This window comes from Tetrao urogallus, assembly GCF_951394365.1.
Source record: "Tetrao urogallus genome assembly, chromosome: 5".
Classification (NCBI taxonomy): domain Eukaryota; kingdom Metazoa; phylum Chordata; class Aves; order Galliformes; family Phasianidae; genus Tetrao; species Tetrao urogallus.
Window position 1 is genome coordinate 48,581,660 of NC_136818.1, and position 136,865 is coordinate 48,718,524.

The 136,865-nt window shown below is 41.7% G+C and overlaps 5 protein-coding genes across 5 annotated transcripts; 1 reads left to right on the forward strand and 4 right to left on the reverse strand.

Moving 5' to 3' along the window:
• Nucleotides 1-24,377: 24,377 nt before the first annotated feature.
• CH25H (cholesterol 25-hydroxylase) lies at nt 24,378-25,202 on the reverse strand (the record flags this gene model as incomplete). Its single annotated transcript, XM_079535970.1, has 1 exon — nt 24,378-25,202. One exon carries the CDS (start codon nt 25,200-25,202, stop codon nt 24,378-24,380), a length of 825 nt encoding a protein of 274 aa, XP_079392096.1.
• A 3,104-nt stretch (nt 25,203-28,306) lies between these two features.
• Nucleotides 28,307-44,372, reverse strand: LIPA (lipase A, lysosomal acid type; the record flags this gene model as incomplete). The annotated part of the gene is made up of 11 exons (XM_079535909.1): nt 28,307-28,433; nt 28,586-28,780; nt 31,963-32,192; nt 33,085-33,156; nt 34,761-34,832; nt 36,257-36,403; nt 37,812-37,948; nt 38,534-38,643; nt 39,010-39,208; nt 43,172-43,292; nt 44,268-44,372. The coding sequence occupies 11 exons, from the start codon at nt 44,370-44,372 to the stop codon at nt 28,307-28,309; spliced, it is 1,515 nt and encodes a 504-aa protein (XP_079392035.1).
• Nucleotides 44,373-44,948: 576 nt separating this feature from the next.
• Nucleotides 44,949-55,438, forward strand: IFIT5 (interferon induced protein with tetratricopeptide repeats 5; the record flags this gene model as incomplete). Its single annotated transcript, XM_079535910.1, has 2 exons — nt 44,949-45,070; nt 54,004-55,438. 2 exons carry the CDS (start codon nt 44,949-44,951, stop codon nt 55,436-55,438), a joined length of 1,557 nt encoding a protein of 518 aa, XP_079392036.1.
• Nucleotides 55,439-60,158: 4,720 nt separating this feature from the next.
• Nucleotides 60,159-84,555, reverse strand: SLC16A12 (solute carrier family 16 member 12; the record flags this gene model as incomplete). Its single annotated transcript, XM_079535419.1, is given in 9 exon segments — nt 60,159-60,421; nt 61,317-61,576; nt 62,626-63,217; nt 65,442-65,585; nt 66,695-66,798; nt 68,327-68,519; nt 84,191-84,212; nt 84,215-84,264; nt 84,267-84,555. Coding segments are annotated over 9 exon segments (1,917 nt in total).
• Nucleotides 84,556-93,229: 8,674 nt separating this feature from the next.
• PANK1 (pantothenate kinase 1) lies at nt 93,230-117,896 on the reverse strand (the record flags this gene model as incomplete). Its single annotated transcript, XM_079536190.1, has 7 exons — nt 93,230-93,289; nt 93,935-94,060; nt 97,714-97,837; nt 98,234-98,410; nt 100,571-100,824; nt 109,789-110,141; nt 117,647-117,896. The coding sequence occupies 7 exons, from the start codon at nt 117,894-117,896 to the stop codon at nt 93,230-93,232; spliced, it is 1,344 nt and encodes a 447-aa protein (XP_079392316.1).
• Nucleotides 117,897-136,865: the final 18,969 nt, after the last annotated feature.

A 136,865-nucleotide genomic window follows, 5' to 3' on the forward strand; every position in this document is an offset into this window, starting at 1 on the left:
ATCATTTTTGAGAATCTTATATTCAAGTGATTTTGTAATACTCTTTATTTACCTGTCTTAGCTGGAATAGCACAAATAAGTTTATAAATTTCTCCTGACATTTTTCAGCATAAAGGTTACAGATGGATTTTACTCTCAGTAAATTTAGCTGGCAGTCAGTTGATTCTCAGAACGTTACTAATTCTTAAATCCAGACCTGAAATGCCCAGTATACATCTCAATTGTGCCTCTGTTTCTTATATTTGGGAATAATAACACATTGGCTTATATATAGATCTAGACCTGAAAATATAGCCTCCAAATAGCATTTCTTTTGCAACACCTGTAGCCTACAACTGATTTAACAAAAAAAGTGAATAGTTTCAGGAAAAAAAAAAAAATAGCAATCAGTAAATATGTTTTTAAGAGGGCAAAAACAAACAAAGTTAGTATTTAGGAGACTCAAATCCATAAAGAAATGTAAGTGGCTTGGGCTCCAAGTTTTCATATCACAGTGGAGTCAGCGTTAGGAGTCAATCTGAAGCAATGCTTATTAAATTTCCTGAAGGAAAAAAAACTTCATGATGTATCAACTCCATATTAAATATTTGCAGTTTTAAACTTTCTATCGGATTGAGAAGTTCATTATGTGAGGTGCAGCGTACAAAATTCAATGCTGCTGAAAAAACGAATTGTAGATGTGTTATTTTCCAACAATGTTGGCTGGTCTTGCTAAAGATAACGCTCCCTTCTACCTTGTCACTCTTACTTACAATAGTTAAATTAGTTTCATAGGCAGCTTGACTTCCTTCCTTTCTTCCTTGCTAAAATTAATTGCTCATGCCTGAATTTATCACCACCATCCTTCCTGAAACCAATAATGAAACCAATTGTTGTTCCAAATCATGAATTTTAATTCTCCATTTTTTGTCTTGATTCTCTTTTTACATTCCATTTGAGATCAAGATCAGGTCAGTCTGTGCCAGACTGCTCAAGAAGCTTCAAATACAACACTGTAACACCATGGAAAGTGTAGCAACAATAGCAAAGCAGCAGGGTCCCAAGCTGCAGCAAGTGAAGATTTGCTCAAATGCAACAGCCAGGGGCACAGAAATAAGGGAAAGAAGCTGCTTACCTTCTGAAGGCCCCAGGTATGCAAGATCTCTAGCAAGACTCTTTTGCAACCAGTGCCAACCCTTAAGTGAGGTCTGGGAAGGGGTGGATCCTGGCTTCGCCGTTTCTTGTCACTCAAGTACACTGCATGCACCTGAGTTCCCCTGGGTTGGCCCTGCCTTCTCACCAGGTGCTCAATCACTGCTTCAGGCCATGACTCAGCATTTCCACTACAAACACAAGCCTCTCTCAGCAATATTTGTGCTTCTAGTCTGAGACACAATCTATACCTTATATCACGCTGTGTAATTTTTTTCCCTGAGTATGGAAGAGGGAATTCAAGAAAGTAATTGCAAAATCTGAGGCTGTGCAGCATCACAAAGTAGACTTCATAGATTCCTCTAGAGAGGTACATCCAGTGCAAGAGTCTTGCAGGCAATATGAAGCATCCCCTGTAGAAACCATGTCCCCTTGGCCACAAAAGGAGCACTGGGAATCAGTTCTGTGTATACAAAAAAGTATTTGCTACTAACCCTTTGAAGCTGGGTTCTCAAGAAAATAACAGGCAAGATTTTTTTTTTTAAACTTTTCTTTTTTTTTTTTTTTTTTTCTCCTAAGTCCAGAAGTGAATTTAAGATATTCATGTCACATTCAAAACAATTCCATACAGGAAGTTTTAATTACTAAATCCAGGTAAAATGACCCACAGAAATATTACTTAAATGTACTTACATTTGCAAAGTTTAATCAACATTGCAGGACACAAAACTTTCTTCTTTGCATGAAAAGGAAAAAATAAAAGGAATAATTTCAAAAAATAAAAATAAAAAATCTGAAGCCATATTTAGGTTTAAAGACTAGAATACTAAACAAGGCAGTTTGGAGAAATACTTTCCTGAAGAAAAAAATCCAGTTTCTTAAGGAATTCTTTATTTACTATATGAACTTCTTTCAAAGTATCAAATGAATTCTGTGTGAAGCAGAAACATGCCACAAAAAGGCAATTGTATAAAAGTCTATAACATGTTTAAAAAAATACAATGCCACTGAAGAAAAAAAAAAGAAAAGATAAAGAAAAAGCCAGTTTTCAATCATCTGACTCTAGGACTAGGAGCAGGAGAGGCATCCTAACTATGAATGTCACACAGATTCTATGTTATTAATCATTTCTGATGCTATTAAAACTAGATGGCCATTCAGTTGGATGTATCTTTTGTTTTTGTTACAGCCACCAAAATTCTGCATTTGATCTCTCCCTCTACCTATTTCCTTTCTGAGCTTGTTCCCTGATCTATTTCAAGCATAATCACATCACTTTACATTTCCCTCTCATTCTTTCCAAATATTTCCTCTAAAGACTCCAACATGCCTTCAATTTCCCAGTATGAAAAAAGTCCAAGCACATCCTGGGTTTCCTTCTGTCTTCATTGAACAATCAACAACAAGAAGAAGTTGGTTGGGTCTCATTCAGTGCTTTCCACCAATGATCTGGATGAAAGGATAGAAAGCACCCTTGCACCTTCAGCAAATTTGCTGATGGTATGAGGCTGTGAGGAGTCTGACACACACCAAGGCTGTGCTGCCTTTCCATGAGACCTGTATAGGCTGGAGAGTTGGGCAGAGAGGAACCTGGAGAGGTTCAACAAGGGCAAGTGTAGAGGCCTACACCTGGGGAGGAATAACCATATGCATCATACGGGTTAGGGGCTGGCCTGCTGGAAAGGAGCTTTCCAGTCAACTAAACAAATAATTCATAAGATACAGTTCTCCTCATTGAGATTGAACTAAGGAACAGTTAATTCCTTTGTGCTAAGGCAAATTGGTTTGTTTTCTTTTTTCCATTTAAATTTCTCATTCTTCCATCACTTGAATTTGGATGCAGTGAAATAGGAAGGCTCAGAATGGATTTGTATAAAAAAAAGGGTTTTTTCCAGGACAGAAAAATTCCTCTAGGAACCACTCTGTCAGAGTACAATAGAATTCTGTTGTGCAGGAATTCAAAATAAGAAATTATTAATTATCAAAAAAAAAAAAAAAAAAAGCTGAAGTGCCAACAGACTTGTATAGAACAAGTATTTTTGACACAAGAATGGAAAATATTCTCCAAAATAAAGGTAGTTTGAGAGCTTAATTTTAGTTGCAGAGTGCAATATTCTTTGTTTTATAGACATCCAAAACCCAATATGAGAGCAAGGGGAATTTCTTCTTAAATGAAAACAGACTTTGGGGAGCAAGACTTGTTTGGTTTACATTTTTTAGCTGTGACCTTACTTGTGAGACACTGTGATTTCAACAACGACATTATTGCTAATCTGTGCTGGAAATTTTAAAGTATTTGGCTGGAAGAGGTTATTTCTGCATTAATTGTATAGTTTTCCAAAGCCCTAAAGATAAAAGGAGGCAATGAAGACTGTAATTTGTACACTAGGGGGAAATTTTCTAAAACAGTAATTTCAAGATAGGAAATGAGTGTATATGACAAACTTGTAAAAATGTTACTATTAAGAAGCAGTTACGGTATGTCTTTAATAATATCATAGTATTGAAGGAAAACCGTAACAGTAGGAACAATAGGAAAGACATACAAACAACACCACTACAATTATTTATAACTGAGCAAATGAAGCTTGCCTTTTCCCCCCCGTAGATTTTGGAAATGAGTGCTTAATTTGGAAAAAGGACAACCAAGCAAGACTTACTCATAGAAGAAAAAGAAGAGTGTTTCCTTTTAAAAATAAATGTGTTTACAAAAGCTGGAGTCATCTGATATGCATCAGGTCAAAATAGTAAAAACAGGGCAGGGGGAGGAGAATAAGCAATTTCTTTTATATTCTTACATGCTATGCTATGCTATAACTAACAAAGAAAGAAAAAGAAAACAAGAGAAGTCTCCAGAAATGTTGAGACTCCTATGAGGCTGAGAACTGGTACAGTTACACTGGTTGCATTTACATCTGCGTGCAGCACTGTGTTCTGTGCTGGTACTGTTTCCCTCAGGGATTCTTTCAGATTCTCTGCCCTCAAGCTTCACTTCCCCATCCAAGGCCACTCCTCTCAGAAATAATCACCCAGAAACATCCCCTCCCAGATGTTCCCCAGCCTTCACCCACAGCTTATGTTATTGCAAAACACTGCACTCCTCTCTCTTCCAGCATGGCCTGAGAGCCTGGATCTCTTTTCTGTTGGCCTGCTTGGGTCTGACTCATTTACTGTAAACGTGTAACCAAAGTGTACAATACTTCTATAAAATACAAATTGAAGCATCTTCCACATTTCCCTATATGCACACATGAGGAGGTGCAAATATTAACAGGAAGATTAATTTAACGAAGGGAAGGTTAGAATAATCTTGTTACCAGGTGATGCTTTGCTCCATCAAAGGAGGGCTGCAGCTGAGCCAGATGTGTGCTCAGGAGTCATTTCAGAGGAGTTCCCTTTTCTGGCCAAGCTGGCACATTTTTGTGGCAGCGAACATTGGTAAAAACTACAGACTGTTGGCCAGCAATTTTTATTAGGTTCTCCACTGACACTGAATTTTTGTATAATAAAAGCACATGAAGCATTCATCTAGCTAAAAGACTATATTACTGAGCTTTCTGACAGCAGTTGTAAATGCCTTTGTTAACTTCAAAGCTCACCCTTGCAGCATTCATTCTCTTTCCCTTGAGGGGAGCAGCATTTGGTACAGAGAGCAGGGGCTGGCATCCCTGCAATCAGAGGGCCCCTCACTCAGAGTCCTTAGCAAAGGAAAATGAAGCTGGGAAAGGCCTGAGTCCTCCCCACTCTCAGCCAGTACACACAGCCTGTGAGAAATCTCTGACAGCCCACAGCCAGCCCTACAAAAGGAAGGTGGGGATGCCTGGAAAAAACAGGCACAAAGTAGGCTGCAGCCAGCAGAGCAGGGGGGGAAACTTTTGACCTGTCTGTAAAATATAAAGCCCTGCACAGCACCATCATGTTTTTATCTCCAGATTAACAGACAAGTTAATCCTAACTACTTGCACACACTGCCTTATTTGACATATCTTGTCCATCCCTCCTTTAAGCAGCCAACTAAGACCAGAGTGGTATTGGGATACACCAAGAAATATTTACTTCTCTGAGATGCACACTGGTCCCTCATAGGCAGAGCCCTTACTTTGAGGCAGGCAGGTGGCAAGTTTGGACAATGAAAGGGATTGTACAATGTCCATGTCAGAACTAATGCATACATTAATCAGGATTAAAGCTAAAGATTAAAATGGTCACAGATCTTACCACAGCACCATTCACATAGCAAAGTTACTTCCGATCTGCCCTCTTATAAACCCAGAACCAATTAGTACTGAAACAAAGGTAGAACACTGAGCTCCATTACAAAGTGTACCTTCCACACTGCAAGACAATGGAGTGGAGAATATCAGTGGTGCCAAGGGAGCTCATGTCCTGCATTGTGCTTGCAAGGTGCTGTGGTGCAGGAGGTCAAACAGAGCTGTGAGCTGAGCAGAGAGGCACCAGCTTGTGAAACGCTGTCTGAGAACTTGACACTTCTTGCTGTTTTGTACTGTGTGTTCTGTCCGCATGGGTAGGCCAGAAGAATTTTTAGACATAAATTTACTACTGGGAAATTTTTGTTAAAAAACCTGCTATAGGTTGTGCACTGAAAACAGTAGCAGGAAACGTAACATGAAAGCAGCACCGTCACTAGGTACTCCACTCAGAGTAAAACCAAAAGAGAAGAAACGGCTGAAATTTATGTGCTGTGTCTGCCAAAATTCCCACTTCAGGTTTCATAGGTTTAGGCTCATATTTTCCTTTAAAAAGTATTTTCTCCTTTCACTGCAAAAGAAGATACACCATCACCAGAGGAAACTCAGCAGACAGAATACTTTCTCTACAGTGAGGTTAACAATCACAATAAACTGAAAAAAATTGCACCAATAGTTTGGTTACAACTTCTCCTTTTAAGCTTATAATAAAAACAGGTAAAGCAATATTTCAACATTTCCTGTAATTGCTGAGTAAATAAAGGCTAGAGCCTATACTTGGGCATCTACAAATCTCTGGCAAATGGCTGTATCTACCATCTCTTTTGTGTTAATTGTTTGGGTATCAGAACTAAACATGTCTAAATGCATACTTTGATTTTCAATACATTAATGCTAGCTTCTGTCATTGCGAGCTGATTCTTACCTGTACTTTTAATTTTGCAGCTTTTTATTTCTGTGCATTCTTCTGCACAGAGGGAATGAACCTTCTCAAAATCAAATCTGTAGTATTCTGCCTTTACTATGCACTTTGCATTAAAAAGGACTACTTCATCATCATTAAGCAGTGGGCAAAAAGTATGCACTCTTGGTCCAACTACGATTAGAAGAAAATTTCCATCTGTGCTGTCATGTTCAGAGCCAGAATGTGAAATGGGACCAGATCTGGCTGCAAAGTGGGGATAGGCACCTGGGCACAGCAAGCAAGAGGAACTGTGGCTAGGATAGCTGATGACATGTTTGTGGCACTGCCCTGAAGAGCCCTGCTTGGTAAAATCACAGCAGTACATTCAGCACAGGAATGGAGGAAATATGCTGCTTTATTTTGTTCTCCTATGCTGTGCTCCTTCCCTGTATTGGATGGGAGCCACTTCTGTGGCTGCTGAGTGCAGGGCCATGAGGAATTAATTGCTTGCTTGCCATCTGTATGCCACATGCAGAAAAAAATTATTTCAGCTCACCTGTGGGTGAGCAGAAGTTCTTGGCTTTAATTCATTACAACTCAGATGTACTGCCAGCATGTGCTTCGGTTGCCAGACTTTCCCAGGGAGCACAGAGGGGATTTTCATACATGGGAGAATTTGCATACAGCAGTGTAAACATCCCAGCAGAGCAGGCATCCAGTGACTTTTCCATCTGCCAGAATTGCGGAAGTTTCTAAAGCATGTGGCAAAAACAGCCCACAAACAAACAAAGGTGCAAATCCATTATAAAAGTGAAGGTTTCCTCTTTTGTTGACAAAAGCAGAAGCCTGTCCAAGGCTACAAGATCTACTTCTATGTTTTTACCAGTCAAATCTTATCAAAATAACACACTTGGGTTGTAACTTTGGAAGAGTATTCTTAAACGCTTAATATAATACTTTAAATATTTAACAGAATCACAATGAGCATCTCTAAATGAAAACAAAGAGTTCGTGTATTCCCCTCTAATGTACGCAATGAATGCTAGAGAATTCCCCAAGTTTCCTGCAGAAACAACAACTTCTTACTGTAACAGCCTTCTGTCTGTGGGAAGCTACCATCTTCTCAGCAATATGCCCGATGCTCTTTCCCTTGCTAAAAAATGAGCCCTGTTAGAAGGACAGTGAGAAGATTGCTGCATCATTAGCACTGATTCATCTTACTCTTGACTGATATCTGATACATTAAAAACAAACTAAGGCACATTTTAACATCCTAATCATTTTGCTCTCTTTGTCCAGGTCAAACAGAGGGAAAGAAAACCTCCTAAAACCAAACCTTGAAAAAACAACTTATTTAGCTTTGCAAGTTGTATCTTGCAAACACCATGCCTCCAGAACTTCTGAATTTTGTGTGGTTTACCAAAGTACATTTAATTTTGCTTTTGTTCAGTACTGGGGACCAGATGATCCAGAATAGTTCAGAACTTTCTGTCTCTGTCTTATGACTTCCAGTACTTTCTTCAACCCTTTGTGTCACACCCCATGATCACTCCTAATCCCTTCCTCTTGCTTTTCACTTTTTCAGTGAAAAAAGAAAGAAAAGGAAGGAAGAAAAGGAAGGAAGAAAAGGAAGGAAGAAAAGGAAGGAAGAAAAGGAAGGAAGAAAAGGAAGGAAGAAAAGGAAGGAAGAAAAGGAAGGAAGAAAAGGAAGGAAGAAAAGGAAGGAAGAAAAGGAAGGAAGAAAAGGAAGGAAGAAAAGGAAGGAAGAAAAGGAAGGAAGAAAAGGAAGGAAGAAAAGGAAGGAAGAAAAGGAAGGAAGAAAAGGAAGGAAGAAAAGGAAGGAAGAAAAGGAAGGAAGAAAAGGACGAAACACTTGCAACAAGATTAGTCCGCTCAATCTGCCTATATACACCAATTCCTAATTATTTTCTATATTCCTATGGCTCAGTATTTAAATCCACCCTGTTGTCAGCACATTTGGCCTTCTGTATACCTTTCTTTTCTCCTTCTGCCTAATGTACAAAGCACACCTTGACAGATAATTCTTATCCTCTACCTCTAAGTGTTCTTATCTGTCCCCATAATTTCTCCAGAGAACTTAGAGAGATAACAGAAGTTTTTTGACAAGCTTCAATCTAATGTACATAAAAATGACAAGGGAGTTAATGTGCAGTGGAAAAGGGAAATTAATTAAGGTGCAAGCTCCTAGTAAAACCCCTAGGAACGTTCCAGTGAACAGTAATTCAGGCCATGGGTAAGACTGTTTAATCAAGAGCTATAAAAGCTCTTGTAAAGTAAGAGTCACAGTCTGTTTACTTTTATCCACGCAGGCTTAACTTTTAATCTAAATCAATTCCCTATTTTTCTCCTACGTGCTTTTTAAAGCTAGCAAGAAACTACTGTCTCAAATGACCCCATGTGAGCACCCTAAGTCATCGATTATACAACATGAGATGCCACAGAGAGTGTTTGCATCCTCAATGCAAACCAGCAGCTTCAGCAAGAGTAAAAAGAACAGTACAGTAACTTTTGCTTGTGATTAAAAGAAAAGAAAAGAAAAGAAAAGAAAAGAAAAGAAAAGAAAAGAAAAGAAAAGAAAAGAAAAGAAAAGAAAAGAAAAGAAAAGAAAAGAAAAGAAAAGAAAAGAAAAGAAAAGAAAAGAAAAGAAAAGAAAAGAAAAGAAAAGAAAAGAAAAGAAAAGAAAAGAAAAGAAAAGAGAAGAAACCCTTACAAAGTAGCTCATTAAATGTCTACTGGCTACTAAATGGCAAAATGAATAATGAAGCTCAGATGTCTGTCACAAAATGCTACCAAGAAGACAACAAGTATTACTATATTTACATCCTCAATAAATCTTGCAGTTCCTCTTGTTTGCCTTTCTCCTTACTTGAAGTTAAGCCATGTGTCTACCAACAAACAAGGGCTGAGACTTGGTAACTGGCTTCACTTTAAGACTTCAGGCTCAAGCCACATCTAAATCTCAACCATTCTTCGTCTAAGACATTTCCTCCTCCAGACAGTCAGCCAAAAATCCTGTCCATGTTCTCATCATGTCAAGTGTTGCACCATCCTTTTCTCAGAAGTTAACAAGCACAATGTTCTCCTGCTCCAGTCTACCTAGAAAGCAACCATGAGGACAGCTTTCTCATTTTTCCTCCATTACTTCCTTCTGCTGTCAGGCCCTCATCAATACCACTCTGCCTATGTGCCCATCAATATCAGATCAGTCAGGTCTACTCAGCCTGCTCATCATCACTGCTCTCAGCAAGAAATCTCTTGCAAAACCCACATGTGCATGGAGCTCCTATTAAACAAATACAAAAGCATTTTGCTGTTCTTCAAGGACAGACAGTCTTTTCTGTCTCAACACACAGACAGGAGTGCTGATCCAAATGAACTCTCTATCTCCTTGCTCTACTTCTCCTTTCCCTTCCGACTGCTTGGGACTTCCCGTTATCTGGCTTTGTACTTTATCTGTAAGTTATGTTGAGAGGGCGGTGAGGAGAGGCAGGAAGGACGCAGATACCACTTTTACACAGGTCACAACAGAGGTCTTCATGCAGAAGCAGGCTTCCCAGACACTGCAATAACAAACACACACAGCATAGCTAGTAGAGGCAGATTTGTTCCTCAGTTCCACCTGTGATGCCAAGCAGCCAGAGCAGGGACCAAGATCCCAAGGCAGCAGAACTCTGTGCCTTGGAGCAGGCCCACACTCCAGCTCCCCTCTTCTTCTTGTCTGAGACGAGATCCAGTGATTTCAGAGAAAAATCAAAAGCCTGTCAGTAGCCCACGCCTCCAGCCCCACTGCGTGATTCACAGCTACCCACTACACATCCTCCTGCCAAGATGACTGCAGTCCCAGCCTCTCACTGCAAATGAGTTCTGGAGGTCAGCGATCTCACAGCAGGGGCCAGGAAAAAGCGAGCAGCCGCGTCACTGAGGGGAGGAGCAGTGCTGCTGGTGCTGCTGCACACTGTTGTGGGAAACAGAGGGTCAGGACTCCGGCATGCTCCAGGACATCACCAACCAATGTGGTAACTGCAGGAAAGTTGTGAAGATAAAAAAAAAAAAATGCTCATCTACCTGCTAAAATGAGATAATGGACAAGTGTTGCAGTGAGAAAGGGGTTCTGCTTGGTATCAACGCTTCTCTTCCAACTGTGAAAGCTGAGTGCCACCTTTGAACAGGAGAAAATTCTGAAGTCACAAATATTTGCTCCTCTACTCATCTGCTTTCTCTGCATCCTCTGCCAGATGCAGAGCACTGTCTGCTGGAAAGCCACACAGCCTCTCATCTGCATGCAAGAAAAAAAAAGCACATAGCATCAAGAAGCCACTTGCACAGTGGTGACATTGTGTCCCAGACATCTTCATTATCTGTGCTGCTCATGAAGGAACTGGGGGTGGGAGACATCAAAACCCTCAGCATGGGAAGCATTTTGGTTGACATTCCAGTACAAACAGCCTTGCCCTATTAGACTGTTTGTCACTAGAAGTGACAACATCAGGATTTGAGTACACCCTGATCTAGATTTTCAGAAGCAGATAAAGAAGATGGGTATCACAGTCCACTTTCACATGTATATACTGATTCATTCAAGATAAATCAACATATAGAGAGAGTAGAATGGGAGCTAGATTTTGGGTAAAGACACAAAGTGTTCTGGTTAGGAAGTGGGAGAGGTAGGATTTTATTTCTCAAAAATGCCTGGGGAATTTTTATCTTGTGAGGCTCAGCAGGAATATTGCAAGCTGATTAAGTGACGGTCAGACCAATTCCCTAGTCCTGTTGCTAATGCTTTTATCCACTGTCATCTGATATTTGGACAGTGATTCATCTCATACTCATTAGTAGTAAAACATTCTTTTTCCCTTGATGATATCTCTAAGCTAAACTGGAAATAAGAGCATATTTGGAACACTATGGGAATCACATCTGATACAACTTCCTTCAGGAAGTCACCTGGCAGATCTGCGCTAGATACCCTCAAAAAGCTGCTGCTGTTTTACAGCAATTTACCTAACAATGCCTTAATGAGGAGCCACAAAAAACCCTATTTTTTCAAAGCATGAAGACTTAAAAGTATCAGAAGTTTTATCAAATAAGTGTTAAATCAAACTTTTATAAAGAACTTAGAATCTTTAGTTGAGAAGATAAGTGATATTATGTTGTTAATTTTATTTATGATTTTCAATAGTCCTTAAGCTTTTAATAGGAGATGGATGTTTCTAAACAAACCAAGTTAACAGAGAACACATTTCTAGCTTCTAAGTGAAGAAATACTTTGATGAGCACTCAAAAATTACTCACTGTTGCAGTCCACTTCCAATTTTCCCCTTGTGGCTGTCCACACCATAATGACAAGGTAAGCAATTTAGCAGTAAGTGGTTGTAATGGATTATTACGAGCTCCTTTCACAACCTCACTGATCATTCAGCATCTTACCTTAAGGCATCCTCCACCTCTTCCATAAATCACATCCCACAGCCCTGCTATTCCAACCACCTTTCCTCCTGCGTGGTGTGCAGCTCCACACCCTGTTCGTCATATCCTTGGCTTCCACATCCCCCATAGCTTAGCTTGTTTTCTAATCAAAGTAATCTATCAGGATTTCATTTTCCTCCTCCCTAAGGAAAACAGTAGCATCCAAAGCTATTAAATCTTCCTTCATGGGAATCAGAATGCTGGTGCTGTTTCATGGATATATTTTATTTTCCTGAAGAAAATAAAAGCAATGATACCAGAACACAGCCTTCCTTTAGTTTTGCAGTCAAAACTTTAAAAGTTGCATAGCAGCACTAAGAATCTCAGCTCTGATTTTCACACTCTTTGCAAAAAGCAGCATCCCAGGCTGTTGAACTCCAAGTTCTTTGAATCATAGAATCACCAAGGTTGGAAAAGACCTCTAAGATCAGCCAGTCCAACCATTCAGTTACACATGTCCCTTAGTACAACATCTAAATGTTTCTTCAACACCTTCAGGGATGGTGACTCAAGCACCTCCCTGTGTAACCTGTTCCAGCACCTGACCACTCTTTCAGAGAATAAATTTTTCCTAATATCCAGCCTGAATGTCCCCTGGTGCAAATGAAACACAGACCACCCCTATTTCACCACATTTCCAATAGCTTTTAGGCTCTACTTCTCTCTGATCCTGCTCTGCTCAGCACGTTACTGAGAGTTTCTTTGCTCAGTCTTGTTTGCTCCCTTCTTTGTGCGATACATGGTTAGAGATCACAGTAGCCTTCAGAAGAGAACATAATTCAACAGAAGAGCTTTGTAGAGTAACCTCATACAAGCTATCATGACCTCTATAATAAAGAATTGAAGATTAGTTTCAACTCTGAATATGTGATATCTTCTTTGCTACGTAGCACCTACAGTTATGACTTCTGTCAAGTTAGAAAATGTGTTCAGAACAGACTAAGTAGGAATCAGATTGCTTTATATGTTGCAAAATAACTCTTGGTAATTTAAAATACACAGTAATCAGGGGAGGAACTCTCTTCTTGTAAAATAAACACAAGGGACACGATTCAGGAGCTCTAAAATGCTAAACAATCAATTTCTTTAAGGAATGGGTGGATGCGAAGAGTTACTCTCACCTTTTTGCTCCATCCAAAGACAAAAAGCAATGCTTACAGACTTGACTTGTAGATGATTTCCAAGCCCAAAATAAGTCTCCAGTAAAATGGGAGCCTACTGGTAGAAATTTCATTATTTTCAACATCTGGTTTACGTGAAATCAATGTACCAATTGTGTACAGCACCCTCAAAACAGACTACATTCCCTGGAAACACAAATCATTGTTTTAAGGAAAGTAAAGGATTGATGTATCTTAATAAACCACAATATACATCTTGGAAAAGCTTTTCATTAATGAGATTACTAGATGAAAAATATATCATATAAAGAAAATAGATGCATACATTCCTGATTGCTATGCAATATCAGTAAGATAATTCTGAGTAAGGAAATGTAAAGGAAGAAAGGAAAACACACTGTTTTAATGTCAGAGTTGAAATGGGAGAACATATCCTCTAGAGATGGTGTCATGCAAATCAAATTCTCACATAGCAGATAGGTAACATTTTTCAGAACAAAACTCTTATTTGCTGAATATTTGACTATTGCTAAATTCAATGCAAAGATTGCATATTTGAATCGCTGAAAGTAATTAAGAAATCTGCATTATTTTTGATGAGTTTAAAAGTCTCAGCTTTAAAAAAGTAAGCAATCATGATTTATTTGCATTTTCAAAATTAAATGCTTCTGTTGTTTATGAATTAAGCTAATAATTTTGTAATAATATAAAATTTAGAAATACTAAGGAACAGAGAGTTACTTGCCTTTTAAAAAGAGGAAAAAAAAAAATCCCCCACAGTGGTTTGATTCCAAAGGACTATTTTGCCAAAGGGAGATTAAGTCACAGAAAGCTATTCTTTTCCTGTGATGTAAATGGCTGTTTCTGGAGCTGTTTCACCTCTGCACATCAGCATACTCCTTCCTATATGGCCCTGTGAGGAGGGAAAGCAAGGGTCCTCCTCAGTGAGGCAAGTGGAGACATAAAAACATGGACTCTATTCCAAACTTGAATCTGTCCCTTGTTAGCTCTTCTGCATTTGCAAGGGCTGCCATCAAGCTGTAAATCCATAGAGCCACAATGAGCTTCTACACAACAGCATGGGCTCTGGAAGGACACAAGAACTTGAAAACAGAGCAGCAAGTGCTAAGTGGAAGGAGTCAGCAGACAGAGAAGTAGGAGTATATGGTACAGGTAGGTAGGAGCAATGGAGATATGGTACGGAATGAGATAAGGTAAAACAAAAAGAGGGATAAACAACTCTCAAAAGACATTTTTAGCAATGAAACAAAGACCCAAAGTTTTGCACTGCAATAGATTCATTGTGTTAAGTTGCTGTTTTCACTTCGGAATGAATTTTAAATATGTGAAATGTATTTCTTGCAGAATTTGTACATATCATGAAGCTACCTTGGGCAGTTTTATCTCCTTTAGAGAAAATGTGTCCACTTGGTTGTTCAGGACATTTTGTGCTTCAGCTGCAGTAGCTTTACTGTCTAAACAGAAAGCATATCTGCCACTTGAAGGTGACCATTTGTGACCTTTCTTCTAAATCTTCCCTGAGGACTGGCAAAACCCTGGAAAAATCACACAACCTACATTCCACTTCTGCAGTTTCTGAGTAGAAGAGGTATGAAATAGCATCATTTCTGTCTTTCAATTTACACTCCCTTAAAAGAAGGTCCAGTATAAGGTTGAACAGGAACCAGACAGCTTTTGGAGGCAAGACTAACATCGCAGAGTGGTTTGACACCACAAAATAGAACCTGGGGGAAAAAAAAACAGTCGAGAAAAAGGATGAATTGGAACAATAAAGAAAAAAAAATGTTAACGTTTAGCACAGAGCAATTCACCTTGCTGCAAAAATAGAGTGAGAAGGGGAAGGCACACATAGTTGCTTTAGCCACCGCTTAGAATAATAATTTCCACCAATTTTGTTCTACCGCCCTAATAATCTCTCTCAGGGTCTAGCAGGAACAGAAAACTCCCCCTGTACCACAAGAAAAACTCCACTCTTTCTGTCCTTAAAGGTCATTATTCCTCTTATTATGAAGTTGAGAAAACCCCAGAAAACGTTTCAGATCCTTGTACTTTTTAGTAAGCATTTTTTTCCCCTTCTAGATTCAAACATTAGTTTCAGCTTGTAGGAACATTGCTTAAGTACTCATTGGCACTTCCGCTTTTTCAAGGGAAAGGATTAACTTTCATCTTGACATGCTGCAATCCAAAGCCAATCTTCTGCCTGTGAGAAAGGATTAGGGCCCACGCAGTTTTCCTTTCATTCTTTCTATTCTGCATTATGAGAATTTGCATCATCTGGGATTACACAACTCAGATCAATGCAATCAATACCTGCAGGCAAGGTGAAATGCTGTCAGAGTATTGCTCAAACAAAGTAGGTTGCAATGAGCTGCATTTACCTTCGAAAGAGGAACTAGCACAGTGTTGTAACTAGTTGTCTTCAGCTCAGGCTGACAGCAAAATGATAAAGAGAAACTGCATTAAGAAAACAAAAGCTGGAGAGGCTTTTTGCCTTTTTGCTGTGTGCAGTAATGCACTGAGCTATTACTGTGCACTGAGAAAGGGAAAAAGAAGAAGGAGCACTGAACCTACAGTGTGTAAGGAGGCGTATGGCGGCTGGGATGTAGACCTGGAGGACAGCTGGGCTGGATGAGAATAGGACTGGTTTTGCTAAGGAGTAGAATTCACAGGTATTTGAAAGATCAGATGTGGAAGGGAGTGGACAACATGGAGGGTTATCATTCAAAAAGACCAGAGAATAGGGTACACAGCTTGGGACAGACCATTTGGATCTGTGAAACAGTCATATATAAGAAGAAAAAGCCAGATGAACTGAATTCACAAGAGTTGACTTCTTGACTTGCCTGCTAAATTTTCAGAGGCCTTAAAATTTTAGAGGCAAGTAAAAGCAATTTGTGATTTTTAACAATTCTTCACAGTTATTTCACCTCCACTTAATCCAGAGTACATTTAGTCCCCAGAAGGCTGGTTCATTTGATGTTTTATCTCTTTGATCCCAGGAGTTATGATAGTTTACATTATTATCATTCAATTTTAGGTCATAAACTAATCCGAATTACATAAACTTAAAGGGAAATGATGCTACAAACATTCTTAATGTTCAGTGATGATTAAAAAAATGCAGAAAATTACATATTCATGCAATTAAATGTCAACATTTCTGTGGTTTCACTTAAAACTGCTGCTATTCTACAGCAAAACTTCATTACTTACTAATTTCAGTCCAGAAATATAGGCTCTAAAGTCCACAGAATACCATCCTTCACTAACTTTCATAGACCTTTGAACCTGATTTTAGGACAAAGATTATTTGGTCCAGGTTGAAACCACCTATCTCAGCAAGTATCAGGCAGACTGCTATTCTCCCAGTGTTTTCAGCCTGTCAAACTACCACTGCCTATCAGGTAAAAAATACAGTGATGTCAGTAAAGATCATTGTGATCTTGTTTCTGCCTTGTTTCACTCTACAACTGATTTCAGAGGTTGAGCATCCCAAGGCTTACCCTTTCTTTCCATTAAAAAAAAAATAAAATCAAGTCAAGCCTATACTTGTTTTGCTCACCTGATGAGCTTCTTTTTAGGCAGCATATCATTACTGTAAATACATGAGACTTCTTGAAGACTGGTAATAAATATGTGAAATTTCCTAAGGCACTTTACTGCACTACCTTAGCTAACCCAGTCAGCTGGTCAAAATGCATGAGAACCAAAACTACAACAAAAATACACAACAGCAGCACAGTTTTACTTGCTGCCAGACCTCTTGTTGCAAGGAAAAATAACAAGATTCTTTTCATAAAAACCTCTGGTATTATAGCATATTTAATGAACTTATGAAAATAAGTGCAAATTTGTGCTTAATATGCACAGAATGTCTGTCATATGAGCTGCCTTCTAAAGTTCATTGGATCCTCCCCATTGCTTGCTTATCCTTGTGGCAAGCCTAGCTCAGTTTGCTTGTTGACAGCACTGGCCACCACTGCTAACCCCAGTTCACCCTGCCACAAGAGTCACTCTCCCTTTTGGAAAATAGGAGTCAAGCACCGGAGGTCAGCTTCCTCTGAAGAGGTGCAATACTGCTGAGCTCACCATTAGGTCTTTTTTATAGAACTGTTTACTCTGGATCATGAGTTGGCTCCATGATTACGTCACATTTGTCTCCACTTCAAAGAAGGAAAAAAAGCAGAACTATAGTTTAAATCAAAGCTGATTACGAGCTGTATATCCTTGTTTCCTGAGAATTATCTTCATGATTAACATGCCTCTACCACAAAAACCACAGAAGCTCTGACACAGCAAGATCTCTAGCTACCTGCATGCTTCTGTACTGTCCCACAAAATTCTTAGTTCTCACTCACATCCCCCAAACCCAGCTATTCCCACTCCCTCTCCACTATACTGTCACTCTTCTGTTTCATTCAGACTTTTATCCAAAGTAGAGATAATACAGGCTACAATTAATCTGGAGCTGCACACTCTCGAAGGGTCTCACAGACTATATTCACGCAGAGGCCTGTTCCTCCCTGCCTTCTCACAAACTGGGGTTGTAAACCTCTCTCTCTTCTGTATAGCTAAAGATTTTCGTAAAATTCATGAGCACTTACTACCTTACAATCTCCTCTGCTCTGTTCTGGAAGACCCTGACAGACACTGCAGTTGCATAAAGACCATTTCCTTCTGAAACTAGGCTAAAAATGGCACTATCGCCAGCACACAAGTTTCAGATGTCTTGTTCTCTTGTCAGCATGTCTCAACAGAGGAAAACCCTGAGGTCACTTCTGAGGTTGAACACATACGCCCCATTCTCCCAACTAGTGCTCCCTCTTGGTTCTTCGAGGTGTGCAGAGGTTTACCTCTGTGAAACCACCAGCCACAACTCTGATTTACTATCATCTCCATACTTCTCATATCATATCTTATATACCATAGTTATATATATATAATGGATATACATACAAACTACCCGAGACTACCTCACATATTGCTGGACAATCACTGGAACTGCAATACATCCATTTTTAATAATCTCATCCTGGAATTCCTGTTCAAGAGGAATTAAAATCCAATTATTCCCAGAAGCTATTGGCAAAGGTCATTAGACTGAACATGACTTAAGTTCAAACCTTTCTTTGGTTCCTATATTAGTATTTTCCTATGAACCTGTGAGCAATTTTTATATTAGAAGGCAGAAGTATTGTAAATCGTGGCGCATATGAATCAACAGCTCTCAGAGAAACCTTGCACAATGAAATTTTATTCCTCAGTAGGCACTGCACCTACATTAAATATCCAAGATGTATAATAACAGCATTGGGAAATAAATAATGCCTCATTATTACTCATCTTGTTTGGATATTAGTGCTTTGTAGGTAACACACATCAGCTTTTCAGGTATCTGAAAGGATCAATGATAGCTAAGCCAAATTTAGATGCTTACATTGAGAAAGTTTTGATCAAATCCTGATAACAAAGACAAGAATACAGTTTTCATAAAATACATAAAAGCTTATGTATCTCTTGGTTTAAAACTTCAGTGCAGCCCCCAGGAACGCACAGGTACCAAGAAACCCACTTCTGTCAGCATGGCTAACTTCTAGAAACAGTCCTGAAGCTGGTATGTGTGTACTAATTTATCCCATTACTCTATGGATTAAGAGCCTTGAGAGATCAGCTATGAAACAATAAACTGGTGCTCTGTAGGCAAAAGAAATGTAGAAAATTAGCCGTTTCCATGGATAAAGAACTTTGCTCTTTTGTTATGACAAAGAAAGTGAACTGTGTACATCAGCTTTCAGAGGAAAGCAGTGATATTCTGCTGTGTCACATGCAGAGGAAAATAAAAGCTCTTCTTCTAAGAAACGGTCCAGCTACTCAAGGAACCAGTCTGAGTCATAAAAAAAGTGCAAGAGAAAAGCAGAAGTTGTATGTAGCATGTGGACTAACCTGCACAATTAATTTCACGATGCAAAGAAACCAGAGCAGCAGGCCCTCGGGAAGTGGCCTTGTCAGGAAGCAAATATAGCAATTAAGTATTGGTGTGGCACTTCCAGAAGAGGGTTGCTACATACTCTGCATACTTTAATTGCCCCCTAGTCACCTGCTAGCAATTGTGCCCAAACTACCCAGCACAGAGAGAGGCCAGGAGGGCAGAAAGGCTGCCAATGGAAGAAGTGATTCCCACAAGCAAGCTGCAAGAAGAACTGAGTGCTGTCAAGACCAGGGCAGACTACAGATATGGGAGCAGAGGAACAGGGTCTGGACCCAGTCAACACCATGGAGCCAGGCATTAAACGCTCCTTGGCTTTCCTCTCCACCACAGCCATTATTCTTCCTCAAGCTTTCCTGAGTACAGACTGAGTACAGTCATGTTGGGACTGACCATACCAGAATGACAGGATGGTGAGGCACTGCAACACGTTGTCCAGAGAGACTGTGGGTTCCCCATCCCTAGAGGGGCTCAAGGCCAGGTTGGATGTGGCACGATCAAGCCTGAGGCATCTGTTCAAAGTCCTCACAAGAGGACCTAACACTCATACTCTGGAGAGACCACAAACAGAAGCATTTGAGCCACTACCATCCACATACTTACATGAGTTAAGGCCATTTCAACTAGCATATACACAAACCATGATCTCACAAGACTAGGGCTAAGGAGGGGAAAACTACCTTAAGATGGTCTCAATGCAGGAGGCCCTTAACACAGAAAATTACCTGAACTGCAGGTCAACCTGCGTGGAGCTGAGCACAAAAGGAAAGAGGCAAGTGCTGGACTATAGAGACGGGTTTCAGAACAGGCTGTGAGGTATAAGCCCCTACACACAAGCAGGCTTGTGTATGCAGTATATTTAGTTTGTTCTCAACTGCTGGCTTTTTCCAGGCACGAGGGAACAGTCATCTGACTGCCTAAGTGAAGAAACACTGCAAAACTGGCAATCCAGCTGGCAGTACTCAATCAGCTTCCTGAAAGGAGGCCATCAACAGCTGAGAAGTGTTTAGGAGCACCAGAGACAGAGAATAGCAGTGCAGAAGGCACTGAATACATCAGGGAGGGAAGGCAGCTGGTAATCATTTGCTCTCTCTGTAAGCAGCTGATAAGGCCACCTCTGAGATTGCAGGTTTTATAAGCTTTGCCATCAGCAGAGCATACACATAGTGTTTAATTGCTCCAATCCTATGCATCTATGTCATTCCCATTTTTTTATTTTTTTTTTTTTTCTGGCTAGCTTGACGAACTGTTGAGTCAGAGTAATTCCAGAAGTTTTTAAAATAATCACTTAAAGGGACACTGTAATTACCCAACTATGTTTTTTCTTAAGATTGTAGTCTACAGCTTCTGTAAATTCTGAAAAAGCATATGAACAGCTTTACGTCAATATGGTTCTTAGCAGTACTTTTTCATATCACTTTGATTTTCATATCATATCAGCTTAAAAACAGATTTTGAATAGCTCATCCTAGAATCTGGGCTATCAAACCTCCCCATACTGCTAGCTATTCAGTTCCGAAGGCAAATGAAAGTATGTACTATTTAAACTCTTCCTAGAAGTTCTGGTTATCTATTTTTCCACAGCTCTCTAAATTGTGTATCTGTTGGAGACTATGCTTTCACTCCTTACATTGAAATAAAGACGGATACCAGTCACCCATCTTGTCTTGGTTTTCCATAAGTAAAACCTGGCATCTTAATGCTCAGTTGTTTGTTTTTTTAACTTAATGTTCTAGCTGACAATACAAAGGTATATTTGAATGTGTGCAGATCAAAGGTGGAATTACCTGTTACAGGTTGCTGGATTTGTCCTTTCTCTCCTTTCCCTGCTCTATACACATCTATAGCCTTGATTATGGCAAGCTGTACAGTTCAGGTGATGAGGTGACTAGTAAGTTTCAAGTCTTTTTTAAAAAGAAAGTCTGAAAAGAAAGATTTAAAAGAATCTTAAAATTAAAAAAAAAAGAAAAAGAAAAAGAAAAAAGCTCAGCATTATTTTTCACAGCTAAAAGCCTCTCTATATGAATTCTGACTCCTTTAAAATTCTGGAATGCTTTTATTAGTTGTGTTTGGTGTGTGTGTGTGTGCGTGTGTCCTGAGCCACTTCAAATTTCCACAAATTAGAAACACATTTGAATTTCTGGAAATCAACAGTCTGGTTGTTTTTTTAATAAGGAAAATGTTACAATAAACACAACTCCAGACTGTGTGACAAATAACTTTCGGGTTGGGTTATACTGAGCAGTGCAGGACCAGTCTAAACATTTGTGCACACTGGCACATAGAAAGCCCAGCACACAAGCCCAGAATCTTAAATGCAGTTCATTTGCATTTTACAGCTTGGAAGATCTGTGCAAACATCCACTATCTGCTAATAAATCACAAGAGACAGCTAAGCTTCCAGCAGATTAGGTAGGAAGTCTGTGGCACATCACACCATGTTATAATGAGGAAGGAAGCTAGGAGAATTTTGGAACAGAAGATGGAAAGTTGGTTGTGGTTGTGTGACATAAACTCTTACAAGGCAATGTTACACTGTTCCATTTGCCTGGTGAAAACTTGCAGTAAGACTGTGGGGAAATGGAAATATAGGAAGTAACATCTGTAAAATCCTGTTTTAAAATCCCAGTCATCAAGACATAAAACTTGTTATGCTCTCACACTCGGTGAAAAAGAATATGCTGAATTTTCAACAAAAACAGAATAAAAAAACAATTTCTATTTGTTTTGTCTTTTTGTCTCCAGTATATGTTTTTGTTCCTATTTTGCTTTTCATTAAATTGCATAAGCCTGAGGTTACATGTTTCCCTGGGTCTTCTGCTCAGAATTTTTTCTCATATATACATCTACAGTTATATTATAGTGCACTGTTGGAGAATGTGCTTCAAAATGCCCACAGACTATTTCAACAAACTTTTCAACCTCTTGAGATTTAAAGCTTGTATTACCTACAAAGCATTGAAGAAATAGGGACAAGGTATGTTAAGAACATCTCATAATGACACAGATTTGTAACGCAGAATGTAAATAAGCCATACTTGGAAAATTTTCATATGACAATTATTTTATTTGTATTCCAAGCTCATGCAATAACAAGCCTTTAAAACAAGATTCCAGATCTGATTGGCAAGAAGTTCAGTATTGATACAGCCTGGGGAAAATTTCCATATTTGAGGAAATGCATTCTTGGCATCTTTGTGAAGTCATGCAAACAGTTGGGATGTAAAGAACAAAGAAGAAGGTGGAACTCTCATGAAGAGGATTGTCTCTTTGCATTGTCATTTTGAGACTCCTTCCTGCTGTCAGTTCTGAATGTGACTCTCTCTCTTGACGTAATAATTGCAATCCCTGTTTTGCCTGCAGGTGATTAAGACTCCTTCTCTAGCATTAAAGTATTTGTTATACCAACTGCTAAGCTTTACAGGCACAAATAAAAAGCATAATAATCCCTATGAGTACAGCTACAACTCTTCTTGTGGCATTTACTCTTAGCTTCTTATAGAGACATAACAAATTCAGCCTTTACTTTGCTTAGAGAGTCAATGGTACATAAAACAGGCTATTAAAGTGCATAGTTACATAAATGCTTATATTACATGGCATAACCCATTAAAACCACAGAGCATCCACACCAGATGTTCAGTATTTGCTGATCTGAGTTAGATGGGATTTCTAGAACTGAGAGGGTAACTTTGGGATACCTCAAAATGGCCTCAAGATGGCTAAGCAGCTCAAAGAAATCAGAGACTGCATTTTGCCTCCTGCATTTGGAAAAGAAAAAAAAAAAAAAAAAGCCAATTTACTTTTCTTTGTAGCACACCCCAAAATACTTAAAATTATAATAATCAGAAAGATTTGGAATTCGTTCCTTCAGCTGAATAAACTCATAACAAAATTCCAGTTCTGTAATCATTTTCAGTCTCCATTTTTGTTCTCAGGATGCTATTTTGTGTCATGCTTTTACCACTGAAAAAAAGTGTTGCACTTCTGTGATATCCAGAGAGTTAAGACAGTTATGAAGTAATGACTGCAGCATTTCATACTATTTAAGAAGTTCATCAACATTATTTCATGTTATCTAAAAGATGCAGTGTCCAAAAGTACTGCTCCCCCTAAATATTCACAGAGTGGGAATTACTAAATGCTCTTCACTCTCCTGGACAAATAGCCTCTACAAGGCCACAAAACCTTCTGGACTGACCAGAACAACAGATACATTTGTGGGTGATGATGCATAGGCATTCAGTACACGTTCTCTATGTTATTTGCACTTTCTCTTTTCCTATCACTTTCCTGAGCAGTTTATTAGCAACACAGGATAGATTATCAGCATTAAAATGGCATACAGCAGACATGGGAAACCCATGTGGGTTCTGCTGAAGGAAGCACTGAAGATTTACTTATATCTTCATGTGGGTCCTTTTTTCAGTGGGAGTCCTGTGAGACTTCATGGCTACTATTTTACATAGAACTGTTCCTCCATCAACATGCAGCCATGTCAGTCTGTGCTTTAGGATCCTCCAAGTTTTGATTGTACTCCCCTGAAATCTAAATGAAATATCCCTTACTCTGCAGAAGCTCTCTTTCTATTCCTTGTAAGGCTTTTACATGCTAGTTCTAATTAATTGGTGTGTTTGTGAAGGATTGACACTGGGAATGTTCCTGTTCATTAAGGGGCTGCTTAATGTTCTGTTCTCACACTGTAAGTTTAGCGAAAATAATTCAAGCTCCCCCAAGATGTAATAAAGAAATTTCACCCTGACTTTTCAAATGCATTATCAATATTCTGTTTCTCCCAAATCAAAATTTACTTAACCATAATAAAATTCTGAAAAAAAAAGTATTTGGTTCACTTTTGAAATAAATTAACAATATTTTAAGGACCTCTAAAACTGAATTAAACTACACCTATGAAAAAGGAGTCACATACGTTCCTAATATGAACAGAAGAATGAATAACCTGAAACGTAACAATTTTAAAGGAAGGACTGTATTTATTTAAAAACAGAAGGAACATCAAGATTTAAAACACAAATGTCAAAATTATTGCACAGTCAGCAAACTAGTACTGATTGCCTGGCAGCCTTTTTTTACAACATCAGTGTGGATTAATATGACCCGGCAGGTTCAACTCCACAAAATCCACGCTGTGTACCTTCTCTGTTCACATCACAGACCATCTTATAGCAGTAAAATCATTTTCTCTGGTGTATGTATAAACATCATACAGTAAAACAATAAATGCTTTATGAAAGCTAGAAAGAAGAGAGAACATCTCTTTACACTTTTACACAAACAAACTCAAGTAACAGATATTTACTATCCCTTTTGCAGTCATTTAACATAGGAAGTTCCAAGTATACAAACAAATATATATATATTAAAAGGATTTGTTATAAATAGCCATAGACTTTATAAGTAGCTTCAAATATACAATCTTCTGTATAGCTTTGAAAAATTAATGTCCCAGTATAGTTTATCAACAAAAAATTCATCCACAGGCAAATAGGCAAATATTCTTAATTAGGATGTGACTCTGTGTATGTCCCAAAGAGTCTGTCCCAGTGGGTGAAGTAAGGAGCATAGTTTGACTTGAATTTCAGATGATGGAGATCATGATGTGGTGCTCCTCCAAACCAACCGAAAGGCACAAGTCGGTGAGTTGACCACGGAAGGTCATATCCTGAATGGTCCTCCACTGACAACCAGATGTTGACAAGGAAGAAAATCATTTCTGTCAAAGGGTGGCATCCAAGGAGAAATGGATTGATGGCAGCAAATAATCCCAGTGACAGCAGTTCCCACACGCTGGAATACTGCGTAGTAAGAGCAAATGTCGATACGTGCTTGTGATGCACCTTGTGGATGGTCTTGTAGAGCCAAGGCACTCTGTGATGAAGCAAATGCCACAAGAAATATTCGAAATCAAACAGAAGCAGGCAAACTCCTACTTGCAGCAGGACCTGAGGCAGCTCTGGAGCTATCACCGGTAGATTCATTGGTTTCCAGTACCAGTGAAGAAATGTCACTGGGAAAATCCACACAACATGGTGATACACACTCTGAATAAAGCAAGGCACCATCATTCCAAGAGTTGGATAGCTCTGTGGCTGGATTTTGTATTTTCTCAAGTCTGGCAATCTAGTGCTTAAAAAATCCAGTGCAATATAAGGAAGACAGAAAGCCATGTACGCTGTAAAAGAAAACAACACTGGAAAAAACGGTGACTTGATTAATGTCTCTTTTGCTCTGACAAAGTCCCAAAGAAACTGGAGGCACAGCCTATCCAGCTGTCTCTCCATGGCGCAGCTGAGCAGCACTCTGTCCGGCACGCTGCAGTTCATGCTGATTGCAGTCTGAGGCTCTGTAAATCCTGGTAAGCTTTTATCTAGGCTGCTCAGAAGACAACTCCGCCCAGAAACTCCTTATTTAGCTTGGCTTTAAGGAGGAAGTTCCCTTCCTGTATAGAAGTGGTGTAATGCATTACAATCAGGACAGAATTAGCTGGTCAGGTAATCACTGGAGCTCCACAAAAGACTTGCATAGTAGGAAAAATAAATTGAAAAGTAGAATTCTCTAACAGTGGAAGGGGGTAAGAATATTTTCCACTCCACTTACTGCATACACTTGAAAGACTGCTGTCTTTTACTCATTATATCAGCCTTTGCTATCCTTTTGCCTTTATAAGTGAGGAAACATAGTCTATTTTTTATTTTTTTCTGTGACTGCTACAAAGATGTATATGTACCTAATCTCCAGGTCTCACCCATGGATGTTTGGTGGTCAGTGGAGCTAAGTTATAGGTACTACATTCAGACTGGAAGCACAGTGTAGATCTTGTAAGGTTTCACAGAATCACAGAATCACAGAATCACAGAATCACAGAATCACAGAATCACAGAATGGCCAGGGTTGGAAGGGACCTCAAGGATCATCAATCTCCAACCCCCCAGCCACATGCAGGGCCACCAACCTCCACGTTTAATGCTAAACCAGGCTGCCCAGGGCCCCATCCAACCTGGCCTTGAACACCTCCAAGGACGGGGCATCCACATCCTCTCTGGGCAGCCTGTTCCAGTACCTCACCACTCTCTGGGTAAAGAATTTCCCCCTGATGTCCGACCTAAATCTCCCCTCCCTCAACTTAAAACCATTTCCCCTCGTCCTGCAGTTGTCAACCCTTTCAAAGAGCTGATTCCTCTTCCCTCTGTAGGCTCCCTGTAGGTATTGAAAGGCTGCAATGAGATCATCCCGCAGCCTTCTTTTTGCAGGCTAAACAAGCCCAGCTCCCTCAGCCTGTCTTCATAGGGGAGGTGCTCCAGTCCCCTGATCATCTTCATGGCCCTCCTCTGGACCCTCTCCAACAGCTCCCTGTCTTTCTTGTATTGGGGGCTCCACACTTGGACGCAGTACTCCAGATGGGGCCTCACAAGAGCAGAGTAGAGGGGGACAATCACCTCCCTGTCCCTGCTGGCCAGGGGATGATTAAGATGTATACCAATATTTTTGAGGAATGTGATATGGAATTCATCATTGTACTAAGTATGGTACAAGGATATGATTCTTCACCTAAGCATCACAACTTAATGTAAATAAAAGATTCACTGGTTAGACCAGTGTCCTCTAAAGAATCTTCTTTTGATCACAGACAAGCACTGAGCAGAAAAAAGCTAGCAAATTTGAATCTCAGCATTTCTAATTTGCTGAAAGTATTTCAGTAATAAAAAACAAGAGTTCTTGATTCAACGCTACAAGATCACTTCTTTTGTGCTTCTTGAAAATGGCAAACAAACCTTTGAATACTTAGGGAAACAATTTGCCATTGGCTTCCTATGAACTCACCTCTTTTGTAGACACAGCATTTATTCTAATATTGGAAATGAGCTCAGCTTCCTGGATGACTTTATTAGCTTGTTCAGATGATTTTAAATCTTTACAGGTGTAAATGAGAGTTTCCTAATTTCTTAATAATTAAGAATAATGAGTTACTTTTCTGATCTATGCATGGATGTTTCTTAATCCTTAAGTTTGTCTTCAGCTTCAGCTATTTCGTCTTCAAGAGATTCTGCTCTAAAGTAAACACAAATTTTGCTCCCTCCTTAGACTTCCAGTTTGCTGAAACAGTAACGTTACTATCACTTGTGCTATTATTCTGTCAATCAGAAGTTTTATGTTGGAGACAGCTCTGGTACAGACTTCAAAAACTTTATCTGTTGCACACACGTTTTAGAAATAGATTCAGATTTTCTGCTGACATGAGTTTGTGCTGTTGAATTCAATTAATTCAGGTTGTTGAATGTAGGGAAACTAAAGCCCTGTGAGACATTCCAATCTGATGGATGAGGACCTATATCCAAGAGATTTGTTTCAGTCCTGAAAGTATGTTTTAAACTGACCTCCATTTCCCAATAAGAACATGAAAAATGCATTTATAACTCAATCAATGTGTAAGACGCAACATTTTCTTCTGAGAGATGCTTTCTGTTTATTTATGTAGTCACAATCAGAATTAAGCCCCCAGACGCAATATATGATTCTCCATTTTATTAGATTTATGCAAGGACTGATTCTTCTCCATAACATATTCCAAATCTGTCAAAAGGGAGATTGAGGGAAACTGATTAACTGCCCTAAAGACAGTGTTTCAACTAATTATTAATGGCTATATGAATTCTCATGAAGCTGTAGGACCAATTACGCCTATCAGCTAAAACTTTGGCATTTTGCCTGCAGGTTATGTCATAGGAAAATATTCTTAAATCCCTTAAGGAACAATAACAGAATTTTGCAGCCTTACTGCTAGTACATCCTGTAACATAAAGCATAAACGAGCTGAGGGCTGCAAGCACAGCTTACCTCAGAGGCAACCTGCAGCTCCGAGGCAGACAAAGCCACCGCCGCTGTGCCCCATCTGCTGGCGCTCAGGAGGATGAACTCTGCTGTCAAGTTGCACCCTGCTGGGAATTAATTCAGGCTCAGGAAAGCGAATCGCCATGCACCAGAGGCAGCAAATTCTTCTTCTCCAGAAACCGATTTCAAGTTCCTTCGCTTTGCCATCAAAAAGCACTTATTTTGCATATTTTCCTTCCTCTGACTTAGGTTTTCTTGTCAACACAAAGCAAAGCAAAGACAAAGCATACACAAATCCATTCTGTACTTAATTCAACAATACAGCCCTGGCTTTTTTCGCTCAGCTTCCCCATGTGTTACAGGACTCTAAACGAGTCTCTTAAAAAGCCAAGACTGCTGCTCTGGAGTTAGGTTGAAGGGCACATAGCTTGGAATGAGGCCCCGCAAAGGGTCTTAAATAGATTCCACATGAGCACAAGACACAGGCACCCACCCCAGGCCCTGCAGTGAGGTAAACAGCAGAACACAAACAAGTGGTTATGAAAGCGAGGAAAAGTTAGGAAGAAGGGAAACTGGTATGTGCATGCTGAAACCAATCTCACAGCAGCAGAGGCAAAACCCTTTCTCCCTCCCGCCAGCCTCCCGCTCTCTGGGCAGACAGATGGTTGCTGTACCAGAGCTGAGGCACAGCCCGGTGCAGCCGAGCCCGCTGGCACAGGCGCGTGCTGCAGAGCGGAGAGGAAAACTTAGGACAGTGACAGGGGAGCAGGCGAGTAGCCGCAGCAAACGATGCTAAAGGCTGCCCCTTCTCTCGCTTTAAAAACAACTAATCAAGCTAGAATCGCAGTGAAGCTGAAGCCTTCGCACATGGACTCACCTTGCTGCAGGAGCCCGGTGCGAGGAGCCCGCCCCGCCCGCTGCCCTCCTGCCCACCGCCCCCGGGCCGGGACGGCCGCCCGGTTCTGCTCGGCCCTGTGAAGGCTGCGGCGGCCGCGCTGCACAACGGCGCCACCCTGCGGAGCCTTCCGTCAGGGGCTGCCGGCTGGAGAGGCTCCCGCCTGTGGAAGCGCTCCTGGAACAGCAAAGCGCTGGGCAGGGGATGGCGACTTCACGAAGTTGGGAGGCGCAGATTTTTGTCACAGATGCGGCTGGAGGTTGAGTGGGAAAAAAAAGGGCTTCGCATATTTACGTATTTTTCAACTTATAGACTCTCATGTTTTGGTATATTGAGAGTCAAATCCTGGAGGTGAATCTAGAGAAGGGACAAGAGCCACTACTTCCTGCAGCCCCCCAACACCGGGCTCCCTGGTGTGCTGCGCACTTGAAGACCTCTCCTGCACACATTTCTCTCCTGTTTGGATGAAAATCTTCAGCTCAGCCTAGTTTTCTGTAAAGAACGAGCAGGTTTTCCGAATCTGAGTATTTCCGTACCAATGTTCCAAACCCTGTGTGCCCATCTGTGCTGCAGATCAGGAGCGGCAGCCCAGGATGGTGCGTGCTGCTCACATACAGACAGGTCAGTGAGTCTGATGATCCATGAGCTGCACAGGGACCGCTGTCTCCAGCTCCCTACTGTAGTTGGCTCACATTGCCAAATGTCAGTGGAAGGTGTCCTATGCTCTCTGTCAGCTTTTGTATTATTTGAAGCTTATCTTTCAGCCAATCTTCAACATCACTGTAAGAGAAAAATGGTCTATAGAACAGGCATCAAGTACGCAGGATCTGCTTCAAAAAATGCAGCATTCAGTATTGCTCCTTACTAGATCAAAAGTCTTACTCTTCTCCAGCACATTCAGATGTATTATCTTGCATGTCTCTTTCTATTGACAATGCCCCTCCAACTTTGTCTTATGAAATGCTTGTAACTAGCAGGCCAGGGACAGCACAGCAGCTCCCAATTTCCACAGACATCCCTGCTCCAGCAAAGGAGAGGAGGTCCAGAATGGCTTTGTTTAAAGCTTCCATTATTCTGGTTTTATTTCCAGGCACACAGGAATTCTAATAGGTAACAAAGCTGGCAAAACACCCTGCTATCCTGACTGCACATCTATTGCATTCAGGATGGACAGAAAGGTACGGCCTGAGCTTATTTATTACTGATGCTGGGCATTCACGTCAAATTCACCAAGAAAAAGATTATTTCCCTGTTGTATAATGTGGTTACATGCTATTTATGAGATTACCAGACACTCAGTTAAGCAATCTAATTACCCAAGGTTTAAGAATGTAACACAAGAAGCTTTTCACCATGTCAGTATTTTGAAAGAAACTCTTAACCTGCAGGCTTAGAGAATGACTAAGTAGTTGAGCAGTTATTTATAGTTTGTACCTTACCTAGAAGTCTCAGAAAAATCTTCTGAAACAATATGAATGGCCCTTTATGTTTAGGCAAAGCCTCTCTGATGACAAAAGTAAAATGGAAGTTGTTCTTTTTTATTGTACTTGCTTTATGGATGAACAGCTGTGAGAATAGACTTGGCTTTCTGCATTCTCTGCCACAAAGGTTCACAAGCATACATGAAACAAGAAGTCAAACAGATCACATCACTCCAAACTCTGAGCAGGTCTCTCACATTTATTGAAATATCTCAAGTTTAATGAACGTAACACACATGGCTTTTGCCATCATACTATCACAGCTGCAGAGTTAGTCAATTGGGATTCCTACAGTCTTCCTTCCAGCACATCAGTGTGAAGCAAATGTAGCTGCTACAAATACAAAGCAAACTTAAAGGTCCTGCTAGGAATCACAACTGAAATACCACAAACCACTTTTTTCCTTAAACAAAGCCTGAGGACTCCCTGAGACTGAATTAGGAGTAAAAAAAAAAAAAAACAACAAAACAAACACTAATTTATGGCTTACACGACTTCTTGTGTGGTTTCCTTTTTCCAATTAAAAAAAAGAAAAAAGAAGAAGAGGCTGCCTCAGTTTAAAGTGTACTGTTTTCTATGCCATATACAAAAGGCAGTTCCTTCTCTTAGGATTACAGAGATCTGGAACAAACTCCAACAATGGCACAGAAATTACCATCTGGACTGAGGTAACTGACTCCGGAGATTGTTCATCTCCATTAGGCATGAAATTCAGAGGAGCCAAAGTTCTCTGCACAGTCAATGGAAAGAGCAAGGCACCTATACCAGAGACAACTGTAGCTCCAAAGTCAGGCCTCTAAAGCAAATGTGAATTCTCTACCCCCACTGAATGGGGGCTTAGCCCCATTATAAAGTGGAAACAGACAAATGGAAATTGATGTAAATACTGCCAGGCTTCACCACTGTGCTTTACAGTTCCTGAACACAATGGTGGCAAGCACCATACAACCAGCTAAAAAGTAAACAGACTTCCAAAGCAGCAGATGGAAGAGTCCATGCAAACTAAGTTGTTCAACATATAGAATTAATACATTGGCTCTTCCCTGACCAGAAGTGTAGCGGCAGGGGGAAAGGAAGGTTTTCTAGTGGTCAGTGCAAATAAAACACAAATGTTTTACATCATTCTCCTAGTAAGTCACAACCTATTCACAAAGATAAAAGTGGTATTTCTTTTATTCCCTCTAATTGCTTCTTCTGTTCCAGGATTTAGCAAGGGCAAGTAACAATCCTTATCCATAGCTATTATGTGGAACATGGAAAGCTTCAGTGATGCTGTTTGATTAGTGCACTTTTTTTGATTTCCAATCGACAGTGGTGATCTTCTATGACTTCGAGACAATTCTTCTTGGCGATATTGAAAAAGAAAGTCACCTGATGTAGCTAGCTTCTGAATAATGGCTAAAATAACACAACAGGAAGTCACTAAGTGCTTTTTGAAGTACCAGCATCAAATGGGGTCACTGCAATACAAGGAGTACTTCTGACAGGTACTCAGAAGTGGCAATGTAGTAAGAACTGGCAGCATTTCACACAGAGCAAAACACTTCTAAATTCTCAAGTTCTCTGGTGCTCAGTGGACTATTTTGTCTTTCAGACATAACTAAATCTATACACATGATATGTGTGCAAAGTTACACTGCTTGTTTTTTGATCTTGTGCCACTGTGTGCAAAATCAGCAGGTTAGAATGAGGATTTTTGCAAGAGGGAAAAATAACACTGAGGAAAAAAAATCAAATGTGAATCCTATTCAGTAGTCATTCCCGGCATTTTAAAAACATAACATAAATAAGCAATGTAGCATTATTGCCAGAAAAGCAAATGCTCCAGAAAAGTGAATTTCTGGTGAACTAATACTCTGAAATACAACGCTGGTTTACGAATACTTCCTCATCATGTTAATCATTTCATTATACATGCGGTGAGGTGCATCAAGGCCCCAGATGAAATCCAAGTGTTCCCATTCTGGAATGTGTTTGTGGTAAACCAAGTTTGTGATCTGAGTGAGCAGCATGGCAACATCCTTTGGGTCTGCCAGCAAATCCTGTCCACCAGTCCATACAGCAGTTGGTACAGTCATCTCTTTTACTTTGTAGAAAGGGGGAGTAGACTGAGGGACAAAAAAATGGAAACGAAATCATTAGAAAGAACAAGTCTCTAGGACAGTACAAAACTGCAGCATAATATACTAGTAACTGTAAAGATATGTCAGATTCTGACTTTCTCTTTTGTTTTTGGACAGGCAGAGGTGTAGATGGAATCCTGACTTTCAAGAAGAAAAGTAATTCCAAAGTGTTCTGCAATATTATATTATATACAGCAGTAAAAACGTGGCTTGGAGAGCCTGCAAGCTAGGAAAGTAACACTGAGATTTCTGAGACTTCTCTGAGACTTCTCAGTACACATTTCATTCAAGAATTTCAAAACCCCAGTCAAACAGAAGTGACAGCTCCTCTGGAAGTACACCACTGCAGTATTTTCCAGTCACTAAAATGACAAGGGGCAAAATATTTTTAGTACTACACATAGCAATTTAGAAACGAACATGATTGAAGATTAAGAAGCTGAGGATGAACAATACGCACGAATTTACAGTATGTCCCTACTTGTGAGAAGTGCACTGGGATTTCATGACATAGGCAGAATTTTAATTAAATTTTGACAAAAGGATGACCTTCAAGAAACACTGTGCCACCACAACTTCATATCTGAGCATGGACTCTGTTATGATTGAGGACTACCTCAGAGCTGTACGGCTCTGTGTTTCTTGATTGTGGGTTTGGTGGGTTTTTTTGTTTGTGATTTTTTTTTTTTTTTTTTTTTTGGGGGGGGGGAAGAATACTTGTGTTTTGTTTCTTTATTTTTGAGAAGGCACATCTCCAGTCTGGTTACAGGGCAACACCATTTAGAACACAACATAAACGCAGCACCTTGAATAAGTGCCCAAAGACTTGTTTTTGCAACACTTTAAAATTTTAAACAGATCCATGAAAAGTAACTACCTGGTTGTAGTGAGCCATATTTGCAGCCTTGCTTCCCCAGTCATAAGCTTTGAGTTCCCCAGATTTCACAGCCTAGAAATGAACAAACATTCACACACACATTGAAAATCCAAAAAACTTCTATCAAAGGGATTAAAAAAAAAAAAAAAAAAGCAAAGCACTATCTGCTGGAGAACTGGCAAAGGCAGCTCACACATGAGACACTGAAATGCCAAGTGCTTACAAGGACAAGGATCACTGCTTTGCCTCACATCTTGGGAGTTGGAAACATTAAGATTGAATACCAACAGACCACCGACTGTTGTAACAACAGTAGGAAAGACTAAGAAAAACAGTTTTCAGTATCCAAAGCCAGGATGTGACAACTTCATGCTTACTTCTGAAACAGTTTCATAGTTGTTTAAATGTACCAGGTCTGCTCCAAAAGTAATGCCCCCTATAATTATTTTGAGCCACAGTGTCAGAGTCAGATGTTGGTACAGAAGCAGAGGTTGAACCTTCTGCCAATATTCTATGACTGTTTGTTGCTGAGAGACAGACAGCAGCAGAGGAGCAGTCTGACACAATGGTACCCAAAGCAAAGATGTATCACTGAATTCCTCCACGCAGAAAAAAAATGGCACCTACTGACATCCCTTGACGCTTGCTGAATGTTTCTGGAGACCAAACAGTAGGATGTGAACACAGTGAGGCAGTGGGTGGTACATTTCAGCAGTGACAGTAACAGTGTGTCACCTCCACTGGTGCAGATGTTTACAAATGTAGTATGCATGCTCTTGTTAATTGCTGGCAAAAATGCATAGCTAATGGTGGTGACTATGTTGGAAAACAGCTGAAAATTGGCTCTATCAGATAGTGTTACTGTACTTCTTGCATCTTTCATCATTTCCATGGAAATAAGTAGAAGGTATTACCTTCATGGCAACCTACACGAATACAGCAGTGAACCTTTATTATAAAGTCTATTCTGATTTAACACCATTTCCCCTCTCTGGAGAAAAAAAAAAAAAAAAAAAAAAAAAAGAAAGAAAGAAAGAAAAAAGAGCGTTCACAAATTTCCTTCTGTTCAACACTCAACCACTGTTTGCAGTGCAACAGATCACTTCTGAATGGATGAACAAGTCCACCTACAAGATTAAACACAGCAATGATCACTGCTTCCATGACAATCTCCTCCTGCTTGCCAGCATATAGCTGGGCCTGCTGAGCAGCACAGCAGCATCATAGGCATGAGGTAACTGTGCTCTGAGGTGAAGTACAAAATATACTAAAAAACAAAAAAACAAAAACCACCATAAAATAAAACCAAACAATATGGTTGAATATAAAGCTACTCTTCCCTGGTTAAAAATATAACTTCTAGTCAAAACAAGGCTTGCTGAAAAGGCAAGCAAATATTTGTTACTGAGTTAAGTCATTCCACTTGTATTGTTTACTGGCCTAAACTGCTTAACATCAGCATGCTTTTACTGAGATAGGGAGGAGGGCTCAGTCACCATAAGGTCAATATCAAAGCAGCTGCAGTGAACAGCTGCTATTCTGATTATTAGCAGTTCCATAATTTCATCAAGGCTATGCTGCATACACACACTGAAATTTTATTCCACTTAAGTATCAGGGGGTGTCGGTATTCCACAGGCAAGCTAGAGTCATGAACTTTAGATTCTGAAAACTACCTGGCTCCAGTGGATCATGTTTTGTACAGATGTCCCTGCAGGGCAATGCGATGAGTACACGTCCACACGGCTCTGCAACAAGATAATTAACACAATTTACACTTCACAGCACATAAGATCTACCCATTATTTCTTCTAGAACAAACACAAAATTGACAGTTCCTCTTAGAACTATTCTTAAAAAAAAAAAAAAAAAAATTAAAGAAAACACTTCACAAGCACCATACAAACAGAGATGAGGTTAAGGTTTCATACGTACTGTAGTTGACTGCATAACTTACAGCTCATTTTTAAACGTAATAATGACATACCTAATTATTCTTACATAGTTAGAGCACCTTTCAAAAAGTGCTGTAATTGTAAGAGTTGGGAACACATTAAGTATTTACATGGATCTTCAGAGAAAAATCAAAATCGCTCTACATCTGAATGAGTAGCTGTCAACTAACAATGACTCAAAGCATCATACACCTTCAGTTTAAAAGAATCCTATACCCAGGGGAAACTTAGGATCCTGGAATTAAAAATATACAGTTTTAATGCTGACAAATACATATGTCTTGGGCAAGAAAATATCAAAAGAGCTGCACCCCTGAGTTGACATACAAAATGCATTTTCACACACGGTGAGCAGTGACAAAAATAACACTAATTCCATCTCACTCCAACCAAAGACATCCTCTGCCTCCTTCTACTGATGGGTAATCTGATACCAGCTTCTGCTGATGTCAAGGACAGAAGCATTTAAAAAAGAAAACAAAAAAAAATACACACCAATTGCTGTTAACTAAATAAGATGGAAATTTTCACTGAGATGGTTATTAGGTTAGCACCTAGCATGGCTGCCCAGAGAGGCTGTGGATGTCCCATCCCTGGGGGTGGGGAAGACCAGGTTGGATGGGTCCCTGGGCAGCCTGATCTAGTGACTAGCCTGATTCAGTGGTTGGCAACCCCACCTGCAGCAGGGGGACTGGAACTGGATGCTCTTTGAGGTCCCTTCCAACCCAAGCCATTCTATGATACTATGAACAAGCTTTTAGATAACAAAAAGTTATATGGACAAACCCTGTGCAACTAGGACCAGAGATGAAGTCATCAATGGGGGTGGACATTGGCTCCAGAGAAAACAACTGCACATGTCCACCAAGAGACCAGAAAATTTTAATAATTTCACTGAAAGTGGTAGAAAGTGATATCTTTATTCCTCTCATCTTTCAAAGATGAATGACATTCCTGCTCCATCACATTCATTTCTTTTACCTACTGCTCCAAAATACCTAAAATAATTTAGTTTCTCAGTATCTTTTTAAAAAGGCGAATTCTATCCATTCCAACTGGACAATTACATCTACACCAAGCAAATATATACATGCATGCTTTGCATAACAAAGGCATTATTTTCTATTTACATGTAAAGAACAATTGGTACAGTGATATAGTCAATGCTGTGTTAAGAGTTTGCAATAACTTCACTGTTAAAAGACATCAAAACATACCATATTCAAGTTTCTCTCATTAAAGCCACACAGAAGAAAGAATACATTGCCACAAAGGTCATCAAGTATTCTGTGGGTGCAAACATGGGTAGCAAGCCACTTCAGCCAAAAATTCTGAGGAAGGAATTGCTTCTTTCCAAACAAGTTCTACAAAATAACAAACGTAGCACAGACATGTAACTGAACTGAATCACCTGGTTTTAGTTTTAATACTAAAAATACTTAGGGTAATTATTTCCATTTGCACTGTTGACGGGCAAGTCATATTCAAAGAAAAAAGAAAAACAAACACCTACCTCCTTATCAACCTTGTTTACAGTCCTTTGGGAAAGTCAGGGTTAGTGATTCTGCTACAAACAGTACAGTGAATTACCGCCCACAAAACGTATATGGGATCTGGGACAATGATGCAATTTCGAATCTCCTCTCAAATTCATTTTTAAATTCAATATTTTAAAGGAGTACTGTAGAGCTTCTTGTCATCAGAATCATTTGAGGCTAAGCTGCACCTGCTAATGTGAAATGGCCTTGCACTTACATGGCTTGAAGAGAGGAACTTGCAAGAAAAACAAGTTGTATGAGCTGTTATGGCTACTTCCTCTTGTTAGTATTTTTAAAACTTCCAAAATTTTAAAGTGGCCCACTCAGCACTTCCTTAGAAAGTGATACAGCGTTTTTAAGAATGTGACTGACTCACAAGTTTGTGGCTCTCAAGTATTTGTGCAATCCAGTTGGTTTATTTTGGTTGGTTGTTTTTTTTGCAAGTCACCCTGAGAGTCAAGCACAACATGAGCATCTGCAGAGGGCACCGCTCAGCTACTCCTTCTCACATAAAGTCCATTTTTTATGTTAGCTGCTTTTGGTGCAGGTATAAGTAATGCATACAAGGACGCACTAAACCAGCACAAGGTTTTATCTCCGAGGACAACCAGGCCTGCATGGGAATCGCCACAGGTGGTATAAAGAAGTGATCATTAAAAATGACACACAGGAGGGTGTTCACAATGTTTGACTCCAGGCGCTGACTGCAGCCTGCCAGTCTGCCTACATTCCCTTTGTTGTTAATGGTGAAAGACAAACTCCAGTCATTAATCTGACTAATAACATCTAAATAAAGCTGCTACACATCATCACCCTCTGATGGATCTTCCTCCTGTACTTAATAGTCATTGTGAAATAAATCTGTTAAAGTTCATGACAATTCAAAAATACTATCTAAAGCTATCACATGACTCTCCTAAAACAGAAGAACTGTTGCATTATTCCTTTAGCCTGAATTCCAGAAATATGTAACCACAACAACCATTATTTTATTCCACCTAAGATGTTGTACTTGTAAGGCACACAACACCACCAATGCAGATTGTATCATTAGACAGTAGTAAAACCAGAGAAGTCACTGCTGACTTGCATAGCATTACTGTGGAAAAACTGGCCCAGTGTTCCTGTGGAACACACTAATCTCTAATCCACAGCTATTAACGTTCTTTGTTATACTGTTTTCAGCCAGAGACACTCTTCCTTTGGGTTAAAATACAAACATGAAAAAACAAACCTTGATAAGCAGATCAGGAAACGCTCCCAGCTTTGTCAGAGGGCTAGTGGCAAACTTGACTGTAGCTACTGGTGCCAAGGCAAAGAACATTTTTATTTTTTTGGCCAGCTTTGGCAAAGTTGAAAAAGCAATGAAAGCTGCAAATGATAAGAGAATAATTAACAAACATCATCACTGAAACGCAACAGACAAGAATTTCTTATGGAGGTGATTTTACAAAATCTAAGATGTGTGCAAAACTCTTAGATCAATAGTGTGACTATTTTCTGTAAGATCAGAAGGATTTCTTCTGAAAATAAAAAGTTGGTGCTGAGCAACTCAATATTCTTCTTTTTGTTTGCAGGTCTAGAAGTACTTGATGCAGACCTTCTATACAGTAAATATTCCAGAAATGGTAGATTTATTCTACATATATCTCATAACTCTACATTATTATTATGTGTAGCTTATCAAAATACATATTTCAGTAGGAACTGTACTGAATCTATAACTTCATTTTCTCATTTCAACAGCCTCCCACTTAAAGTAAGAACAGAACATTAGTCATTTTCTTCTTAATGATGAATATTTTCAGGAAGCAGTCAAAAAACAGAAGCTGTAGATTTTTTTAATTTTTTTTTTTTTTTTTTTTTTTTTTAAACATCATTAAACCATACGCATAGAATTTGTCATCATTTCAAAAACAGCATTTTCTACTGAATGCATCTTCTCTTCTCACATACCCATGGTGGTGCCCTGTGAATGGCCAACATAAAATAGTTGTTCCTGGCCAGTTTTCTTCAAAATGAAGTCCACAGAAGCTGGAATGTCATATTTAGCCATTTCATCAAAGCTACAATGCAAAGACAAAATTATCAGAGTGCAATGGTTGCATAGAGCTTTACTGTTCTGAAGAACAGTAAAATCCAACTGCCTGGACATAAAGAAAAGCTTTCTTTGGATGTAACTGTACACTCTGGTGCTGTCATCACACCAAGTACTGCTGAAAGCAATTACTGTCCTACTGACCATCTATGAAAGCCGTCTTAGGACACAACACTGACCATAAAACTTCCCTTTATTTGCTCTACATGTGTCAGGGCACAAACAGAAAGAAAGCCTCTTGTACATCCACACCGCAACTGAAACGGGGTGACAGGAAAAGACAGAAACTTGTTCACAAATAGCACGCTTAGTTTGTCTGCAAAGATGAGGATACCTAAAAATCCAGAACTCTTCTTGCTTCACTGTGAAGTGTATATGTTTCCTGGACCAGGTGTTCCCTCTGCTGTTTCCCAGCCATACATCATAGCCTGCATCTGCCAGCATAAAGCCAAGGCTGTTGTAATCCAAGTTTGTGATCCAGTTGGTGCCATCAGCAAGCAAACCATGCTGCAAAAACACAGCTGGCCTTGGACCTGAAAAACAAAGCATTTATCATAGACTTTCAAGTCCATGTTAATAGGAAGCTAAAAAAGATTCAGGTGAGTGACTGAAAGTCTGCATCAGATTCATACTTTGAATATTTCAACTTCAATATTTGAAGATTAGCAGTACCAGTATTGGCCCCAACCAATATCTTTTTGTTACCAACGCTCTTAGCAGAACCCAAAGAACAATGTGAGTAGACAATAAGGAAGTTTAAGTTTCAAAGGCCTTTCTTCCCTCAGAATCATAGAATCACAAGATTGGAAATGACCTATAAGATCATCTAGTCCAACTGTCCCCTCATCTCCATTGCCACCACAAGCACTAAACCATATCATGCAGCACACCATCCAGATGCCTCTTGAACACTGCCAGGGATGGCAACTCCACCACCTCCCTGGGCAGCCATTCCAGTGCCTGACCGCTCTCTGAGAGAAATAGTTCTTCCTTATGTCTAATCTAAACCTCCTCTGATACAACTTGCGGCCATTACCCCGTGTCCTGCTCATTGCCTGGGAGAAGAGGCCAAATCCCTCTTCACCACAACCTCCCTTCAGGAGGTTGTAGAGTGCAATGAGGTCTCCCCTGAGACTCCTCTTTTCCAGACTGAACAATTCCAGCTCCCTCAGCTGCTCCTCATAAGACTTGTGCTCCAGACCCCTCACCAGTTTTGTTGCCCTTCTCTGGACACGCTCCAGGACCTCAACATCTTTCCTGTAGTGAGGGGCCCAAAACTGAACACAGTACTCAAGGTGCAGCATCACCAGTGCTGAGTAGAGGGGGATGATCACCTCTCTGCTCCTGCTGGCCACACTATTTATAATGCAAGCAATATAAGTAGCTAAAGCACCACAGAGAATATCCACATGAAATTTTGCAAACTTCTCTCCTGATACTCCTACTCTAAAACAGAAAATGACTCCTTTATTCCTGCTTTAATAACTGAAATGCAAGATGGTAATTTTATCTCAATGCCAGAAATTACTCAGGAATTGAACTTCCTCCAATGATACATCGTTCTACAACAGTCCCAAGTTCACACAGTGATTTCTACATTGATAAAGTGGACTTAGATCTTTCAGTAGAAACAGCCACAACCAGGCTGTGTTCAGAAAGGTTTACTGTGAGTTCCATAAACCCAAATCAGCAACATTTCTCTCCCTCGACAGCCTTTTTGTCTGGGAAAGGGGAGCTTTCTCATGCCTGTTTTTCCCATTTCATTTGAAAAATAAAAACATTGTGACATAGTGCCCATGCCAAAAAAACAAATCTCCAGCAATGCCAAACAAACACTCAGAACAGTACAATTTCACTACTGTTTTCTATAGTGTAGTAATAGCTCATCTCTTTCTGCGTGTAGGATTTTCATGCCTCACACTAAATTTATTTTCAGTAATGACCAATTCTAGCTTTGTATTTTCTTTCCTTTTATTAAACTCAGATAAACATATATATATATATTTTAATTAACATAGAAAGGGGGAAGCTGTTCAAATCCTTCAATGCTTTAATTCTGTCCTCCTGTTAACCACCAGCTTCTGAACTTCTGCCAGTTCCGTTTTCACTTCCTGAAGCACATGATTTGTGCAATCACAAGACAAACTGACTTCGACAATAATCATTTTTAATCACCTTTGGTCCTAAAAATCCAAAAAGGGAAAAAGAAGGGTGGAAACTTAAAAATACCCTTTCCTATACATAACATTTTGTTCTAATCACACACAATCCCAATTCTAACTGGAAGATACACTTAGAAATACAATCCCTCTTACATTCTTTTACTGTCACATCAACAACTCCTTTCAGTAAAACAGTTAAAACTTCAAAAAAATCTATATGTGGCCTAAGTAAAGTTATTGAAAATATAAATCTGTCCAAAAGAAAGAAGAACTTATTTCAATGCTATTCTCACCTGTACAATGCAGTTACCTAAGATATTTACTTACTACTAAAAATGGAAATCATTGACTTTTTGGTTTTTTTTTTATTCTCTCCATTTGTTTTTCCCTTCCCCCCCCCACCCCCCCCCCCCTTTTTTTTTAAGCAGAGGAACTGTAGGTTTGTTCCAAAACATCATGTGATCCATAACTCCAAGGAATCCTATTCACATTAAGAGGTATTGCAAAAGAATTATGGCATACATACGCTAAGTCAGCAGTAACACATCATTGGTATCTTTCTGGGAAAAGATACCAAGTCTGTAAAAACTTAAGATCAACATGAACTTTGAGATCTTCATTCTTCTAAGAGATCATACTTCCCCACATGTGCTCAGTAATCCTTGTTTTTAAAATTAAGGCACTTTGCAAAACATGAACTTGGGATAGAGGGTGTGGCAAGGGGAATGTGGAGAATTCCCACAAGTCAGGAAACTTCTGTTTGCTTATGTCATAGATGAAAGACTTAACAAAAATCAACACGTTCCAGGCAGATTTTTCCTGTGGTTTCTCTGAAACTTCAGGACAAAGACATCTGCCAGGTTTGACTGGCTTCATGCATGCACCAACCTTGTGAAAGACAGTGCATGGTGCAAACACCCCAACACCTACAGAACCAGCAGGCAAGACTGCTGCCCGGCCTTTAGAAGAGGAGAGGCATTTCCCATAGTCTTGTTTGCACCCACAGCAAAAGGGCAATCAATTATTATTTAAACACCACTTTTTTATTCTTAACCTCTCATTGCAAGTTTTTTTGTCCCAAAGGTTCTCAGGTAGTCTTTAGGATAGATGCAGTCTGTATGCAAACTAGCTGCTTTTGTACACATGCAGTTGTCAGTATGACCTTTTCTAAGGGGTGGTGGTATAACCAGTACCAAATTCAGTGACTGCTATTCAGACACACTTATTTCTGCACGCAGAGCAAGAAACAATCCAAAGGCCATCTATTTCTCTTCCTCCACACACATTTCTCTCATTTTTTAGAGCATTCCATCATTCAGTCGCTGCAAAAACCTTTGCTCATACTGCTCCCATGAGTCTCAACTTACACTCCATTTCTATCACCTGAGCACCCCCTGCCTCCTTCCATGGCTTTAAGCAATCTTATAAACTGTAAAGATTACTGTGAAAGAGTCGTCTGGTGGTTTATGCCAACCACCCTCCCTGCTCCCCATCAAATCACATCTATAAAAAAAGCTGGTCTGAGCTCACTGCTGCCAATAATCTGCTACATATGTTAATTTGCACTGTATTTTAAATGTATTCTACTCAAGATGCTCTGAAGTTATATTCTCTCATTAAAATATCTTCCAATTTAAGCAGCAATGTATACAAAATGACACCACAACAGCAGAACTTGTTCTAGCTTGTAACTTGCTGGAAAGGCAGATTCAGTGGTTACAATGAGCAAAATGATTCTTCCCCCTATGCCCCAGAAATCAGGAAGTAATTATTTAGTGAAGCTCCCAATGGTAGCCCTTATAGTTCAGTTGTATTTCACAAGAAAAGGAATACAAGTTGTGCCTACTTCCGAAAATATTCAGGCACTTAGAACAAAATTCTTTTTTTATAAGGTTTTTTTTCAATGTGGTTTGAAACAGTGCTACAATGGTACAGTCAAACTCTTTTCAGGACACTAAATCAATATTTAAAAATGTCTTAGTCCTATTTTCTCCCTGCCAGAAGATCTGGGCCTCTCAGGCCATCAAAAACCAAACAACAAAGGGACTGCGTTAATGTCACAAAATGGAAATGCCAGGAAAAGGCAGCTTTCTAATTCTTTCACCCCTCCCTCACTGAAGTCACTCTAAATACACCTGAGCCATTCTGGCCGTGACATTCACTAGTCACAGATCGTAACTCCATAGGTTACAGTCTGTAATCTTCTTCTGAAAGATTGTAGGAGCAGAAGTTGTCAAACTTTTTTTTTTTTCTTTTTTTTTTTTTTCCCCTTTTTTATAAAGTGTAGAACTTTTCCACGCCTTACTGTTTTTTCCAAGCAGAAATAAATCTTACCTTTGCTCTGTCCCAGATCTTTTCTTCCATAAGGAATTCTGTTAACAGAAAGAATGTACCCATCTTCTGTTATCACTTCATACTCCTCACTGGGGTATCCCCTGAACGTGATAATCTGACTCTGAAAAAAGAGAAGAAAGAAGTCAGGCTCCCAGCCTGCTTCATTCATTAACATGCTCAGAGTACCCCGGGCTACTTCCCAACAGCAAGGTGAAATTACAGGACACGGCAGGAGTGTACCATAGCCATCCCTCCATCCACCACAGACAGGTTTCTTCTGAGACCTACGCGAGGTAAGAGCCTGCTGGAGTACAAGCATTAACCCAGGGACCTGGGAGGACTTACACTGTCCCCACACACTGTCACACCTTTGTTATAGTGCAAAAGATTGCAGCATTGAAAAGGGAATTTTTGTAACAGGGCAAAGCTCTGAGACAGAAATGGCAGGCAAAAAGTGACGTGGTCATACCCTGATTCTATTATTTTCTCTCAAGAAAAATAGTATCTTCCAAAAACAAACAAGCACTGCAACGCCTGGTACCACAGCGGCATACAGAGGATGAGAAGGAAGGAAGAAGCCTGCGTGGCACAGGTGCTGCAGGGCAGCGTCACAGCACAGAGCCTGGAGTTCATGCAATGCTTGGACACCGGCTTTGATTCTGGGAGGTGTTGCGTGGAGCCAGAAGCAGCGCGCTGTTCGCGGGACGCTCTCAACCCGGGGCATTCTACAAAGAGTTCATCTCTCTTCGGAAGGGAAGGACAGAACAGAAAGGCAAGCAGCTGTCGCTGCAACTACGGGAGGACGGCACCAGCATTATGTACATTCTATAAGCACGCTCTTTTCTAGCGAAACCCACATAGCGAGCTCAGAAGTCACAGAAGAGAGATCGACTGCAGGCATCAGGGGCCGAAGGAGGACTCGAAAGAGAGGTGCGGGGCTCGGGGCCGGCAGTAGCCGAAGCCGCCGTCCCGGAACCACACGGCGCAACGCACCTCCGAGCTGGCCTCGCCGCCGTTCAGAGGCTGCAGCGGCTGTCCCCCGCACTACAACCCGCCCGGCTCCAGCGGCGTTCCCCCGCCCCGCACCACAACTCACGATGTTCATGTTCGTCTCGGGGTCCACGTTCCTTCTCCCGACAGCGAACGCGCCCGGAACGACGACGCCGTACAGCAGCACGGCTGCAGGCAGCAGGCCCCGCATCCTGCCGGGCTGAGGGAGGACGGCTCGCCGTATAAGAAAGCGGCCCCGCCGCGGGCTTATGTTCCTCCTCCGCCGAGCCCCGCGGCCGGCACGGGACCGCGTGACAGGGCGGGGGCGGACGCCCACTGACGGGGCGAGGACGAGGCTGCCCAGCCCCGAGCGGCTGAAAGCGCGCGGCCGGGCCGGGCGTGTCCCGCGGCCCTCACGCCTCCCCCCGGCCACGGAACCGTCCGCGCACCGAACCCGCGGCGGGAGGAGGGAGCGGGGCCGGCGGCGGCGCTCAGGCCACGCGGCGCGGCCTATCGCGGCCCGAGGGGCGGGAGCCCGCCCGGGGGCGGCGGCCGCGCTGCTCCGCGGCGCTGCGCTGAGGGGCCGCTCGCCGCAGCTCTGCGCCCTCCCTGCACGCCGCCCCTCGCCGGTTGTGCGACCTTGGGCGGCGTGATTCAGCGCTTCTCAGCAGCTGCATGGCAATTTTTCACCCCTCCCGTCCCCTGAACTCACTTTTAAAAAACTCTGTAGACTGAAATTTCACGAATGCCCCCCCCTCGCCCCGTAATTGCGCAGGTTTCTGCCCCGATGACCCCTCAGCCCGCCCGCAGTCCCGTCCCCACCCACGGGCACTCCGTTCCTGAGGATTTCGAAGCGTTGCATCCAGCACCGTTATCCTCTCACAAAGAACAGATCATCTATCCATCATCGTTGAGCACAATCTAAATATATCAAATCTGATACAAGCAGGCTTGAATTACATGCAGGTGCACAGCTCCAGCAGCTTGCTGCCAATCTGGTCCGTCCCAGTGCTCTGAGGCAATGAGCTGGCAGCACATGTAACATCTGTCGTGTCCCAGAGCCTGTGGTCAGGCGGCGTGTGGCCATGCTTGCAAAACTTGAACCACATACAGTCCTGAAGTACAAACATTCACATCACTTGCACATAGTAATATCCTTGGGATAATACTGAAACCTAAATAAAATACATAGTAGCAGAGCAGTAATGTGTCAAGAAAGCAAGTGTTTTTGTCTATTTAGAGGGCGTGAAGATTTTCGTTCGAGTTTTTGCTTTCAGAAGTACCACAGGGCCCCTCACAGCACACGGTTGTGATGTGGGCCTGGCACAGGACAAACCAAACCCAGAGCTAACTCACTGTCAGCACCTCTCCTTGAGAGCAGAAGTCCTACAACTTTCCATGAGAAGGGATGAAAGTCTTCTACCCAGCAAACTGATAACCATGTCTCATTTTCAGTTAATGAGGCTAAAGCTCAGGCTTGGAGGTATCACTGTGAGCTACAGTACAGTATGGACTGCAGTGAAGTACATACATGGGATTTAAGGCTGAAGTAGTTGTAACCTCCTGTACAACATGGTGTGTTTCCATTTTGTTCCATCTCTCCCAAGAGGGGCACCACTGGAATCGGAAGTTCACAGCGTTATCTGATCTCTTTACCTCCACTGCACCTGTAGGTATCCTCCTTGTGCGTGACTTTCCCACCTGACAGCAGTGTTTTAGGATGCAGTCAATGCTAAACCATCAGATGAAATATGCTGTGAATAGTAAGGGGTAAAATACACATTCAGAAGCAGACTACCACAAAATAGCACTAAGGTGGACTCTCAAGAGCTGCTTTAAAAAGTCTATAACACTTTCTTTCATCTTTCTCAGCAATGAATGTGCTAAGACCACACACGAGCTGCCTTTGGAGAAATATATCAGAAGAAAAGAGCTATCTTGGGCACTTCAGCACCATTGCATCCACTAGTTTTGACACACAGAGATGTCCTGGACACTCAGTGAAAGTGACGCCCTTTCTATTCTTGAATTGAATTTCACAGGATTACATTTTATTTTCAGAAGTTGGGTAACAAAAGTAATGCTGAACTATTTGCGTGGGTTTTCAAGAAGATTAATTACAGGGTACTTTTCTCCTCAGAGGAAAATACAAATTATAAAATGCCTGCAATGCTGTTCTCAAGCATAGTAATTAGATGCTAACTAGGTTTAATGGAAACTAGATATTTAAATAATCTAATTATTACAATGGTATAGTTTCTTTACATTATTTTATTGAAGAAAACTGCATTTCAGACTATTTGACTGAGCTAATGTCACTGGGAGGGAATTCCTTGTCAGCAGATATCAGCTCCAAGAAACTCTACAGGCATGAGTTTTCTCTCTAAAACGCATAGATATTTTTGAAGTCATTCCCTTTTCTTCTATATGTACAGAACACTCAAGTAAGTAAAGCTTTTGTATTAAATACGAAGGCAGTTGTTTCTGTCAATTTCTTCATGTACTTTTCATGAATCTCTTGCATTTGCTACTATGATGGTATTATATTTACATGCCAACACTGACACGTGGACTAGATTTTCCAAAGGTACTTTTAAAATCAAACAAGAAAGCTTCAGCAAGGATAGTTTCCCAAATTAAGATTATATAATTGCTAACTAGATCTCAGTCTTCCTCTCTAACTTGGTTTATCTATGTTTTCTTCTGCTTTATCACCATCTTATTTGCACCTCCTCAAACTCCAGATAAGCCTCCATGCTCAGGCTCTTTCCCATTTCCCTGCTTAATGCCAAAGATACCGTGACCAACAGCTGCTGCAAGAAAATGCAATTCCGGGACAAGCGCACCAAAGCTCCTGCTTATGGAGAGCCACTGCTGTGCAGAGAAGCACTGCTTGTTTTTATTCCAATAAAAAGGTGTCAGCTTTCCACCAGACCTGCAGCACAACCCAGTCCTTGGGCAAAACCTGCACCTGGGGCAGGCTGCTAGTGAATGGACAAACTCCAGTGCAGCTCCACCACCTACTGTGTCTTGTCTGTGGCTTCACCCCGCTGCTGTCCCATCAGATCCAGTCAAGAGCTGCATTCCTGCAGGCTGCTGGGTGCTCCATGCTCCCTCATGCTCCCTGTAGCTAGTCAGGCACAGCCACATCCCAGCCAAGCCATGAGCATGAAATCAGCTGATGTGTACCAGATTCCATGAGATGTCTCATGAGGCATCCTTGGGAGCACATTTATTACCTTATTCTCACAAAACAGGGGCGCTCAAATTCCACAAACACTAATTATGAAGTTGTTTTTTTTTTTTTTTTTAGCCTAATTACAAATGGGTGGTTTATATCCATAGGGCTCTATGCACCAGTACTGAGTCCCATCTCTTGCTGTCCACACAGCCCTATAACAGTACTGCCCTCACAGAAGCAGCTTTGCACTATGTTTGCATGGCCTCAGGACTGGGGTGTGTCACGCTTGCTCTGCTAGAGCTCATCTCCACCTGCTCAAATCTTGTTTGGCTTGGTACAACTGTGACAGCAATTGCTTCAATACGTCAGGTGTCAGTATTTGATTTGCTCAACATTTGTTTATCTTTGTGGTGTAAAACTGCAATTTGTCAGGGAGAGCAGCAAGCAGCTGCTCCAGGTAGCACAAGCCATTGAGGACAAACTAATACAATGGCAGCATGGAGCAACACAGGGCTGGTTGGATAGCAGAGCCCTCAGGAAGTGGAGGCAGAGGACGTAGCACAGAGGAGGGCAAGCAAAGGACCAAGTTACGTGAATGTTATGTGTATAAACAACACTGCTATAATAGAAGCTTAAGGCACGGGGCAAAACCATGCATATATTCATCAGCAAAGGCAGGAGGGGGAATGACCCCGAGATCCCGCTTATGTACGATAACCAGGTCAAGCTATACTGACTTGAAATACTCCCCTTATCGTAGATGGCTTTACATTTGAGCAAAGTCAATGCTTTGAGCTGTTAGCAGCTGTTGCCATGGGCTCCACAACACAATTACATGTACATGGCACAAAGCCAAGATGAAAACAGAGCAGAGTGATTCATGAGTTTCTATTCTCCATCTGGCAGCCTTTGCTGCTCCTTGCAGATTCAGAGAGAAAGCTTGCTTTCACTTCCTCTTTCTCTCACAATCACGTGAGGGCTGGGGAAACAGAAAACAAACACAAACAAAGCACTGAACCAGAAATGGAGGGCAGAGCACAGCTAAAGCTCTGGGAAACTCAAGCGCAAGGTACAGGGGGGAAAAGGGGTGGGTGAACACAGAGCACATAAGAAAGGAAGAAAAGGGCTGAAAGGAGAATAGATGAAGGAAGGGTTTGCCTTTACAGATCCAACTAGAGGTATCACTCATGACATGCCAGCTTAGTTCTACAGCACTGTAGATTGGTATGATAGATGGTGGATCTTAGGAAACATGAACACTGTTAAGGTACACGTTTTGGTCTACAACAAGCATCATAAGGTGTAACAGTGTCAGTCACTCGTACAGCAACAAGATGATTGAACTGCCAGTGCCCAGGTAGCCAGCACACTTGTTCCAAGGGGAGTGCACCTCACACCTCTCAGATCTCACTCAAAGGCTCTTTCATAATACAAGCCAAAGTGATCAGGAACTAACAGTGTGCTCAGTCATGCCTGTGGTTAACCAATGTCTGTTGATCAAATGTAGGTAAATTTGTCCTAGTTTTCTAGCTGCCAGCTTTTCCTCTTACAAAGCTGGCCCTACCTAGGGAAAAGGGAAGGAGGTAGAAGAACAGAAGGATGAGGAACCAGTGCTCATAGAAGCAACAATAAAGTTGAAGCCAGAAACCAGTGATAACCTACAGTGTTGATCTTGGCTGTGGTGGAAAAATGGCACATTAGGTGACCCCACTACCATTCACAATCCTGAGTTTCTTGTATTGGTATTGTTTCCCTCCAGATCCTCCTGAAGGTGGCAGAGAAGTACTCAGGGCCCAGCTCATGAAGGTTCCTGAGGCCCTACTTGCACATCCCTGGTCCCCACCATGCTCTGTCCCCTGAGCCCTTTGCCTCTTTCCTGCCTCTCTTTTCCTGCAGAAACAAGGAGAAACAGTAAGAAAAAGGTGAGCTTGAAATTTTGCTGAGTCAGACTCCATCTTCATCATAGTGAGGCACAGCGATGCAAGAAATCAGTGTCTTGTGTTCTCTATTCTGTGTGCTCTGGAGGATTGCACTGGTCTATTACCACCCAGGGGAATGTTTGTGCAAGCATGGATTTGCAGTGCTCAACCTACGTCTGGTGGATGAGGAGGAATGCTGCTGGATAAGGCACTAATGGAGACAACTTGGTCAATTCTAAAACGTCAGAAGACAAGCAGGCAGGGCAGAAGGTCCAGGGATCTTCTTGTAGAGCTTAGAGAGAAAAAGAAAAATGTATGGCCACTGGACATGAGTTCAGGCAAAAGGGGAAGATTACAGAGATTCTGTTTGCCACAGCAGGGATAAAATGATTGTTGTCAAATTTCAGTCAAAATTAAAGCTGTAGAGGAACAACAAAAGGGCTTCTTCAGATACATTTGCAGCAAACAGGACCAGAGATAATGTTTCATCACTTGATGAAGACAGTTGCCTCAGAAACAGGGTTGCAGGCAAAGCAGTGATGTTTAATGCCTTCTATGCCTCTGTCTTGGACACTGATGGGGCCTGGGACCAACAGAACCCTGAGCTGGAAGACCATGATTGTGTGAATGATAAACTCCCAGCCAAAAACAATTGTGTATTGAACTTGCTGCTTCAGATGCACGCATATACATCTATGGGGCCTGATGGGATTCATCCCATGGAACTCAAAAAGCTGACTGATGTTATCATGAGAACTCTATTATTTTTCAGCAGTCTTGTGAATATGGATTGGTTCCAGTTGAATGGAAACTAGTAAATGTTGTCCCAGTTTTCAGGAAATAAGACCCTTGTAATTACAGGCCACCAGTCTCACTCAATGCTTCATAAAATTAAGGAGTTATTATTGGACTTACTGAAACACACCTGAAAGACAATACTGTTGTGGGTCATGGCAAACACAGGCTCATGGGGGGAAAGTTCTGCTTAACAAACGTAATCTCTTTTTACAACAAGGTTAGCCACATACTTGACGAAGGGAAGCCAGTTATGTAGTATTTCAGAAATCTCAGCAAAGCTTTCAATACAGTTTCTCTCATTCTGGTCAGAACATCCAGCATACAGCTAGAGAAAAACATAAAGTGATGGGTGAAGAATTGGCTGATGGATTGAGTTCAAAATGTCTTAGTAATTGGGGTTACATCAGGCTGGTGGCCAGCCACTTGTGGGGTTCATTTCGCTGGACAGATCGTAGAAAATAAGACATAAAACTTTCAGACAATGCTAGAAGGAGGGCTATAGAAATGGTAAAGGATCTGGAGAGTAAAGTGAATAAGGAGTATCCAAGATCTCTTGGCTTGTTGAGTCCAGAGCAGAAGAGGCAGAAGGGAGCCTTCAGCCTACAGCTCCTCTCAAGAGGAGCAGAGGGGCAGCACTGAGCTCTGCTCTCTGGTGACAGTGACAGGATCTGAGGCAATGGCATGGAGCTGTGTCAGGGGAGGGTCAGGTGTGTGTTGGGAAAAGGCTCTTCTCTAGAAGGCAGTGAGCATGGAACAGGCTCCCCATGGCACTGGACATGGCCCCAAGCTGCTGGAGTTCAAGATGTTTGGACTCCCATACATGCAATTGTCATAATATATGTAGAATGTCTTGATCATATAATAGCAAAGACACTTTTGTTTTTCACAAGATAAAGTATCCAAGCTGGTAGGAATATATCTATTTTTTCTCAGAAAGGGGTTATTTTTTAACAGAAAGTGCTTTACTCTTCCAACACCACTGTCACACCATTATTCAAGGTACAGTTTACTAAATGTCTCCCTTCCTCTCCAAAACTGATTTGATGAAGTATTCTCTCTTAAGTATAACCAATTTCAAAAGAATGATGATTTTCCCATATCAAAGCTCCTGGAACAGAAGCAAATGAAATTTCAGCTTTCCCAATTCACTGTATCTCACTGCTCTTTAGGAAGCCCTGGCAGCATCCAGCTTCTGTCCAGCTGTCTTGTCCCACTCAGTGGGTTTCAAAAGAGTGGGTTTCTTTATCCTCAGTCACACCTCCTCACATCAGCAGGGATCTCTATTGCAACAGTCATCGAAGAGTCAGCAGAATAATACTAATCAATTTATTGAGATCTTTCTACTAACTAACTAAATAACTAATACTCTACTTGGATGTAAAATTGGTTAAATTGCTAATAACGATTAATAAGCACTACAGGTGGGACAATATTAGGCAATGGTTACTACTTAAAGTGAAAGAGTAAAAGATAAATGATAGGGAAAGAAAAAGACAAGCAGGCATACAGATATACAAACACAGCAAAGCAAAGCAGTTCACCACTCCTCAGTCCAGCCATGTCTTGGTGGTGCTGATCTTTGGTAGTGATGGGCTGACCATTTGTTGTGGTAAGTTGTGAACAAATGACAAACGCCCATCCTCTGCCTTTCATCCCCAGTAGCTGAGTCTGTTCTTTTGGAATGACTTTCTGGCTTTGGGGACCTTCACTGGATACAATAGTATCATCTCCCAGTCTCGTGTATCAAGCTGGAAACATTTGTTTCCAGGCCGAGTCCCCAGACAGAAAACACTCTTGGACCCTCCCATTCGAAGGTAAACAGCTCTAAAGAAACACTTTTGAATGTAAAACTGTCCACAAAGTATTTCAATCCTCTCACACTTATTTGAGACAATCCATGCCTTACCGGTCCCAGGCACCAGCAAACGCCCAGCTGCCGCTGACAGAGCAGCCAGTCAGCCACCGGCTGCACTGGCTGGGCAGTTCTCAGTGCTAGCCATTTGGAGTTAAGCTCAAACACAGAGCTGCTAGCAGCTGTTACCATGGGCTCCATGGTAACAAGTCAATGTGTGGCATAAAGCCAAAATAGAAAAAGCAGAGTGACTCGTAAGTTTCTATTTCCCAGCCGGCTGCCTTACAGCTCCTCCCAGACTCATGAAGCTTGCTTTCACTTTCTGATTCCCAGTATCATACACATCAGTCACGTGCACGCTAGAGCACATAAAAGGCAACTCACAACTGCAGGAAGAAGCTGTTGGGCTTCAAAGCTACCGGCAAACAGGCAGAGAAAGGAAAAGAAAGAAGGAAGGCAAATCATGAGGTAAGAGAGCAGCTTGGTCTACAAATGCTGTTTTTTTCTGTACTCTCATCCTATGGGAATGTAAGCTTGTAATTTGCATAACTGGAAGCAGTAAGGTATGCAGGGACTTAAGCATCGGAGAATAATTTACATAATGTTCACTGGAAGAATCGAAGTAAGAGAAGGATGCAATTGGATGCTGTAACATTATTGCTTTTACAGAGTTGATTGTCAGAAACTGTGTGCACGCAATTCCTGGATGAAATGCAGGCTGTAGTTGCAGCTGCTGACCAGCCAAGGGAATGGCTGGCACTGATACAGCTGAGAATTTACTTTCTGCTCTCTACTACTGTGAGGACCAGAAAATCATTCTGGTCTGCAGTCTGGAGCAGAAGAAAAGGGATAGCATTTGCTGAGGACTGTCCTGCAAACACACTCAAATAGGGCAAATCTAGGATGTTTATGACAACTTGGAAAATTGCACTGGCAGATTATGCACAATACTAAACTGAACTGCATTTTATCTGCATCACAAATCTGTTTTGGGGATGTTGTTGCAAGTTCTGTTTCGCTAGTCACCAGTTAGCTGCGAGGCTGTCTATTAACCAGTCAGAAAGAGAGGGAGAATTCAACAAATTACAGTTCTGTATGGTGTAGTCAGTCTGAGCTAAAAAGAAACATGTCACTTTCCACACATGTTCACAAATGTGAAATTACTCATGAAATTACTCTCTCCTGTTGTTTTCATTCATGGAAGTTTTCTGGGTACTCAGCTGAGGCACCAAAACCAACAGGAAATGCAGAATCATTTTGTTCACTTGCACAGAAACACAGAATCCTGCAGGTTGGAAAGGATCTTCAAGGTCTTCAAATATGTCCATCTATCTGAGCTTGAGTCGTGCCGCCAGATGGGATTAGATTGCCCCTTGATGTGACAATTTGGACAAAAAAAATTAATTTTGGTTTGAGGGGGACAATTTAAAATGCTTCAAGCTGGTTTGGCAGCCAGGGTTCATTCTTCCATGGTATTCCCCTGGGGAAAAAGATTTCTGATGAGGTACTGGTCTTATCAGGAACTTGCTCTCACTTCCCCTTCATCCCAGAAAAAATACAAATTCCTACATAGCTTTCTAATTGGGAATACATGGCACCATACAGGCAGGTAGATACTCCTGATTTTACAAGGAAAAAGCAGAGCAGTCTTTCTGACGATGGACTATTTGACCAAGAAGTCAGTGGTTAAGAGGGGGAACTGACGCAACACGCTGCCCCAGCTGCTGCCAGGCCCATCCCCACATGCATGGAGGAATCCAGAGGCAGAAAGGCAGCAAGGTCTCCATGTTTATGGAGGGGTAATACATTTCTGAGGCCTGGAGGAGTGCTGGTGTTAGAGTAGAGCAGCCGTTCCCTAACAGCATCCAGACCACCACCCCTTTCTCTATGTAAGTGGTGCTCTCAGTTCTACTGGCAAGGAGAATTACTAGAAGAATTACTCTAGACTTACAGCTTCCCACAGTTGTGGCTTACATGAGCTATTGTTGACTAGCGGCACCAGCCAAGGTACTGCCTGCTTTTACAGTACATCATGCTTGGGTTAAAAACACAAGCAGCAGGAAGTTAACCAATCTTCTTTAATTTATTCTAGCACTATTTCTAAGAATTCCTTGAAGAACTCCCTTCTGCAGCTAGAATGTTATTTTACATGGACTTTGCTGAAGGAGGATATAGATCTTGCCAGCCTGGAAGAATCAATACATGATCAAATTGAGTTTTTCATAAAACCCAACGTTTCAAATTACAATCTACTATCTTACATATACCACCTACAGCTCTCAGATAAAGCAGCTCTAGAATATCTCCAAAAAGCTGAAGAAGAAGTTAAAAAATATTATCCAGATGAAATTGACAGGAGAAGTCTCATTACCTGGGGAAACTACGCTTGGATCTACTACCACATGGGTAGATATGAGGAAGCTCAAAAATATATAAATAAAGTTGAAAACAGTTGCAAAAAACTTTCAAATACTGCTCAGCTGAAGATTCAGCTTCCAGAGATCTATGCTGAGCAAGGATTTGCACTATTAAAATTTGGAGGAAAGTACTATAACAGAGCGAAAGAGTGCTTTGAAAATGCTCTGAGGGAGGAACCCAACAACCCAGAATTTAATGCCGGCTATGCGATAGCAACGTATCGTTTGGAAGAATTTTCTTATAGAAGATGTGAAGAAGTGAGCTCATCTCTGGAGCCTCTGAAGCGTGCACTGGAACTGAATCCAATGGACACATACCTTTTGGCATTACTTGCTTTGAAACTTCAGGACTCAGATCAAGTTGATGAAGCAGAGAGATGCATTGAAGAAGGAATGCAGAAAACTCCTGATCTTCCCTATTTCCTGAGGTATGCTGCTAAATTTTACAGAAGGAAAAAAGAACTGGACAAGGCACAGGAACTTTTGGAGAGAGCCCTGGAAATATCACCAAAATCCACCTTTTTGCTTCATCAGCTAGGACTCTGCTACAGAGCAAAGCTGTTTGAGTTGAAAAACAGTACAAGATATCCACCTCAAGATCAAATAGAAGAACTCATTCAAATTTGCATTTCTCATTTCAAAGCGGTGACTGAACAAAAGCCAAAATTTTTTAGTGCCTTAATTGATTTGGCAAGGATGTATGCAGAGGCAAAGATGTATCGAGAAGCAGAAGAGACATTTCAGAGAGTACTGAAGATAAATATTCTGACTTGCTCCGATAAACAAGAAATATACTACTATTATGGAAGTTTTCTGCAATATAAAAAGAAATCAGAATCTGAAGCAATTAAATATTACAAAGAAGGGTTAAAAAATGGTAATCATTGTTTTGCAGAAAAGATCAAAAAATACTTGAAGAGACTGTTGGAAAGGAGAATTCAAGGAGGGTTAGGAGGTGAAGAAGATTTCAGTACACTTGGACACATTCATAAACTAGATGGTGAGACGCTTGCAGCAATTGAATGTTATGAGAAAGCCAGTGAATACAATCCTGACAATGAAGAATATCTGAGTGCATTATGTGAGCTACGACTTTCCCTCTCAAGCTGAAGCACTCCCAAATCCCTTTCAACAACAACAAAAGCACATTTAAAGAGAAAATATACATGCATTTGTTCACTTTTTAAGGCTAGGGTTATAACCAGTTGAAAAACCCGGTGGCATCACTCTTCTATGATAATGCAGAATCTGCAGATGATGACCAGACGACGATTGTGCATTTGCTTGCCTGTTCATTGCCAAAAAGCATGCTTGACAAGAATAAATATAAGTTAAGCTACCTTAGGCTGCCATGCTAATACTGGTATGAAAGCTGTCTATGAGTACCTGCAGGACATAAAGCTCCTAAGCTGGAAAACAGTTCTCACCTTCTATTGAGGAAAGAGAACCATAATATTATAACATTTAACCTATCCGCTTGAAAGGCATGCTGATACTAACATGGTCATTTCTGTTGTTTTTTCAAATATCAAGTGTCATTTAGAAAAAAAACTGTGTTGACTTGTTCAGTTTGTTACCTTGTATGTTGTTTAACAATAAAAACAACCACTGTTTGTCTGTTTGGTTCACTGGGAAACATGGGTTTATATTAAGGCACTTTAATACATAAGATGTGGGAAAAGTAAAAGAAAACCAAGAAAAACAAGTGATGCAAAAAGCGCTTGCTTACCACCAGCTGACTGATGTCCAGCTAGGCCCTGAACAACAGCAGCCCTGGCAAAGTCCATCCTCAATTCACCCTTTCCAGTTCTTATTGCTGAGCACAATGTTACACAGTATGGAGGCACCCCTTAGGTCAGATTGCATCAGCTGTCCTAGCTGTGATCCTTCCCAGGCTGTCAGGCATCCTCAGCAAGCCCTCAGATCTTCAGCAGGCTTTTTGCTGGGAGCAAACATCACTGAGACAACTCCAGTTCCTGGAGCCCTTGGCTGTGCTCCCCATCAGGCTGTCTCACTGAGACAGGGCAGGGGAAGGCATCAGCAACATGGGAAAAGCAGCCTCTGTGCTAAACAACGTCACATGTGCAATGACTAAGAGCAATACTTTGTGCTGTAGTCTTTGGCTTTTTTATTTGTTTTTTTGTTTTTGTCTTTAGCTGTAACCCTGCTAAGTGCCATTCAAAGGGTGGCCTCCTGCAGGGTTGTTGAAGCTGCTGGCCCTCATCTTTGGAGGACAACACAGCCCTGAGCAAGCAGTCCCTGCCCTGGCCAGGAGTAGAGGAACTTGCTGCCTCCCCTTCCCAGGCTCCTCAGGGGGCTCCTGCTGTGCTGCAGGGATGGCAGCACAAATGGCATGTCTGGGGCCTCCACAAACAGTGGTGTCCAATGTACTTGGAAGTTCATCAAGATGCAGTCTGAAGGGCTGCTGAAGGTCCCTGTCCAACCATGGGGCTGTCCTCCTACTTCATAACAGTGCAGCATCCTGTCAGGCCAGCAGCCTAGGGGCCTCTTCAGTGCAGAACTGCACAATGATGGCACACACAGGTCATGCGTGGTGCTCTAGGTTGGGCTCCAGCACCTGGGTAAGGGCCTCCTCATCCATTCCATACAGGCTGACAGTGGAGATTATTAGGCTCTGCTACAACTGACTTTCACCACCTGGCCTCATACATAGCTCCCCTACAGCTCCCATTGCAGCTGGGGCAGAATGGGCTCAAAGATGATATGGTGCTTCTGGAAGAGGGCTGCCCATATGTCAGGATGGGGGGCTGCCCAGGGCCTTGGCTGCAAACAGCACTGGTTGTGGAGCAGATGGTGGAGATGCCACAGGGCCATAAAGGCTGTTAGCATCTGAGTGTCTCAAAGTTCTTTATGCACTGCTGGCAGTGCTAAAAATTATCAGCTATAAAACCAATTAGAAATCATGTTCTGCACTTACTTGCACTGAGTTCTGCTATGCTGCACAAAACGCAGCATTACTGCAGGCAGGATTCATTTGCAGTAGGATCCATCTGTTTCTGTCTTGGGCAGATGTTGCCCCAGCCAAGCTCCGGGCAGCCAGAGAGGTTCAGCAATGCAGTGCCCCATCCAAGGTTATATCCTCCACTGGTGCTCAATAGGGCTGGTGGGAATGCAGTGTTATTCTGTTCACAACTTGCCCAATATCTGCCTATTGCCGCATTGCGCCCTGCCATTGTACCCTGTATGAGAACAGCATGAATAACATCATTTCTGAAAAAAAAGAAAAAGGAAAAAAAAAAAAAAGAAAAAGAAAGAAAAAAATGTTGCAGATATATTACTGATTTTCAAAAGTATTATAATCCATTTCACATGTCAGATGGAGAAGTTCATTTCTGTTTCTGCAGAGCAAAGAGTAGAAGCTTGTCGTGAGGATTTGCAAACTTGGGTTGTATTCTTAGTTATTCTACTTCCATTTCTTTGCCTCATCCCTTCTGAGTTTCTTAGATGGAGAATTTCACCACAGGGCTGGTATTTTATACTTAGTTTTATGCACAGAAAGTATCATTCTGGTACCTATGCCTTTAGGTCAAAGCAGAAACAGCGCTAGAAACCCTGAAATTATTCTACCATTTTCTACAAGAAATGTCTGCTTATAAAACAAATGGGATGTTTTCTGCTGAATTGATATTTAAAACAATAAATACTGCCTTGATTATAAATGAATGTTCATGTTTATAAGCAGGAAACCCTATGAAAAAATGTCTTGAAATTGTTTAAGACAATCCCCGTATGCTAATAATTTGTTACCAAATTTGTATTATTTACCCATATCAAAATGTGATAGCATATTCCAACAGGCTTTTATAACATGCAGTTATGGCACCAACAACTGTTGACATATCATGATGTGGTAAAGAAAACCAAACAACTAAATTTTTGTAAAATGAGTGTTTGATCAGTTATAAATTGCTGAAATAATCTCTTATAGACCACACTACTCCCTATTTTTTTAATACAAAACATTTGTAGTGGAATCTAAAACAATATTTTCATCACTACTAACACACATAACATCTTCCTTCCAAGTGTGCATATTGTGTCCAACTCACAAAATACTGAATGGTTTTGGTTTTTTTTTTTGTCTTTTTATCAACGTACGTTAAAATGAAACATAGGACCTCAAACTCATTTGCCACACAGAACTGAAGAAAGGTTGTGCTGATAGTTTTAAACAGCTTTGGCACTCTCACCTCTTAATTTGCGGTCTGTGCAGGAATTCACACTACTTGCTCTGACCATAGTGGGGCATAGCAGGACTGGTAAACGCTTTGAGCACAGACAGCTGAAGTCAAACAGTTTTAATGCATTGTATTTGAAATATGCATGAAAAATAAAAGTAATTGATACACACAGTATTGATAGATATAAAATACATTATGACCCTGTGATGGTTCTCTTATCTAAGTCAAAGTCGTGAACAGCAGCCCGCTTTGCTCTCCCCCTTGAGGCACAGAATGGAATTGGACACCAACAGCAAACACCAAGCGTACTGCAGGCGATCAACAACATTACAGCATTAATGAAACTTATCTGGACTCCAACCAATTTGCTAATGAATAGACTACAGCTTCATACATCATCAAACAGAAAAAATCTTCATCTCAGAATGTGAAGTTTCTCCATCTCTGAATGGATTCACCAAGGAAATGTAGAAGCATCCCATTTTTAATGAACTGACCATCAGTAATTTGCGTTATGAGCCACATTCAGTCTCCAGGTCTCACAAAGTAGCCAGTTGTAGTAAATATCCGTAGCACAAGTAGCAGGAAATCATTGGCAAATCACAGCTGTTGCTTTCTGTCCAGAACAAGTGACCTGATCAGTCAGTACAAGTGAGTAAGTAGAATCACCTAAAGATACAGCTCCTGGATGCAAAAAAGGGACACTCTGGCCATTGCAGTACACAGGAGCAATTTGTCAGCCAACATTCTCTTTACTAATAGCTGGTGTGGTGAGCTATTACTTCTCAAATAATCTGCTTGCGCAGATCTAATTTTTCCTAAAAGCTAGAGATGTTCAGATGGCAGAGCAGCCATGATCCCTCTTACACCCACTCAGAAAACACCAGCTGGAGGATCGTACCTGGAATGTCAACATTCAGAATTTCAGCCTCTAGAGGTTTCCAGGGAAAAAAACAACCAAACAAAAACCACCAGCAACCAAACCACCTGAACATTTTGCTGCAGGGGGACAGGGAAAGCAGCTCTCAAGCCACCCTTGAAATGAACTTGCAACGTATGCACAAGATTCAGGCACACTATAGAAATTAAAGCTGCTTCAGATATACTTTCAGCATAAATCACAGCTTTCTGTCAGATTTTCTAAAAAATGACTTTGGCATTCAAAACAGTCATCGGCAAAGAGATGCAGCCTGAAAAATGGAGAGGCTTTCTGGTGGCACCTGTGATTACTCCATTGAAAACTAACAGACAGGAACACTGAAATGTCTATTTCATTAATACTATTTTTTTAAATAATTTAAACATTATTTTTCATCTTTGGTGACTGATTACTTTATTGTTTTCTTTTGATCATAGCCAATTATATTTTTTCAGGTTACCTGTGGAGTCAACATACTGCTTTAGAACTAAATCTGTTGAAACTTTTATCTACCAACTCTATTCTCAGTATAGTTTTGATCTACTACTGCTTCAACTTCCTATGCTGTTTGCAGATCCTAGCCTATCAAAACATGACAGAAATATCTAACTGGCCTTGTGTCACAGGACTATCATTTTCAGCACTGCAACATGATGCAGTCTCCTCTGTCTCATCGTAGTTGCACAGTACTGAATCTTGACAGTGATTGTCATCTGTTGCTGTAGCTGTTCGTGTCCACAGGCAAAAACTCAGCATCCTTGTGGTCTAATTCTCCTGTGACAGAATAAGCTATTGCTCCATTTGTCCAGATGTGCTGTTTGCTGTGAGTATCGTTGGAGAGTGACTTCAAACGCGTCCTCTTCATTTTCTTTGCCACTCTGGCAAAACATAATAACGCTGAACTAAATATCATAGAAAATCCACACAGGAGGAATGATGCCGTGTAACTGCCAGTTGTATCCACAAGCCAACCTGTAGGAAGACAAATTACATTTTTTTACTTACAAATCCTGTGATCAGCTGCACTTTGGGGATTTTATCACATATGAATACCACAAAACCAGAGAGGCTCACATCACTGTCACTATTCTTTTACCTCTTGGGGTGGGAGAAAATTGGTCCATAGCATCAGCAGGAATATAAGATTTTTATGGGTTTTGTTTAGATGTCAAACCCACAAGAAAAACACAGCAGTCATCCCCACAGTACTACATAAACATCTTCACACCATCAGTCTTTAGACATGCTTAACAACTTAACTACTGTGTCAACTTAACTACTGATCCTCATACCAAAATTGCTAGCGAGCTGCGCCCTGGGCTCATGCATCAGTTAAAGCATTTCCTTTTGCAATATCTTCCGCTATTGAAAATTAAATTAAAAACTTCAGAAACAGAGATTAATTGGAAATTGCTGTGAACAGCAGACAAGATATGCAAGACCTACCTATACATGGCTCTCTGGAAAAGATCTCTAACTTTCCATAATATTCAAAACTATGTCAAGAGCTTTCCAAAGAATATCAGGAGTAAAGTTTCCCATCATTACTCTTTTGCAATTTAACTGTTAGGGAAAATGATGGGTGAGCTTGGGACAAACAGTAGTGAAACTGACTCAACCATCTGTCCAAAGCAGCTCAGAGATGAAAAGATTAAGTCCTCATGATGAAAAAAAAAGAAAAAAAACCCACAAAACTTGGAATGAATCGCTTCAGCTAGCATTTTCAAAACTGCATAACTCCAGAGAAATCTTTCATTTCTGCACGATGTGAAGTGGTAATGTCACAGTCCTTAGAAGCTTAGGTTATTCTGCTTTTGGTCAAGAGGTGAAAGTAATAAGATTACAGAAAAGTCATTTGTGAACTGACCTGCAACGGGTGGGCTCACTAGATATGGTATGGCATGCAGGAAGTACACAACACCCAGTGCTGATGATAAAGAAGAAGTTCCCACTACATCCGCCGTCACAACAGGGATCAGCGTTACATAGGCACCGTCAAAGTATCCAAAGGTAAATGAGAAAGGCACAAGCAAGGGGAAGTTTTGGAGAACTGGTAGGAAAAGGCAGCAGAGGCCATCCATTCCTACAGCAAAGAGGTAGCAGAAGTACCGATATTTTTTCAGACACCTGCAAATTTCAAAACAGGAAAGAACATCACTGGACACAGCACCTCGGTTGCTATGTAGCATTCAGTCTCTCTCGCTTACATTTTGCTCAAATTTAAGTCCATCTTATTACCCAGGCTTCTAGATGAAAATCTCAACCAGCAATGAGGATAGATGCCAACCTACAGCTGCAGAAACCCCTGGAGAACAGCAGCCCAAACTGCTTTTAGGACTGACTGTAGTGAGGGCAGCTCCTCACCTGCCAAGATTATGCAGCCCTCTGAAGTTGCAGTGCTCAAAGCAGTATTTCACGGGCTTTCCAGCTCAGCAAGGCACTCCCAGTACTATGCATAACAAGCTATAGCACACCTCTCTCAGCGGTCATCTTCCACATCAGCCCTCCAAGATGAAATTAGTGAGAGCTAAGCAAAATGGCAATTCCCCTCTCCCTGTCTCACAAAACCAATGATTGACTTTTCCTAGAAACTGAACAAACACAAAAATAATGTGTCTTTTAGAATCAAAAAACCTCTTAGTTTAGTCAGATGTTCATTTCTCAGTATACTAAGAAACTTATAACAATTTTACATCAGTCCTTATGACTGATGTAAAATGACTATACGCCTGACAACGGTAAGCCAGACCTTTGCTTTTTCTCCATTACTTCTGTACCTCCCCAGCAGCAGAGAAGAGATGAAAAGGCACAAATTGTCCTGTTGCGATTACATACAGAGGATCATGCTTGACATATCTTGGGCAAGAGGTTACATTTCCAAGGTCAAATGCAAGAGCTTTGCACAAACACTTTGTTTCTTCAGGGGAGAAAAAACAACCACACACACATACAAAAAAAAAAAAAAAAAAAAAAAAAAAAAAAAAAAAAAAAGCACCCAGCAAAAGCCAATGAAGAGACAAAACATTTCTGAAAGTTAGATTGTGTGTTGGTTTTCTGGAGAAGTTACATGTGCTACAGAAAATGTCCATAATGTTAATTCTTATATGCATTGCACCCTACTTGCATGCAGCCTCCTACTGGCTAAAGTTTGCATTTCCTTAGCTATAAGCCATTACCTTCTGTCTGTTAGCCATCCAAAGGTGATATTACCAATGATATCAATGACGCCAAGTATGGACATGAGGAAGGCAGCCTGGTGATGGCTCACTCCAACGCTCAAAGCATAAGGCACTAAGTAGACAAACAGAGGGCTGCAGCCATATGCCATAAATAAAACAGACACTGCTAGCACCATGAAGCCTGGCATGAGTAAAAAGTCATATTCCTTCCATGAACAGTAACATAAACACTCATGTGACCATGTTTTGATTAAAGGTGAACAGAGAGACATTCTCTTCAAGTCTTGTTTCTGTGCTTCAGGGACATAATCTTTTTCAAGAAGTCCTGGAACAGTTTTACGGTCCTCCTCAAGGGCAATAGGTCGCATCAAGGCACCACAGACACAGAGGTTCAGGACAAAACCTCCTAGGATAAGTAATGCCCCACGCCAGGAAAACTGCTCGATTAAAAGTTGAACCACAGGAGCCAGGATGAAGGTACCGATTCCACTTCCAGACATAGCTATTCCATAAGCCAGGGCCTTCCTTTTGTTGAAGTATTTGCCCACCATTGCAATAGCTGGAGAATAACAGAGAGCAAATCCAAGTCCTAGGAAAGAAAACACAGTGCAGATGGTTTAATTCTGAGCACAACATATAAAAAAACAATTAAATTAGCCACATAGTTTACTTCAATTAGCATTTCAACGAATAGTAAATTCTTCCTGATTCTGCATCATGAAGTCCAGTGTGGGAAGAAACCAGGATGACTCCTTCCTTCCACTATCAGGGCCATTGATTTAACAAACCTAGCACATCGGTATTAACCCACGATAACAAGGCTCAGAAAGGAGCAGTTGTGTACTTAATCACAAGAACAGGGCTATCAAACACCAGAAAAATGGCATGTCATCTCCTGGATACCAGATAAGGTCTTAACCCCGTGCAGAGACTTTGTGGGGCACGTTCATGAGGCAATGCTTTGTGTTTCAATCTAGTGCAAATCCAGCTGTTAATTTTCAGATCACAAATGCAGTACAAGGAGTCTACCTCTGTCACTAATATCCTGCACTAAACCTTTTTCAGTCAGCTCAACTAACTCCACAGAACAGCTGGCTGGAGTCCTGAGCATTTGTAAATCCTTGTGCACAAACAAAGAGAGGAAAAATGCCTCAGAATACAAAGCCATGTCCAAGCCAGTAAACATGTAAGATCCACCTCTTGGAAAAGATCACGACCTTCGCTGCAGAAACCAGAGAGACTGTAACTATCAAATGTTTGTTACAATGCTAAAACATTTATTTCCAAATGAGACAACAAAATGAGCTCCTGAATGGAGTTCTGGAGCATGTCCACATTTGGGTTAAAAGTGCCCTAATGGTCCCCAGCAGAATGTGTCAGCTGGGAAGGTAATCACCTGTGCCATAAACAGCTTGCAAGGTTCTCCTCAAAGGCCTCTCTGTGTTGGGCAGGCACTGAGCTGAGTAGATTAGAGGGGATGAGGAAAGGAGATGGCAGAGGAGCTATGACAAGTATATTCAGTTTTGAATGAGGTGGCAGGGAAAATAGGTTCCCACGAGCCAATGAGTGTCCTGTAAAAAGCGGAAATGCAAATTTTGGGACTGAAAATATTTTTATATCTCTTAGAACAAGCTCTGCTGTTTCTCACCAGTCAGTCCCCCATCTCATCCATTTCACTCTTCACAGTTTCAAGTTCTGCTGCTTTTATGGACTTAAGACTTTTTTTAGTTACTTTCTGACCTCCTTTATGTTGGAGCATCACCTCCAGCCTTTACCAACAGTTATCTCTATATTAATCAGTCTCTACAGACTAGATATTAATTGCTTACAGAATGGACAGCTTACAATCCCATCTACAAAGTGCAATTGGGTTTTCACCCAGTATTCACTGTGGTTCTCACTAAGGAAGCCTCAGTAGCATTAGGGTGGTATGTGGCACAGTCCTTTTGAGCTACAAGGAGCTTTTTTATTTGTTAGGAACACATTTGTCAAAAGATTAACATTGTAATGCAGGAACTACATGCACTATTAACAAAACAAAACAAAAAAAGAAGAAATCCTTATTGAATAAGCTGTTGGCAGCATGTGAACTGCAGTAATTCCACCACCTCATTACTAAACAGCAGGGGACCAAATACAAGGGCTTATATTACCGTGGCTACCAGGTCAGTATTAATGAGGAAGGAATGTCAGTGTGACCATGGGCACCTCTCATATTCCTCTGTGCATGACAGTGCACAAACACAGGAAAATAGGACAGAGCAAAGATATCTGCTGTCACCATACCTGAATGCAAATGGAGGATCTGCTACAGAAATACCATTAGCCAGAGATATGTTTGATTTTTAAGAGAAATATAATGCAGATAAAAATAAGGTGCGCAGCTGAGGTACTAGGTATTCATCTACTTACTCATTTTGTTTCGATTTACATTTTATTTTTAATTTGCAAATATGTGGGAGGCATTCTAGAACTCCCATCATAACAACCTCCTCCCAAATCACAGGCAAAAGTGGAAATCTTTTTGGGTATCACCTACTGCAAAAATCCTTCCCAACATCCCAAAACTTTGGAGCTTTATCCATAGCCCTCAGTGGAGCAATGGTAAAGAGATAGATGCTTTGCAGCATGCCGTATCTGGGCTGCATGAGACCCACTGACTGCAGCCAAACCCTCTTTTCCACAATGAGGTGAACAAGTTGCTGTGTGGTTCTATGACGTGGGGAGATCACCCCTCTTTAAACGGAGGACCATCATTTTTGACATTCCTGTGCTGCTTTCCCAACTGGACCAAGAAGGTGAGTGTCACCTACCTGTAAGGACTCCTAATGACAAATAGAGATGTTCCAGGCTGGTGGCAAAGGAACTCAGAATTAGTCCAGTAGATGAGAGCAGCCCTCCTAGCATGATACCAACTTGGCAGGATACATGATTACTGATTAAACTCCCAAGCGGGGCTTTAAAGAAACAAAGCTGGCAGTTAATAGCAGGTCTTCAGACACAGTTCATTGCAACAATCATCAAGGGAAGTCAGACAAAATGGTGATCAGGATAGCCTTTCAACAGTCTCCCTTACTAGAATGGGGTGAGCATCAAAAACCTAGAATTATTTTCCTGAAAGTCAGGATAAAACTGAAGTTTACAGTAGCTCTTTCAGCAGATCAAAATCACCGTGGAGCACAATTACTCTGCATATTCGGGGGTCAGGGGAGGCCATAGCAACAACTAGAAGTGCCCACGCTGTTCTTTAATCCATGCTTACAACTGCAGAGACCTTCCTCAACTTGCAATCCGTACTTCAGCCCTGAGTAACTCCAAGTGCCATTTCTGAGGGCACTGTGTGAGACATAGAGAAGGTCTCACACCATTTGACCACCCCCAGAGCCACCAGATCTGTCCTGCCCTTCTCCAACAATGACAGTTCCCAGGTCACCCTGCTTCTACCAGGGAATGTCATCACCAGCTCTCTCCCTCCCTATTTCTATGTCTCATTTCAGCTGTGTCCCTGTGCCTTCAAAGCAGTGCCTGTGGATTAACCCCTCTACAGCAGGATCAGGGCCTGGATTTTCACCTAATTGCACAGTTTTGAAGTAAAACCCTAAGAAATTCAGAACAACTGCTGAACCGATGCACATAATTTGTGGTAGCACAAAATTTTCCTTTAAAGGGAAATAGTATTTGTAAACACTAGTGGCTAAAATGAGGAGGATGTGACTTGTTCCAAAGGCAAAAAGTACAGTCTGTGCTAATTCTCAAATATGATTCCAATCAATAGGCAAAAGAAATGTGCTCAGCTAACAGCTCTCAAAAAACTTGTCCCATTAGACCTCATACATTTCTGCAAACTTAGATCATTTAACAAAACAAAATTCTGTTTCTTTTCTTTAGTGTGAAGCCAGTCTCTTCCTGCTCAACTACACTATGGGAAACGGCTCAGATACACCAGATCTCTGAGAGTCCACAGCATCCATCCTCCCCAGCCTACTGCACTGGCTGATGGGTGCTCCCAAAACGGATGGAGATGAACAAAAGGCAATCATGCTACTTGTAAAAACGCAATACACACCACAGAGCATCGTGGCACAGTCAACAATGGAGTGGATCCAAGCTGTTCTGGCATAATCCTGCCCAAAATATGCCTGGAACTCCACAAAGAAAATGGAGATACACCTAAAGAAGAAAATACAAACACCAAATTGTTGAAGATTTCCTCCCAGAAAGCAGCAATCTCATTCTTCAGAGATAAAGAGAACTTGTTAGAAAGTCCTTCCCCAGCCTCCAACAACAATCAAATCTGTGATTTGCCTGGATCCCAGCTGAAAGGAGATATTTTTAGAGAGTTGCAAGGGAGTACTGGAAATGAAGATAATTAATGTATGAAACACAAAACATGAAACGGTGCATGCAAGTTTAGTAACCTCAACAGAACTCTACATGAAGTACTTACGTTAGTGTGATTCAAGCAGGGAAGAATCCTTGCTTTGCATTGGCAACAACTGAATCACAAAATGGCATCCAGCTATGATCCCAACAGGGGGATTAGGCTGATTTAGAACATATTTCAGACAGGTCAGACTAATCCAGAGGGATTATCAATATTAAACACTGCATTTCTTATTGTGGTATTTGCTGCTAGATTTTTGTAACTCATATGATTTTTCAACTGAAATGAAACTGAAGTTGTAACTATCACCAGCAATTTTTAGCCACATCATGATGTTGTTATCCTAGTACACAAAGCTCAGCTCCTGCTCCTGACTGACATGCTTGCTCACTGAAATGGTGCTCACGCCTGTGCAAGCAGAGCAGGTGTGGTATAACACCTGTAGAACCAGCACCACCTATAGCTACATGTTCTTACATGCACAAGTACAAAAATGGTAGCAAGTGCAAAGCAACAACTTCCAGAGGATAAAAATACCACAGGAGCCAACAGCTCTTCCAGCACTTCTTTAAAACATCTCCGGGAATGGTTACTCCACCTCACTGCGCAAGCACTAGTGTTTCACCTGCCTCTGCAGGGAACAGATGAATGGGTGCATGGCTCTTTTCCAGCCACTAGCAGCAGTGGAGATCTCTTTTTCCCTCTTTCTACTCTAAAACATGGACAGTCACTTTCTTCATATTTTTTTCTTGCATATATTTCACTTTCGTATGTTCTCCAGATGTTTAACACTTGTCAGATTATTTATTGGGCTCTTTCACGTTTCATATGTGAAAAAGGAAAGAAATCCACTAGGAAATCTGCATTATGGAACAGATATGTTTGCATGCAGAAACTACCATCATGTCAGCATTCACATGTCCCTTCTGTGACGTTTATCCCAAGCTCCTCATATTCCTACACCTGGCAATTTTATTCTAAACATGATATGAACATGAAGTAGGACATGCTGCGTTTGTGTCACACTGCCTGGCCAAGAAGTTGCTGCCTGAGTCTCTCTCCCTCACCAGAGTGCCCGCCTGTGCTTAACACAGCTCAATGTCCACGTTCACAGAGAGTGGGCTCCTGCCACCAGCCAACAACAAAGCGACCCAGCAGCAGCTGTGGAAGCCATCTCACCCCAAACATACACATCGCATGTGTGCAAAGCCGCAGTCTCTTCCTGTTCTTTCTGCTTTTGAGAAACACTGTTGAGATGAAAGTGGAAAAGAGGTAGCACTACAGCAGGCCAGAGCCGAGCAGCAGCCCCTTTACCTCGTCACAGCCCTGGTGCAGATAGTGACCAGGAAGCAGCCAGCCACAATCATCCAGCCCCAGCCACCATCAGGTGGGCCGGCACGTGGGGCCATGTTGTGACGGGGCGATGCTCCTCTTCCTCCTCTCAGCACTGCTGGTTGGTCCCCACCAACACACACCAGAGAAGGGGGGCCCAGAGGCTGCTTGCCATCTGCAAAGAAACAGGCAGAGAACAGTCAGGATACAGAGCTGTGAAATGTAAAGGTGAGTGTTCCTTCTAAACACGTGGTATTAAAATCTGTTGGAAGCAAGGCTGAGTCATCAGAACTAGTCCTCACGTCTGGTATCTTACACTAGAGTGATCCCCCCGGCAGCTGCACCCTACTACACAGCAGGCCTTTCCCCACAGCTGTAACTCACCCTGCTGCTGCCCAGAGCTGCAGCTCACCTCAGCGGGACTCCAGCACCACACACCAATCTCTGGACTTCATTTCAAACTGCAGCCTCTGATTGAGGCAGCTCTACTTCTGGTACACTGTTTGGTGCAAAATTCACATTTCAGGGAACATGATTTTAACCTTTGTGTAGCTTGCAAAGGCAGGATTTGAGTCCAAAAGCCAATGCCTGTGCTGTAGTATGAGACTCCTGATCCTTTGTCACCTCACCCAGTGTGTGCTTGTCAACACTTTCAAGCAGTGATTTAAAGCAGTCACGTCTGAAACAGTTTCCCTATCAGTGGATGAAAATGCCCATAAAAAGATGCCAAAACTCTATGAAATTGCCATCCAACTACTTAAGCTGAGAAGGCTACCAAGAAATATCCCACTCTGTGTATTCTTCATGTATCATATGTTCATGCCTGTTGCTCCTCAGACAGTGAACTCTCACTTATTTTACTTGAAGCCAAAAATCCCATACTCTGTGAGTGTATTTGGAAAGAAAAAATGATTGTTCTGTTTTCTCTCTTTGTATGATAGGCTTTACTAGTATTTATTGGTAAGTAAATATTTGTATAAAGCTTTCAGTGATTCCAAGCCCAAATCTAAGCCAACTATTAGCATCAGAACATGCACTAGTGCACTCTTTATTACTCTCTCTTCTTCTATTGTGCCAAACATCCATTTCATCATAAGTTAAATAGTGTTTTGAAGTCTCTGCAAAGTCTACGTTATCCTCTGTGCTTATATGGATTCTAGTATGAGTGATCTTCACTGTAGCCTGAAGTACCAGCCCAATATAACATGCATTAATCAATTACAGGAGAGCTCATATAAGGTAAAAAGAAGACCTAGTGACCTGTTTCACTTGTCACTTCCACAAAGCTCTGGAGAGATACACATTGCTCCACTCCGCATCATCATCTAAGTGCTCCACAGTTCAAGAGTAGGCCACATCTCAAATGGGACATCAGACATAGCTGTGTTTTGGATCACACAGCAGTGGTCACAGCAGCTCACAAAGATCAAACAAACACGCAGCTGGGTTATCAGGGCTTTTGAAAGCAGCCCCAAATCCGGTATCTCATGCACGCTTCCAAGTGAGGGTAAAGGGTCCCAGATGGATGCAGTCTTTACAAGTTCATTCCCACAGCTGATAAGAAAAAGCACACAAAGTAAACAAGATCCAAGTGAGTTAAACATTTCAAACTTTGTCTTTGAGGTATTCAGTTGCTAAGACTCAAGCAAGTAAAAGATCAACGAAGTTCCAGAGCGGTGACCAGGGCAGTTTTCCTTTTCTGACACGACTTTCCAGTACGAAGCTAAATTTGCCTAGGCAGCTGACAGAGCTTTCTAAGCAGCCTGTTAGATGCACACACGATCAAAGGACACTACTGGCCTCTTCACAAGCCTTGTGACTTCTTCCTTGAAATGTAAAGTCCAGTTTTTGACCTACTTACTGCAAGACAAACATGCAGCACTACATGGACCAATGTATACCTACACCCTCCTATCTCACTATGTTTGGAAACAAACTCTGACAAAAACAAAACATGCTCTCTTGAGGAACCATATGAACAAACTGAGGAGAAAAGGTACAATAAATTGGCTAATGCAGTAAGAAAAGAAAGCATGTGTACAGGCAGAGTACTATAGCATTGCTCACAAATTCTATGCTAATAGACCATTATGGAAGCTGAAAAAGCAGGCAGTCAGAAGTTACAGGGGCTCTAGGTTCATGACACAGAGGACACATCCATGGATTTGCTACTTGCTACTCACATTCTTTATTTGTCTTCCAGCATGTGCTGCAAATCTGTGAGCTGACCATACTTCTCATGTGCTGAATCGATCCATACAGCACAAAGGCTTACATTACTTTCAGAGTGAGCTGACATGCAATAATGACTCATTCTTGATGGTTTTTTTCTTTTTTTTTAAACTAGTATTGTCAATTATCCACCCCTTTCTGTGTAGCTCCAAGCAACAACTGCTGATTAAATATGTGCAGCTATTAGATTGACAAGCTATCTGATGGTGAAGGCTGTGTCCTTACATGATTCTTCAGCCTGGATCAGTGAATGATAAGAGCAAAATGCACGATTTGATGGCAACAGCCACATCCCTGCCTATGTAGATGAAAACCAAAATGCAACGTTTTTGTGGGTATCCACTTCTAATCTAGACACAAAAAGCTGGTAGCCAACCAAGCATAAAGCCAGGGTGTCACAGATTGGTTACACCCCTGTTTGGCAATGAAGCCTCGCATTACAACATTATCCTACCGAATTCATTTGAACAAGAGAGCAATCACCAAGCAGCAACCACATTTCATAGCCAACACTAGAGATCTCAAAGATGGATTTACTGCAAGTTTAATGTGTTAGTTTCAAAATGCTGGAGTAATTGAATAACCCCTGAAAATCCATGCCAGTCGCCTGAATTAACAGCATACTGATAAAATGCCATTGACGTTTTACTGGCAATCAGGAGTAACACAGTTTGGTGGAGTGTATATAGGCACATGATACATCCCAGAGGGATTCAATGCAGTCCAGACATACCTTTGCAGCACCCTTTAGCATCTTGGTACGGCAGAGCTTCTTATTTTGGATTGAAGCAATGCACTTCACCATCCCTCCTGGAGGGATGGAAACTGCATTTCAAATTCTGGTTATTAAGAGTGGAAGAGGAAGTTCCGGAAATGCCAGAAGAGATAACAATAACTCTGATTTATTATGCATGTTATAGTAAAGTAAAAATATACATACTATCTTTCAGAGGAGTCTACTGTCTCCAAATAGAGAGCCTAAATTCATTTTTACATACACAGCAATAGCTGAGTGCCAGGAGCTCAGCCTGGGTCCCTGGCCCAACCTCCCAGACAAAATTAGGGTGTGAGACCCCAGTTTGTGTTTTAGTTGTTTATAAGCACACTTGTGAAGTGTTTGATGACATATCAGGCTAAGCAAACATAGATTAGGTACTTGGTTACATGATCACTTGTCGATTTTATTTCCACAGAGCCCTTCCTACCAACACACACACCAACAGCAAACATTAAATGAGGCCACAAGCAATTGAAAACAACTACATTAGAGATATCCGGCACACACAACAACAGAAAGCCCATAGCAGAACCTGTGCAAACCATCCCCTTGACTTACAGCCACTGAACTTAGTTAAACAATTACCTTTCTTCTTGCTGCACGAGTCTAACAAATACTCAGTATGACACCCTAGCAAATGCAATACACCCCGATGCTATTTTCTAATTATCCATTCCATGAGCGATACAAATTGCAGCCTCTACAGATGAGGACAGAGACAGAAAGGCCGCTCTTCGTGTAATCACTTATCTCCTCCTGATCCCACCTTGGCTGGCTCTCATGTTCTGTCTTTTCTTAACTTTGTGGCGCAAGAGACCCTTGCTATGTATGTTGTGTAGTTAATCACTCTCCCTCCCCCCCACAGGGGTTGGCCTCAATCTATACAACAGATAAATAAGCACAGGATCCCACACACCCATGGATACCTGTTTGGCAATACAGAAATGTGCACGGGACAAGAACTTTCTCTCTGAATCAGTGCAGAATTTAACTACATACACACACACACACACAGTACATGCTTTACACTGCTTTCACAGCAACGACAGCAGAACTGAGCCTGAGAAACTCATGTCAGCCTATGTCTGAGCACCTGGCCACACTCCCACAGCAGGTTCACTCGCTCAGAGGAATTTGAACTCTGTTTTTCTGGTGAACAGCAACATACACAGCTCTCAAAGGCACTCTGAGAACATTTGTGCAGGCAAATTTTATGAAGTACAAAACAGCCTAAGCTCAGCTGGAGAAAATCCATTAACACTTAGAGTGAAAGATAAGGGTCTATTTGCTACAGTTACCCTGTTCACCTAGCTCCAAGGCCGCTTCTGGTATTTTCCTCCACATGCCTTATTTGCATAGCTCCCTAGGATAGATTTACTGCATTTCTTACTTGTCCTTAAGATCGTATTAAGCATTAATTAGTTGCAGGTCTTTGCTACATTTATTCATGCTAACTTCTTACTCTTGTTTTCTTTTTCCCTTGCCTCAACAGCTGCATCTTTAATAAAAAACACAACTATGACTTAAGAAAAACAAACATGGCACAGAATGAGCAGTAAAGGGTGGGAGAGAACACTACAATGCTAGAGAATAGAAAGAAACACCGTTCACATTCAGTGACAGTGGACAATGAGACACTTAAGGTTTAGTATATCCTGTGCTTTGAAAGAGTTCATTTCTTCAACATGCCTCGCATGGTCATGGATAGCCTCATCTGTAACTGTGTAGATCTGCTGTAGAGAAATGACTTTACCCCAGCAGCAGATGAAAGGAAAGACAAAAAAAGGGAAATAGCCCTCTCTATGCCACCATATAGTCCCAGATGTCTCACCACACAGGGTCAGACCTCCCTTCCCCAACAAACACCACAGGCATGCTAGCACTTTAACCCATCTCCTACATGACACCAAATACAGCAGAGCACATTCAAATAGGACACAGGAGATAGTGATAGACGTACAAGTGCCTGTCAGCTGGGTGGCCTATTAAACAGCACTTTTACAACCTCCTTTTGCCTTTTTAGCCCCTCACAGTTGCACACCATGGTAGGCACCTCAGTCAGCAGTCTGGCAGCTAGCTAAATTCCAAGGTCTTCTTACACACAAGGGAAGTAAATGCTCTCCAATTCTGTGCAGCTTTTGGCATTCATAGGTTGTATTTCTATCGGGCATATTTTTCTATCAGGTATATTTTTCCCAAAGCAAAGCTGTCCCATTCTACTCCCAGGATCAGCTATTTAACTGAAAAAGAACAGTTTGTTTTGACATCTGCTGAGACTATTTATCAAAAATTGCAGGATTATGACTTCCTGTTTCAACATGACCCCAGCAGTTCCTTCCAATTCTCTGCTCCTAAATAAAAATACCTTATTGAGCATCTCAAGGCTGCAGGGTAAAAAGGTGACAAAAGTATTACAGTACAGTATTATAAGATAAAGGTGACAGGGTATTAAAGGTGACAAAACTTTATGCTTTCCTAACACCAGCAGACTGCTCCACTGAAATCCTCCAGAAATCTTGAGGATTATGGGGTACATATGTAAGCAGAGTACACAGTCACCTTCTCAGTACATCTCCACAAACTCAGTGCCTCTCCAGCAGTTCAGTAAATGGTTATCATCCACCTGAAAGTTCACTTAGGGAATTGTACTAGAAAAAAAGTAAACATACAAATAAATAAACAAACCCTATTTCTAATTGCTGTCACAGCATTAAGACAAGAACCTTACCATAGCAGATTGTCCTATGTGTTTCACTCTTTGTCCAGTTTTTGATGTGCAGCGTATCTGAATCAATCTGGATACTTTGCACATGTGTAACCCTTTATGCTTCTTATGGAAGGGTTTCCCTGTGACACCAGATAAGAGCAAGATTAGTAGCCTATTTGTATTCTGATAGTGCTTTGGGACTTCTAATCAGGAAGTGGGGGTCACAGTGCCAGGCATCACACCAACATTTAATAAAGCTTGCTATTCAAGATGTCTCAGGATAGAGAAGACAAAATGTGAGAGTACAGTTTATGGACTGCCATCCATCAGGACACTGAGCAGCAGACATTGTTCATTTACTTGAGTTTGTGCCTGTCGAGAAAGGAGGTAACTGTTGAAGATGACAGACTGACTGGAGCATAGATGTGGGGCCTGGAAAGCAGAAAGGAAAGTAAAGGGATGCTTAAAAAAGCAAGTCGAGGAGGGAGGTACTGAAGAAGTGCATAGCTGAGTGGGGCAATGCAAACAAGGGGCAGGAGCTGAGAAATGTCCTTTTTATACAGGAGTGAAGATACTCAGAGCTGAAACACAAAAGCAAAAATGGCAGAAATAAAGGCTGCAGAAGGACACAAGAGCCCATGAGTCACTGCCTTGCTGAGTGGCACAACGCTGACAATGCTGGGAGAGGAAGAGCCATGCTACCACCCATCACCAGTACTTCACAGCTGAGTTATTCACATGTGCAATTTGCCAGAAATCTCTAAATGAAATGGTGCATCCAGAGCTCTACCAGAAATACTTACTGTCTGCTGGGCCAGGAGTATATGGGGGAGCATAAGATACTGTCAGAACCCTCTGATTGCTAATTATTTTTCTATTATGTTAATGTGTCATTAACAGTGACTAAACATTTTATCAAACATTTCTCATTTGTAATTTAAGTAGGTGATGCTCCATCCACTTTCTGAGTCATTGCTATTAGTTTGAGAAATGAGAAATGCAATAATCTGGATCAGAAACTTAATAATATACCATTATACCCTTAAACAAATATTAACATATGACCATATGTTTGGAAATGTTGAAAAAACTTTTTATTTAGAGGTCTTCAGCTGGCCTTTTTCCTGATGCTGCTATATTAGTTTTTCCACGTTCAGGAAAATTTTACCCCCAGATGATACCACTGCAAAGCTGCCATGAAACATGTGGAATGGGACAGTTTTTGCAGACTGCCAAGCAGTCTGTTTGGGGAAATTATTGCACTTGCCTTCTTTTACTGTCACTGCCCACTGCATTCCACACTTAGGGAAGAGGGATCCAAAATCGCCCAGATGAATTACATTTGCACTGATAGTTCTCAAGATGTCAATCGTACAGAATTACTTTCTAATGAGAAGGATGATGACCGTTTTAGAAAACAAAATCTGCACCTACAGCATAAGTTATCCAGAAGATTGCCTCTATTTACCAGATGTTCCAGGGCTGCTGTTAGCAGCAATTCATTTTATTTTCCTTCAATATGCGGGATTTGTTTGTAGAAACTAATCGGGCATGGAAAGGCAAGGCAGGCTATTTCCCTTCACTCACATAAGCTTACCTTTCAGAAGAAACCTATTAGGATACTTAATGCCATCTGTGCTCTTCTACTGGACAACACACATCGTATGACAGCAAACTGCCACCGGGATCATTTTTTTTCCTGCAAGGCTTACAGCTGAAACCATGAGCCCTGTAAAATTATGATAGCTTTATTTTAATCTCAAAGTCACTATTGTTTTTTGTTTTGTTTTGTTTTCTGTTTGGAGAGCAGTATCATGGACAATACAAACTGTGTGTGAATGAGTCAAATACACACATTGCAAGATAGATAGACAAGCACCACACACCCAGTTTTATTCTAAGTGTTGAACACACTGAACTGATGGCTTTTGGAAGCACAGAAGACAAGCCTATGCCAAGCCTCAGCCTCACAGAAACATCTTTCTGTTCAGCTTCACAAATGGGGCAACCTATAGCGAAAGGCCCTTGTTCATGGTCTTTTGCAACTAATTCTATGATTCTATGATTCAAATTAACAAACCCAAACACCTCCTTAAATGCTAGAATTTAGATTTTGAAAGGAGTTGCCAGGACCAGTGACATTCCCATTTACTTTACATTAGCTGTCACGCCTTGGCCAATCTTACTGCTGCCTAAAAATGTCTCTGCAATACAAGAATTTTCCTCCTTTGGTCATATGTAATATCAGCATCCAATACAATAAAGGCAGACATATTTACTACTGAGGCCTTCTGCATTTTAACAGCAGACAAAATGATTCATATGTGAATTATTTCAGCTGAGAGCAATCATATATTATTTTGATAAGATTATCAGGAAACCCTAGACTTTCTAGCCAGCGCAAGGGTAGCCAGGACCTTACCTGCCACAAGGATAAAATCACAGCACGTGCCTTTCCTGCACTCCACACATTCTAAGAAAGAGTGAGAAGCTTCTGAAAATGACAACGCAGAAGCTGCCAAGCTGAGAAGGAAACATCAAATGCTACAGTGAAAGACAAGGGAACAGATGGAGGTCAAGAAAAAAAATGACACTTTGTTAGCTATAAAAAGTAAATATCTCTCTGACCAGGAAGAACATGACTGACTGCACACACACTGTGAAAAAACGCATCTACTCACCAGTAACAGATTGTCTTAGTGAAATCAAATCCTCTGAAAGTTAACAAACAACTGACACGTCTTGAGCAGATCAGCACATTCTTCATGCTCAGTCTTCCATTCAGCCTCACCAAGCTGCATTTCAACTAGATCCAGAAACTTCTTTTAGCTCTTAGGAAGCCTTTAAAGCTTCAAGAAAAGTGCCTCTGACGAGTGCATATTGGTGCAGCTGCTCGATTACATCATTTGCAGGAAAGACCAGCAAGAACTTTCCATGCTCCTTAAGGGTGTACTTCTAATTACTACAGCCCAGATCTACAGCTTCCAAATTTTATGTTAAAGAATACCTCTTTCTTCACAGAGAAAACTGAGTTTTTTGGTAAGTGAAACACAGGAAACCACAACCTGCCCTGTTAGAAATGTTTTATTTTTGCTTTCTAGATTTCCAGCCATTTAAAAATTCCTTTCTATTACTTCTCTGATATTCCTGTACAGCTCCTCAGCTTGTATCCCCTCAACTCCGTACACACACTGAACTGTCAGCAAGCAGAATATCAGAGCAATTTTTCTCACAAACACTTCCATGTTCACATTAAGGAACTCATGGAGATGTAACTGGATAGAATGCTTGAAAAAATAGCCAACCAGAAGAGGTAAGGGATTGGCTTAACTCTTAAAGAGACCAAAGACAAGAAGGGCCTCTGCAAAAAACCCAGGGGGCCTCTGGCAGAAAATCTGACCTGAAAGCAGGGAGGGCTGAAGTACTACAGAAGTGAACACTGAGCTGCATGAGGAAGAATGAGACAGTAGGAAAACAGGAAACCAGTTTCACCAGATTGTATCATGCTTTTCTTTTTTCTTCAGTGGCTACACTGAAAAGGCACAGATGGCTCTGTAAGAGGAAGAGAGTGCCTATGGAGCAGCAAGACACACATTAGAGAGTTATCTTGCATTTAGACAGCAATGATAAGAGAGACCATAAATGGCAAAACTTTAAAGGACCTAAAAAGGGGGGAAAAGAAAGAGACTGATGCTATCTACAAAACAAAAAACTAGAGATGTCTCTAAGAACCAGTCACTAAAGAATTGATAAAAAGGCTTTATTTCTTCTCATTAAACTCAGTCCTCCCCATTGGAGCAGCAGAGCATTTACAACCACAAGACCAGCTCAGCCTGCCCAATGTCCTGTAAAACACACGAACACTCCTATCAGCAGACTCACAAATGGAAACACTTCAGAAGCAGACTGTGCAGGCTCTGCCACTTAACGTGACCCCACAGACCAACTATGGGCAATTTATCACAACATTCTGAACTGTTACTCAGAAACCACTACATTAGGAAGTGTACAAGACCAAACACCTGGCTAAGAAACGCAAGAAAACCGCAGAAATAAGGGTAGGCCCCCCGAGCTGGTATTGTACTTCTACAGCAGTTGTGAAGAACCAAAAAAAAAACAAAACCAACTAACCAACAGTCCTGGATCTTCTATCTCAGTTTCCTTCCTGACATTACTGGTCAAGGAGCCATCATGAAGAAATGCACATGCTAGCTGCTCAGATGGAATAGTCACACACGCACCATTTGTCACCATGTGTGACAACTTAGGAACCAAGAGACAAGAGATTTCAAAGGACTCTATAATTATCCTCTTATCCTGTTATCCTAACCAACCTCATAATTGACCCTCCACTAGATCCCATTATCAATAATCCTTTCAGAGACATTGGTTTCACTTTAAACAGCTTATCACACGTAATGTCAAAATTAAAATAAGAATGATCAGACAGTAAGAATTACCTTCATCAATTTTTAAATTCTTGATACAGAGAGAGTGACATTCCTTAAAATATTTTCCAAATGAAATTAAGGGAAAAGAAAAAGAACAGAGTATACTGTTGTTTTTTGTTTTTTGGGGTTTTTTTGAGAGCTATTTACAATGGAAATTCACCCCATCTAAGGAATCAACAATTATGAGATCCTTGGATTACTTAAATTGCAGTTTCTGAAATAGCTGAAAGAGTGGCCTGCGGTATTTCAAAGAACCGTTGTTACAGGGAACTGTTGGTTTACCCTTAAGTTCATTGACACCGCAATAATGAAAGATAACCTTGAATTCATGTCAAAAACAGTAAACTAAATTTAAGGGAAAATGATTAATATTTTAAATTTGCTGAGAAATATCTCAGCTGAGCTAAGCTTCCTTTATCAGTAAAGTAACACCAGTACATGGAAATATGTTGCCAGCAACTTCTGCCTACAAACCTGCTTTCTGAAGGAAGCTCTGTTCAGCCTGCATCCTTCAAATCCTGCACTGTTACATCATGCACCCCTTGTGCAGGCAATTCAGTTAGGTCAGGCTATATTCGATAAACTCTAAGCAACTATAAGCTTTCAAGTTCACCTAAAGAAAAAAAACTTTTTTTTTTTTTCTTCAAATCAGTCCACAAGCTAGCTGAATTCACTTACCTCCATAAAACACTCTGCTTGCTTTCACACATCGGTTTTTGCTGTCACCGCTTTCACAGACTCTTCCTTTCATTCTTTCCCCATACATTTGTTAGTTTACTGCCAGGAGGCAGTGATATATTGCCAACATCATTTACTTGCTTATTATATTCCCTAGGAGCAATAAAGCCAACATCACCCGATACTCACAGAGTATGAGCTTTTCATACGTGTCTCCCAAAAACTGCTTCCTCATCTAGTTATACAAGACTGCAAAGTTGCCCAGTAAGAGCTCTGTGCAGAAACACCTGAGATGCCCACACAACAGATCTGATGTGAAGCACTTCACTCTCTCACCCTTCTGGCACACCAGCAGTGCGTGGAAGCTCAGACACATCACACAGGGGCTTCGTCTGCATAGTGTGCCTGACAAGCACCATTGCACCATGCAGGTTTCTATTCCCGTAAGATTACTCTTTCCACAATTAATTAGGATACAAAAATAATTAAGAATAAACAAGCTGAATGAAACTGTTTTATTTATTCCCTTAAGCTTGCTTTTCATCAGGCTAGATGAATGGGCACTAACAGAAAGAACCACAAATGAGATCAAGGTGAAATGCTGATTTCATGAACAGCAGCACATGATGTACCAGGTATGGAAGAACTTACAGCACGCCCTAAGTTACTCATCCTCCCTTGCACTGCCTTGCTGTGCTGTCCTATACACAGCTCCTCCAGGTGCCTCAGCAAACCCAATGGGAGCTGCCCAAAGCTCAGGCCCTGTGCTGTGCTTCCAGAGGACCTCACTGTGTTGCTTATTTACTTCACAGTCGCACATCAGTGTGCAAAAAATGAAAACCAAGTTTGATCAATTCAATCCTGTTCCAACTGCTGAGATTTTCACAGATTTAAGGTAGGCAGCAGGTCCTTCAGTATATAATGAATTGCTTTAGATGAGGAAGAAGAACATACCAATTCCATACTCCATAACAAAACCAGCTCTTATACAAAAAGCCCTGGATGTTACTGGAGCACAGCACTACCACCTCTCAAGCAGAGAAATTACCTGACTGTTGTGTTCCCAGTTCCATCACGAGGGGAAGAGCTGCCATTTTCAGCTTTTTCTGCCCAGCCCATTTCCATGCCAACATTCTGTCTGCCCGCAGGAACACTTTTTCCAGTCCCTCAAGCAAATGAAATGCAATTTTGCTCATCAGATTTGCTGCTTCTGACATCATGCCATAGCCACACCAAGGAACATTCAAGCTAATTAAATGCTGTTTCAGAACTTCAGTTATCAGAGAAAAATAGAATCAGAGGACTGTTAATAAATACATTTCTCAAATGCCTATTGCCTTTATCTAGAAAAAACACTGTCAGTTTGTTAGGTGAAACAGATCAGATAGCATGACTTCAAAGCTTTTATTTGTTTGGTTGGAAGAAAGTGTAATTTAAGGGCAGAGTCGCGTGAAAGCAGAGTGCCCAACAGATACAGCTAATAGGGAGAGAATCCCCCAGTACAGTAACATGCTGCAGCACTGGGCATGGCATGTGATCATGGTGAAAAAGAGATGGGCACAGATGGCTGCAGCCAAACAGAGTTCGGCCCTATCCCAGCAGCTCCTAACTCAGCACCAACAGCCACTGCGCTGCCTGAACAGGCTCGAAGCACCTCTGTCAGTGGGGACTGATGTTGTCAAACACCAGCTCGAGGATGTGAGCCCAAAAAGAGACATGATGAAGAGGTATCTGCCTGCATTAACAGACTAAATCAGTATGTTTCAGTGGTCCTCGAGAAGTTCTCAAAGCCAAAGAAGTTTAAGATGTGCATACAATGAACACTTAAAGACAGAACTTATTAAACATTGTCCCAGAAATACATGGGTTGTTAAATAAGCTCCCAGAATGCTGCGGCCAACAGGAAAACCATCTGGCTCACGCTGGATGAGCTATTTAAGAAGCTCAACAGCAGCACGGACTCCAAGAAACCCCCATAGAGGCAGAGGAAAGATCCCACTTTGCAGATTTGCATTTCGCATCTGGGAAATTTGAGTCATCACATCCACATTGGTACAAATCCAGAAACTGCAGGAAGGAAGGAAACTCTGAATTGGGGGAGGGGGGTAGAAGAGCGGGGGACTGTTTCCACATTCAACAAAGGGAGAGAGAAAGGTCAGCACTGTCCTGCTGAGGGCTGTGCGTGGGGAATTACATTCCCAACTTCAAAGCTACTTCAGGTCCTGTGCAGAAAAGGGGATGCAGGAGCAAAGCAGTGGTGAGCTGAAACATCTCCACACTTCTGTACTCCAAACTCACCCACAGGGTTCTATGCAACAGCTGAGAAACACCTTTTATTTTTTTTAATGGTCCTAGACAATGTTTTATTCTCCTACCTATCTCCTATCTGGAACTTCACTTCCAACTTTTTAATCAAGAACTGAAGTGTATTTTACTGTATTTTCATCTGCATTCTTACCTAATGCTCAGAATGAATTCAAGAGAGGTTTTTAAACATTATGTATGGTGCTACTCCATAAGAAGTGGACTGTAAGCAGGTGTGTGGGCAAGCCCCCAAGCAGAGCAACAAACAGATATCTGAGGAAACCCAGAAGTGCAGTCACATCTCTGGGCAATCCATGGACATTTCTCTGATGGTATCACCAAGCATCAAGACCAGAAGAACCATTTCCTCTGTGCTCCCAAGAAATCCCACAGGTTCTTGTGATAACCACTATGGGTAATGAAAACAATATTTAACAGTTAAAAAGCATTTTCTAGGAGTCCAGTGTATCTCAGAGGCATTACTTCCACATTCATTTTAACTCAATACAGAGACTTCCCCGACGTACCTTTGCACCAGCTCCCAGCCCTGCTTGCTGCTGCGCGCACTGGGCACACAACACGTGTAGAGAGACCACGGTTACACACAGCTGATCACACCTCTGTTATTTACACCATATCCAGAAATTCATACCAGAGTCAATATAATCATCTTACAACAAAAACACCGAAAAAGGAGAGAAAAGGCCCATTAATCCTTTGGAAAAAAACATTGTAACGCTGACTGAAAGCAAATGTTGATGATCACTTCGCGTACTGCCTTCTCAGTTCATTACTTCAACAAATGAAATGAGCAGAAACTAACAAATATGATGAACAAGCATAAAAGTGCTGCTTCTTTTGCGATAAGTGCCAAGGAAAGGCAGCCAGCAGACGGTGCTCTGTGACGGCCTGCAAATCACCAGCACCAAACTACAGCCAAGCAGCGGTTTCCCAATGGCTTCTGCATTGCATGCAAGGTACTTGATCACATTTACTAATGAAGAGGGAACTCATATTAGCTCCCTAATGAAATACATTGCCTGGCTCCCTGGGCAGCACCACAGCCCTCAGGCTCTGGGAAGAAGCCTGTTACAAACTGCTGGCTCATCTTAGTGCAGTAGAGATGAGCAGATGCTGAAGCTGCCCACAGCCATGCTTACCTTCCCAATGCCAGAGCTGCAAACCCACTTGTCAGCACAGCCGAGGCAGCGCTACAGCACCTCAAGGCACAAAGCGGGGCTGACTGCAACCATTCAGCCCACAGAGACTCCCACCGCAGGGAAGGCTGTGCACGGGCTGCAGAACCCACCTGAGGTCCCAACTGGAGCCCTATCTTATTAGAAAGACAAACACAGGAGACTGTAACTCACCCTCATGTACACACCCTGCAGGCTTAAGCAAGAGGAGAACAGAGGCCACATGGGTGTCTTCTCCCAGGGCTGCCTGACTGCTGGCACATGCTGGCAGCGGCTCACCTCCTGCTACAGTGCAGCAAGTGCAGGCAGCTCCCGAGAAGAAAGCACAGCTCTCTCTGTGGTTCACTGAGCCACCACAGCAAACATCTCTGATTCTGATGAATAAAAAGAGTGAGCAGCCTGGGCGTTGCAGGCTTTGGTTTTAAAGGGTCACACCTTTCAGAGTGCTCCGGGTCACAGCTGGGAGCCACTGCGTGCGGAAATGCTGCAGCACAGCAGTCCCATTGCTCCCAGCACCACCTGCAAGGCACCCTCAACCACACAGCGCCTGGGGGATGTGGCCAGCTCTCCTTGGGAAAGAAACAAAACCCTTTTCCTCTTAGAAAGAATGCATAAAATGAAGGATTGTCTTTGTTTGTTTTTAATCTGCTTTTTAAAGCTACCAGACTATGAGACAGTCCAAACTGCAGCCATAAGAAAAATAGTAAAAATCACATTTTTCTTAACTCAGTTTGTTTCAGGTTAGGGACGAGTGATTTCCCCTGTTAAGCACAGGCTACCATAGCACATCATTGCTCCCCCAAGCTCCATGAATGCCAAAGCATGCTGTCACCTCCAAGCACACACATACCACACAGGAGCAGCGGTACCCTCTGAGCTTTCTTACCAGCTGCAGCTGAATCACAGCAGAGAAACATTACAGAAATGAGAACAAGAAGGAGTCCCAGAACTGCCTGCAAAAGCAGCAGTCCTTTCCAGACTGGAGTAAATCATAGAGATTATGGGAAGTTTACAGCCTGCTGGCTGCGGGGTCTCACGGTGCCAGTTACAGCGGTGCTGTTTGCATAACCCCTTTTGCCACACAGAGTGTGGCTACAGGTCTGTCCCACACATTCAGCACCGTGGGAACACGTAGACGAGAATCAGTTACACGCAGGTGGGATGAGAGGCAACCACAGGGCTCCCTTTGCAGAATTTGAGGTCTGTCTGTCCATCTGTCCAGCACAACATAATGGCATTCACAAAACCTCTACGACACCTGAGTCTGCCGTCTAGAAAATAAAGGCTTAGTTTGCAAAAAGGCGCAGCACAGACACGGCGTGCTGAAGTTACGCGCAGCCAGAACCACACACGGCTAAAGCAGACCCACTGGCTGACGGCTCAGCGCAGCAGCAGAGCGCAGAACCAACCGCTCGTGGTGCGGCAGAGCAGACCGCACGCACTGACACCGCACGCAGCTGCTCGAGCCGGGGCTCCAACAGCGGCCCCGCGCCTCCTCACCTGTCCTCGCTCTCCGGCCGCTCCCCGACAGCCGCGCGGGTCTCTCGGACGGCCTCTTACGCAACCGTACGTCCCAAGGACCGACGGCCAAACTTCTCCCCAAGGAAGCAAATGGTGTTTGCTCCCAAACATCTGAAAAATCCGCCCCCTGCCCGCGCCCGAGCCGTGGGGCGCCGGCCCGGAACGCGAGCCCGCACGGCGCAGTGCCCGCAGGTGGACCGGGGGCGGGGGTCCCGCAGCGGCGGCGCTCCCGGGGCACTTCCAGGCGCTGACGTGGGAGCCCCGAGGGGTTCGCTAAGAACCTTTGATGAACGTAGAGCCGCCGAAAAGGTAGGAAAGTGAAACACCTCGTTAACAACGCGCATTCGGCAGAACGCCTATATTAAATAAGGGTCGATTCAGCACAGAAATAGAATTAGGGATAATACTCACCGTGCCCTTTGGCATTCCTTTCTCGCTGAGCGATCCCCTGCCCTCAGTCCGACCGCCAGCACGAACGCCCCCCTTCCCCAAGCCGAGGGCTGCGGTGCGCGGGTGCCTAGCGCTGCCCCGCGGGCACCCGGCAGTGTGCGGGGCGCGCACCGCCGCACCTCCCGCCCGCAGCGCCGCTCGGGACGGGACCGCCCAGCAACGCCCTGCTCCTCCCGCAGCGGTGGGCAGCGCCCCGGGCCCCGTGTATGCGGGCAGTGCGGGGAGCCGAGTGCAGCTTTTCCCAGCAGCTCTCATTTCCTTCTTATTAAATAGGGAAAAACGAACAAACAGAATTAAGTTCTCTCGTGCAAAGAAACCGAAGCACTATTGATGTTTTATCTAGCTGCCCACCTGGCGTTACAATATCCATTGCACTTATGCGTGCAAACCCAGCTTCCCCATTGAACGGTGAGGCTCACAGCTAGTTTGCCAGTAGGTGCATCAGAGCTGGGTGTACACCAACTCCTGCACCCACACAGCCCTGGCACTGCCTTACACCATTAGAAGCTGCACTGCTGCTCACTGCATTTTATATGTCCAAATTCGACACAAAGGCACAGGTCAGGGCAGCTGTGCAGGGACTGCAGCGGGCTTTGGACCCTCAACTGGGAACAAGTTTCAAATTCCAGCAACCCTTTGTTTATCCAAGGAGATAAACCACGCCGGCTGCTGGACATGCCAGGGGCTGTCTGCCGGGGGCTGGAGAACAGCAGGGCTCTGCTCAGAAAGACACCATCACCCTGGGACACCATCCCATGACCAACCAAGACACTGCACAGCCTTTTCCCCTCCCTGTTGCCCCACAGTGCCAGAAGTGGGCAGCTGGGAACTCTAGGAGATCCCAAACCCCTCTGCTACTTGGTGGGGGCCACAGGCCAAGGAAGGGTCCAAGGGATGTCCCTGTGCAGGGCTACAGGGCTGCACTCAGCTCCCTATCTCCCTGGGGTGCAGCTGTGTCCCCTTCTGTGCTCTGCTGTGCATTAATGGCACGGTGTAACTCACTGCACTGCCCTCAGTCCCCCTGAGGGCCAGGACTGTGCTCTGTCAGCCCACCCACTAAAGTGCCACAGGAGCACAGCCCTGCACAGAGATGCCTGGGTGAGGACACCATGTCTGGGAAAGGACTCCTTTGGGTCCTGTGCAAACACAAATAATATCTTTACACTCTTTCATAAGCTTTCCAAAGGGGAAAAAAAGTAAAAATCAGAAACAATAACTCTAGAACTTAGCAGTTGAAATACATGCTTCTGTAGCTTGGAGCATGGCTGTGTGCTGTGGTGCAGCTGATGAATGGCATTTGGACAATGCTCTCAGACACAGGGCTTGCACAGGGCATTTCCGATGGTCCCTTGTGGAGTCAGGGGTTAGACTCAATGACTATTGTGGGTCCCTTCCAACTCAGGATATTCCGTTTCTGTGGTCACTAACATTTGGAACAGCCACCCTTGGCACCACATGGTCAAGAGGACACAGCTTCCCTGACATCCCCAGTATTAAGACAACAACACTCCAGGATGGACATGGGCAAACCATACCCCCACAGCCCCAACCTGGCAGATTCCCAGCCAGGAGGTGAGGCTCTCACCACCACTCACCAGCACAGACTGCTTCCCAGGCACAAGACTGAGCTGTGTTGCTTAGGTGTGCACAGGGCTCCAGCAGAAGGTCAGGAGACTGCGAGATCCTCAAAGAACACAGATGCATAATTCATGTGTGGAATCTAGAGTAAGAAAAGAGGAGGACGTAGTTGTATTCCATAGCCCCCTCACTTTTCACACTGATGGTTCCTGCAACATAAGGCCATTTTACAGTATTAGAGCAAAAGAATAATTTGAAAAGAAGCCCAACTTCTAATGGCACCCAGGACAAGATGCACCTATATCCTACAGCCTATTCTGACTAAACATGTCTCATCTATGAGAATTTTTGCTAGACACAGTCTCTTTTTTTATATACACTAAGTACAGCAGATGAGGAAAGCACACCATTTCCATGGCTGTACAAACATTCATTGGCATTACGTTTCTCCTTTCTCTGATGGACTACAGGTGTGCTTTGTTGTGTTCTTCTGCAGAGGTAGCAGCAGCTCAGCACCCAAGCCCCCAACCTACAGCAACTTCTGGGCCAAAGCAGAAGGGGCTTTGCCCCTGCAAAGATCTCACACAAAGACTGATCCAGGCTGCAGAGCCTGTGGGCAGCTCAGGTCCTTACCTAACCCCACAGCAGCACACAGCACCAGATGACAGGCGATGGTGAGCCATCTCCCACTCCACAATGTACAGAGACGGAACACAGGCTGCACCCTGTGCACTCTCTCCCTCCCCCATGGCACGGTGCAGCCCCAGGGCATTCTCCACTCCGCTTCTGCTGTAAAATGCACAAGTGAACTGCTAGCCCTGATTTCCGCCTGTGTTTTACTGCCAGACTGTTGTGTTTGTTTACAGCCAGGGGAAGAGGTTTTTTGTTTTAAATGTTAATATCCTCCTTTAAATAAAATATGCCCATTGATAATATCTAGAGCAAACATTTGCAGAGCTAACAAAGTGGGAAAACATTGTCATCCTATCCAGAGAGAAAGTTGCAAGCACCAAAGTGCTGTTTGACTTGGAGGTGCACCAGGGGGCTCCGAGGCTGCTTATGCAACACGCAACCTTCAGCTATTTATTTTATTCCGTGCGTGTGCAAGCGAGCTGTTGGGCTTCTTTCCCCCTCTGTTTGCTTTTTCTCTTTAACTTGAGCATGCGTGGACAGAGACTTAAGGCAGAGCCGCACTGTGTGTAGCAAGGGAGCCGGGCTGCGGTGCCACCTAGTGGGAGACGCGGCAAGACGGCTGGGCTCCGGCAGGGCTGCCGGGCCCTCGGGAGGAGGTGGAAGACATCACTTCAAGACCAGGAGCTGTCGGCACAAACCTGTCTTTGCACCTGCTTCTCCTGCAGTAGGGCTTCACAGACGTTGCACATCTTGCAGCAAAGATAAGGGACTTCAAAACATATGGGGCTTCAGTGGTTTCTTGCCTGATGACAGAAAAGGAGGAGAGGGAGAAAAATCCCTCTCCTCCAGGGGATCTGATCCTGGGTGTTTTCTGTCCTACCTGTGAAGAGAAAGAGCAGCTGCAGGGCACTGGGTTGGCGGCTCCGGTTCTCTCACACTGCTCTTCCTTCTTCAAGGAGGCAAAACTGTGCTGCACAGCCACAGGGACTTCAAGCTGCCAGGATCTAAGAAGACAGAGAAAAAATTTATTCCTAGGCTTTAGCCTAGAGAGGACACAAACCCCACGGAATTTAGGACAATGTTTTTGGCTTATCTTGCAAATATCTCCGAATTTTTTTTTTTGCACAGCATTCTGTAGCCAAGTGCAATATGCAGGGCGCTAGCTGCTAACAGTGCGCTCCATGCCTGCATCCTGAGAACAGCATGCAGTTGTTTATTTATTCAAATAACACCAGGGGTGAGGTTGCTCAAAACAAAGCAAATCTACTTAAAAGGAATGAATATTCCTTTTAAATTCATTCAGCATTTAGTGATTCATGTAGCTATCTTCAAAAATGAACTTTTCAGTTCATTACGTCTGCCAGGTGGTAACAATGTAGGATTTATACAAAGATACTTTGATTACAACCTCCCAGCTGGCAAGGCTGTTTTAATAGCTTGCAGGAGAGAGCAATGCTAGCACATCTGTCCTGCTGGCTCTGGATGACTTCCTCATCCTTACACAGATCCTTACAACATGGAAAGAAGCTCTGATCCCTCACAGTCAAGTAAGCAGAACTCCTTCAGGACAGAGGAGGCACATTGCTGCTCTCAGTGTGACACAGCACCACCTCTGGCAGTGGCAATCCTTTGCCCTCAGCCATCTCTGGAACATGGTGCTCCATAGCTGCCTCTTAGTGTTCAGGAACACCAGCATGGTGCTGGCTGCAGGCCGCTCAGTACCTGGGGACTGCCACCCCTCACACAGCACAGCCATCGCTCCAGCCAGCAGAGCCCCATCCTGCCAGCAACATCATTGGATCTGATGCAAAATCCATTTAGAGGCCAGCACACCCTTGTGCTGCATCACTCGAGTACTGACACGAGCAATGAATGTTCAAGACCAGGCCATTGCTTTCTCGAGAGAGTGCATCTGCATCCAAACTTTGGCAACGAGATTCAGTTCTTATTTTGCTTCTTCTCGTTGAGGCTTCTTGGAAGGAGAGTCACAGAAGTTTGAAGAACATTTACTGTATTCAGGGTCACAGTCTTTCCATCTCTCTGCACCACATTAATGATAATCTACGATCAAGTTCCAGTCAGCACCAGAGAATCAGAAATTGGGTTCATTTTTTAGGTTTGAATACTTACTGCCCAGGACATTCATGTCCTCTACCTCCCAGGCAGAGAGACACAAAAGACTGTGGTCTTTTTCACAGCCCATATTTCATTTTACCCTAGATTCAAAGACACCTTGTACTTTGAAAACAGATTCCAGTAGAACTCATTCGACTGGAAACAATCACAAATGTTTGTTTTGTCACCAGTTCAACCCCATATGGCTCTCCCACTCCTAAATTTCTGTTGTGTCCTGCCAAAACTCACTTGAAAGCATCTTGTGACAGTCTAACAAGAACATCAGCATTGCTACCCCTGAAACACCAGGACAGCTTTGCTAAGCTTGGAATGCACCACAGGCACACCACTTGCCCAGGAAGTCAGGCCCTTGGGCTGTCCCCAAGCGTCCCATACTTGTCTTCTCTACCACACCTGTGCAATTAAGTACTGTGTTTTAGTCACCTCCCACTCCTCAGCCAGAATCTGCAACTTTTACACAATATTACACAGTAATTCAGTAAAAAAAAATCACTTTAAAAACGTATAAGTCTTCTCCTGTGGGACACAGTTTGAATTTGTCAGAACTGTTAAAATTCATGGTCTCTGTGTGTTTGAGAAAGAATGACGGGAGCTGCATGTGTTTCAACAGAACAAATGCTTGAGTCTGAAAGCAATGGAACATGGCACATGCCATCACAAGCAAAAGCAGGGAATCCCACTCATTCTGCTCCAACTTACGTTAACAATTATCTAGACATGTATCAGAAATAACAAGCCAGGCCACGTTAACCTAGCTTCTAACAGATCTCATTTTGTACCAAGACAAGTATTTTGAATACATACCTGGAATCATTTGAGTTGGAAGGAACATTTAAAGGCCATCCAGTCCAACTCCCCTGCAATGAACAGACACTGACAGTTCAATCATGTTGCTCAGAGTCCCTTCCAGCCTGACCCTGGACATCTCCAGGGATGGGGCATCCACATCTCTGGGTAACCTGTTTCAGTACCTCATCACCTTGATTGTAACTTCTTTACGTCTAATCTATTTCTCCCCCCTTTTTAGTTTGAAACCATTTTCCTTTGTCCCATCACAACAGACCGTGCTAAGAACCTATCCTCTTCCTTATTACAGACCCCTTTAGATACTCAAAAGGCTCCCAGATCCCCTCTGAGCCTTCTCTTCTACAGGCTGGACAGCCTCAGCTCTCTCAACCTGTCCTTGTAGGAGAAACTTAACCTGCAAACTCACTGATCTTCCCCAGGGAATCTGCTTCTTTACCCGTACCATTCTCAAAACAAAGATTCAAAGCTCTGAGCACTTCTAGGTTCTTGATACAGACCTACTGCGGTGGTGCAGTGGAGCTTCTCTTGCTCCAAACAGGAGGGATGAAGAAAGGCAAAGCTTAATAGATAAACAAGCAAATTACTGGACAGCAGATTCACAGGAGAGTGTTGCAGGGGAAGAAAAATATGCTGACTTCAGATTTCACGACAACAAAGAAATACCTTTGCAGGCATTGCAGAACTCTTCTCCATTAGGAAAGTTGAAATTTAACCTACAACATAGTTTTCTTCTTAAACCAGGCTCTTCCAATTTCTCCTACTTAGTGACTTATCTTAATCCAACATCCTAATCATTATATCTATTCTTTTTACCAACCAAATAGACCCATTTATACTGTCTGTACATTTTTCCAGTCTATCTGCTATGACAGCTGACATATTATGCATTTTAAGTCTCAATTCAGCATTTTGAAGTTGCTTCATTTTATGCTTCTCTTAAAACAGCTGTGATTAACTTACCTGACAGTCCCTGGAATTCTATAGCTAATGCATGCTTTTCTTATGCAACCACACAACCTGAATTTGTGCTTATTGCATAGTCTGTGTGTGTGTTGGCCTGAATGACGTGCTAGTGCTGTTGTTTCTTTTTCTGGATCAGAAAATTCGCATCTTAAAAGAAGTGCTACTTCATACTTAAGTAACATTTCATTCTTTCACTGCTGAACTATAAATGCTAAGAATACAGGGATGTCTAAGTGACAGATACTTCCAAACCTTTTTTTTTTTAAAGTAGGAAAAAAAAACCAACACACAAGAAGTCCCACCCCATAACCATGAAGCTGCCATGAGCACTGTCCTTAAAGCCAAGTAAATCTCTATTATCTATGTTATGCTTCCCTCTACTGTTTCATCTAGGAAGTGCAGTCATCCCCTTTAGAGTGACTACGAAAAGATAATTTGCAAAAAATTATGCATGTTCATTTATTCCTTTATATATAAATCAAACTGAACCAGAAAGGTATTCATGCACTTTGTAAACGCCGATTCGAAGAAACAGTCAATTTGACAAAAAAAACTATTCTTTTAGAGCTGGAGTGTGACCTGCATCATCTTTGTTCTTTGGATGTTAGATGTCTGGAATTACCTTGTCCTGAATCAATGTCAGAAGATTCTATGATAAAGATCATACTTCAAAGATCCTGCACCTAAACTCCGTATACACATTTCCTCTGAATATTCCTTTAAAAAAAAAAAAAAAATTAAGTTACTGGTAAAACTTGTAAATCAGCTTAATAAAAGTTTCATTTTGTTCATGAAAAATGAAAGGCGTGGAGTAAAACTACTCCCACCTATCTCATGTTAATTATTACATGAAAAATCACCTGCAACATGCTAACATTCTGATGTAGTTATTTACAACCTATGACAAAAAAAACCCAAAACTTCAGGCAAAAAAGATTCAAAGGCAAAGAAACGTAACTAAATACTGAAAAAAAAAAGTGAAGCACCAAACAATTATCGTGGAAACAATTTGTCATACGTCACAAAGCAGTTATGCATGTCATGTAACTGATTCCAAGGAATGAATTCCACAGACACATTAAAATCGTCAAAACAGTGGTAGTCTTTATTTCCATCAGACATGTTAACAATTAGGTTAATATGAATTCATTTCACCATCTGTGAGATATGGAAATTAATGATTATTAAAAAAGTGAATAAACCCCCTTCCAAAAATATACTGGATAATACATGTGTCTGAATTTTACACTACCCTCCCGATGAGCCCTTTATGCTATGTGACATGACATACAGCTCTACAAGACAAAATAATTTGTGGACTTCTTCAGCCTCTGATTTGTGAGCCTTCAAGGTTCCCAGGAAAAGCAAGCTTGTCCACCCTATGCAGGTAAGTACATAGATTTCAGAAGGATCTCACCTCAACACAAATATCTGGAGATTTGCCAATCAAACCAAGGTAGAAAATAACATACTGGAACAAACACTTAAACCTTGGTGTCCTGCAGGGAAAGTAAGCCTTAGCTTAAAAACAGAAAATGCATTAGCAATAATCTTTCTAACTTTAGAAACTGGGCTTTGGATAATGCAGTTAACGCTTGGTTTTGATCACCAGCAACTTAGAAATCACAGACTACAGAAAAGTCTTCAAATAAATTGAAGTAATCTCCTCCCTCTCCCACCTATCACCAAGTACGTACCATATAAATAACTACCTTACTACAGAGCTCTTCAGACAAATCACTTTCAACATCAATGGGATTTCATTTTAGTGTCAAGTTAGCAGCTTGTTCCTGATTGTGAAAATCAGGACAACTGAAGAATTAACTTTTCACCACACACTCTCCCTCCTAAAGTTCTCGTGCGTTCTTGACAAGAAACTCACGAAGTCACAGGAAAGCCTGTATTTTTATTTTTTGACAGGATGAGGGAAAGGTGTTAAATAAAAGCGACTCATCTAAAGAGAAAAGGCAACAAATCAACAACTAGTTTTCACAGTAAAAATGCATCAGCTTCGTAGTTTCATTTGAAACCAAGAACAAATCATGAAACGTCATGAAAATAAGAAAAAAATCTCCTAGAGTGATTACTAAATGAAGTTAAAATTACCACACTATGATCAGTAAACCCCAGAAGAAAAGCAGATGCCTTGTATCACAGATCCTACATTAAACAGTATACAGTTAAAATAATTCCATAAACTCTGTATGTTTGGCAACGTTGCACATTTTCCCCCTAAAAAATACAGTGTACAGAAAAAAAAATCTCAGTATTCCCAGTATGAACTCCGAAGTGTAAGCTCAAAAACCAGAAGTTAAAGATCAGCTAAAAGGATTTTAAATTATTTACAAATCCAGCAGTTAGAACTATCATAATGGCTTCATTTCCATCCTTGTAGTGGCTTTCACTCTTATCCAGCAGCATCTGCAGTAGATATCTCTTGAGACATCTTCATCATTGATCATCTGTCATTTTAAGCAATTCTAAAAGCGCCCCAACAGCTCCAAAATAACCCTTTAAATAAGACCAGAAAAACAAAACTAATCAAACTCCCAAATCAGACATATGCATGAACATGTAAAGCCCCCCATCTTAGTAATGCAATTAAAAAGACCTTTCTTACAAGATTGAACCTTGATGTGCCAATCTTTTCTGTATCTGAACTACAGCATAATGTGATCTTTAAGTCCAAGAGAGCGTTATATCAAGAAAAGTCTTATACAGTTCTCTAAAACCATTAAAAATATATATATAAATATATAAATATATAACTACAGAAAAGCTATAAAGATGCTGTATGAAGGCAGCGTAGTTTCCCTTATAAACACAGCCATCTGAAAATCCCCTTAAAAACATCTGCCAAAATTCATTCTAGTTGAGGTTTATATGGAACAGCCCACAGAAGAGCACGTTTGGTACTAGGACCAGGAAGCAGACTAAGATGTGCAACATTTAGTGCAGTATAAATACCACAAGATTAGTGGTCAACCCAGGAAGTTAATGAGGGGTATTTTCCAATGAACTCATAATGAAATTATGCAGAACTTAGCTTGCGCTTTGAAGCAACATCGTGGAAATTCTCCCCTTCAACTCCCTCAAAAAGTCAAAAACAATAAGACCTTTTCCTTACCAACAGAAATTCAACATATATTTCCTTACCTCATGCTCCAAAAACAGAGCTTTCAGCTGTCCCTTGGACCAGTAATCCATAGCATATGCTAGCACCTTCATTGAAATCATATTAATTCTGAGAAAGTTTCCAACAAATACCACTTTGTCGATGTTCTGTAAAATTGAAAAGCAGATCAGCAAAAATTAGATTCAGCTATGCTATTTCTCTCATTCAACACATACTTCTGCCTCTACTATAAAGTTACATGGGTATTTTGAGATATGCATGTTCTCCAGACAGAGAAGTCTCAAAATAATTCTAGTTATTGACCACTACATATTAACATTGCAAGAAAAGAAGTTTTATTCCAAACAGTGAGAGACTGGTAAAACAGATGGGGAATTTTTGCTTAGAAGCCCATGACCTAAGCTTCCACAAGAGTATCGAGGGAACATTAGAAATATATCCTCCAGAGTCCTCTAGTGAAGACTAACAGCAAAATCCTGCCAAGATAGGAATTACTAAGGGCTATATTCATACAACTCTATAAAGCCTAGCACTTTGTACACTTTGCTCTGCAGCAATCATTTTGCTACGAAGTGCAGTTCTGTGGTGTCCAGCAAGTAACATACTACACAAACACCTTCACCTGAATGCCTACTACTGGAGAGCAGGGATACCCAGATGCAAACATTTATTTAATCTCCAATGACTTGGAGTCACAATTGTGATTACAGTTCTCAAATCAGACACAAGATTACACATTTATTTACGTAACTCGGGGTTATAGTAATACATCCACTTAGACCCTGCAGTCCCATCAGCATGCACCTGTATGCTTTCCTAAGGATTTACATTGCTCATACTAGGAAATTCCCAAGCTTCACAAGGCTGCTATTAAAAATGGCCAAAAATACTCTGCATCCTCTGACAAGTCAGTTTTGGCTTTACAACTCACAAAGAAAGATAGAAAGAAAGGATACACATGTAACTATTTTCCTGCAAGTCAACACCACCAGATTGATTAGAACTTGTCTGAATTTCATTCTCATCAAAATTTTTTCTAATGAATATACACAGTAAGCTACTGTTATCAGAAATTCAAGCAAGAAGAACTCAACACAAAGAATTATTAAAAACTTAAAATAATAGTCATATTTGTCTACTAGAATAGCAGCGTGTATTAACGTGCAAGTTTCCTATCCGCTCTATTTTCCAACATTAACAATCTTTAACTGCGTGAAATCAAGGAATTTCCTATATGCTAGAATTGAAAACAGCTTTAGCATTTTTTAGGACTTAGAAAAATGAGCTACTTTATCTCTTAAGAGAGTCTTGCCATCTTACTTTCAAATTGTTCACAGCTGAAGTATCTGAAGTTGAAAGAAAGAAGCCTTAAACTCATAAAGGCTAGTGATGAAATGCTTGCCTACGCTAACCAAATATAACATCCTGGCGAAAATATGCACTCTTCCATTCTGGGGTTTTGGCTCTACTATTCAACAGCCTTGCAGTAGAAAACTATAGCATACCTTTGAGTAAAGTACATATTACATACTGGCCAATTTAATTGAACACTGGAATTTATATCAATGATGCAATAAGAAAATCCATCCTGCACATATTTTTGCAAGAAGGCTTGTAAAGATGTCTACATGCTCTGCTAGTATGAGAAGCGTAAACCAAGAAGATTGGTTTCCTTTACGTTTATCTGTTGTGCCTAGAACAAACTGTTTCAAATGGTGTGCAGCCAAACAGTTTCAGACTATGGAATTTTTCTACTCTCCTGCCAACTTCGTGCAAGTAAACTTTCCTTTGAAGTTCTGCAGGCTGAATATTTTATTTATTCCCCAGCCTCATTTTTTCCTGCACACATGCAAGTCATTTTCAACACAACATTAAGGATGCAATCACTGAAAAAAAAATTATGAAAACCCATGCTTCAGGGCATAAATTGATTTTGTCAAAGTGAGCTTCAACAAAACCCTAATCTAATACATACAGCATTTCACAAAATAATATCAAATTCAACTGTTTTCTAAGCATACAGCTCCCACTTGGCTATTTCATTCACCAGACTTCTGGCAAGTTAGAGCTGTATCTCACAAAAACAATTTAGGTGTCTGGAGTATTTGTTAGAACAATAGCTTTCTTTGAGGAAAAAGTAACGCTATCTAAAGTAGCTGCCTTGTAACAATACACTACATTTGAAGTATTTTCAAAGGATATATAAAGCCACTGAATTAAGTTTTCTTTTGTTAAAGTCACAGAATAAATTTATTTCTCAAACGTTAGGCAAATTTTACTTTGATGTTGTCTAGGATGTGAAGCATACTTAATATATCACTTACTCTCCTCCATAAAACGCTATGGATCACATCTAGTTTTTATATGTCTGTCCACAAAACATAAGTGTTAGCAACTTTTTCACCATGACACAGAAGCATTAGTTTCATTAGTAGCCTATTTCCTCCTCTGAATGCATCGCATGTGGTTCCCTGCTGCAATTCTCCATGCTTTGATAGCCCTGTACAATGCTGCTTGAACTCCATGCCACAAGGCAACACTGTAAAGAAGCTGAAAGCAAAGAGAAGACTTGAAAGAGAATCATCAGGACTGAAAAACTGCCAAAAACATACGGAGCCATTTTTCACAGTGAAGCAAGGTTATCAGTAACAATTGATATGAGCACACACAGACGTTTGCCTGTTCAAAATATTTTATAAGTGGCTCTAGAAAGGATATCAGCAACAAACATTTATCGGCATACAAATTTAATCACCAGAATCAAACCAAGAAGTCAATGGTACAGAAATGCTGAAGAGATTTAGCAGCTTGAATCAAAAACGGTAGATGAAATTTGAGATTAAGGAAATGGAATGAGATGGAGATGGGAGAAAGACTTGGGTACTCAGACAAGTTCTAGATCAGCCACTACCACTCAAGTGAGGCTGTGATTAAGTGAGAAATTATTAATTACCTGCTATTTCTCAAAACAACAATGAAAAAAGCACCCAATGAAGCAATCAGATGGCTTATCATATGGTCTGGGAATTTGTTTGGGGTTTTGGATTACCTCTTCTAAAAATAAAAAAAGCACTTTTTCTTTTTAATGGAGAACACTGCAGAGCTAAAAACAGCAGTGTGTGGAAAAAAAAAATCAGACAAATTTCTGGAGATCAGACAGAAAGAGAACCATTACCATATAATAATGAAGGATGGAACTTACAGATTAAAAGAAATTCCTACATATTTATAAGAAGCTGTAAAGATGTACTCAACAGCCCATCCTTAGTTACCATGTCTAAAGAAAAGAATGCAACAAGCAACTAACAGGGGTCTTAAGTTAGAATAAACTGTATTTTCTCTCGATCCAATATAGTAAATACCATAACTACGACAAAATTTAATACAAAATACAATTCTAATCCATCACACTATGGAAACAAGCCAAGTAAAACAATCTGTCATGGTATAACAAGGTCTGTTATTAATTAAGAGGTGATATAAAAGCATTAATTTAGATTACAAAGGCATGCATATTTATCACAGTTTGAGAACAATTGGGCAGCTCCAAGTATCAATAGATTTAGCAGAGCTTTAAAGCCAACTGTTCTGCCCTCTTCTCTACTTCTGAAAATCAAAGTACCTTACGTTTTGCCTCAAAGCATACATGACAAATCCAAAGAGCTAGGAGAGATCATTAAATATATACCTATTTTCCAAGGTACATATCTACCATAAAGCAATTTGAATTTTTGTATTCTGATAACATTACTCCATTGTTGCTAAATAGCTTAAGTTCATAGTAAATACACCATCTTACCTCATTCAGTGCACACATGCGAGCAATAGAACCAATGTTGTTGGTGATAGTAACCAAAGTAGCTCTGGCCAAGTCCTCTTTACTGATAGATTCTCTCTTTTCTTTACTCATCATATGGCCAAAGCTGTGGGAGAAAAATCATTCCTTTTAACATGAGGTATTTAGGAGTGCTAAAAGCCCTTAGAAACATTATTTAATGTTTCGCTTGGCTTTGATATCCGTTATCCTTAGACATAATGAAACTTGAAAAGTGATCATACTGAAAATAGAAAGAAATAAGATGCCTCTTCATTAAGTAACTGCAATTCAATGAAAACAAACTGCAGAGTACTGCTTGTATCTGTTTAAAAAAAAAAAAAAGGGTAAGAAGTAGGTGAGAGATCCAAGGACAAACTACATGATACATTCAGAGTGACAGTTCCACATGGACACAGTGCATAGTTCAGGGACTATGCACTCAGTTCAACATACACAGTAAGTTTCCTATAAACTCCTTGAAAACAGCTTATTTAAAGTGTACCTTGAGGCTACAGCAGACCCTTGAAGGCCAAACCGCTCATAATCTCCTCCGTAAATATCCTTCACCAGTTTATCCACATTGGTGCTGTCTCCTTTTGCAGCCATTTCTAGTGCTTCTTCAAATGTCTCACAGCCAGTCAGCAAGCAGCAGAGGCCCAGGAACGTTCCTCCTCCCAGGCTAGAAAAGCACATTTCTTTCAGATCAGCAGCTTGAACTAGCTTTCAACACAGTTCTTCAGATTCTTGCTTTCAAAATGCTCTACGCAACTACCAATGGTAATACTGCAGCTCTTGAAGAAATGAAGAAAGAACCCTTTACTGAGCTCCTGCTTGACAGACATTCATAGTTCTAACTGAACCACTCTTTCTAATATCTAAATAGAAATGCTTAGTTGACAATATGGCTCAATCCAACTCTGCAGTTATTTGTCTGCTATTGGTGGCACTCCAGCAAGTTTTCTTTGAATAACAATTAGCAGCCAGCAGATCACCTGAGTCAAGATAAGAGAATAAATGGCAAACAAAGCTAAGCATCTCTGCTGAAGTAAGTAGCTAAGATGGATCTTGTCCCCCTGGTAGTGGAAGGGAACAGTCTAGTTGGATCCTGTTCAAAGCAAAGCATCAGCCCAGAACGTCTGCCTTAGCCTCCAGAGAACTTAGAATAAGGAGAATCATATCATTTGAAAACCTTGCACAGGATGAAGTGCAATATTTACAGACTTTAGGAGGGAGTGTTCTAACAGATTATTAACTCATCATTAAAATCCTACTGTGGACTCTGCTGTCTTTACAGACATGAACTTCAACTTACTAACCTCTAGATACATCCTTACTCTTTCTTAACCTTTGATAAAGTTTACTTATTGGCACAGATCACAGTCATGCTGACTGGAGCCAGTGTAAACAAGAGGACCAGTGAGACACATTTGCACTTCACAAAAATCACAGAAGATTAGACAGGAACACTGTTCAGTCAGTGCTGTTAGATTATTAGGAAGGTCTTTCAGAACACAGCCAGTAGTGCTCTAATACATTCAATATCTGAACAGTGGGAAGCTGACATCAGCCATGAGACAGTATTGATTTCACCATCTGTAACAAGTCAGCAACCCACTGCAGTCATGTTTTCCCTTTTGTAATGGAAAGGACTGAAAGCTCATCCACTCATACTGAAAGGGCCATGGTTGAAAAACAACCAGAAATGCAAGAAAATCAAAGCCTCTTAAGTTTGTGTTACTTTGTATTATACAGAAAATGGCTCACGTCTACATTTATGTTAAAGATATTTTAAATAATGCAACAGAAGTCACATGTACAGTCATTTGCAGTGAATATACATATGAAAAACTTTATTAATATGTACCACGCCCTGAAGAACAGAAAGCAGCTTTGGAAGGGGCTATAACAAATCCAGAGCTCCTCTGGTTGTTGCTTTTGAAGTGGACTTTTTGTTTAAAGTCCTCATATTACTAATATGAAGCATACCAATGAGGGAAAAAGTGCATGGATCCATGTGTGCTTTTAATACTAGTTGAAAACATGCACACCCAGACTAAAATGGTTCCTACATCTAAGCATTTACTGTGGTCACATCTGTGAGCCAACTTCATCATGTCTCAAGCTGTTTTGTGACCTCAAGAGCAAAATTCTGCACCTACGCCACTGAAGGTATCCCAAGCTCTTCAACAGAGAGACCACATCTTAATCTTCTACTGAACACAGGCCAGAGGCCCTTTCAACTCAGCTGCATCTCACAAATGATTCCAGAAAGCACTAGCTGACACCAGCAGAAATCACACCGATGCTCAAGAACACAGATAATCAAATTCTAGTCTTTATACACTGGCATTCGTTAACCTACCAGCATCATCCACAGTCTACTGCTATCAATAAGGAAGCAAGGTCCACTAAGATCCCTCTGCCAAAATCCAGTGGTAGGAGGCAATTCTACAAAGTTTTGCTGTACTCTGGATACACATTCTAACTATTAAGCAAGAGGTTTTTGCTCAGCCCAAATGTTTTTACTTTACTGCTGTGGCTAATATGGAGGATCAAAGCGTAGGGAAAACATTTATATACCAGGACAGCTCTACTTCAGTAACTCACAGCAAGAGACAGGAAGTAGAGAAGAACACCAAGAAGAGATTAAGGCAGCTCTGAAGCTGAGGGGATAAATTATTTCACTGATCCAAACCCTGCTCTGACAAAAACCTGAGCTATTTCCAGTCTTATTACTACTGAGATTTAGAAGGCATGGGAAGATGAACACAATTTGGAGCTGCATATACAGCCACTGTCTGCTTCTATCCGTTGAATTACTGAGCAAATAAATATTTACCTGGATCCTGTAACTCTCTTGTAATTGTCCTTAGAATACACAGCTAGGATGCTGACTCCTGAGCCCATGTTAACCAGCAGCATCGGATATGGATTATCAAGGCAGTAAGGCTTCTTCTGGCACTGTTCAGGATCTGTAGGATTTTCAAAATAATAGCACTCTGGTTGGCCATTGAAACCAACAGAATCAACATAAAGCAGGCCCTGGATCAAACAGTCCAATTCATCCAGTTTGTGGAGTTGCAGATCAGCAATCTGGAGCAGAACAAGAAATTAATAAATATTTCTTAGTATAATCCTACACTGAGAAGGAGAGAAAGCTCTGATGAAGCATTTTGATCACTTTAATAAAAAAGCATCACGCTATTTAAGTAGTGCAAAGGTCTAAGCATGAAATCAAAAGGAAATGGTATCGGCCTGACAACAGGTTCCTCTCAAAACAACGTACAATGCAGCACTGCCCTTCAGTTCCTTTACCTTCAAAATATTCCGTGCTTCTCAAGCAGTCCAGGAAATATTTCCCTCTCATTTACTGTCTGTGGCAGTAATGTCTTCCCCTTTATCACCATCCCAAGAGAGATGCCCTCTGAAGCTTCAGGATAGCATCTGACACTGGTGGGTAAAAATGCAATCCTCAGGACGCAAAGTGCTTTAACTCATCATCCAACTACATTTTCCCAGCAATTTAATGCAGTGTTTGATAGAACGAGTGAGGTCAGGAAATTGCAGTTAGACAAGAAGATAATTCAAGCTTTACAAAGTACACATTCTTATAATAATATGAATTAGGTATGCAGTGGATTATGCACACAAAATGTTATTTTAAAGCATTTCACCAGTGATATGAAAGCTGTTTCTTTGAATTTCAATCAGTATTTTAAAACACCTCAAGAAAAAATACAGTTTTCCACCAAATGTTGGGAATGCTATCTAAAAAGCAAACAAAAACAACCTCAAGCACATGCCCCTCGCATAATGTTTATAGAAATTAAATGCTATCAGAGGGCAGAAAAAAATTCTTAGGGCTTAAAACAGAGATTCTTTCAGATCCCACAGGTCACCCAGGACTGTGCTTCAGCAGACAGTCCTACATGTCACAGCACTCTGTTTACCAGAATTAGAAATTAGACTCATTTCTAGAAATAGGATATGGTGACAATCTGTAGGAAGCTTCCTTTCTAGATGACACTGAGTTCAGAATAGAAAAATTGCTCATCCAAATCCTGAGGTCATCTGTATCTTCACATCTGCACAAAGCATCTCATCTGCTCCACTTCTACCAGAAAAAGCAACAGGGCACTGGCAGCAAGAAGGAGCTGTACAGCTTGGAGCTCTTCTCAAATATTTGCATATTACTACATTTTTTTTTTTTTTTTAAACAGCTAATGGTTTATGAGGCTACTTTCCCCCTATTTCTAATTCTGGAAGCTGTATTAAGTCACTATAAAGAGAAGTTATTTCTGTGGAACAGGCACAGCCAACAGGTTACATTCTTTTGAGCTATTTAAAATCTCTCCCCTCAAGTTTTCTCACTCATGCACAGCTCTAACTTGTCTGGACTGAAAGCTGTTATACTGTTGAGGTCTGTCCTTCTTTTGTGTGTGCCAGTACTCAAAACCATAGAAGAGAAATAATACAAGACAAAAACTAGCAAAAAAACCCCAAGCAGATTAAAAGACCTCAGTGCAAATCCAGTTATTCATAGGACAACAGACACAGATGGGGGTCATTTCTTGTGCATCAGCATTTCCTCTGCAACATTTCAAATATCTCTGTGGTTTTCTTTGTTACCATAGGCTACACAAATTTCAATTGCAGAAGTGCAGTATAAAAGACTTGAACTATTCACCAGGCAAACAAAAGGAATAAGCACAAATGGAGAGGTGGAAATTAAAGGAACATTACAAAAACCTTAGGACTATTTTTGCAAACACCTTGGATTTCAGCTAATTCTTGCAATTAGAGGAAAAACCTTCAACTAAGGGTCCTGTGGTAAAAGGGATTAACACAGTAAATGATTCACACACTTCTTCCCCAATGTTACATACAGTCCATAAAGTCATGACTAGTTAGAGGCTGTATTTGTTTTATTAAAACCCACAAGCGTTGCAAACAGAATCTTGCTCCCAACAGCTACACCGGCTACAGTAGTTCTCTGGTTGAAGTGCTTCAAAAGCCCCACTTCCCTCATTTACTCTATTAAATGTATGAACTAGATGCAGCATGACAAAGCGTGATCTAACAGAGATGCATTACACACAAAGATGCTGTGAAACAGAAGCCCACAACACGAAGAGTCATTAACAGATTTATGGCCCTTTCTGCCTAAAGCTCTGTCTGCCCTGTGGGCCATACAACCACAGCCACAAGTGTTACACTTTCACCACTACGGAAGCATGAGTGCTTGCACAATACCAGCAAGCAATACAAACCTAAAAGAAAAACACTTCTGGCATCAGAGTAGAAACAGACAAAATGCTTGTTTCTACCAACTCTCTGCTCTGCCCACAACAGAGCAAGAAGTTCCTTTCAAGCATAAGTTTTATTAGGTCCAATCTTCCATATACAAGACATTAAAATTTACTTTGGTTTTTATGGTTCTGTGCTACATATAATAGCTGATATACTTTAAGGAGAAAAGCCATATGCTGCTTTTTTTTTAACGTATGATTTGCTAGAAAACAAAGCACCTTTCCTGCACAGTTACAACAATGTTTCTCATTTCTGGAAGGCTGGAGTCTGGCATCAGCATTCCACACGTATGCCTGCCCTCAGAGACCCACAGGCTCTTCGCCCATCCCATCTCCGAGGCTCTGGGCACAACAACAAACCACCAGTTCTTTCCTCCCACAGCACCAATCAGGACACAGTTGCAAGAAACACAGTAACCCAGCCTCATACAAGGAGCCTTGCTGGAGCCAGGGCCACAATCACTTCCCAGTCCCTTTCACTGTGTATAAAACTGCTTTTTCTCCATTCGTTCTTTGCTCACAATGACCGAAGCAGCTCAACTGCATCACAAAACAGATGTGCCTGTAAACATCATAACTAATGGATGAGAAGCCTTACGTTTTTTTTTTTTCCTGCTACATCACCTGACCTCACTCCACTCTCTTCATCCATACCTTTCAGCTATACGAACCATCTCCCTGAAGGGAGCTGAAGTTTATGTGCAGAAATGCAGAAGAAAAATAGAAGCTCTTTAATTAAGCCAATTTTCATTGGATATTTTTCCTACAACTTCTTACAAAAATGTATTTGTAGATATTTTCCAGGCCTTTACATCCGTTGGTATGAAGGCAGACAGCATACTGTTCTACTTCACCTGCTCAGCACTCCTGCAATCGTATTCAGCATGCATCTCCTCTAGAAGAGTTTTATGTCAAAGTGCTGTGAGAGGAAAAACAGCAAAACAGAGCAGTATGCTGGGTCCTGAAGGGAAAAATTAACATAGGAAAACCATATATACATTTTGTAACTGAACTATTTTTCTGCCTTATGGCTCGACCATAGAAATTTCTCTTTCAGACTGCTTTCAAATACTGGGGGAAAGAAGGAAACAGAACACAGTGGACCTCAAAGAATTCCTCAGGACCTCCAGAAGCAGGAGACTCAGGACTTTAATTATTTCAAGATCTGGATGAAACACAGTAAGGGAGTAGTGATTGCTTCCAACTGACAATTTGAGCCTCAGCAACAAACTCCTAAAACAGCTTATTTCAAGGATGTGCAAAAGGTTCCTTGTTACCATGCACAGACCAATCCTAAGGAAAATGAAAGCCTGCCTCTAGTTTTAAACATCTGAGGAGCACTGGAAAACAACACTGCCTGCTCAAGGCTTTTTTATAATACGCTCAGAATCAAGCCAGCTTTAGCTGTATTCACATATCAGACAGTATGATTGCAACTCAAACCTAGTAAGATCAACACTGTGGTGATGACAGCAGGACAGCTGACAAAGCCTTCCTGACAAAAAAAAGCCACCACTGTCAACTTGCTGCTCCTTTCAAGTGTGGAATCACAGGAGTGGAAGACTTGGGTCATGTTTGTTTGTTTTCATGAGCATGTAAATATTTTGACCTCAGGCAAGGAGAACACCAAACATCCCAGCTCATCTTCAGATGAACTGAGGGCAGCCATGACCTACATGCAGACTGGAAAAGCTTCATACATCAACATCAGTACGCATAATCAGTATGCATACATCCCCTCAGCTTGTGAAAGGCTTCATCTCGTTGAAAATTCAAATTCCAAGCTCTGGAATTTCAAAAATTACGTGCAGTTTTGAGTTCATCTGGTCTAGGAGTTCAAATGAGGAATAGGAAAATACTTCTGAAAGAAACTGTTAGAACTGCAAGAACTTGCAAGGTTTTAATTATCAGTTACAACACCCTTGCTCACTGCATCACCTTGGTTTTTATATTTGTTCCAGGCTTTGCTCCCATTTTTTTTTTTGTATTATATATAATAGTTCAGTCTATCTTTGCTTTTCATCTCCCTCCCAATACCACTTGTCCACTTTATAATATGTACTTTGCTTTATGTTTTGATTGCTCTGACCTCAAACAAAACCCCTGCTCCCAAACCTGCTCCATTTTGAGCTCTGATGCAATACTCCTCCCAGCTTCTTCCACACCCCGAGGCTGGAAAACATCCACTCAGAATCAAGAAAGACAAAGACTAATGCAACTAAAAGGTCAGCATAACATCCACTGAGGCAGAAGAGAATGCAGGACACTGCATCAGCTTTGGGCAGTAAAGCACCAGCTTCACTTTACATGCTCCACAGCAGACTCCTTGTCCAGGTGGCTGAAAAGATGCATTCCCTCTTTCAACAGAGAAAAGATGCACACTGTCACTCTCCACTGCCCTTTGAAGTTTCCTAGATTCCTGCAGTGGCAGTAATGGAAGGTATCAGGGCTACTTCACCTGTTCTCTAGATCCAGACTCTTAACTCCAGCCCAGTTTCCACACTACAGTCCAGCACCTATAACCCCCAGCAGAGGTTTCCAACCTCCTGAAACAAGTGAGATGCAGCATGATCCTTGCTAGTCTTATGCCAACCTAGAGTTACATAGCTCACATATTCTACAAAACAGGGCAATGAGTTTACTTATAAAGATGAATACTGGAGGGCAGGTTGCAAAGAAGACTGAGCGAAGCTCTTGTCAGTGGTGCCTGGCATCAGGACAGGAGGCAAAGGGCACAAACTAAAGCACAAGAGATTGCATCTGCACATCAGTAAACACTTCTGTGCTGTGCGGGTTGCCTACAGATGTTGAGTAGTCTCCCTCGTTACAGATCTTCAAGAGCCACCAGGACATGGTCCTGTGTAGTGTGTGCTCTGGGCGTCACTGAGCAAGGCATGGACCAGATGGGCCCTAAGGTCCTACCAACTTCAATCACCCTGTGAAATACAGTCTACTAATCATCCATAGACACTGTTTATGTCACAAATGCTAAGGAAGGAAAAGGTTCTTTTTCTCACAAGTTTTTTTTCTTATAGATTATAAGGAAGTTCAAAATCCAAATTTGTGCTGGTAACAGACTTCCTCTTCCACCTTCCAACTTGCTTTACTAAGTGACTGGCTTTTGGCTCAGGTCCTGCTTCCACTGAAGCCAGCAGTAAAATTTCAGTGGAGCCAAGTCAGGCTCCCCAGTTATCAGGCAACAGGGATTTTGCAACAGGGCAGGCTTAGAGAGAGATCTGAAGAGTCTTTTCTTCCTTCATCCCCCAGCCATCCTTGATCTGGCTTCCTTTACAAATCTATGCGATAGCCTAAGAGTTTATTTCTCACAATGGCATGTGGAAGTGTGAATGGCTGTGAAAGTAACGTGACTGTTATCACAGAAGACGCAAAGAGCATAAGAGCTTTATATTACAGGTACATGGGGGAGTAAGTCCATGTCCTTTCCAGACCTAAAGAGGCAATATGGCTTAAACATTTATCTCCCCTATGAAGAAAGGCTAAGTGAACTGGGTCTGTTTAGCCTTGAGAAAAGAAGACTGGGGGGTGGGACCTGATCCAGGTCCATAAATATCTAAGGTGTGGGGGGCAGAGCTGCAAGGCCAGACTCTTTTCAGGAGTGTGTAGAGACAGGACAAGGGGACACGGCCAGAAATTGGAGCATAGGAAGTTCTGCACAAATGTGCGCAAGAACTTCTTTATGGTGAGGGTGACAGAGCACTGGAACAGGCTGCCCAGGGAGGTCGTGGAGTCTCCTTCTCTGGAGATATTCAAGACCTGCCTGGACACCTACTTGTGTAACCTGGGGTAGGGAACCTGCTTTGGCAGGGGGGTTGGACTCGATGATCTCTGGAGGTCCTTTCCAACCCCTATTGATTCTGTGATTTATAGAAGATGGGAAGTGACAATAAACGGTTGGAGAATGGAGGGAGAATGATCAGAATAAGCTGACAGATTCATCTACGGCTTAATTGTACTGTTATCTAAACACGACATCGAGCCATAAAGACCAGTTACAAAGGGAAGGAAAAAAAGAAACAAAGAACCCCCTCACATATACACAAGAAAAAAATAAGCTGAAAACAGTTTTTTCAGTGAATTACTTGTTGGTGCTCTTCAGTGAGCATTGAAGTATAACCACATTATTGGTAAAATTATTTCATTGGTCTACTTTAATGAATGCATTCACTTTTCCTACTTCTGAGGGAAGCATTCAGGTCTTAGGAGTGAATTAAGTGATCTGAAGGCTACTGATCATTATTGCTAGCAATCATCACACAGTCTTTGACGACTTTTCCAGGTCTGTTTCTTCCAACAGCATGCATCACAAGACAAGGAGGTCAGTCAGATGATCAAACCTACTTGGCTCTGTAGGTTTAGCTGCCTTCCCATGACAAAATGTACAGTCTTCAGGAAAACAAAATTTTACTTTTTACTTTTTAAATACACAAAAGCAATAGAGGCGTCTAGTAAAAGCTATTCAACTTACTCAGAGATCCAAAATAAGACACCAAAATAAAAAAGTATGAAAGTATTTGCTTGTTTATTTTAAGGAGAAAGAGAAACTGCAATTTTAGAAGCAAACTTTTGGGTTTGAGTACATTATTTTATAATACTTGGATTTTTTTCCATCCTAAATCTACACAATCCTAAAAGCATTGCAAACATTTAGAAATACTATGAAAGACAAACAACTTAAAAGCACGTGCATAGGGAAAAGGAGAACTAGAACAGAACTACATTATCTCTCCAGCCTTTTCATGAGTTTCTTTGCACTTCACCAGATTTCTTCATGAAATTAACTTCTAGAACCATGCTTCAGTTTTTCCACATTCTTCTAACAGAAACAGTAAGATTTAAAGCCTCCTCACTATAAGGCGCTATATAATATCGAGTTCTGCAGCAGCAGGATATTAGGCTTGGCACTTGTTCTCTACTTCTATAGGTACATTAAAGTGACCAAATATTTGGATTAAGCATTTTAAGACTTTGAGTGCACTTCTACTGATGAAGTTGACACTGGACAACAGCTTCAGAACACACTGAGATGGCTAGCTATTTTAACAGAAGCTGATCTGGCATGACAATTTAAGTGCTCGTACCCAGGCCACTTCGCCCTTCCAGAGATACTTAACAAGCAAACCCTCATGTAATCGACAATATTTTGCTTCTGTAATACTCCATGGATATCAAAGCTTGAGCCAAGAAATGTTTGTTTTAAAAGACAGTGTGGACTGAGTAACTGCAAGAAAAGGTGTCCAAAACACTCACCTCAGGTGTAAGTGCACTCCACCAATTGCACAATGCTGTAAAATATTCCAGACAGCCTTTATTATAGTGTTTTTCCTTAAACTATCTGCACATAAGCGCTGTAGCACACAACATACGATTTATGTCCATAAGTAATCAGATACGAGACCTCATTTTTGTACAACAGCTAGCCACAACTTCAACTAAAACTTCCAGCACTGCATCCAGCTGAACTTGGTGAGACTGGTGCCTCACTGAAAATTGCCTATTTTCAGCAGATAAGGTCAAAACTACGCAGAGAGATGTCTTGCTGCAACAGTAACCAAGTAACTTCCAGTTCAGTTCCACAGCTAAGGGAACAAGGTACGCACACTTTCTTATTAAGGAAGCTACTCCAGCTTGTATTGCATGACACGAAAAAGAAATTTGGTAATACTTAGCACTCAAAAGGAATAACCAGCCTCTCCAGAAAGCCATAAAATAACCTCTGATTGTTACTAGATAATGTGATCTGAATCATCCCTGAGCATATGCAACTGGAATTAAGGCCACACTAACTAGTGCTAAGATTCACCTCAGCCCATGGTGCCTGACATTACCTACACAATGCAAAAAAGACAAAACCTGTCCCTTTTGAGAACTCAATCATCAGTAGAGCCTAACACATGACCTGCAACCAGCCTAAAGGACAAAAAACCTGGTACTAGCAGCAGACAGCTACAGCAAACTGGCTTCTTTCATGTCAAATACATCACTTACTGAAAATCACTGCACAACAGAGTTGGAGTTCTTGCTCATCTCCTGTAGAACTCTCTTCCCTTGAGGAATTGGAGGCTCTTAGTCACCTGATAGGTGTGGAGTATTAAAGAAAAAACCTGCTTGTATTTCAGAATGCTTGGAATTAAAAGTAAGCACAAAGTCAAAGTCTGTAATTCAAAAACAGATGTTAAATGGGCATGATAGCTTTCTATACAGAAGCAGTTGCAGATAAACAGCTGCTGTAACCTGTCACCCCCAGCAGCTACCCCTCACCATCAACATCAGGTTGGAAGCAAGCAACAGAAGTGCCAGAACTGTCTAAGTAAATAACTCACATTAATCTTTGCAAGAACACTCTGGTACAGGATAACTAGCATGATAGGCAACTGCCCCCCCATAACTTCCTCAATGAAGTCTCAAAGCTATTGTAATACACCCTCAGTTGATTACAAGGCATCTGATCACCACAGCAATACTCTTCTGTTTACTCAAGACACACAACACAGTAATAATTCAGGTAGGATACACATTAGCCTCCACATCCTCTCTTGCCTTCTCCATGTTCTCAGCAATTCCAGCAATTAGCAAATATGCATTGATATTGTTAATCATAAGAATTCTGATGAGTAAAATGTGTTTTCTCTGCAAGTTTTAATTGAGAAAAAGAATCACGATTGGTTTTTTTTTCTTTTCCTTTGCAGTCAGGTGCTTCCCATTGAACCCACACAAACTGTTCACTTACCGTTCTAAAGTCCTCCTCAAATTTGTAAGCTCCACCTCCTGTGGCACAGAGCGTAGTATGCAAACTGGAGAAGTTCTTTTCACTACCCATCTGTATGAACCTGTGCATGGCACAGCTGGGAAAGCGGATGAAGTGCAGGTTTCCTTTGCGCCCACACATGGTCAAATTTTTCAGTTCTAGGTGGACATCACGAATGCCAGTTTTACCATAGGCTGTATTGGAGGTCAGGTATTTCCTAATGCTTTTCAGGTTTTCCACCTCCTCTTGTTCCTCTTCTGCAGTAATGTCCTTAGGTTCAAAGTAGACCAGTTTAACCAACGTTCCACCAATATCCATTCCAAACCATGGAAACGCTAAGGATGGGGGGTGTGGGGAAGAAGAAAGAGAAAGCCACCATAAATACACAGGTTAGCCACAGCACTTAAAATATTTGTTGAATGACAATTCAGTGACAGTTACAGTATCAGCATCTGCACCTGAAAGCCTGTGGTGACTTACGTGTCCAATTCACATGTACTACATCCTAAGATAAGACTCTATTAAGCCTCAGTTAACAAAAAGAATAAAGACAGTCCCAAAAAATCCTTCTCTGAAAAAGCAGGTTTGTAGCAATACAAAATACTTTTCCCAAGAAAACACTTCAGTCAGCACCTTTTGATAGTGCACATCCACAGTATTCATCCAGCCTGACTCTCAGCTCCAATTCTTAAAGTAAACTAGGGGGGACACAAACAAAGAGGAGAGCAACATTCCTTGAGTCACACTCCTACTGCTTCACGCCTACAATTCCCCCTCTGATACCACAGAATCACTGAATACCGATCAGAATTCCCACAACTGCAGTGCTCTGAAGAGCAGCACTCTGTAACTCTCCTGTTCTGGCAGGAGTCTTTCCAACCCACCAGAACTAGAATCTCTGTTACAACTCTTGCACATACTGGCAGAAAGTTTAAAACCCATCGACAGTCAACTTCTCTGCTGGTGTGTGCATTAGATTATCAGACAGTTACACAAGAAATGCCATTATTTGCTTCTCAGCACGCACATGCCACAACCTGAATCAGGTTGGTTTGCCTGCTCTGCTTATAAATACACAAGTTACCTGGCTTACTATTTAAAACTTCATTAAGCAACGAGAAGTGAGAATCTTGCACAGGTACTGCAGAAAGAAACAGCTAGCAGCAGTTAGGCAAATTTAAATCAAGTACTCAAGAACAGCAGGCATGCAATCACCTCCCTGCTTGCACTAAGAAGCAGGCTGACATGATAGAAATGCAATCTTCCAAAGCAGGGCATCCCAAATTAGTGCTGAGGTGAACTGCAAACCATGGACACCACAAGCATTACTGTTTTTTTTTCTGCTGGTGAACCCAGCTATAAACAACTTGGGAAAGGATTTGAGCAAGCATATCAGATACTGATCACACTTCTTTCTCAGGTGATCACAGAGCAGCACTAAGTTACTAAATTTCAGGCTGAAAGAAGCTTAGAGTCTTATTTCCCACCACAAAGAGCTCAGCCAATGCCTCATTCTTGGCTAGCTGGCTGAGCAGCTCATACGTCTCAGGATATTCTATGTTTCTAAATTTCACAATTGTTATTACAAACAGAAGAAAAAAAAGTGAAAAACCTTTCAGTGCCAGATGCTTAAAACAGCTGCTTTGTTCCATTACTGTATACCAAATGATGGAATCATCAATTTCTCCCTGCTTTCCATAAGTACAGGGAGAACATACAGGGAGAACATACAGAAAGAAGCTCCCATGAAGTCACTTGCTTGCTGTTCACTATCCTTACGAGCACCAACTGCTATCTATTGTAAAGCCTGTTTAATTTCATTTTCCACTCCCAGCAAGCTGCAAGATGCGAAGACACTGATAAGAAGCCCAGCTTGAGGTTTGGTACATGGGGTCCCTGAACCATAAACAAGTGTTTTAAAAACAGACTTCATTTTGATTATGCAAAAGACTTCACCATGCAGTAACCTGTAACTCAATCACTTTTAGAATTATAAGAGAAATATTTAAGTAAAAATAATCCAGTCACACCGTACTGCATTATAACGCAGTGGAGCTCAGGACATCAATCCCATTAGAGATTTGCACAAATCTTTGCTTAAGCTGCTGAGAACTTTAATTACTTGTCACACTGAAACAGTAAGTCTCTTCCACATAGTATGCATCTTAATTATACAAGTAAAAAGTTTAGTGTTCAAGTGCAGCATGACTGGACTATGCCATGCAGACCTAAACTAACGCTAACTAGAAGCAACATTCCAGTATATTACCTTGCGGACATAAATTCTGCTACAATCCATCTACATCAACAGCTGCAGATGGATTGTAGCAGAATTTATGTCCACATATTTAAGATTTAACCTTTGAGAGGGAAGAAGCATTCCTTGCTCTTACCAAATACAAATCTGGCAATAAAGGCGTGAGCACTATAACTTAGAGTTACCCATAAATGACTGCTAAGACATTTACATCTTTGCTTCCTGAGAAGCCATAGTTAAATCATTAACAAGTAAGAACTACCATTAAAAAAAAAAAAAAAACAACAAAAAAAACTACTCTCAAGTTATTTCAAGCCAGTACAGTTCTTGGCACAGGTACATGATGCTCATCTAGAAAAGAAACGGAAATACAAAGACTTTTTTTTTCCAGTTTATTCTCTGCGGATCTAAAGTCCTTTCATTTTGATGTGAGCTAAATGGTGAGCTGCAGAGAAAAAGGACATCACTCCTAAAACAGCAGCAGTTTTCTTCAGCACAAGTAAACAAAGAGCACAAGATCAGACAACTGTTACTTCAGTCACATGGGGTAACAGCTTAGAATCCTTCACACAGCTGTTAACACTGCAACCTGGCTCCAACTCCCCTGCAATAAAGGAGACATTTTGACTCATTAACCAATTAGGAAATAAACCAAGTGTCCAAGTTGCTAATAAGCTCTGGTGACATTCACATAATTTCCTCATAACTGGAATCACAGTAAAAACACTTGTGTATCCCAGTGATTATTTTAACTCTTAGTTCATTGTAGCTTTTGTAACCAATATACCTCTAAACAAAACACACCACTCAAGCACCATTAGATCTCCTCAGCACCTTCAGACAATTCTCTGTGTACCTGCACACTCACTGCAGCTAATCTTCATCTTCTCAAAGACAGTCTGCAACATGCACAATGGCCCAATGTAACCTATGACTGTGGAGAAAACAAAACTGCCTTACTGTAATTTTGTATTGCAGCAAGCCATAAAAAGTGGTAACGCTAAAATGTAGACCTATATCTCATAGAACTGATACAGAAAGCATCAAGATGAACCACGTGCTCTTAAAGCCTACCATAAATCAAAGGCTTTGCTTATCTTCTTGTGAAAATGCGTTCTCTTTATGTTAATAAACAGCACCAGCTACTTATTGGTTTGTTACTGACAGATAAAATTCTTATTGGTCTAAAACCTAGCTGCAGAAGCACGTGACAATGCAAACTGAAGGTATCGCCAGCATTGCATAATGAGGTAATCTGATGCACACTAACAGCTGTGCTATCTAGGGGAAAGGTCCACCCATGAGAAATTCCACGACACACTTCACCTAGTTTTTTTAGCAAACTTTGAACAGCGTGAACCCATAAAGCTTTTCTTATAAGGCATATTCCATCCAGAACTGAAGACGTTTTATTTTTCAAAACCCTACAGTTGACATACTGTTTAAGGCAGAGAAGAGGGGAAGGAGCATCAAATCCTAACCTGCTCCTCATTCACAATTCCTCAGGGGAAGAGAACTCCTGTGTCACTCAGCAACAGTGCCCTGTTAAACGGGTTAACAAAGGGCAACCTCCTTCACGCATTTAAACAACCACAACACAAAGTTGGCTCAATCTTTTTACTCTCCAAATCTTACAATGAGATTATGCCCGATTCCTTCTTCCTATCAATATATTTGTGACCGATTTCCAGCAATTCCTTCTTCTGCTAAAGCTGTCTCAGCTCATACATTTCCCCTGGCAAGACTGGCATGACACCTCTGCAGCCCTCACTGGGCACACCTGGCCAGCTTCACTCAGCCTTTCACTAATTAGGAATTTCTTTCCCTTTTCCCACACTTGTTTTTTTTTTTTTTTTTAATCTCTCTCAAGCAAAGGTACAGTATCTCAATATTTTATCAGTATCTTAAATGGCGCTATCAGCACTCTTTGCTATCTCCACCATGAATATCTCAGATAAAAGACCTTAGGTTCAGCTGTCTTTTTTCCTCCCTCCCTGACTCATGTGATGAAATCCTATGATTTCATTTCCATCTCATTTCCATAGCTTGATACACTGGCAAGCTAAGAACTTTCCTGCTTTAAATGGGGCTGGAAGAGTGGAGAGAAAGCCAAAGCTAAAAATAGAGGGGGGGAACAAAAAACAAAACAAGAGTCATGGGTCAGATGGGCTAACATTCTCACTGCTGCTTTCCACTTAAGACATTGCTAATGATTTACACATATTTCAGTTATTCCTTCCCATTATACAATTATTTTGAGTGATTCAAACCCGGCTTAAAATGGAAGTTTTTGTTTTCCTTTGAATGTAAATAGAATATACATCTTTAAAGATTAATTTCAGCTGCTTAGCACAGGAAGTTTTTCCAAACATTGCAGATCTACAGCTAAATAAATTCCCCAAATGTTAAATGACACCTTCCAGACCATTTTCAGCAGTGAAGTCTTGCAGAACACCTGCCTGCTCAGCAGCAAGGGAAAGAAAAACCTTCGTACCAGAAGGCAGAACTGTTTGCCAGGCAGGTGTGACCATCCACACATATGTACTCTCATTACCACAAACTGATTTCTGAAGATAGCAGTGAGAGACTGGGTCACTACCTGATCAGCACAGTTTCATGGAAAACCAGCTTACCAAATGCCAACCTCACAAAGCTATAAGAAACAACTATCTGCTGAAGAGAAATTCCTCACCAGCAACCAGCTTGACAGCGCCCAGCCCAGTGGCACTGACAAGATTTGTATACATTTCCCATTCCTCCTGGCAAAGCACAACCTTGGCAGTACAGCTGGAATGCAGTTGGATCTCACAGTAACGCAGGCCACACCAACCAGCTCAAGTGTTTCCCATCAGCCCCATTCTTCAGGCAACCCTAGCATCCATCTACATGAAAACCAGCTGGGGACCAACATTAAGCAGCACTGCACCAGAAGTCATTCTTAAGATTAAAATCCTGTGGGATACTGCTCTACTCCAGACCAATTTTCAGTTGCCAACACCACATTCACTGTGCTGACCAAAACCATCTCATTTCTGTACTCTCCATTAAAATCTAGACCATAATTGTGGCACTCCATATTTAACATCACCACTAGGTCTTACGCAACAAAAAATCTGGGCTTAAGTAACACTGCACAGTTATGCTGCACCCAAGCATCACAGATGTAACAATGTCAATATTGGCCAAAAACATTATTTGCTCAGAAGCAACAAGTAAGTGTTCATAAATTAACCACAGAAGCTACAACATGCATTAGCTGTGAAGTCATGACACCCCTGAGCACACATTCTGTGACCTCTACCTATTGCCTACTGACTTGGGGCGAGATGCCAGATATTGCTCTGGAGAGCAACCCCAAAGTTTCACTCTCATCTAAGAAAAGCAATCCAATTAAGGCATACAGCTTCTTCTTTCCTATGCCTGTCATAGGTCAGAAGGACAATGAAGCAGACCCCAGGCTCCCCCTGAGCACAGGCTGAGCAGACAAGAACACGGGCTCCAAAAAGAACATTCCCTTCTCTGAGAGGAAAAAGGCCTGAGAATGTAGAAGACTGTCTCACTTTAGCAGAAAGCAAAAGCACTCAGTATTTCATCTGTAAGGATTTAAAGGAATTGTTGCTACAGAAAGATAACTTCATGTGTTGGAATATTGGGAAATACTAATTATCTTCCTCCCCACACAAAGCAAACCCCGCAATCAATACTCAGGGCTTACACATCATGTGGCAACCGCACTGCATTTTGCAATGTGTCCCCGAGCACAGAACAAACATCAGCAGAGGGTGCAATTAAATACAAAAACCAGAAAAACGGGACTATATAGTGTGTTCTAGAGACGGATACACCTACAACTTCACAACACCAGAACTGGAGTCAGATTTAATTAACTTTTTCAATCTAAACAATGCCTTGTCACGCTTTCCTACAAGAAAATGAATGAATGGCAAATTTACTCCTGCACATAAATGAAAAACCACAAAATCAACAAGAACTTATGTCTCTTATTTAGCAAAGAAATACTCCACAGAACAGCTTTTAAGAGTTCTGCTCTCACCTGCTGCTCCCATCCCCACCTTCTCCAGAACGCCCACAGCCGAGGGCTCAGCTGTTGCACATTTCAGGCAATACAGCCACTGTCACCTGGGTCTGCACCCTGATTAGCTTTTTTCTTTTCCCCTCAATATATGAAAGAAACCAAATTCCTTGTTCTATCTGGCTTGAGTAACTACACAAAAACATACAAGTCTTTGCTTTGCAACGCTAAAAACTACTCTAAGTTTGAAATGCAAGTTTATATCCTCTTACTTGCATCAAATAAACATGCAGCTTAATCCAAGAGCTGCAGCTTTTCTTCTTGAATGAAAATTTGAAGCTACACAAGAACTCCATAAGAACAGTTCACACTAGAGAATGATGTGGTCACCAACACGTTACATTTCGTAGGAGCCCACAGCCACGTTAATTTTCCCCAGGTAGTGCAAGAACTATGCAATTCTGCAACAAAAGAACGTGCTGAGGCAAGGGGCATGCAGAACTTAGCAAAAACTAATCTGACAAGCAGAAGGCACTGATGAAGTGGCCTTGGGAAAGCTGCATCCCTCCAAAGCTATTTCTGACTTTTTATTCTTCTCAAAGAGATGCCTGCATACATTTGTTTCAGTATTAAAGAAAAAACAAGCAAGCAAAAACCACAAAAAAAAAAAACGAAAAACCACTCTGAGTAGTGGAACACATAGCGCTTCATAATGAACAGAGATGTCCCCAGGTTTGGCAGCAGGTAGCTGCAAGCATGCCTCTATCCCTCATTACCCTTTCAGAACATGCTGATCTCGGAAAAGGAAGGAAACGTGCATTGGTTCTACTTGAACGAACAGCAAAGTAGTGTGCCCACAGCAGGGTGCTCCCTAGCTGTGCTGCTCTGCTGTTGGTGCCTGCCCGGGCACTGCACAGCAGCTCCATACATGTATACATGTTAACCACGACCAAGCAAATGAAGCACATTGCTTCCTAATCGCCGAGCCTAACACAACGAAGCACATCAGAAACATAGATGTCACAGCCTTAAATCACGAGGCAAATCCACTGACACCTCCCAGACTAACGAAAAGCCAGAGGCAACGCTCATAAGCAGCACATCACCAAATCAGTTTCTGCTTGTGCGTTTCTCCAGCCCGACGAAGTAGTGCAGAGCTCCCAGCACCGCTCTCCCCTCCGCCCACGGCTCAGCGCGGCCGCTACTTACAGCGCTGCTTGTGCGCTATGAGCTTCATGGGCGCGTCCGGGAGGCTGCTCGGCCGGCGGGACCCTGCTGCCTGGCTGCTGCCTGGCTGCGGGGGTGCCGTCAGCCCGCATTCGTGCCGGGCCGCCGCTCCCCGCCCGCCGCCGCCCCATTGGCGCAGGGCGGGGCCGTGCCCTGCCTCCGCCGCCGCATTGGCCGGCACCGAGGGCCTTCGCTCCGCCCGGCCGGCACGGGAGGGGGGGGGCCGCGCTTGGGGCGGGAGAGGGGCTGGGGCAGCGCGGGGAGGGCTGCGGTGCCGGGGGGGTGGGTGGGCGCCGAGCCGCGCCGCCGCGCCCATCACTTACGTGGCCTGTGCCGCCGTCCCGAGTCCACCCTGCGGCGCAACCTGCATTTCTTGGCCGGGGAGCCATGTCCGAGCGGCGGCGGCTCCGGGCGGAGCAGCAGCGGGTGCGGCGTCTCCCCGCAGCCACCGTTGCTGAGCGTCGGGCCCGCAGGGTGGAAGCCGTTGTGCAGCAGCCCGCCGCGCAGCGAGCAGGAGGCGGCGGACGGTGCCCCCGTGGCGGCCGCGGGCTGCGCGCGGAGCTGCTCCCCCATGGCGGCGGTGTCTCTCTCCCCTTTGTCTCCCGGCTCAGCTCCAGCGGGGCGCGGCGGAGCCTCCGCTCACGCCGCCAGCAGCTCCGCGCGCCGGGGATGCGGCGCCCGTCCGCCCTCTCCCCCCTCCCTCGCGGGGACGGCGCAGGCGTGGTGGCGGCCGCGGCGCGCTGCAGAGGGGCGGCCGCCGCCCTTCGGCGGGAACGCGGCGCCCCCAGCTCGCGCGACCCCGGCACCTGCGGGCCCCGGGCGGGCGGCTCCCGGCGCCTGTCCCCGCCCCGCGGGTTCGCCCCCCGCCCGCGGGCACGCCCTGCCTCATGCGGAGCCATCGGGGCAGCGCTCCGCTCTGTGCCCGGCGTCACGTGTCCCGGAGCGGTCGGGAGCGACGCGCACGACCTTGAGCGCGGCCGACCTCGCGTGTTTTCCCTATCTCGGCGTTCCCTGCGCAGCGCTGCTGCTCGTCCTCTAACCGTGATTTATGGCCCGGCGGAAAAACACATTTTCTGAATGGAATGTAAAAACATCAAATATCCAGCGGCTACAGATATACAAATACACAGTGACTACGCTGCGGCATCGCGTATCCAGCCGCACAACGCTCGGTCGGTTCTGCCCCATGCACGAAGGTCACTTCTACACAGCCGCCCGTCGCCGCACAGATGACGGGCCATTATAAGAGCCGGTCGCATAGCGGCTTTTCCTCACACCTACCACTGACACAGGACACGGGCCCTGCACTGCACACCAACTTCACCACAGGAAGGTTAGTTGTACCTGGCCCCACCCAGGGATACAGCAGTGCAGCCCAACAGAACAGCCTTGAGAGGGATAATGTCAAATTATCTCCACTTCTCAGCTGAGACCAGAGCACTGTGCTTCAGGAATCAAGAACAAGTCACAGGCAAACGCATGCACGAAACTGGGGAATGGAGAATGTGTTTGGGAACGAAGAACATATAAAGCAGGCTTCCTAAAGCCAATAACTAATATTTTGAAGATGATTAAAACACTCTGATTTTTTCTCACAATAGATGAGCAGCTGCTGCAAGTGGCACCCCAAAAGCGGCTGCCCTGAGGATGGTGGGAAGGACCACATGAGCTATGGGGCATCCCAAACTGCACAACTCACTGAGAACTCCCCAGCTTACTGAATCACATTTAAGTAAAACCAAGAGCTGTGCTTTTAGGACTAGTACTCGGGGACCATCAGCTGTAGTCCCAGCAGCCAGCTGGGTATGGTTCATATATGGTAACACAGGTCACAAGGAGTCCTTGCTGCTTATGCTCCTCAGCTTGCCCTGGCTCTTGCCTTCTCCATCCCTGACAGTCTGACTGCACACACAGTGAGACTAATGCACAGCAGACGATCATTCCTGCAAACCTGCTTTTCTCTTGCAATTGCAGCATAACTGGGAGTAGACACAGCAGCACTTCATACAACTCAGCCAAAGGGTGGCAACTTTTAACCTTCCTCCATAAAAGCAAACCAACTTTTAATTGTACACTTAGTTTCTGTGTGGTAGGATAAGCAGCCATTCCATTGACTGCAATGGAATGCAGCATCTGTTTCAAGTATTGCAACTAATTTTAAGCATTAAACTTCTGGAATAACTTAAAAAAAAAAAAAAAAGGTAAAATCACAACAGCAAGGTTTTGTCTAGGCAAGACATGATCTAAAAGCATATTCAAATCTAGAATAAAAGGATAACAGTGAAGGAAATACACTGTGGCTGCTGAAACAAGAAAAAAATATGAGTGCAAATTGCAGCATGTGAATTTTGATTATGCCTTCAGGCAGATATTCCCTAGCATGAAGTTAGAGAAGCAGTAGATGCATTCAAAGATTGAAGACTGTCCACTACTTCAAGTCTTTTATGAAAGGTTAAACAACTACAAGGAACAGTTTGGGTAAAGCTGATCCTGCCCTGGCATAAAGAGAAGGCCTGGCCTCACACCTTTCTGAGAGTCATTCCCATCTGATATTTCTAACTAAATATTTCCCTAATGTTTTGCTGGAGATACTGCACAATTACGCCGAGGATAGAAGCGGAATAGATTGTGCTGAACAGAAGGTGAGGACAGGAATCTGCTAAGATGCAATCCAAATCTCCCTCAAGTTCACTGGCAGCCTAGACCAGTAGAATACAAGAAGTGTCACCTGCAAATAACCTTGGAGAAAATGTACCAGCGGAGAAGTGCTAGACGTGGTCTGAATCAATCACCAGGTTTTATGTGCAGGGACAAATCCATTTCTGGGTGCTAAGTTTCCGTGGTCTTTAACCTCTCTGGCAGGTATCAACAAAAACTCTTACCAAATTTTTTGGAATTGGTGTGGAAAGATTACATTTCAAACTAATGTGCTGCTTTAATGAAACAATTTCAGATTCTTGTATTGATAAGTATCATATGAACTGATATATGCAGTTTAAAATATCACTTTTTTAGTTTGGTTTACATAGCTTAGTTTTGGATTGAGCTTTTGAAAAGGTTTTGCATACCCTCTTGAATTTTTATTGCAGAATTCTTCACCTCCTCTGCAATACAAAATAAGATACAGGGAATAAAATTAGAGGATGCTTAATGTATTAAGTGATCACCCGCATGGGTTTAAAATGCAGGAAGTTCATGCTCTCAGGTAGTATTGCTTATTCTGGACACAAGCAAACCACACGGTAACCCCTTTGGCATTCAGTGGAAAGTGATCCAAGACTTTTGCATGAGTGAAGTTGAAACTGGGAGCAGATACACTGTTCATCCTACTATGCATCACCTATGAGCCACACTACCACACTTCAGGATCGCATTGCTTGATGTAGCGATGCAGGCAGTCTGTGCTCCTCTAATAATCTGCCAAAGGGCTGAATTGGTGTCACAAAGGCCTCACGTTATTAACTACAATAGTAGTAATATAAATTTATTTTGAAAATCTGGAATGTCTTAGAAAATACAACTCAGAAGAAATGTGACAGGATTAGTTAATCTCCTCAAAACAGTACAGGAAGCAGAAATAAACTTTCCCACTACACCCACAGCTTTGCAGCTAGTTCAAAGACCTGCTGTACAACAGCAACAGGCTGAAGGCACGCACTGCTTTTGAGAAGTGGCATTGCTTTCTCTTCTCTTCACACCACATGTACACGTTACTGCTCTTGCAAAGCTCTTGCGAATCAAGAACTAGGTGTGGAGTCTGTAAGATGTCAGTAAGATCATGGCATGTTATTACAGGCTCTGTTTTGCTTTTATCCAGACTTTCTAAACAAACCCTAAGAGTCAGTTCAGATTTGAGTTCAACCCAAAAGTCAACAACACAGGTAGGGGTGCAATATTGACAAACGTTATCTGGGATGCTTGCAGTTCTTTCAATACTAATATTTACACTATATTTCTGTCTTCCTTTCTGAAAAGGCAGGTGTGGAAACTACTTGTTTACTTTAACTCATTTCTTACATATGTCACTGCAAACCAGTAATCTGTGGGAACAGAACGACAAACAGAGCATGCTGAAAGACCCAGGACACAAACAGACTCAGAACAGTCAACTTTCTACTATCACTGACCCATGGCATACTACACACTTGCATGGCAAACATTTCATGCCTTATTCTATGCCTGCCTACGCTGCAGGTACCCAGGTTTCTATTACATCTGTTTACTTGCTTATAAACAGACACAGGCTGTAACACTGAGCCAATTCCATCACATTTTAAGATAGTTTGAGATGGGATCGAAAGCACTATTTTAGATCCTATAGTTTCAACCTCAATGGAAATGGGGGCAGGGAGCATGAAAACCACATGTGTTATCATCAGACAATCTTGCCTGAAACCCATGAAGCTCCATGCTCATTTTGAGGGACTCGTATTATTCCTGTTCAGAGGCAAAGCTAAGGGAAGCACCAAGCAGATGCAGTCCACATGTAAACCCGCTACCCAAGAACCCCTCAAAATGCTACAGAGCACTGTTGCTGTTTTTCCTATTCAAAGCCAGCCAGCTACAAAGCTTTGGTCACATTTTGGAAAGTGGTAATTAGGAGTAAAAACCTTGATAAGGAGCAACATCCTTCTCAAATTACATAAACCATATTACACAATGCAAAGAGTGTAACGAAACAAACCTCATTTAGCTGCCTGCAGATTTGTGTTCTAGGGATTGCTGGCACTTTGCCATTCCTGCTTATACTTCCATTCAGGTTACTTCTGTTTTCATCATGCTTCTATATTAGAGGAACACATCTGAGACGAGAAACTACAACTTACAGAGAGAACAAAGAGCATAAATTTAGTCATATGCCTGAATGTTTGCCAGATTGAGGCCAAGACAGATTGCATTGAAACCATTAGTGCTTTCCCTCCCCACCCACATCTTAGCTCCTTTTAATTATGCCTGTTGTGACACTTAGTAAAAACTACTGATTTTAATAACTCTTGAGTTGCTTTGTTCCCCTGCAGAGTCAGATCTCATTTCCCCTTCGCTTGCATCATGGGCAAAACAAAGAGAGGCACTGTCTCTAAGTAGCTACCTAACTTGGCTGGTCTGAAGAGGCTCAGGAGGCATGTTCTTATACTTCACTGATGACAGATACCTCATAGATAGACCTCTAAGCCAAGAGCCCAAGCTCTTGTCCAGGTGAGGCAATAGGAATGCAGCCTGGAAAACTTTCTTGAGTAGGACATGACCTGTATATCTAACAACACCAGCTAAGACACAGGAGTAACAGTCAGAAGAATACATAGGTGAGCCTGGCCTTACCAGTCTGTCCCTTCCTATGGACAGATTCTGCACTGGTCCACATGGTTTCCACAGCTCAGGATATTCCTGAGATGAGGTTAGTTGGTGGCTGCTCTCTTTCAACCAAACTGATAAAAGCATGAAGTAGTCACAGAAAACCTACAACCTCTACTTTCTAAAGATTTCTCTGCTAATATCTCTTTTTCTCCATGCCCAGCTAGACAAGTACAACTTACTTTATAGGTGTGTTTCCTCTTTACATTTTCAACTTACCCTTGTTGGAGCTGTTGGTGACCATCTTACATAGAAAACAAAGCCTTCTGTGCCTTAGTTCAAACATTTCAAATAAAACTCCTTAAGTCTGTAAAGATTTAAAATCTAGTTTTTGATTATTGCTTTGAAGAACAAGTCAGTGATGATGAAGTAGGCATTGGAGATGAATCATCTTTTAAAATGCTATGATCCCTATTTTGCAGAGCTCGTAAAAAAGCCAAAATCAGGCAGCATATTTGAACTATTATATACGTAAAAACCTAAAAATACACTCCTCTTTGCTCCCATCAGTCAATCCACAATCTCTCTCCCTAAGCATTTGGATCAACACACTGGCACTTATCTTAGTCAAACTTAAACACACAGAATTGGAAAGCATATAAATTGAGAACTCACTGATTGGGAAACACTGTTCCTAATCATTAAAAAAAAATGATTGCAACAAGTAGTGAGCATTTGGTAGGGGAAACAATGGCCCTTGCTCCACAACTGTTGCCCACAGACAATTATCCTCCTGTACATACACATACTGGTTTTGCTTGGCTGAGTATCTTCACGGTGGATTTTTTCAACTCAGCGCTCTTTAATGATGGCATTATGAAGCACCATATAAAAAGTGACAGTTTCGAAACAAGCTCTTTGAAATACAACAACAGAATAGTTGACAATTACAACCAACAATTACAAAAGACTTTATTGTTCACCCAGCACTGCCAGATATGAAAAGGAGAAACTGGTTCTCCTGTCAGTACTCAGCAAGATTTTCCACTTGCGTTAATTTGTATGCCCAGAGCTTCAATGCTGACATGAAATTCCTGTGGATATCAAGGATTAAAGATCAAGTTAAAACAAGAGGCCAGACCTATGCCTGCAGGTGGAAGAAAAACAAACAAACTCCTATCTAAAACACTCTATCCAGACATACCTCCAACTGGATTGCTTCTCCAGCTCAGGAGGGAAGGAGCACAGAGTGCTCAACAGCTCTTCAAAATTAGTTCACAGACAGGGATCACTGCAAAAGGGAAACAGCACGCCTTTGGCAACCACCTTCAATAGTGGGGAGATATGTGTCTTAATGATCATTTAAATACAGAGTTAAGTCCAAACATCACAACTAAGTCTGGAGTTAAATCTTCAGTATCTCAACAACATGACTTCTCCTTCACACAAACACACCAAAGGCTTACGATGCTTTGATGCTGAAAAAAAATTTAATTTGTCCTTGTGAGATTAAGCTAAAACCACAGACGACAAAGCTCAAATGCTAATCTTTTAAAAATACCTTTTAAAAGTTCATGTTTGCAAAGAACTAGAGACTCTTGTGTAGGATGGAGCTGTGCTATTAATGACAAATTTCTCCCTAAAAGCTCTAGCTACTTAGTAACAAAGGAGGGAAACAACTAAATATTATGCTAAGGCTGGGTAGTTTTGCTGCAGTTATATCCTCTGATATTTCTGGAATTGTTAACATTTTAGAGTAAATAATACCATGAATAATCTGTTGTGTGCAATGATTTTTTCCCCCTGGAAGTCAATTTAGAAATTCCAGGTTTTCACACGGTCAATAAGAACTATGTACAAACAAATACAAAGGAAAAAAAAAAAAAAAAAGAGACTTCTGTCTACCAATTGGATACTCTTTGAAAAATAGATACAATAAAATACAATAACTTGCAGGGTCATTCCTGCATAGGCAACAATTTACATTTCACAGCAGGAACCTTAGTGTTACCAAAACATTTATTTTCGCGTAATAAAACATAGCATAACTGTACATACACATACTTGTCTAATGAAAATAAGATTCAAAGAGACGTATGGGTCATCTAAACACATTCTCTGAATCAAAAAATTAATCTGAAAGTGTCAGAGACATACGCCAAGAATCATAAGCCACAAAAGATTTTCGAATATCCTAGAATCATAGAATGGCTTGGACTGGAAGGGACCTCAAAGATCATCTAGCTTTGACACTCATACATTATTATCCTTTTTGACTCACAAATGGTAAATCAGAATCCTTAATCTTACCAACATCGCCATGAATATGAATATGCATTTTTTACCAACAGAATCCTTAATCTATCCAAATTTGTTGCTTCCGTCCTTAGTTTTAACGCAGAAGCCAGATAAAGAAGCCACAAAGTTAGTTTTGGCACCAGCCTATTCAGAGATGGGAAGAGAAAACAAAAGCATTTTTTCTCTCTCATACAGCAGAAGAAAAGGACTTATTTTATCTTTTTGTTCGCTTGATTCCAAAACCTCTGTATACTGACTGAAAGCAGAACTGATGGGCCTGAGATATCAATCTCCAATGGTTTTTCTCTGATTGCTCTAAAAGGAGAAGGAACCGATTGATTTGTTTTGTCTCCGTTTATAAAACTTATTTAAAATATCAGAAGAGATGTGAGTTTTCATTCAATTACCTCTTACAAGGAAGGAAGAGGGGAAAAGCATAGTACACAAGCCAGAATGAATGCACAGCTACCCCATAAAGCAAAGATATGAAGAAAATACTGCTGCAGTGATTATGAGGCATCAGTGGTCAACAGTTACTAGGACGAGAACCCCCACAGATTACACAATCTGGTCTCCATTCACAAGTGTAAAACAAGTCTAATGTAAGGTGAAATAGATATTTCTGACCTGAAATTCTAATGGAAGAAAACCTGCCTGATTTCTAGCCTTATTATGCCAGTTTTCAGACCTTAATCCTCCCAAAATACACAAACTAGCAAATTCACGTTTAGAGGGGATTAAATATCATTTTGATACAAGAGCTAACAGCACTGAACTGACATATCATGACTGTTTTTCACAGGATTAGCAAAGACTACTTAATTAATTAATACTGCATTAACACTTACTAACAACAACAACAACACTTAAATGGTACCTCTTTCCTACAGGGAGAAATTAGCCTGGAGTTCTAGCTTCAGTGAATTGCACAGCCCGTGGTTAAAAAAAATAAATACCAAATCTTCTACCCCTATTTGTCAATCAAGTTTAAATTTGATTACAAACAGATTTATTCAGACCACGGCATGGACTGACATAAAGGAAAGATGACTTAATACAGCTCTAATTTAAGTCCTTTGCAATTAAGGAGTGCTTTGTATCTGCAGATCTTCAGATATTTCACAAACCGAATAATTGCTCTTTTTCCCTCCCATTTAAAGAGACAACAGCAGCAATCACAAACAAAAAGTAAGAGAAAAGACAGCTCTCACTTCTAAACTAAAACAATTACTTGGATCAGCTGGACAAAAAGTCAAAATGAAAATACCCATGCCCTCTCAACTGTGAAATTTAATAGTAGCCTTCCACAGTCATTCTTAGACTTTTAACCCATTTACTTTGACAGCAAAATGAAAATCTGGAAGATCTATATCAGAAAAACATCAGAAGTAAATATCTTAATTTTCTTAAAAAGAATTCCCCTTAATTTCAGCCAATCACAGAACCAACAAGCTGCTTCAGTTCCCCAGAAAATCTATTCTCAGCAAGCTGGCTATTAACCTAGCAGAAATAGTATTCACAGCTGTTTGACTATTAATCTAGCAATGCTTTGGATTGACTGATTAGCAGTTAAACTTACATTTCATCAGACAAAACATGCTGTCTTCCACTTGATACAGCAAGGCCTTGGGAAGACTCCTCTTTCATGCTGCTTGTTGAAAGCAGAATCCATTGAGGCTTTGTTGTCAGGCGTTGTTCATTATTTAAATATAAATAAACAACACAAAAAGCCCATTCCTTGCAGTTTCAGCAAATTAATTCATCAGTATGAGCATTATTTGTTGAAGATCCTTAAGCTTATTAGAAATACATATTTTCACCCCACTAACATTTTGCTGTTCTGCTTGTAACACTGAGTGTAAAGCTACCTGTTTATATTTGCCCGTATCTCCACCAAAAGTATGTCATCTGGTTGCTACCACTGTGATCAAAGTTCTAAGCACACAGGTTACTGACCTCAAAGCACTGTTTCAAGTCCTTGTTTGACATGTGTTATTTTCTACGTCAATAGTTATTTGATCCATGCCCAGTACATTTACAACTGAACAGAAGTAAAAGAATGGAATCTACTCCTCCACGCATTGCTCTTAAGACATTCACTTGTCTCAGTACAATTCACTTATGAATAAAAATGCATATTCATATTGTATGAAAACTGCTGAATCACAGCTTGAACCTCTGATTGACCACCTGAGGCGAGCAATGAGTTAGCCCTGGGAGCACAGGTGAAGAAAATTCTCCTGTGCTACTGGAAGGGTGGGAGCCTGGCTCCGCTCTCCTAGACCCCATTTAAAAGCTGACTACGATGGGAGAAAGTTTTTCTCCAACAGGTTGGAGTCTTCTTAGCAAGCTGGATAAGCTTTCCATCTGTTCTTCTTTAGCATGATAACCTGTTCAGCATAACTTTCTTGTATATTTCTTAATTATAACATCTGAATATTTACTGATTACATACACGTATAATAGCTTCTAATATAATAGTCTGTTCAACAGTTTAGGAATTGTAGCTAAGAAATGTTAACATCAAACTTGCTAGACCTTTTTCATTACTTCAACTAAAAATAATTCAAAACTGTTACAATGCAATTGTGTTCTACGCTTTATTTGCATAATGAATATCTAACATAGATGATAACATCCAACTTCTTTAGGGAAAAGTGTATGTAAAGTCAAGTGAGATTGGATTCCATGCAACTAATAACACAGAACTCTGACATGAATTTAATGATACAAAGAAAGGACAGGAACACATGAATTGGGCAGGGGTGGGAAAGTGAGCAACAGACTCACCTAATGTGAGGTCAGCATTCCACAGTCTGTGGCCCGTGTTGTCTTCCAATCATAGGTAGGCATCAGTAGTGGTTTTGCCTGCTCAGACCAGTATCGTGATAACACTTTACAAGCTGTAGCCAAAGGGAAAAAGCAAGAACAAAAGAAAAGGGTTGGGGGGGAGAAAAGAAAAAGAGACACATTTATGATTAGCAGCCTCTCATAACTGCTTTTCATGAAACATTTGATGAGGAACTTAGCAAAGCTGTGTACTCCTTGTCTTTCATTTGTGCTTCAGTAGTTCCTTCTCACCTTCTCCTTCTGTGAGGCAGAGATGTCTAAATAACATACTCTGGAAACATTCACAACAGTAACATTCACAACTGGTAACATGGAGACTTGAACAAAGTGGATTTGGGCTGAATAGCAGAGGGCATATTTCTGAAAAGGAATAGAAGTGCCAAGAACATCCATACCCATTTTATGACAGACAGAACACAAAGTTATTAGCAACCTCACTACTTCACTACCTCATGTTCAGAATCATGATATTACCAGAGTGCCACTACAGATTCTACATCTGGAGGCTAAGCTAACTAATAATAAGCAAATTTATTGAAATTAATATATAGTTTAAAGCTTCTGTGAGTAGAACCTAGCAAATATTTCAATGGTTATGGCCTACCGAGAACATATGCAGTTAGTAATACCCAATAAGCATAGCCTTACAGAGAGGTCTACAGGTGGAAAGCATTATTATTCCAAATTACCAAACAGTAAAATCAGGATAAAACAATTTGAAGCTATTTGCTCAAACACAATCTTATCTATATGAAAGTTATGATTCCATTCTCTCTCAAAACCTTTCAAAATAAGCTAAACCAAAACCAAATGTATAAAGCACAACTCCCTTAAGGCATTTAGATTCTTACTGATACAACACTAGATGTCTCTATAAAGGGAATTTTACCAAGGTACTCTATCTACCCCAAGCAAAGGTGGGATATTTCACATATCAATGTTTTCCCAAATCATCAATTTACTACGAATTCTGGGGTGAGAAAAGTTGATTTATATGAATGTTCCTGTGATAAGGCTTCATACACCATCATTCATAGTTCCCATATGCAAAGAAATACATACCATATTCATTTTTTCTTGTTGAAGTTCACTGCTGAGATTTGTAGTGGCCATGTTAAGAGCTGCTTTACACACCCAGTTGCTAGCTATACTATCCACCAAAAATGAAAAACAAAACATCAAGTCAGTAATTTTGGCCTGTGCAGAATATCCTCATGCATAATTTGTAGGGTTACCTGTAACAGCAATAGCCATCTGATTAAAACAGTAACAATGCTACAGCATCTATTTCTGAATCACTTGTCTTGGATAATTGATCTTCTGAGAGCATAAGTCATCCAGTTTGAAATTTATTAATTCACTAACTTTATACTAATATTACCCTTAAAATAACAGGATTCCTTCTCACCTGTAAATTGGTGCATTTTTTTGTTCTTTTTACAATGCCAAAATGCTGCTTTGTACTGACTATTTTGGTCAACTGTGTAGCATCATTTTATAAAACAACATCCACACAAAGATCTTAGGGTGCTTTTCAAATGTGTATATATATCAAATTTGTGTAGAAGAACAAGTTTTTTGTATTCTCATTGGCACATATATATGGTGGCATGGGAGTACCTGGGCAAAACCATACAAAAGCATCCCAATAGAACTGCAGGTAGATTCTGTAATCTTTTGAAACAGCAAAAAGGAAAATCAGAAGCACAGAAACAAATTACTGATGATGGAATCTAGTTATTTACATCTGTTTTTGCAAAATGGGGTTTATATTAACTACTGAGGGTCAGATCAGCCAGTGCTTGATAAAAACATCATTTCAGTAAAAACCTTTCAGTTAGCTGTGACCAAACTCTGTGTAAGGAAGTCTGGTTTGTTTCAAAACTCTATGCATCCTTGGCTGGAAGATTTTTTTTTTTTTTTGCCAGCTTGAGGTGGGACAGCATCGAATGAAGAACACAACTCCAGTTGGAAATTCTCTAACAAGCAGTTCCAGGTATGCTCAAAGGTAAGAATAGTATGCTGTACACCAACCAGTTCTACGAATATTTGACTCCCCTTTGAAGAACTGTCAACGATGCCACTTGACAAAGCAATTTAGCCAATCAATGGGGGCCTAATAAAAGAGAATCAGTCCTGCCCTTTTGTCTCATCAGCGTTTTTGCCTGCTGCTCCAGCATCTGTTTGTTCATACAGATTGGCTTGCCAATCTGGATAAAAATAATGGTGTAAGATTGTGTTTAATCAACCAGCTGTACCATCTTTGTTTTGACAAGCAATTGAAACTTTGCAACTTTTTATCTCCTTTAATCTGTTGGTTGGCTTTCAGCAAGACAAATGTGACTCTTCAGCACTGCAAAGAGCACTGTAGTCTGACTGCATGGCACAGTCTCTTCAGAAGTATGACTATGCAGCACAGATGTTTTCCATCTATTAAAAATCCCTGTTTTGTTTTTCCTATAGGATGAGCACTGTCCATCCTGAAATATTTATAAAGTATAAGCTTTTAACAGGAGGAAAAAGTGCTCAAAGCAAAACAGGAAACGCCTTGAGCCATTTTCTATTGCCAAAGAGCTATTATTTTCAAGTACTTTATAATAAGAAATCTGATTTATAAAAAAGCAAGGAATGCACATTCCTAATATTTTAGGACAATAGCTTACCTAACACCAAACACTTGACTTTTAGTTTAGATATAAAAAATTAAGTGGGAAGCTTCAGTGGGAAACTCAGATTGCAGTTATATTGTTTAGTTCTACTACCAAGTGTAACTGCACTTTCAGAACAAGAACTTAACATGTCTGAAGCAATTCTGAGTGCCTCACTGACTTCCCTGGAGGCTCAAACTGAACATCTGAAGGCCACTGGTGCAACTGCCCTATTCCACTTGTGTGCTCCCATGAATTCAAGAAGCACAGAGTGCCCAAAGCCTGACAACATTCTGAGGAACAGTACATAATGTCAGAGAACAGCAATGGCTCCTGAGGTCAGGACACAGCTGATGCTGCTGAGTATAAAAGCAACTATGTCTTGGGTGTCAGAGCCAGAAAAATGAGTAATGTTACACAGAAATACTGTAATGGCTACACTGCATCCTGGTCCTTGTATATTGCCCATCTCACACCAGCAGTAAGCTTCTTGCCTTTGAACCACACCTTTTTAAGATGCCTTATATCCTTGAGACACTTCAGTGGCCAATTTTGTGGCATCTGCGTGGAACCAAAACATACATAATATACATACTCATATAGAGATATATTTTAAGCCAGTTTCACTTCTTTCACTCTGTGCTACTCTGGATTCATACTGACTTTGTGCTCCAATGTATTAAGCTTATCAAGTTTCCAGTAAGGTGATGGAGCAAAGGTTGAGAATGTTACAATCAACAGAACGACTTCTATTGGAAACACTTTTTAGGGCTGTTTTGAGGGCTCTGGGACTATTAGACCACTACTCGTAGACTAAAGTTTATGTAACACTACATAAGAAGAACCAGTATTCTCAATAAAAAGCCATCCTAATGATTAAAGCTCAAGTTTCTTGCACCACAAAGCATTTCCATAAGAAGCCTAGAATTGAGATAAAGCTTCTTAAATCTTTACTGAAATAAAACTGAAACATATATTTCATTTTAGGGAAGTGTGTCCTCAGGTTTTATTATTAAATTACAGCTGCCTATGTTGGTATTTATAATGCTCTATGGATGATTGAAAATGAATCAATAACACATGGAGAGAAATAAAATTTCACTAACAGGATCTGGAATTAATTCCCTCTCCTCCACCTGGCTTAACTTACAAGGTAATACACAGTCCTCAAGGAAAATAATTAGCATCTTGCATGGCAAAAGGCCTAGTCTCCAACTTGGAACTAGGAAGACATAAATACACTTGCACAAAATACTTTGTATATGTTAAAAAATTATTTTGAGATACATGATATAAATTTTAAACACCTGCTGACCAACTAAACCATTTGCTACATGTATGGGAACTGCTGAATCACTGCCTGAACCTCTGATTGATTACCTGAGGTGAGCAATGAGTCAGCCACGGGAGCACAGGTGAAGGCAATCCACCTGTGCTGCCGGAAGGAGTGGAGCCTGGCTGCACCTCTTCTAGACCCACTTAAGAGTTGACTACCAGTAGGGAAGAATCTCTTCTGGAGATCTCTCCTCTGGAGTTTTGCAGTGAGCCCAGGATGTGGGTAAGCATTCTATCTAGTCTCTTTTTGTTATTATAACCTGCTTAGCCAAATTCTTGTTTATTTCATAATTATAACATCTGTATATTCATTGATGATACACTACATGACTATGAACCAGGCAGACAACAGCAAATGCTTGTATTAATATGAAAACAGCTCTTACCTTTTTCTCCAACAAAGGCCACTTCTGCTATTATACCAACTAACATGGTACTGTGCTGTTCAGCCTGATCAGCTGACCAAATGCTCTAGCTCCTTTCAGTAATTCACCAACAAAATACTCAGCCACCACAGTGGTCTCATGGTGCTTGTTGCCAGCTACAGAAGGACCCTAGAGAAGGCAACACAACAAGACAGTACAGAACGTAGAACTTTGTTACATGTGCTCATTAAAGAAGGCGCTGCTCAAACTGAAATAACCCAAGAACCCGAGTACACTCATACAGTTAGTAACCATAATGATCCAAGAGACAGTTGCAGCTTTATGTACATTTCAAGCCTGTTGAGAAGAGGCAGAAGTTTCTAATATCAAAATGCTAGATCTAACTTTCAAAGCAGTGACTATTTTTGTTATTGTATAATAGAAAACAATCGATTTTGAAACTGTGTTTAATTACAAGATTAAAGAGTTGATTACAGTTCAAATGTTCTCTTTAGTTCATCATAGGTTTGAGTAATAGCAAGAAGGTACAGAAGGAATAACGAGAGTCTGTCTGTCTCAACTGTGCTCTTTCCTAAGACAAACTAAATCTTGAGTTATGCAAGCTGAACAAAATACATCTCAGTAAATATATTTCAAACCTTCTCCCACTTCAGTTTCCTTGGAAGGAGTAATACTATGTTTTTTCACACACTGGTGTTCATAAAATCCTTCAAAGATTTACAAACAGTTATCCTCATGGCCGGGAGTGCTGTCATGCTCAGTGCCTGCTGGAGGGCAAGCTACATGAGTCATCTGCAGGGGCCAGCCTGTTTGGCCTTGCTAGGCTGCAGGTGGCTATTTCGGTACTTCATGGATCCAGAGGAAGCTTGGGCACACACATGCTCAAACACAAAATGACACTGAAGAACCCAAAGCATTTTTCTCTCAAGCTTGCACTTTTAAAGCTAGTCGTAAGATCTCTGGTAACATGAGACCACCTCTTAAAGGAAACCAAATTGAGATGTTATAAGGAACAAGCAGGAAATAGGTAAAGAAATAGGTAAAGAATAGCAAAGCAATATGGACAAAGCTAGGAACTACAAACTCGAGGAAGCAGCTCATTGCAGTCCAATCATCAACCTGCTCCCATGATGCCCACTAATCACGTTCCTCAGTGCCACATCTCCACGTTTCTTGAACGCCTCCAGGGATGGTGACCCCACCACCTCTCTGGACGGCCTGTGCCAGTGCATCATCACTCTTTCTGAGAAGAAACGTTTCCTATATCTGACCCAAACTTCCCCTGGCACAACTTAAGGCTATTACCTCTTGTCCCATCTCTATCTACATGAGAGAAGAGGCTGACCCCTGCCTCACTGCCACCTCCCTTCAGGCAGTTGAAGAGAGTGACAAGGTTTTCTGAGCCTCCTCTTCACCAGACTGCGCAATCCCCATTCCCACAGCCACTCCCCATAAGACCCATGTTCCAGGCCCTTCACAGCTTTGTTACCCTTCTCTGGACACGTTCCAGGATCTCACTGTCTGCCTTACCCTGAGGGGCTCAAAACTAAATACATACTTGAAGTAAGGCCTTACCAGTGCCACGTACATGGGGATAATCACCTCCCTGCTTCTGGTGGCTGCATTATTTCTGATACAAGCCAGGATGCTATTGGCCAACTAATATCCCCAGATTCTTTTCCTTTGTGCAGCTTTCCAGCCAAAATGAAGATATGGTAAAGCAGAACATACCTATAGCACTATATGAAAATCAGAAAATGAACCATCTGCAAAATGAGTTCATAGAATGAGCTGCATGTGCATTAGACATAATGACACCTGAAGGCCACTGGCTGCAGTGAGGGAACTTCTATATGGAGTCACATGAAAGGCAGTGAGAAATACCTCAACAGCAATGCAAATGATGGGGAAAGGGGTTCATGCAGCACCTACCAAAGAGATAACTCAAGAAATGCACCATTTTCTGCAAGGACACTTCTGTGCCAATGAGCTCCAGACTAGCCCTGCAAGAAGGACCTTCCCTGAAGCAGGGCCAGAAAGTCTGTACGGAGTAAATCCAGGCACTGAGGGGACACAGAGGTGGCTTTGTTAATTTTCCTGGCAAAGGTGAGGCTACAGAGCTGCTGAAGCCTGGCTTGGTTTGCTGCTGCTCGATGTGTTCAGAGTGCTGGGCTGAATCCCAGCAGTGCTAATTGTGTCTCTAATTACTTCTGATAGCAAAGCAAAGCTAACTGACACAAACTGTATTGTAGGGCATCTTCCTGTCACTCAGATGAGCAGACTGTCCACAACTTTTAAATCCTGTCCCATATACAGGGAGCATGTGTTTCCCAGGATAAGGAGAAGAGTTCTACTATGTCATTTACAAAAACCATAGGCCCCTGGAGAGCAGTAACCTTGCTCCACAACTTACAGGCAATTTTACAAGAAACGACCAAATTTCAGAGGCAGTAAGTTAACAGATTTGGCAACAGATAATTTTGTTGTAACTGGCTATCCTTGCACAAACCACTTAAGGAAAGCATATTGGTTGAAAGCCATAAAGTGCATATACATAGATGGAGTGTCATCAATGGAGAATCATGCAAAAGCAGGCTGGGTTATGCCGTGCTAATGTTTTCTTTATCACTGTTTGTATGAGGCTAAGAGCACGTGTTAGATTGTGTTTTAGTTTGCTCTTTTCATATGTTGGTGGTAGACCTCTGAGATGCTAGGTTAAGTTATGCTGCATATGCAGTACAATAAAAACAGCTTTAGAAATCCAGTACTCAAAGAAAACGAAAATGTTGCTTGTTATGTATTCTTTATTATGTCTCACCTTAGCAGGGTGGTTTTTTGTTGTTGTTGTTGCTTTTAATACAGATAGTCTCCAACCTTTCTAGGACTGTATCTTGCAAAATTGTCTGAGATCTTCAATTTACCTTCTCAGCTACTTATAAAAAACAACTGTCAGGTTTGCCCTACAAGCAAATTTTTCCTTTCTTTCTCAGTTGTTTTCAGTCCTCTCCTGATAAAAAAAAATATGACTTGGAATTAGTTTACATAGAAGATACGTTTAAAAATAACCTTTAACAGAGCCTACAGGAGCTTGTTGGTTTTGCTTGGCAAACAATTTCCAATTCAAAGTTGCATGATCTTACACCATTAAAACAGAGCAACTCTTGCAACATGGCCAGCATCCAAATAAAAATCAAGTAACATTTATTACCAATATGACATAACTTCTGTTTAAAGAGAGAAGGGATTTCAAACAGCTTAGCTGAAGCAGCAGGATCTGCACAGAAGGATTTTATACAGAACTGCCTGCACTATACAGCATTCTTTTCTTCAGATGAAAAACAAACCTTTCTGTTTGATAGTTACCAACTACTTCCAAGATAGTTTTCCTTTTATTTCAGCGTAAGACAGACAATTCTCATTGCAGATCAGAAGATTCCTGTCTGAGTCTAAAGGGAAGCTCATGGCAATTTTTGTTAGCAAAACGCACAAGTTGCCATGCTGCAATTCTGGAACACGATAATCTGATTGGCACGACTGGCATTTCATGTTTTGACCACAAAGTCAAATAAAGTAGCCCGAACAATAACTTCCAACAGAGTAAGGTTCCGAACACAGACAGCATTACCCGCAGCTGCATCAGCGCTGTACCCGCAGTGAGGAAGAGCCGAAGTGACACGAGGCCGGCAGTTCGCCAAGCAGAGCGCCTTGGCCTCGGTGCTCCCTGCAGGCAGCGATCAGACCGCCTGCACGCAGCGCACCGCAGCGCAGCCTCCGGGCCCGTGGGAGCAGCAGCACCGCAACCACGCGAGGATCGACGAAAGCGGACTTACAGACATCCTGACAGGCCTGGGGACGCGCGGTGAGAGAAGGGGAGACGAGGGACCCAGGCGATATGCCGTGCAGCGGGAGTCCCGCTGCCCCTAAGCGTTCTGCGCGGGTATGACAAAAAAAAAACAAAACACCAAACTCTGCGTGAACAGCCGCGCAGCCCAGCGCCATCCTGAAGCCGGGCGGCTCTCACGAGGAGCCCTCCTACGGAATCAGCACGACCGAACCACCGCATGCCCCTACGACTACATCTCCCGTCGGGCACTTCGCCACGGCACCGACAGCGCCGACAGCCAATCCCAGCTCGAACCCAGAATGCGTCGCGGCTCCGCGCACTGCCATTGGCTGACTTTGAAAACAACGCGCGAACGTTAGCGGGCGTGCTCTTTGGACGGCGGTGGCGCTGCGCGCAGGTGGGCGGCGCAGGGGGGCGCTCGGCACGGGCTCTGAGGGTGCGGATGTCCAGCGCGGTGCGGGCACGGGCGTCCGCGGGCCGTGGGACTGAAGCGAGGGGCGGTGGCGGACCGGTCGGCGGGGTACTGCTGTCTCCTCCCGTGCCACGAAGGTCCTGATGGCGGGTGAAAGCTCGCCAGAGAGGGTGGGGCAGAGGTCTCCTCCAGCCCCCTGCGGCTGCCCTTGCATCCACTGGCGGCCCCTCCTGGCGCGGACAGGCCGACGGGAGAGCACTTCTTCCGCGGTGGTATCTACGATTTCCGCCTTGGGACGTCCGAGGTGTCCGCAGCGCTGTCGTGCCTGACAGGGGCAGCTGTTCGGCATTTCGCAGCGTTACCGATGTCAGCGTAACTCTCACATGTAGGGCTACTGTTCCAGCTCTGCGTGCGGCGCACCGCTTGCTTCTGCTTCTCAAACGAGAAATCACAGCGCGAGAGCAGGATCCTGCTAAA